Below are 144179 nucleotides of genomic sequence, written 5' to 3'. Positions count from 1 at the left end.
GTTAATTTGGGAAGTCATTGTATAACAGTGGTTTGTTCTGTAGACAATAAAAAACATTGCTTAAGGGGGCATAATATAATATTGATATTAATTTTTATTTAATATTAATTTTTAAATAAGTGATCTTCCTGATCATGCTGCTAGTACACAAACATACCTTGTAAATTGTTTGCTTTCTTCATGGACTTCCATTTCCTTGCTTTTAAACTCGTTAAGTTCCTTACGTATAGCAGCCTGTGAAGAGAAAGAAAAATCATTTGTAACAATGTAATCAAAGATGTGGTGATTATCAGTTCTGTGAAGACAGAGTGGAATCTTTTTCAGCATTCTTTGATGATAACTAAAAACAAAGAAGTTAATTAAAATGTACCTTTCTTTTTGTGTGTTAATGTATTTAAGGATGTTGGCAGAGAAAAAAAAAATCAATGCATTAATGGTATTTAATGACAATCTTGTGCTATAATGCACTAATAACAGCACATGTATTTGTCATTTTGTTAATTATGTGAGGGTTAGGCTTATTCATGTACTAGTCACATGGCCAGTAGGTGGCATCTGTGACCAACACAAAGGTATGAAAATATTCCAGCACTGATTACTCTCTAAAAACATATTCTTCTCCAAATTACACAATTTAAAGAAGCAATATAGTAGAGCAAAACATTTTCATACTGCGACTAAGATCAGCTGTATAATACTGTATGATTTAACTATACAGACAGCCAACAAACATGATTATTACTAATACAATTTAAAGAAATAGTTTATAGAAAGAAAATTTGTTTAATTTTAAACAAAATAGGTTTTCAAGAATTTAAATGTTTATAATGACAGGTGTAAATATATTTACTATTGAAATTATTATCACCATTTGAATTAACTAAAGCATTTAGGATTGATGAATATCTACCAAACTGTTTTTGCATATCATAAATAATCTTTTAAATAAATTCTAAAACTACATTTCAAGCTACATGTTAAGCATGATTATAGCTTAAAATACCAGTAGTCTTGAAAAATTGAACTTTAATATTCAGACAAATATATATTCAAATTAAGTAAATAAAACAATATGTATAATTTTTCACAATCAGAAATTTTCACAGTATGTCTGATAATGTTTTTTCCTCTGGAGACAGTCTTATTTGATTTATTTAAGCTAGAATAAAAGCAGTTTAGAATTTTTTAACATCAAAATTATTAGCCCCTTTAAGCTCATTTTTTTTTCGACTGTCTACAGAACAATTATTATACAATAACTTGCCTAATTACCCTAACCTGCCTAGTTAACCTAATTAACCTAGTTAAGCCTTTAAATGTCACTTTAAGCTGTATAGAAATGTCTTGAAAAATATCTAGTAAAATATTATTTAGTCATCATGGCAACAATAAAATAAATCAGTTATTAGAAATGAATTAGACTTCAACTGTACATCATTTTTTTTGCTATTTAATTTATTAATTTTTTTTATCCTTTAAATAATTGAACTAATTGTGATAGGAAATCCTATTTAATAAAATGTAACTATTAAAACAAGAACAATTTACAGCTTCAGCAAAAAAGATAATCATCTTACTTTGTCTGCGGGGGTTAACCTGGTCCAGGGCTTGTCAGCTCGTCGATCATAGTCTTTAGCATCTGTGACCTCCACATATTCATTGAAGCGCAAAATTCTGCGTGCCACCAATTCTGCGACTGTGGGCCGAACGCTAAGCTAGAGACACACACACACACAAACACACACCAAATCTCTCAGTCACCTTCAATAAAGAGCTTTTCAAGTGCACTCAACTCATTTGTGTGAAAATGAACATGTCAAGCTAAATTCCAGCGCTGATAATAAAGCAGGTGGATGTAACCGATTTACTGAAAACATTTAGATGTGAGCTGCAGTCATTTGTTCCCCTGTATTACTGCTCAATCATGAAGAAAAAAAAACTCTGCAAGTGACTATTGAGCAATTGAATAGATCTGGTTTATCTGGCCCATTCAACTGTCTGGCCTGACACTCTCATTAATATAGGCCATTGGCAGCAAACTAAATTAAAAAAACCTTTTAAAACCAACAGATTTCCAGCCACTTCTAGCCAGCATGATTGCAACATGTCAAGAAAATAAAACTCAGTTTTACAAGCAGAAACACTTCACACATTTTAATTAAGAAATATATCTAATGGGTTACAGGCACAACTAAATTAACTCTCATTTCCTAATAGCAGAGCAGCAGAAGAGTTATAATTCCATTACAAATGCTTTGCCAAATTACCATTTAGTCAAGTTGATGTCCTGCACTTAAAAATGATTTACTTTGCTCCTCGTGTTTTCCATATCTAATTGAAGTCTTGTGTAAGACCAGCAGGTGGCGCAGTGTCCCACAATCACATTTTCCACTAGATTATGTCACAGTGATTTTTTTTCTTATGATGATTCATAACTTGATGCAGAACTGTGCTTAAGTAACAGGTTATGAGTAGAGCACATGCAAAATAACAGTTTGTTTTGACGTGTGTGTACTGTGAATATTTATTATGTTTATATTTGAGAAAATCTATAATATAATATACATATGTGAAGATTTAAATTTAAATATCTATGCAAAAAAGTTGTATAGTTTAAATTTATGTAATGTATCTGTAGTACATATACAGTTTAAGTCAAAATTATTAGCCCCCTTGTTTATTTTTTTCTCAATTTCTGTTTAACGGAGAGAATATTTTTCTCAACACATTTTTAAACATAATAGTTTTAAAAACTAATTTCTAATAACTGATTTATTTTATCTTTGTCATGATGACAGTAAATAATAATTGACTAGATATTTTTCAAGACACTTCTATACAGCTTAAAGTGACATTTAAAGGCTTAACTAGGTTAATTAGGTTAACAAGGCAGGTTAGGGTAATTAGGCAAGTTATTGTATGATGATGGTTTGTTCTGTAGACTATCGAAAAAAATCTATAGTTTAAAGGGGCTAATAATATTGACCTTAAAATGTTTTTTGAAAAATTAAAAACTGCTTTTATTCAAGCAGAAATAAATCAAATTTTCTCCAGAAGAAAAAACATTCTCAGACATACTGTGAAAATTTCCTTGCTGTTAAACATAATTTGGATAATATTTTAAAAAGAGAAAAAAATTCAAAGGGGTTTAATAATTCTGATTTCAACTGTACCTAATATATATTTATATACATGTATAAAAGATACGCGCATTTATATATGTCAAAACAAACATTTATTTGGATGCAATTAATCTTTGCTCAGCACTAGTAATGAATAATTTGAAATTGGAGCAATTTATAAATAATTTATTTCAAATTTATACATCTATGGATCAGTATCTGGCTAAATTATTTTATTATAAATTATAATATTTTATGCCATTTCTGCCACACCTAAAGAAAAATCATGCTTTGGTAAATTATTCTTATGAAACACTAAGTCATAAATATGCCAAATTTGACCTTAAAAATCTGAAAGAAAAAGTAGAAATTATAATTGTAAGATTATATATTAATGTATTACATGTATTATTATATTTAGGGAGCCTTAACATCATAATTGACATGTTTTAATGATAATCATTTTTAACTTAACCTTACTATTAGTAATTAGTAGTTATAAAGTATGATCTGCATCCATAATCATACCCCCCGAAAAGCTAACCCCAACTTCTATCTTCCTAACTTTTAATAAACATCTAACATGTAGTTTATTATGCTAGAAGTGTTAGTTGGTAGTTTGTTGATACAGTGAACGGAGGCGTAAATGAGCCTATATTCCTAGTATTCGTAAAAAAAACTATTAAACTGCAAAAGGTTGTACCTTTCGGGACAGTCGTCTTTTAATCTCCTGCTTGGCCTCATGTTCTTCTTCCTCATTTTTCTCTGAAGACATAAAAGAATGTTTGAAAGTTTTAAATCTAATTCATCCAACAATCAACATTTGCTAAGAAATTGAATTACGTGATTTGACCATTACTGCTAAATTGTTTAGCACAACCAAGTTCACTCAAGACTAAGTGGCAATCATCCAACAACAATGATTTTTACACACTGGAAATCAGTAGCATACAGTAAAATGGCACAACAGTTATCTCTTGACTCAAATGGTCCTGATCCAGGGGTGTGACAGATCAAAGTTGATCCAGAATTTGGGTGATTATGAAATATTAGCAAAGTTGCTAAATCACCTGAATTCTCATAGGAGTTGAAAACAATTTAAATCATTCATGCTCAAAAAGATTGTGAGTTCTCCTTCAATTTGAGCAAACAGGATGGCCTTTTTCACTTTGTTGACAAACACACAATAGTTATTTTGGTGGTTATCTTTGTAAATACACTGGAGTATGTCTTAAATGCACATTAGCAGGTGAAAAAGGGAAAACAAAGGTGTTCATTCAATATTTTTGGCTAAAAAAGTGACCACAGATGTTAGTCAAACATTAAAAAAAGAAGGAAAAACCGCTCAACGCTCTTGACTGAGTAACTTTTACAATGTTAAATGAGGATTAACCTCCATTTCATTAATACAGCCAAAACGCAGTATTATTTTGTCATTATTTTTGGTTCCTGAATATTACACAAACTCGTAATGTATTTTATTTATATCTTTTACAATTTGCTTGTACTTTTTCTTATTTTATTACTATTTACTTGTATAGATTACCCTTTGTAGGTTAGTCGTTAAAAAAACGATTACATGGGGTTGTTACAAGACTCTGAAACTTCTATGCCAAATTATTTTATATAGTTCGTATTTTTACATACAGTATACTATATATTTACTTACATAGTTTTATCAATGTAAATTAAGTTGCTATGGGTTAATAATATTCACAATATACACTCACCGGCCACTTTATTAGGTACAACTGCACTTTAATGCAAATTTCTAATCTGCCAATCACATGGCAGCAACTCAATGCATTTAGGCATGTAGACATGGTCAAGATGATCTGCTGCAGTTTAAACAGAGCATCAGAATGGGGAAGAAAGGTGATTTAAGTGATTTTGAATGTGACATGGTTGTTGGTGCCAGACGGGCTGGTCTGAGTATTTCATAAACTGCTGATCTACTGGGATTTTCACGCACAACCATCTCTAGGGTTTACAGAGAATGGTCCGAAAAAGAGAAAATATCCAGTGAGCGGCAGTTCTGTGGGCGCAAATTCTTTGTTGATGCCAGAGGTCAGAGGAGAATGGCCAGACTGGTTTGAGCTGATAAAAAGGCAATAGTAACTCAAATAACCACTCGTAACAACCGAGGTATGCAGAAGAGCATCACTGAACACACAACATGTCGAACCTTGAGGCGGATGGGCTACAGCAGCAGAAGACCACACTGGGTGCCACTCCTGTCAGCTAAGAACAGGAAACTGAGGCTACAATTCACAACTACGAGATGCTATAATGTCAATATGGACAGAAATCTTGGAGGAATATTTCCAGTACCTTGTTGAATCTTAGCCACAAAGGATTAAGGCAGTTCTGAGGGCAAAAGGGGGTTCAACTTGACACTAGTAAGGTGTACCTAATGAAGTGGCCGGTGAGCGTATATTAGATAGTAGATTTTTTTTGCCAATGAATCTTGTGATGCTTGAAACCTGTGATTTGCTAAACAATTTAAAAAGAACATTCTTCCATTATTCTAACTCAAAATGCCAGTACACGCACGTGTGTGATATCTACAATTATTTTCTCTTTAAATAACATACCTCACCATTACTTTAGGGAACAATAAAATGGCATTATATCATATTATAACTCCACATTTTAGACATTTAATCTCTAATAGATATTTGCTGCTAAGTTCAATTGTACCTAAGGTAAGCAGTGAGCTTTAGGCAACACTTTAATGAATTATTTACACCTCTCTGTTTGTAGGCATACAGTGCTAAGCTGCATCTCATTCCTAGTCTCTGTCAATTACATCAAAACCAAGGCAACAGAAAAGTAACAGAGACAGAGGTACCACAATTTCTTGTGTCTTTCCTGTTGCCTTGGTTTTCTTGATTTTTGGTTGCTGCCAGTGACTCAGTGAACGTGTCTCCAGCATCAGAGGCAGCAATCAGCAAGAATAAACAGTAAAGCCCTGGGCATCCAAACATTGTCTGCACACAATGTTAATGAGACTGAGAAAAAGGACACATACGTTTCAGAATATTTCGCTGTTCAAGCTCTTCTGTGGTGGGTCTTTGACTCAACCGTCTATAGGAAAGAAGAAATCAAGAGTCGGTCTGAGAAAAACATACTTTAGTTTGTGTTTTGTTCAGAAGCCTACAGCCTACAGGCCCAATTTATACAGGTACACAAAACTTAAATTAAATAATATTGCTGGGCAAAGATTAATATAAGAATAATCCAAAATAAAAGTTTGTTTTGACATAAGATATATGTATTATCTATCTATCTATCTATCTATCTATCTATCTATCTATCTATCTATCTATCTATCTATCTATCTATCTATCTCTATATATATATATATATATATATATATATATATATATATATATATATATATATATATGTGTGTGTGTATATGTGTGTATATATACTATTGACTGATTAAATACTGATTATTATAAACTGTCAATTTTAGCATCCCAATAGAAGCAGTAGAGCGGTAGAGAGCAGAATGGTTAGATGTACCTGACTAATTTGCAGCCAATTTGCTGTCGTAGCTCCTGTCGCTCCATCTCTGAGGTTCGTGGGAGAATGTTCTTCTCTTCAAGCTCCTTCTTGCTGGGCCTGTTACCAAGTTTGATAGCAAGTGTGTCCCTGCGGCGAATTTTACTGGCAAGGGAGCCTACAAACAACAAAAAAAAGTACTTTAAGCTAGGAATGCATTATATATTGATTGATAGATGTTTTTTTAATGAATGCGTTTTATTTGTTAAATGTGTGCGTGTGTGTGTGTAAAGCAAACGTGAGACAACCCATTTTGTGGTCTACATAGACTAAATTAATTAAAAATATAATTAATTTACAAGCAAATTTATTGTGATGTCTACTTTATTTATTTTTTAAATAGCATTTATGAAAGTAAAATATAACAAGATTGGGTGATATTATGTTCCATCGTCATTCATTGTATATGATATTTCATGTAAAACTGAAACAGCATACTTATTCTGACCAGTTCTTTTCTAAAACATATAAAAGCAGCAGCAATCATGCTCAATTTAGTTTTTACATTATTAAAAACATCTTGCTGACAAATGGGTAAAACCTGGAGATTTGAAGGATAATGGCAAAGTATACAAATTTAAAATGACAATCAAGTGTTATGGCTGAAATGTCTTAAACAGAATCTTAACCAGGGTGCAAATTACACGAGGGTCTGGGAGAGATAGACTTCGCCTAATTAATGCTTGATCCCCCCTGAAGGACATTAAAACAAGATATATGCAAGGTCAGTTCTTTAATACTGATAAATATTTCACTCTGATATGCATTTTAAATAATAATTTTAATAATTCTGACTTCAACTGTATATCATCTATTATTTTAATTATATTATATTATAATATATATATTATATTTATTCAAATATTATTTACTGTCATCATGGCAAAGATAAAATAAATCAGTTATTAGAAATGAGATATTAAAACTAATATGTTTAGAAATGTGTTGAAAAAATCTCTCCATTTTGGAAAAAAATAAACAGGGGAGCTAATAATTCAGGGGGGCTATTAATTTAGACTTCAACTGTATATACACATCATGTTCACAAGATTTGTTTTCTCGTAAAATAGTTTTGTAACTACATTTAGCCTGAAAATAAAGTCCAATTAGATGCATAATAACATTTGTTGTCTGACCTACAGTAACATCTGATATAGCTAATCAAAGAATACTGCAGGTCAGAATCCACTAAATATCCCTCAAAACACTGTAAGCTTAAAAAAACTAGATGTAATTAAAAATAAATACATAAATTACAGAAGCATGCATTTCACAAACTAACTGAAATATGTTGACCCCCCCTTCCCCACCGATATATAATATATAATTTGCACACTGATCTTGTGCTGATCTTCTGATCTTGTGCTGATCTTCTGAATATGTCATCAAATAATTATTGCTCTAAATTTGAATTTTTTTGTACATCAACTACTAATAAAGCAAAAGGTATTTTAGTGGGTGTTAAAAAAGAAAAAAATGTATTGACATTGTAACATGGTAGGGAAGTGGGGGTTATATCTGTTGTACACTTTTATCGTTTTGATGTGTAAAAACACTTTTCATCCAAAATAGAATCAAAAAAAGGCGTACATTTACTGTCATCTAAAACTCAATGTTTAAAAAAAAACATTAAATTTGGATATAAATGCAAATTTCATAAATCACAAAAACTATTTTGCATTGTGTAATATAATGGTGTGATACGCAATTCACCTGAAGCATTTAAAATGAATGATAAGTCTACAAGTATACAAAATAACTTACAATAATGGTTACAAAAATTTGTACACCCAAATTTATATATTAGGGAAAAATATTAAATAACATTTTCAAAAACAGCAAATAAAAAATAAAATATATACAATTTTGTTGAAATGTTGTAGTTTGTAATTTTTTAGCAATATTTTGCTTGAATTTAAATGTATTATCTTTCCATTTCTAAAGATGTTCTTTGACTAATATTATTTTAATAAATATATATGTTTAATAAATCTGTTTTGTTCAAATGCACCAATATATTACCCATATTCACTGAGAAATTAATAAAAATATTTATTTTGAAAATGGGGTGTACTCACTTATGCCCAGCACAGTATATTATCATATTTTTTAAGTGCTAGTTTAACACTAGAATAAACTTATTTGCATTTCTAACACTTGTGGAACATCTACAGATTGCAGGGTGGAAAGAACAGCAAATTAGAAACAGGCATGAGTGTTAGCAGGAATGTGTTGTGCATAGCACAGCAAAGTTTGCACAGTAACCAGCATGTCAGAAAGTAACGCCGACTCAAGACAGCATGTTTTTCCAGTTTGACAAACTAAAGACTTGGACCACAGCTTTGCCAAAAATCTTTGAGAAGATTAACTTCCAAATAGAAGACAATAAGAAAAAGAAAAAACTCCAAGAAATGCATCAAATGTAATTGTGTGACATGTCGTGTTGATGATACTATACATTAACATCAGGCTGATGACACACAGTTTTACAAGAATACTCAAAGGAAAGCTGCATATTAAAGGATTTTGAAACTGTTTTGACTTCATTTTTTAAATATTTCATTTGACATAGAATATCTGGAAACAAGGGAGATATGAGAACAACACAAACTTGAACACATACTAGAGGTATACTCATCATCTTCATCCTCCTCTTCGTCATCATCTTTATAGAGAATAGGTCCATCTGAATCAGAGTCATTTGCCTGGTTTTCCCGAATGGTGTCAGGAATGATGGTCACCTCTGCACTTTCCACATTGACGGTTTGCTGTCTCTCTCCTTCTTCATTCCCAGCAATACTAGAAATAAATAAAAAAGCAAAACTCTTATTAACTTGACTAAACATTAATTATAATGAGCAGTTATTATATTCAGTTTAGTTAATTAAATGAGACTTTATAGTGCTTATACACATTAAAAACATTAGCATTCACTTAGAGGGAAAAAAATAGTCATACTTTAGATACTTTTGAACATTTTCTACCATCACTGACTCTTAGAAATGAATGTGTATTTTAGAAAAACCAACAAATTCACATGTGAAGCCAGTAAAAAAGGCATGTCAATCTGAAACACTAGAATCGGGGCAGATCAAGGCATATTTTACCTATTTTAGTATCGGCTCAGCCTGAATGAAACCCAATCACTTCATTTCATACTCACTGTCACACAGGTGTCATAAACAGATCAAATTTGACTAACTAAACTGTTAGTATGGAGTCAAATCGAAGAAGCGTTCTCGATTTGTTTGTGGTTTTCTATTCAGATTTGTTTCATTTCATCAAGAATACAAGCAGTTTTTTAATTTTTAAAAACCATTTAAATGTCAATATTATTAGCCCCTTTATGCGATATTTGCTTTTGAATTGTCAACAGAACAAACCAGTTATACAACAACTTGTCTAATTACCCTAACTTGCCTAATTAACCTAGTTAAGACTTTAAATGTGACTTTAAGCTGTATAGAAGTGTCTTGAAAAATATCTAGTCAAATATTATTTACTGTCATCATGACAAAGATAAAATAAGTTATTAGAAATCAGTTATTAAAACTATATATTTAGAAATGTGTTGAAAATGTTCTTTCTAATAAACAGAAATTGAGGAAAGATTGAGTGTAATTGATATCCATTATTCATAATCGATAATGTTTATAATAATGTGCCCAAACTATTATTTGACAATAAAACTATAGTAATATGACAACAATGTTATTTTATAATTACTTGTATTTATGCATTACCTGACAAGCTAAACTATATTTTGCTTTCATGTGCATTTGTCCCTCTGTGTTTGGTTGTTCTGTCATAACATTTTACATGTAATATTATTGTTTTGTATAGTTTTTTTTCTTCTATATTTTGTTGTAGTTTTATAAAATGCATAGAGCACATAAACTGAGGGGGAAAAATACAGGGGGGATAAAATTCTGACTTCAACTGTATGTAATGTGATAATTTAGTGAAATGCTAACAACAGAGCTTTGTTCAATAATGCCAATGTAATACAGCATCTAAAATCTAAATTCTCAATGGATTAAAAAAATCTGAGGTAACTCTGGCAAAGACACTAATACAAAACACTGGACTGATTTAAAATCCTTGTTAAAACATATTACACTTGCACTTGAAAAACAAGTATCAGACTAGGATTCTGCATCAGATTGATTGACTCAAATTAAATAAAAATCAAATGAAACTAAAAACTCAACAAGGACATAACTCATTGTTTTACTACACACACTGTAAACAATTCTTGCTGCCTTCATTTTTTAGTTGAATCAAGTTTCCTGGTCATCTCAACTTACGTCAATCAAGCTGACTAAAATATGAAGTTAAACTTTGTACAAAGAAAATGTATGTTGAAACCTGGTTCACTTATTAAAAGAAGTTAAAGTGACATAAAAGTAGTTGTTTTTGTCATAATTTGTTTTTACAGTACAGTTTAAGCAGCATGAGTTTAACAAACAGTTCTACCCACATACTGTAGACTTGTCATATGAAAAAGAGCTGAAATCCAAAAACAAAAAAGTAAAACCTGACACAAACAGTCATGTCATAATGTACCAAACCAGGCAACTCACAAAATTACAATATTACTACAACCTCATGAGTAACTACTACATTTACTATCAAGCCAGTTACACAATCGAGTATTTGATGTTGCATGATATTCAGCTTACAAAACCCTTCAGGCAAAATATGACAAAACTGCACAGCTAAAAAAAAACGAAGAACAGTTCTTAAGCATGAAGTACATTTTTAGCAATAGTTACAATGCCAGTGCAAAAGGTCAGTAAGGATTTTTGCGTTCAGTATGGAATTTGTTTAGTGCTAATATTGCTAATAAAAATAATATCCCACAGGGAAATTTTAAATTGATCAAACTTTAACACTTATTAAAAATATATAAATACATAAACATAATTTTTAAAAGCTGCTTTTAACATTCTAAATACTGAAATTATTCCATAAAAATAAAACTGATGTAAAACATGGAGACTTCTTAAAAAGTCTTGTCATGCAAGTTATGGAAGTGTATTCTATTGTATTTTAATGCATTCAAACATCATTATTGCTTACAAATAATGCAAACAAACAACATTATGTGTTGCATCATTATAAATAATCTTCACAATAATACTCAAGATAATTTTGTCTATCTATGATGTTATAATTGATTCTACAGGTTCGTTTTCCCATCTTTGGGTTTTCTAAAATTTCATACCTTGACAATGCACCCTTTAAAGAATATAAAAAGGTTTATATTGTGCTCCTAATATGGCAATACTTATATAGCATGGGACGAAATGCCTACTTTGAGCTAACTGCTTATTATTGCTTTTAAAACATACACCACTGACCTTTGTGTCTGCTCTGCCTTCTCTTTCTGTGTTTCAGTCTCTGCGTTCACCGGTTCAGCTGAGGCGTCTGACGAAAGTTCATTTGAGGATCCAATGAAGGAGGTTTCCTCTGTGGCCTGGTTAACATGAGATTGTCTTTTGTCAGTCTCTGCACACTTCGAAAGATGACTGTCACCCTTCCCGTTCTGAGATTTCTCTTCAGCCTTTTCATTAACACTAGTGGTTAATTCTTTTTTCTTTTGGTCCTTTTTAGAGGTGCTTTCCACAGTCTCTCGTGTTTTAGAAAGGGGCTGCTGCGACCTGGAGGGTTCAGTCTTCTTGCCAGACTTGGCTTGTCCAGCAGTAAGTTCTGAGTTGTTGTTTTTGGAGGTTTTCGAGGAGGTCTGTGAAGATGATTGACCTGACGCCTGAGAGGATCCTTTGGATGTGCCTGTAGTTTTTTTAGCATTTGAAGCTTTAGCTGTGAAGAAATTCAGCGGAAATTAGTCATCTGATAGATGCACCAACTATGGCAGTGTTTTAAATGTTGTTGTTTTTCTAGGAAAAAAATATTACTTATAATAAAAGTAAACTGCAAGATTACCTCCAAATTCCAAACCTCCAACATGTACATGAAGGTCACAAAAATGTGGTCACACTTTATTTAATTTATAATTCTCACTATTAATAAAACATTACCCACGACTTTTAGCTCAAAAAAGTGTTAATTTGATGCTTAATAATAGTTATTAAGGTAGTAGCTGGGTTTTAGGTATTGGATAGGATTAGAGATATAAAATAAGATCACACTTTAAAATTAACAGCCAATATCTTAATAATAAATAAGTACTGTAATAGGCCAGTAGTTAATAGTTGGAATTAATACTTACTGTAAACTCAACTGTTACCAAAATTGTGTATTCAAAAATCAAACAAATCCACTGTCAATCAATATTATAATATATTATATAACCCAAGAAAATCATGTAATTCAAAAATTTTGTAATGTTAATTTACCTTCATGCCATTCAAAATGTGTGAGTTTTCTTCAGTAGACCATTAAAGAAGATTTTTAGCTGAAACTATGGTCTTTGGTGATTCATTAAATTCAAGCTAATGATTACCAGCATATATAAGGTCAAAAAACACATATACAGGTGAAACAAAATGAGTATCCATGACTCGGCACTATACATGAAGGTCTTAAGAAGCAAGCTAATCATCTGAATAAGAAACTGAACATTGTTTACACTATTATTAAGCTGTGGATTAAATGTATTAAAGACATCAAGGTATTGATGAAGCCACGTGTATTAATTTTGTTTCATGTGTATTTGTTTTTTGGGCTTTCAGTGTGTCTGTAGCCATTAACTTGCATTTTATGAATAACCAAGAAACACTTTAAAGTCTGCGTGATCCGGAAGTTGACTTTTTAGTTTGTTGATGTACATCAACATGAATCAACTGAAACAGAGTACTGTGCATCATTCCCTCATAGCAAACTAACTATAAGAAGGGCTTGGTTAAGAATATTTTAATGTAATGTAATGTATGTGCTTTATATAGTGCATTTATTGTGTATAGCTATACACCCAAAGCGCTTCACAATCATGAGCGGGGGTCTCTCCACTCCACCACCAGTGTTCAGCATTCACTTGGATGATGCGACAGCAGCCACAGGACTACAGCGCCAGTGTGTTCAACACACACCAGCTATTGGTGGAGTGGAGAGACAGTGATAGAGCCAATTCAGTGGATGGGAATGATTGGGAGCCCATGATGGCTAAAGGGCCAATGGAGGGTATTTGACCAGGACACCGAGGTTACACCCCTACTCATTACGAGAAGTGCCATGGGATTTCACAGAAATCAAAGACCACAGAAGGTCAAGACTTAGGTTTAATGTCTCAACCGAAAGACGGCATATTAACTTGCTTGATTAATTTTTCACCTAAAGAGTAAAATAAACATGGGAATCTTTAATTTTACACAGACTTCAAAGCTAAAAAAATATTTGTAATAGTTTTACTGAAGGATGAAAAGGTCTTTCACACACCTGGATTGTCCTGGGGTAAACTATCATCACATTTTCATATTTGAGTGAACTATCCCAATAAAACAAATGTACTGATATTAATAAATAAAATATACATAGATTTCCAAGTGCTTGATTTAAATGAGGAAGCAGTCATGCCACCAATGATGAGCTGCACCACAAACACACAATGGACAGGTAAAAGAATAAACACAGTGCAGCGTGAAACAATGAGCCCCCTGTTTATACAAGATTACACAAATGCGGTTTACATGCACAAAGTACCGGTAACATGCAAACACGCAACACATTATACCATTATATTCATACATAAAAGCAAACGTCAATAAAAGATGATAATGTAGTCGCATGTCAAGCAAGCAGAACAACATCACAAAAAAGCCACACTGGGTCACAAATGAGTCAGGGTATGATTTGGCACAGTACTGGATAAAGCAGAATTAAACCTGAACCAATTAAACCAGCATATTTGGCTCGCTCTCCAGATTTTGCTGTCATTTTAGTTCCAAACATGTTCTTGAAGAGACCAAGTTGGTTCCCAGTCAGACCGATAGGGGAAAGAGATGCAAACGGGATCCCTCCATGCAGAGTTTTATTCACCAATGCATGCAAATACCGTCACTGACACGTTTACTCACCATTACTACGAGTGGCAGTTCTTGAGGTTTGTTTGGGTGGAGGAGCGGAGACCTGCTTATTGGTAGCCTTGGTTACCTTTTTAGCTCCTGCTTGCCCCCCTTTCTTCACGCCTGTGCTCGTGGCTTCAGCTGAGGGTTTTGGGAGTGTAGTCGGGGGTTTTTTAGCAGGGGGTTTTAGAGCGGATGATTCACTGGCTTGTGGGACGCGCTTGCTGTCATTTCTTTCTACAGGAGCACAGAGGAGCAGAGCACCCTCATTGACTCAGAAGACCCTCATTATGTCTGTGCATAGTCAAATGGTATACTGTAAATAGGGCACTTAAATTTAGCTCTAAGTTATGACTATATCTAAGCATTTCAAGCCACTGCAATTCTAAAAATGTGACTACATATCAACTGCAAAAATTAACAGCCTACAGTAAAGCTTATGAACTATATTTACTGACTGAATCATTGATATTGTCACATAGGTTATTTTTAAAAACACTTGGTTCTGGTGATGTCTCTGTATTTTTGTGAAGTATACCATATCTCAAAGGAGATATATGTTGGGCATGATCCTTGTATCATGAAGAAAGCCAAGATTTCTACTGAACTAAAATATATTTGTTTGTCATTGAGGCGGTAGATACTATATAAGTTACTACGTTACATATACGTAAAAAATAAATAAGTAAATACAGTAAATATTAGTGTTTAGAAGTATACTATAGTTAATTACTTGGATTAAACTGTTCTAGTAATTATATTGTTGCTGTGGTACGACACTACTTCTGTAATAAACAAATTATTTAATAGGCTTTAGTTTCTATTATACACCATCACAATACACTACAGTTTACACTAACGTTACAGTATTTGTTACAGTTTATCAGTTTACTATGCTACAGTATTCTGTAGCATTCATTAGCAAAGAGTTGTGCACAGTATACACTTTGCTATGTGGTTCAAAAACAAGTTTATTATAAATTACTATAGTTTTTCCCCATGCTGATATTTTCCAGATATCACGAAATAACAGATGAAAGCATACAAAAGCGTGAACGCATAGTCTACATTATTATTTATTTATTTTTGTAAGGGGAAAAAGAGCTCCACAATATTATCCTTCTAGTTTTTTCGCAAAAGTTGCATTTCTTTTATGTTCGGTTGATGAACATCGCTTCTTGATGTCTACGTTACGGTTGTTTAATCCACCAAAACGCCAGTAAAGACTGGATTATTGCAAAACAAGACAGATATTTCATTACAGCGATTACATGGCAGGGTACGTTTTTAATTTTAGTTATTGTATAAGTGTGGTGGTGTTTGTATCTGATTTTTATACAACACGTTAACATATTTATTCACATAGCTAGGCCTGTATATAATCTTTATCAGTGTTGTAAAACAAATTATCGCATTAAAAAAAGCCTGTACACATGGATGTATTGAATAAACATGTATTCCATGCCACCTTTTCTTCTGTTTTTTAGCTGATTTTTTAAAACTTTTTTTTTTATGAGCAAAATCTTTGGAAGTCTATAAAAGCTGTTCGGCATTTCTTATTTTAGCCGATTAAAACAATTCTAAACAACATAAAACAGAAACATTTTGATGTTCTGATAGCGATTCCTATGTAGAAAAAATCACTTCCTGCCCTCCATCTGAATTTCGCTCGTCATCAAAGACGTCAATTGAAAACAACCTATATAGTGACCATTTAACTTTCAACTGCTTTAAATGATATTTGGATGTCAATGTTTCTATTGTTTTTTTTGTATTCCTTTACCATTATTGTTGCAGATGTGGTGTGGGTGTTGCTCTTTTAAATTAGAGAGATTTTTTATATCAATATCTTTATTTGTTGTTCTAATTACTGACCTTGGAGTAAACAAGCCTTAAAGGGGAGTTTACACAAAAATTTAAATTCTGTCATAATTTACTCTTACTGTCATAATTTACAACTTGTTCCAAACCAGTAAGATGCTATGGATTTCTATAGGTTTCCAATATTCTTCAAAATATCTTCTTTTCTGTGCAAAAGAACTAAATAAAAATTGGCTTGGAACAAGTCAAGGGTGAGCAAACGATGCCAGAATTTTCATTTCTGGGTGAACTATTCCTTTGACAGGGATAAATTACATTTTATAATCTAATTTAAAATAGAAAATATTACACAATATTACAGTTTTTTTTAAATGCAGCAAATTTTAAAAAATATCTTAGACCCTATACATACTGTAAAGGGCAATCTTTAGATAGATTTCCCAAAATTCTGTCATCATTTACTCATCCTTGACTTGATAAACCATCAAGATACTATGAATATCAATGGTTAGAGGTTATAGCTTTCCAACATTCTTCAAAATATCTGTGTTCAAAACTCAAACTGGTTAGGAACAAGTCAAGGGTGAGTAAATGATGGCAGAATATTCATTTCTGAGTGAACTATCCCTCGATATCAAAAGAGTAAATTACATTTTATGATCTATTACACAATATTACTGTTTTTTTTCTCTATGCACATTTTAGACCACATACATAAATGTCAATGTTTGTGTTGGAGATGATTGTTAATTTGACTGATTAATTATTAAACACTGGCTTTATGCTCTTGGTGCAGTTTTATAAAAGCATTTTACAATGTCTGTTCTTCTGCACAGCAAAAATGCCTCAAGTGGATTAATGCTTGAGTAAATCTATTCCCCCGCGGCCTCTCCAAGAATAACGCACATTCAGCGGTGGAGGAAAAGGTCATAGAAACAATTGCAGAATTGTTGTAGAACATTAAGGAGGCTGAAATTATAAAAATAAACCATTGATGTTTCTTTCACACATCTCATGACTATGCCCACAACAACATCTGCCCACAGCTTCTGCTAGAAAAAAATCCAACATGATGTCAGACTAAACGATACATTACCCATGACCTACAAAAATGATGTCAATACGACGTCTGTCAAGTTAGTATTAAAATGATTTTAATATATCATTAATCTGTTGAGCTGTACAGCACATTACAACCTGAGAGGTTTAGGCTAGGGTTGCACCAAAATAATAATACAAATCTGAAACCAAATTATCTCAATGCATTTGACCAAAATATGAAGTAATTCCTTAAACTGATTTCTAAAAACACAAGCCAATAAAATAACCACGTTTATTGACAGTAACGCAATCAGACAGTATACATACAGTGGTGGCCAAAATGATAAGAACACTTGCCATGTTTTAAAGCGTGTCCATTTTTGTTAAATTGCCCTTGATAAAAGAAAGTTTTTCCTGCTAAAAACAAGCTAGGCCTATTTCAAGGTCAATATCACAGCATTACAGTAAAAATCTGATAAAAAAGGACAACTTATTTCATCTGATGCAGTGCTAAGAGCAAACATCTTCATGTTTCATTAACATTATGAGATGAAATCATATTTGGAGGCAAAGATCAATATTTTCAGATCTGTCAGAATGTCTAACATTTTTGGCACCACTGTATTATCAACATATGTGACCCTGGACCACAAAACCAGCACCAGGACAAAAAAATATTGCCAATCAAAAAGGTTACAAAAACTGTTTACTTAATAATATATTACTTATTAAGATTTGATATATTTATAATAAGAAATATTTACTAAATATCTTCCATGCAACATGGCCTTTACTTAATATTTGAATGATTTTGGCATAAAAGAAACATCTATAATTTTGAACCATACAATTTGCCTACTGAACCGTACATTTGCCTATTTTTGCATCTTTATTCAGGTCTATGCAACAGAATCAGATTTTATAGACCTCCAAAGATATTGTAATCAGATTATGTGTCAGAGAGTGGAGCAGAACAGTGTACAATCAATTTACCTGCATTACAATGACAGCACAGTAGTGCTATTGCAACCAGCAGGACCAAGTATGCTACATAGAAATGTCCTGTCTACGGATTATTTGAGCCATCTTTACTCTTCCGGTGAGCATGAGTGGAGTATACGGAATATTCAGAGTGTAATATTGAGCAGACCATTATACCACGCATCGACAATGACTGGTGGTGGAGCAAAATTTGTGTCCAAAATACTGCTGGCTATTGCGGCATAGCAAAGCATTTTATGGCTCATATTTTTGCCTTTTTTCTATTTTGGCTGAAAACCAAACATGGTATTTATTGGTCAGTAACTTTTATCAGCTGACAATTTAGTGCATCCCTAGTTCTGGCTCTCACAAAGAGATATATTAGAGGAAACAACACAATGACTTGAACCATACACACTACTCAGGAAATGCCTTTGTTCTACAAATAACTTCAGCTGTACGATTTATTAAAAACTTGACCACGTTTATGTGTCACCAAACAACTTAAAACCACTGCTTCAAAGCTGCTTGCACTTCCTCTAAATGACATAGTTAATGCTACTTTACACATGCTATATTAATAAAGGCTATCTTTTTCCACCCGTTTACTTTTACAGTACAAGTGCTGATTTGACTAATGTTTGGCCACAACGATATATGAAATGGTGTTATTTGCAGACACGTTACACTGCAACAGCCAATTTAGCATGAATCACTTTGCTCTGTCCATGCACTGACAAAAACACCAAGACAAGAACATTAGCATGCTTTAACACTCATGAAAGGACCACAAGTTGTCTTACTTATGAGTGGCTTGGACTTAAACATCAAAGGACTGATTAGCTGTACTGCTAAGCCCAATGTACACTTTGATATTATGCTTGAGTATGTGCACAGTATAAAAGTCCAAATGTCCAAAACCTAATTTTTTAAATCTTGCAATAAGTCATTCCTAAAATCATGACGATGGACGTATTTCTTGGTCATATATTTAATCAAAAGACATGTGGGTCTGTTATACCAGGTATTAATGGTGAGGGAATCCTCTTATACTTCTCATGAGGAGGCCAACAAAAAATCTGTACCTGCAGAAATCTTTTTGGTTTTTGCAGAATTTTAAGCCCATCATACACTTACTGTATGCAAATGTGTGTAAATAAATATTTGTACATATTTTAAATAATAATTTCAATAATATTATTGAATAATATGGAAATGTTTAGTTGATTTATGTACAATACACTATGTAAATATTAGTTTATAGGGCTGCACGATTAATCAATTTTAAACCGAAATCGCAATTTGAGCTGCGATTATTTTGATAATTACTATGGCAAGAGAGGCACGTGTGGGGAATTAAAATGATCTAACTAACCTTTCTTAAAAAAGCAGACAACCGTTACAGACGAACCCAGAAGCCCCTATTTCACTGCTGTGGAGAGGAAATTAAAGCTGTGAACTCCATCTCTGCTCTGCTTCTCTTTCTATCTCTCTCTCTCTCTCTCTCTCCGTGTGTGCGGAGAATTTTTTTCTTTATATATATATATATATATATATATATATATATATATATATATATAGATATATATATATATATATATATATATATATATATATATAAATAAATATTATATGTATATAAATAAATAAATGTATATAAATATTAAATGTATATAAATAAATAAATATATATATATATATATAAAATGTTGTCCTTCGTCCAATTTTGAGGTTACGTTACCTCATGCCAAAGGTCCACACACATACAAATGTATTTAGAAATTACATTTAATTTAAATTTAATATATATTTACAGTTGCAATTAGAATTATTAAAACCCTTGAATTATTAGCCCCCTGTTCATATTTCTAAACATAATAGTTTTAAAACTAATTTCTAATAACTGATTTATTTTATCTTTGTCATGATGACAGTAAATAATATTTGACTAGATATTTTTCAAGACACTTCTATACAGCTTAAAGTGACATTTAAAGGCTTAACTAGGTTAATTAGGTTAACTAGGCAGGTAAGTGTAATTACGCAAGTAATTGTATAGCGATGGTTTGTTCTTTAGACTATCGAAAAAATATATAGCTTAAAGGGGCTAATAATTTTGAGCTTAAAATGGTTTTTACAAAAAAATTCAAAACTGCTTTTATTCTAGCTGAAATAAAACAAATAAGACTTTCTCTAAAAGAAAAAAACATTATCAGACATACTGTGAAACTTTTCTTGCTCTGTTAAACATAATTTGGGAAATATTTAAAAAAGAAAAAAATTCAAAGGTGGTTTAACAATACTGATTGCATCTGTACATATAAGGTTTTATATATAACTTATTTAATTGAATTTAAAATACTGTAGTTATTTTCTGAATTTGTCATGACAACTGACAACTTTTTGGAAAAAACATGATTTTAAATAAACACTAGCATAGTGTAGTGTACTTTGTGATTATGCTTGGTCTTTCATTGGCGCTATTAAAACCACCACATCAAACCTACAGCTCTTTTATGAAATTATAATAAATCGCATTTAAAAAAAACAAAAAAAAAAAAAACGCACTTTTAATCGGATAAGATTAGATTTTTTTCTCCAAATCATGCAGCCGTTATAGTTTATTTGTTTCTAGTGGATGCATTATATGAAAGACTGTACTGTAGCTTTGTTTACCAAATAAGTTGCATTGTAAATCTTAAAAGTTTCACAGATTTTTTATATTTAATTTACGTGTTAATTCTTCAGCTTATTCAGATTGTACAAAATTCTGTGCAGAAAAAGCAACTAAAGTCCTGCTAATGAGGCGTGTCTATGAGATCATAGTATACCATTTCACATAGGAACTGGGAATTCAGCATTTCAGCATTAACAGATCAACTACGTTTCTACAAATAAACGCATTATCACATCTTTAAAGAATATTTTGGGCTTTAGATTTCATGCTTGCAATTCAACTATCTTTACTTGTACCCTTGTTGCTAGTTTAAACAGAAAACTGTACCTTCTGGCTCCTCTGCCACAGCCGCTAAGTCTGATTTCTCTTCCGGGACTGGTTCTGGTGTTTCAATGTCCACTTTGACCTTTTCAGTAACTCCACTGGGCACCGCATGACCATTCAAGGTCTCTGTGTTCAAAGGATCATCTAAAGATAGGAAAACATGGCTCACTTTTTAACTGCAGTTCACTGAAAACTATTTTTTAGCATTTACATTTAAGCCATTCTGCAGATGTTCTTGTGAGAAGTGCTTTGAGTTCTTGATGTGTCCATTAAGGCAACACTTTAGTCGAACATAAGTTATTAGTCAAACTTTTTATTCTGAGCCTGAAGACTGGATCATTTTCACTCAAAAAAGGACTGTAAAAGAGCAAAATAGTATATTCTGGCAAAACATGCTTGTTTTATTTTGACTTTAAATATCAATTCAAGTATAGGAACAATTTATGTCAGTTTTGAATGTGAATATCAAATCCATCATGTGCATTGCATTAACAAGTGCAATTTATAAACAACATTAATAAAAAAAAACATGTCTGAGAAATTCTGGGTGGTCAATTAACTTTATTCATAAAGATTAACTTTATTCATAAGATGCTTGGTTTTAAAAAAGGCTTATATTGATACCAAAATAGGTCTATGCAGAAATCAAATGTAAAAGACGCTCTAAAGAAAGATGTAGGCTGTCGAACATACATAAGATCTAAGATCTAAGATATGATGCTTTTTATTGCACAAATCATGTCAAAATGTTAGGTGGATATCAGAAAACAGTACAAAATTTTTAAAAAAGGGTTCATGACTCCTTCAAAGCTTTACAGTATGTGCTTCTGATCTGTTTATCCCTGGAAACTGTGGCTACAGACATAGAAAACAATGAATTTGTCTTCTACTGTATGTGGTGGTACCATAGTGGTTAAAGATGTTATCTGCTAATTAACCAGTACTAAATTTAACATCATATAACTGTCAGTTGCTGCAGTTCGTTATTATAAAATCAATTTAGATAAACAATTAATCAATATCAATTCTACAGAGTCTTATACACATCTTTTAAGGGTTAGTTCAGCCAAATATAAAAATTCTATTATTAGTCACCCTCATTCTGTTCCAATTCCCTGAGACCTTTGTTGATCTTCAGAACACAAATTAAGAAACTTTAATTAAGGCAAAACTAGAGACGTTCAAAGTCTGCAAAACACTCCAAAAAAATCCCTGAGATTTCCATGTGGTTTAATTGTGATCATACAAACCTCCAAAAGCACTTATGTGTGCCTAAGTAAATATGAATCTGTTTGTAGATTCTCTCCTGCCTCAGGTCATCAGGGTGCGAGTTTACTAAGGGCAATACTATAGTCAACAGTGCAACATGCAAGCATCATATTGCTGAAAGTAATGTGCACCCTGATCACACAGAAGATATAGGTGACCAAAGCGTTTTTACAATATTGTGCACAAAGGTGTTCTTGGAGCTTCTTATGATCACAGTTCAGCCACTGAAATCACATGTAATGTTTTTGGTTCCTTTTCTGTTTTTTAAACAAGTCAGGACCCTTGCTGTCTACAGAGAATGAGAGCGCTCTCAGATTTTATCCAAAATATCTTAATTTGTGTTTTGAATGTGAACAAAGGTCTCAAGAGAATGGAATGCCTCAAGGGAAGTTTGATCACCATATAGTACAATGTATCCAGAGAGTATTCATAGCGCTTCACTTTTTCCACATTTTCTTATGTTACAGCCTTATTCCAAAATGGATTCAGTTAATTTATTTCCTCAAAATTCTACACACAATACCCCATAATGACAATGTGAAAAAAGATTTTTTGAAACTGTTGCAAATTTATTAATAATAAAAAACCTGAAAAATCAAGTCGGTGAATGTCCTTGAGTTGCCCAGCCAGAGCCCAGACCTAAATCCTATTGAACATCTCTGGAGAAATCTGAAAATGGCTGTACACAGTTGCTTCCCATCAAGCCTGACAAAGCATAAGAGGTACTGCAAAGAGGAATTGGCGAAAATTCCCAAAGACAGCTGTGCCAAGCTTGTGGCATCATATTCAAAAAGACTCGAGGCTGGAATTGCTGCCAAAGGTGCATCAACAAAGTATTGAGCAAAGGGAGTGAATACTTTTGTACATGTGATTTTTCAGGTTTTTTATTTTCAATAAATTTGCAACAATTTTTTACATTGTCATTATGAGGTATTGTGTGTAGAATTTTGAGGAAATTAATGAATTTAATCCATTTTGGAATAAGGCTGTAACACAAAAAATGTGGAAAAAGTGAAGCGCTATGAATACTTTCCAGATGCACTGTACATGCACACTGAATGTGACATTCACTTTATTTATTTAAACTCTCACCTTGGTCTGGAATAAGTACACCTTTTCTTATGAGCTCTTCTCGTGTTTGCCTGGTGGATATTTTCCTCTCCAGAACTACAAAGATAAAGTATGTGTTAAGATATCATTATATTAAGGCCACTATATGGTTACAATGGCTCTCAAAGTTAACTGAACATGCAGCCAGCAGTAATATGTTGTGTGCAATACATTTCATAATACATGTTCCATATTCATCCATCCTAATCACCTAAATGTCATGCCGGATGAAAAAACTTTTATTTGTGACATTGTGAGGAAGCATCAAGGAAAGCCAAGAAGATGTCATATTTTCAATATGCTTTACACAGACAAATGCATAACATTGGATAAAATGGTATTAATAAATGGTGATATACCTTTAGAGAGGTCCTGGAACTTATCACTGGTTCTCTTCTTTCTCCATTTCCAAGGTTTAAAGATCTTACCCAGTGAAGAGAGCTTCCCCTTTCCTTTCAACTGAGGAGACTGAGAGCTTCCCACCACATCACAGTTGGCAAGAGAAGATTTTTCCAGCCCCTCCACTAAAAGTGAATCACAGCAAGAGCACAATTTTGAATGAAATGAATTTAAAATAAAGAGACACACGCACACACACACGCGCACACACAAAGCTTACCCTTAAACAATGGAAAATTGTCAACTGGCTTTATAACAGGAAATGCTTGTGAATGAATGTTTCTGACCATAACAACAAACATCGCCATTCAGCAATAAGAACAGTTAGCTGCCTCTTTCCATGAATAACATACACAAAAAATACATAATATACATGTATTCAAGATAATTAAATTAAAATAAGGTACTTTTATCCAGCAAGCACACAATAAACTGATCAAACATGATAGTAAATATTTTTAAGATGTCAAAAAAGACTTATGTTTCACATTCTAATTGAAGAATCCAGCTAAAAGTAAGACCAAAAAAGTCTAAACTTAATTTTCCAGGGTTTTCACCTTTAATGGATAGTACAGTAAAGTATTGACAGGAAAGCATGGGGAGCAGGGGAAGGATCGGCATAGGACCACGAGGTGGGAATTGAACTCGGGTCGCGGTGAGCACCGGAGTGCATGTGTCGACACACTAACCACTACACTACTGGCGCCGACACACTTAACTTACTTTAAAAGTAAAAATAGCAAATCAGTAAATTATCATTAAAGATCCCCTATTATGCATTAAAAGGATAAAATTTTGGTTTTGGGGGTCTCAAACAACAAGCTGATATGCATGCAAGTTCATCATTGTCTTATAATATGCATTTATTTTTACCTAATTATCCCAACGACTCCCTTATGATTCGTTCAGCGATTCATTTGTTCCCTAACCCCTCCTTAGCACGATGCTAATCAGCACCGATTGGTCCGATAACCCAGTCTATTGCGATTGGTTGAGTGCATTCAGCGTGAGACAGAAAGAGATGTCCACCACAGCTTATAAACAATTTTGAAGTAGTCTGAGTGCAGAGTGTATGTGTGAGCCCAATGCAGGAGTGAATTAAAGCAATGCAGTCAAACACCAGCATATTGCTCTATTCTTAACCATGACACACATTCAGTATTAATCCACACAGTGGCAAAGGCTGAACTATTTTGAAACTTGACCGCCGCACGTGTGTAGGAACAGCTGACGGTGGACATAGCAATGACAAACGGCAGTAGAATGCGAGCTAACAAACGCATTTAAATCCATAAACAAGCGGCACTTGTCGTGTTTTCAACATGGTTTTACACGCGATATGAGAATATGAAGAGTTAAACAGATACAGTACAAGCTGTTACAAGTAACAACACACTATTAAATATACAATTTGCAAGCTAGAGAAAACAAGGAGGCAACCATTTTAAATCGTGCTCAAGTTACTTACACTTGAAAAATGAAGGAAGAAACTGATCCATTAACTGTGTACTGTAAAGCTCCTGTCAAGCTCTGACAAAGTCTCATACAGCAATAGTCTTTTCTGATCCTTCCTTTTACAAACGGCCAACAAATGCCCCATCGTAAGCGTGTAGATTGCAGAAGCACTCGTCAGAAAAATGACAGGAACACAACACAAGGCTGGGGCTATAATGCTGAGGTATTTTTGCGAAAATCAACCACTGACTCTTCACAGCCTCATCTTTGGGAAGGGAAAATAACACTAAGGCCCAATCTCAATTCTACCCCTTAGCCCTTCCCCTTACCCCTACCCCTCGTTTTGAGCATGTCCGTGAAGTAGTGGTGTCCCAATTCTCTTTAGCTTGAAGGCGTAGGGCAAGGGGTATACACCCCTTCAAACGAAGACTTTTTTAGAACCACACTTAAAACCAAGGGGTAAGAAAATTTCCCAGAATACACCAGCCACAGGTGCACGCAGAAGTAAGGGGATCCACAAATTAGTATTTTTTGTCATTATTACGAATTTTTACAACAAACAAACATATGTTTTAATATATTCATAACCACGTTCATGTTTCACCGTCATGTTAAAAAAAAAAAAAAAAACGCTAAAATAAAAACTGCTAAATTTCGCGATCTATATTCCCTATTAATAACTACTGTACAGCAGTCCCACAACATTCTGACACTCGATGACATTGGAATACCCTGTCAGAAAAGTCTAGTGGCTGTCAATGAGCTTTTTAGTGTCTGGTATAATGTTAATGTTGTTTTGGGTGTGTTTACATAGATGAATATGGCCACATGTAAATGCATAGTACAGTTACAATCTTCTTGCCACATTTGATGGTCATGATAACATAATATGTGCCCTCAGTGATTTCCTGAAGATAAATACCAAAAAACACAACTGGAATAACTACAGCAGTCGCGATCGTCTGATCTCATATGAAGCAAGAGATCGTGATGACATATGATGACGTGTGCAGGTGCTGTAGTGGTGTCCAAATTCTTAGGGGTAAATTTTGAAGTGCTTCCCCTTAACCCTCGGTTGTAAGGGCCAAGGGGAAGGGGTAGGGGTACAAAAATAGAATTGGGATTGGGCCTAACTTTCCCTCACACTCCAAAGCACAGCGTCTTTGTGACATGATTCAACCGGGATCTGCTACAGTGTTTGTCTTATTTTTCTTTGCTAGTGTTCATGAGCGGGGCCAGGGGTTTAAATTTTCCTGGATCTGCGCATGCAACAAATGCGCGGAGCTTGAGTTGCGTATTGACGTCACGCCAACACAGCTAAAGATTCCTTACCCCAACTATTCATTTGAACCACTCCGAGTCGACGCTTTTATAGATAAATCCAGTTTTAAACATGGTGCACTTTCAGATTTAAGCCTTAGCTGGATATTTCACTTCACTTAAAGCTGTGCTACACACTATATGGAAGGTCATTTTCAAAACCACATAATACAGGCTCTTTAATTTCTGAAGTATCATGTGAATGTGATGACTGGATGACTGGCTACAACTTTTACTATTAAAATTGACCTGCCATGCCAATACATCCCTCAAGGCCTACAATCGCTGAAAATTGTAATTATTTTATGTTATCTGCCCATCTGAAGCTTAAGATTTGAACTCTCTTCCACTACACCTTCACCCCTACATCACCTCTACTCAGCTGGAGTAAAATAAACAGATTCTCGCAGTGAGGTGTGGTTTTCCACATGACCCAGGCGAGAAGATATTAAACCCGTTCATCAAACATAAACCCAACAGAACAGCCGACCTAAAGTCACAGGCACACCTCGCCAGATGAAGTGTAAAACGATCATAAGAGCCATTCCAATCCGCCAAATCAGATCAAAGAACTGAGAACAATAAACAAAGAGTCAGGCTGCAAAGCAGTGACACCATTTATCATTTCAAGCAAACGCACACACACTTTCATTGTTCTCCGCAGGATTACAGCAGAGACCTGGGTCAGTGTGTGTATGGGTCACCGTTATAAAGCATTATAGCTTTTTGCCTTTCTCAGACATTTCAAGTTCAATGTTTGTTGGACACCAGCGTTGCTCATATCTTTATGTAAATTTTTCCCCAAGCCGATGAACATCAAAAATACTGACAGCCAATCAGAATCCATCATGCATTAAAAAGCTTGTAGGTTTAGGTTGGCAGATGACAACTACAATACTAAAACAGTACATGATCATATGATTATTATATTATTATTAATATGATTATTGTTAGTAATATTTGGGGTGGGGGGGGGTCAATTTTTTCAGTAATGTTAGTTTGAGAAAAAAATGCTTCAGTGAATTAAACTCATGTATTTCTTTAAATTACATCTAATATATTGTTAAAACATTTGGAAGTTTCAGTGCTTTTAGGGATATTGAGTGTATTGAACTTACTCTGATTAGCTATTTCAGTGGTTACTGTGGGTTAAGTTGTAAACTATGCATGTAATTTAGGTGGCCCACAGCAAGAAGTTTGCTGGTTCAAGCCCCAGCTGGGCCAGTTGGCATTTCTGTGTGGAGTTTGCATGTTCTCCTAGTATTTGTGTGGGTTTCCTCTGGGTGCTCCGGTTTCGCCCACAGTCCAAAGACACGCGCTATAGATAATTGGATGAATTAAAAAAAATGTCCTTAGTGTATGAGTGCATGTGTTTCCCAGTACTGGGTTGTGGTTGAAAAGGAAACTGCTCTGTGTAAAACTGCTGCATACGCTGTGGTAATATGCCAGAATAGTTGACGGTTCGTTCCTTTGTGGTGACCCCTGATAAATCAGGGACTAGGCCAAAGAAAATGAATGAATGCATCTAATTTGACTTTACTTTTAGGCTATATGTAGATACAGACACCTATTTTACAAGAAATGGGTCTTGTGAACACTTACGATGTATATCGGTGCATATTGATGTATATAGGACTGCTGAATGATTTTTTTTTCCATATACTGACTGCCACGATAATGCATTCACAATAGTATGAACCATTTTAGAGGTGTCAAATGTGTATTTACATTATCTATAATTCTTTATTACTAATATTATTATTTAAGATACAGATCAGAGAAAAAGATTTCTCGCTATTAAAGGGCTGACTCTCCCCATACAGTACATCTTGTTTTTGATGTCCTTCACGGGTATCAAGCGTTAATTAGGGAGTCAATTCGTGCCCAGGTTGTAAATACAGTTTTCAATGTTGGTGTAAATGTGTTAATTCAGTGTTACTTTGTGGCTAATTTACAAGCAATTTATGATTGAAAATAGATTTATAGTAAACTCAATACCACTGCAAAAGTGCCTACATAGAGTGGTGCAGGAATTATGTCAGAACCCAGAGGAATAATTTGCTGTATTTTCAAGTTAAAGCATTGTCAAGTTATAGATTCACTTTCTTACAAACTGACAAAATAAAAACAATGTAACACCATCAGTGATTATTCTTCCAAGTACTGATGCCATGAAATACACCACTCTATTATGTAATATGTTCAAAATAAACAAAATGTTTATATCTATCGTGTGAGCCCAATCAGCACTGACTTATCAGATGGCCCAGTCTTTTGTGACTCAGTGACTATAAGCACAGTAGCCATGCTGTAGATTTTTGCCATTTTAAATGAACACCATTTTTACCAATACAAGCATGAGTCTGATGATAAAACATTGAAAGTATTAGTAGAAGATTAACCTCCACTACATTACATTGGCATATTTAGAGAGTAACAACCAAACTACAGTACAGACAGAATGCAAGGGATTTATTTCACAGCTTAACTGATTACAACAGGAGTTTTTTTTGAGAAAGTGCAGAGAAAGATTTTAGTGAAAGCAAAAACTGCTTGTTATTTTTTACTTCAACAAAAAATGCCATTTTTAGAAATTAATTTGACAAAATGAATGGACCAAAGTGTTTTAAGACAAAATCAGAGAAGAAGTGTTCAACTGATAACAATATGCATCACAATATAAGCCATGCTATATCCAGAATTCCTGATAACACTATATATTACAATATAGTACCATTTCCATAAATTCAATCACTTGTTAGTTTATATACATTGACCACATGTAAACATTTTTTTAAATTTTAAAGTATATACTCAGAAATGTTCTAATTTCATATGTGATCATATTTCTTTATTTAGAACTTCAGGAAAAAGGTTTGATTAAAAATTTAAAAATATTAAATAAATATGAATCAAATATAAAACACTTTTCGAAAACTAATGATTACAGGTAAAACATAAAAAAAATATTGCTAAATGTAATGTAATGTATTTTTGATTTATTGCCATGTCAGCAACCAAGGCTATTTTCATGGCAAGAACATTTCAATATTAAATATTTTTTAAATAAACAATTAAGAACAACAAATAAATGAATACACAAGTTAAATAAGATATTTAGTGTTAATATATGATAAGAATTCTAAAATCTTTTCTGGTGTCACTTTATTGAAAATGTCCTTAAGAGAGTTCATTTCATAATAAAAGTCTTCTAGAATCATTAAAAGCAGGACAGTCCAGTAAAATGTGTTTTACAGTAAGCTGAGTTTTGCAGCACAGACACTGAGTGGGGTCTTCATCTTTGAGCAAAAAAACATGGGTTATTCTTGTATGCCCAATACGACATCTGGTAAAAATAACTTCAAATCAAATCTAGTCTTAAAATGTCTTAAAACTCGGTTTGAGATTTCAGGTTGGATTTCATGCAATTTATTATTTTCCAATGCATTATTGCTAAATGAAATGTAAACATTGTACTTACAAGATTTCTCACAATGCTGTGCAATTCATGTTTTTTTTGGCATCTCCATAATCGTGTGTAATATTCTGCTCATATTATGAAATGGTGTATTTTTTGACACCAGGAAATAAATGAAAGGGCATAATATGAAACTTTTTTTGTTTTGTCCATATGATATACTACACATTGTTACATTCAACAGCCCTAAATCAGACATTATTCACTGGCATCCATGAAGGTCATAGGCTGATATTATACAAATTTGTTGCAGATCTATATAGAAACAAAGCTTATGTGAAAACATGACACATTACAGCAGTTAATCGTTTTAGGACATATTGGAGAGTATATATACTATATATAATATATATTTTAATATGATTAAACCCTCTATTGCACACATTATGATAAATCTGTTAAAAATATTTTACTGGTTTTTTTTTTACTTGACATGCTGTAAAATTTTTTTTTTTTTTTAAATTTAAGGTACTTTATGATATGTTGCCATATGGGAAACAACGTCCAATAGTGGATTCAACTTAGAAATTTCTAATTTTAAACTTTCCTTATAATTAATAATTTTGTTGTTTGAAATTATTTAATTGGTAACACAGAACGTATAAATGACACGTTATACATGCTTTCCAACAACTCATATTCCAACAGCTTTCATTTATTTCATTCCATTTTTTGCTGAATATTATTGAAAACGATCATAATATTGTATTATCATGTATACAACATACAGTAAATATAAATATTTTCTCCAGTAAATATTATAACAATTAAACAACAAGTCTAGTATATCCAAATGCATCAGAATAATGCAGCTACTAGCTAACAATGTTTATATAATATACTATATACTATACTACACCTGTCTTATATGCCTCTGAGCTAACTTACCTGAACTGTCTGCATCACTGCTCTTATCAAATGGTCACTAAAACTCATCCTCACTTTCATCTGCAGGAAGAACCAGTTCTAACCTTTTCTTCTTTCACTTACCATACAACATGGTGGTGCTCGCTAATACACTGTTCTCTGTATTTATATCTAATTAAAAGTATTGCCATTAAAATTTGATTTTCTCCATAATTCAAAAGCTATTAGCATATGCCTAATGCCTAATCAACATTACATTACTAGCATTCATGTTGTTATTGTTACAACTTAAAATAGCACCGCTGACCTTGCTAGCTAGCTAACCCATTGCAATGTTGCATGTATTACACATTGTTGCTATTTGGCAACACATACATTTGATCGATTTAAAAAAAAACTATTTTGATAAAACTTTTTTGAGTTGTGAATATGTCATCATAACTTACTGGAGGTGATGTTTCAGATTTTTTTGTGGATCTGACATAATTTGATCCTTTAAATTTTTATTGACATTTACATTTGCATATAGCAACTACTAGCAATAAACGCCAGTCTGTCAGAAATCGCACTACAGAAAACACTGCTGGTCATGTGACTTGACCAAAGATCATCATTGGCTAAGCTAAGGTCTTGTCTTTCCAATAAAAAATTAGAACGTTAATCTTAAAGAAACAGTGGCAGGGAAATGAACATAAATAACATGTTGCCATATGGCAACACCATGCGGTAGAGGGTTAAAATACCTTGTAATAATAATAATAATAAGTAAATAAAAATAAAGTGCTAATAATATGCACTTTGATTTTTAAAACATTGCAGACCTTTTAATCTAAACACATTAGCTACATTACAGAATAAAAGTTAATACTTGTAAAAAGGACAAGGTGAGAAATAATTTTAAAAGTATCATTTTCGATTTTTCAATGAAAAACGCAAGTCAACAGGTTTTGCTACACACAGAAACAAACTCGATGTTCTTTCATTTTTTACAGATTACTTTACTTGAATTCATCACACGCTCAAATATATCAAATGCATCAGACTCTGCATGGCATTTAAAACACACTTCAAAATATATGATCTTAGGGCTAGGCGATTTGGCCTAAAATCAAAATCTCGCTTAATTGAACATTTTAGCACGATTGCGATTAATGAACTATTATTTTATTTATTTATTTTATTGTTTTGCCCTCATAGTTAACTGACGAGTTTTGAACAGTAAATATGCTCACATATTGTAAGTGAGATAGCTCGACGCAGAAGTATAAATCAGCCTTAACAGAGTGGGGGGTCACATGATTCCACACGCGGTAGGGAAAGTAATCGGGGGGTTGGGATAAAAATATTAGTCATGGAAAAATTTGATGGATTATAGGTTTCGAATGTCGATCTAGATTCTTTTTTGATTAATCGCCCAGCACCATATAATATAGTTCACTCCATTATTTATGTTGCTTCACAAATCCCTAAACAAATTAAAAGACTGTGCTTTTAAAAAGATCTGCACAAAACTGTACCCCACAAGACTCGAATTGGCTCAAAGCTCAAAAAGTACACCTCTTCTGTGCTCTTCACGCCACTTATGTGGGCAGTGTGAATGCTGTAATCTGCTCTTACGGCCACCAAATTCACAAATGTTGAAGTTATTTCTACAAGTCCAAACCTGACCAGCAAACTGGACATTTTTCACACAGAAATGTGCGAAACCCAAACATGAAGCATGTTTTTCACACCGCACTGAGGGATTTCATTAGCAGACACATGCGACAGGAATGTGCCTGACGACATATCTGTGGTCTTTTCAACACCATCGTGAGGATGCCAAAGCTCCTCTTCACTAATCAATCTTCCCCAAGGAGCCCCTGACCCTAGGTCTCACTGGCCTGTCAACAGCCAGTCACCTCTGATTGGATTATTAATAGGAAAAGTTACTGCCAGAATTCCACAGATGCTCAAACCCCAGAGGATCAAGTTCATTTAAAACAAAGAGGGTGCCGGTTCACAAGTGAGCAAGCAGAATTCATTCAAGGGCACAGAACAACAGGTGTGAATGCAGCAGATATAAGTAGAGCTGCACTGTTGAAATACATTTCCAATAAATGGTGCCCGTCTAATACTTTATGTAGTTATTATGAGTTGTATATCAGTTTTGAACCAATATCAAAACCCTGAAAGCATTAAAAGAGGTTATAAATGTCTGCCATTTACAATTTAAACATGGAATTTATACCTATATAGAAATTTGATCATTATATCTAGAGAGACATAGTATATTTCAAGTTTATGTAAATATGCAAATACAAATACATAAGTATTGTGAGAGCAAAGGGAGAGAGACTTGATTGTGTTATTTACAGTGCTTCATGGAAGAGGATGGAGTTTAAGTTCTCTTGTGTTTTTCAACACTCTTGCGCAGTGTTTCTGGAGGACCACCAGCTCTACGCATTTTCCATGTCTCCTTAACCAAACACAACAGATTCAGATCATCAGCTCATTAGCAGAGACTGAAAGACCTGTAATGGGTGTGACAGACCAAGGAGACATCCAAAACATGCTGTGTTGGTGGTCCTCCAGGAACGTTGTAGAGAAACACTGTCTTAGTGCACTTTCCTTGCTTGGCTCTCTGATTGGTGGAATTTTCAATCCAGCATCACGGGTCATGTCGTTTTTACAGGGGCGTACAGTAGCAACTAATTAATAATAATATATGAAGGTATAATTAATAATTATATGAATGTAAACTTTTGAATCTCATTCAGTTCCCCCCCCCACCCCCACTTATAAAATGTCTGCGGCGCCCCTGAGTATTTACATATTTTACATAATAATGTCAATAGATAGATTCAACACAGAACAGTAACATAAAAATCAATCTATGTGAAGCAAATAATGGAGATTTATTTATGGAATTTTAATGGAGTTTATTTGCATTTCTTGATTTTCTTTTCGGCTTAGTCCCTATTAATCTGGGGTCGCCACAGCAGAATGAAACGCCAACTTATCCAGCTTCCATTCACACACATACACTATGGACAATTTAGCTTACCCAATTCACCTGTACCACATGTCTTTGTACTTGTGGGGGACACCGGAGCACCCGGAGGAAACCCACACCAGCACAGGGAGAACATGCAAACTCCACACAGAAAAGCTAATTGACCCAGCCGGGGCTCGAACCAGTGACCTTCTTGCTGTAAGGGGATTACTCACTGCAACACTGTGCTGAGTTTTTTGTTTAAATAAAATAAAGTTAATTAGTTAAATTAAAATCAACTCAATTTGCATTACTGAAAACTATATGACATTCTTAACTACTCCAATCTCCAAAAATGCTTAAAGATTTTTTTTACTTTTTTAACATACAGTACACACACACACACACGCACACACACACGCACACACACACACAAACAGAGAGAAAGAGTTTGTTATGGCCTTCAAAACCTTCGTGTTTTAAAAGCACTTCAAAATATTTAAACAAATGTGAACCTTCCTGAAAAGTTTCTCACAGAATCAAAGTTTGTCGTCTTGTCCCTTTTAGCCTAGTTTTATGCAGCAGTATATTATTGAGGGTGGGCGAGAATCATAGCTGCTAAAATGTTTTGTATGACATTTGAGTCTGCAAAGTTGAATTGCTCACTTCCTCTTTTATTACCGTAAGGGTATGAAACATGACAAATTCACATGATGATCTGGAAACAAAAGTTATCGTTTATTTAAAAATCTATAACTTCCAGATAAGGTACTGGAGACTAAACGGTTCACAAGAGACATATTTAATGCAGCTCATATCAACATCCACAGCATGCTTCTTACAGTACAACCACATTTTGTCGCCTTTTTGTATTCTGCTAGTTATAATCAAACAGATTTGGCTGCTAAAAAACTGCTTTGACTAAACAATTATTTATTTTATTTTTCTTTAATAAAAAACTTAAATGTGTCAATTAGTAATAAGCATTTGACTCATTAACGTATATGGTTATGACATTAGGTAAATGCAATAAGACAACAATGAATGCTAAATCTAGCTTTGTATTAAAGGTGCCCTAGAAAATCAGGTTACACCTAGGCATAGTTGAATAATAAGAGTTCAGAACACTCTCAGAAATAAAGGTACGAGAGCGGTCACTGGTACCTTTTTAAAAGCTACAAATTTGTACCTAAAGGGTCCCTATTAATACCTCAAGGATACATATTAGTACCAAGAAAGTACAAAACTGTACTTTTACAGTACAGTTACTAAAATGTTTAGGTACAAATATAAGATTTTGAGGTACCAATATGGGCCCTTTAAGTAAATATGTATCTTTAGAAAAGATCTTGCAGCTCTTGTACATTTATTTCCGAGATTCTAGCCTACTCATTAGCACACCCTTAACATTTGCATGTATTTTAGGTCATGTTCTGCGTCAGCCCAACCTGACGAGCAGCTGCATCATTAGAAGTTCTGCAGCCAAAACACAAGCTGATATGTTGCATACAGGATCATTAATATACACTACATATCAAAGAGCCACGAGGTGTTTAATTGTATCTTTAAGTCATTTGTATTGTTTGCTGTGTATGTAAACACAAGTATCTGTGTATTGTGTTTAATGCATGTTCAAGCATCGTGTCACAACACTATAGCACTTTATTAAATGTTATCCGTTTATTCAGAGTTTGATATTAATTCCTGGATGTGTTTACATTTACATTATAGCTTCAAAGTACAACACAATATATCTCTATCAGTCTCTTTTGTTAAGTTTACTTATAACTTAGCCTACAGATTATTCACAACACATCTCAGGAGTAAAATGGATGACTCTGGTGGTTTACAGTATATATGTTTATATACGCTTGGCTAAAAAAAAAAAAAACCTCTCCACTTCTTAAGTGAAAAAAAATTATATGGCCTCGGTTTCTTAAATTATAATTTTTTTTGACAAATGAGGTATTATGCAGTTATTTTACACTTGTTCATTTCAGAGTACATCATGCTGTGTTTGTGCGAGAGAGAGAAATCACAGAGTTGGTCAGATTATTAATATTCAAGACCAGTCCAAATGATCTTATTATTAATATATATATTATATCTTATTATCTTCTTATTCTAGGGGTATTTTATGAGGTAATAATGAGCATATAAAACCATTTCTGAAGAATTTTTGACTTTACGTAAGCCACATGCTTATACACACTATGTAAATATCATAGATCCGTTTAACTTATTGAATCAATGCAGAATATAGCACCTTTAACATTTGCTGGTGGGTTATGTAATCATACTGTAATACCAAGACATAAACAATAGGCCAATTTCAGTCGACACTTGGTAGGTAGCTCTACTGGAAGAAAGGAAATGCCTATTCTCGTAATCCCTTTCTTTTAAAACGATTCACAAAAAATACTGTAGGCGTAAGACATAATCAGACCTGAAGATTTCTGGGTCTTATTAACAGAGAAGAAACCATTATGTGCCATTTAAGTCTTCAATTTGTCAAATTATGTTTGCCTTGCTTTAATTTATTTGTACAATGTCTACAGATTTAGCAGTCAGACCCAATCAAAACATTTAAGGCATGATTTAGTCGGAAAATTATTATTGTTCATGAAAATATAATAAGATTATCAATTTTCCCTTTGAGAGCTGATGAACTGAAAGTACAAGAATCTGTATATGACAGCACATTGGCAATAATGGGGAAATGAAGGTATAGTGGCAAATCCCGTGATTCAACATTTGGTGCACAAAGAAGCTTATGACTACAATAACAGTGCATTGTAAAGTACTTGCAGCTTATGACACAAATACATTTCTGTTACTGTTGCTTTAGTAAATAGCAAAAACAAATAAACAAAAAATAACAACACTTATAGCAATGGCTGAACATGCCACAATAAAGCTGGAGTTTAAATATGATTTTTTTCATAATAAATGACAAAATGTACAGGTACAAATGACAGGAACTACAGGATTTTAAAAATACAGCCTACATTATTCATAATTAAACTGCATCTTAATATATTAATATTTGTACTCAAAATTGATTGTGAAAAAAAAAGAAAAAACACACAACCCATTTCATACAAACACAAACTTAATGAAAACATATTTATCTAAGGTATAAAAGTAAATAATCAAAATCTACAAAATTTAATAAAAACATACACACACACACACACACACACACACACACACACACACACACACATATATATATATATATATATATATATATATATATATATATATATATATATATATATATATATTTTTTTTATAAAATCTAAAAGTATGACTCAGGAAAACCAGGAATGAGCAATTCCAGGTAAATGTCAACAATGCCATAAAAAATTAAGTTTTCACCAAAATAGCCAACCCCTTTCTATGTGTGTAGGCTTGTATTTACAGTACTGTAAAAATACTCAAAAACGTTTCTGTCAATGTTTTCAAACAATTATATTTGATTTATCAAAGTCCCAAAAGTGGCAATTTTACATCTGGCACATCCATAACGAAGCTTTTTGCTCATAAATGCGAAAAAAATTGTTAATTAAAATCAAATCAATCCCGTTTGTTCTATAGTGAGCCAACTATTATACTTCTGATATGCATTATTTTTTTGGGTTGTGCAGTTTAATTCACAGACTTTCTACAACGCATGTTGTATACTGTAAACTTGGAGACTTTTTTGGTCACATCCATAACACATGTTTATTTTCCTCGTTTAAAATATAAAAAACGTTTACAGATTAATATTTTTCTGATCCCATAACTCTGCGGTTGCTTCTTCTGTAAAATAAACAGATGTTTCAATATAATGTTAACATATACTTTCTCTGTGTATTTATATCTTAAGTTTTTACTGAAAATGTCACATCCATAATGCTGAAATTGCTCGAATATAAATTATTCATCCTTTAAAAATACTGTAGGCTAATATATTTTGTATGCATTTACTTGTGTTATTTTATGTTTTGGTTATACAATTAGTCTCTAAATAACACGTTTAAAGAAAAAAAATTACACTCAGTTAAATTATTAGTTTTCACTCAATGTGACTGAAATTAGGAAGTGGTATATCTCACAGCAAGTCGCTTTGATAGCACGTTACGATAAAGAAAAGAATGAAAATCATTTCCTGAATGCACAAGCCAGTGAACTTATGTATATCCGTTTTCCTTAAGTAAGCTACTCTTAATTTATCAAAATAAAGTAGATGCGCTAGACAAAGTCCCACTTGTTGATCGTTTACAAAGCACGCGACGCGAGCCACGCGACAAGCCCAAATCCACGCGCTTGCTTTGGTCATTTTATTTCATCGCGTAAACAGCACTGCGTTAAATGAAAGACAACCTGCCAATGTAAGACCTGAAAATGAACTTAGTTTCCCGCGGACATGACTTGACTATCTCTGAAGTCACGTCTGTCTTCCCTCCATGGGCGTTTATTAAGATATAGCGGTGTGACGGCTGAGCAAACAGACTGAACAAGCCCCGCTTCAGACACTTACCGCTCGCTCTCTGTGACAAGCTGGAGACAGATGTCTGGCCCATGTCGATCTCCAATGGGCCTCTAAACAAAAATCATACGACGCCCCAAGAACTTGTGCAACAAAGCCCACTCGATCGACATAACAGCAGACGCATTTCACTCCTCCGGCTCTGAGATCCGCTTCTCAAAAGAGCTTTTCCATACTTTGTGAAGTCGTGATAAACGCAGCCGAGCTCCGAGTCTCCGGATTGAAATGCCTGTCATTCCTTTTTTTTTTTCTTCTTCTTTTTTTGCAGATTGTAAGCAGTCAGAGGTCATAAGGAGGAAGTTTCAAGCCCCTCCTTGCTTCAGCTCTGCTTAAAGCATGGAAATATATGTTGGTAAGAAATGCGTTGGCCAAAAGTGACATCATTAGAAAGTACTGTGCTATTTTTGGCTACATTGACTACTGAGTTAAATAAATAAATAAAAGTCAAATAATATATATATATATATATATATATATATATATATATATATATATATATATATATATATATATATATATATATATATATATATATATATATATATATAATGGTTTATTGTTGAATATGTTTTTAGCTGTCAGAATAGTTATTATAAACAAGAAATTATGAACAAAAAAGTTTTCCTGTGCTTTACATACTAGAAAGTCTGACTACTGCATAATGTTGGATAAAATATTTAGAAAGCTAAAGATCATTCATTATTTATGATTTCAAGACATGATCCTTTGAGTAATGATTTAATGGGATTTTAAAACAGGGCTACTTTTTACTCATATGTACAATTTTTAACATAAGATTACAGCTTGTTTGTGTAAATTAACCCTCAAATGAACATTTGCTCTCCATTTACATACACCAAAGTGGGGACATTCTACCAGAAATGTACATTATCTGTCCCTGAAATAACATAAATACAGTAAATAAAAAGTATTTAATCCTAAATTGTCTAAAATGGACTGATGGTTGATTTGTGTGAGCTGTTCTGTAAAGAAGTATGTCATTCATTTGGTTCTCAGATGTTTGTTCTTCATTTAAAACTCTTTGCAAATATACAAACCCTGTTATTGTCCATATCCTCAGCCCAATTGAATCTACAGCTTTAATAGTTTTGTTAATCTAAAAGAAATAAATTCTTATTTAGAAATAAAATACTTCAGAAATAGTAAGTTAAAGTTGTTATTATTCACATCAATTAATTAAATACATGAAATAATAAATATATTCTACAAATACATAATACAAATAAACTTACAATTGTCCCCATGTTTCGGTCAGTCCTGTCACATTTGCATCAAATTTAAACAGCCCCTATTTTGCATTATAAAAGGTCATATTTTGGTTATGGGGGTCTCCAATAGGCTGATATGCATGCAATGTCAAAAAAACACTTTCATTGTCTTATAATATGCATTTAGTTTCACCTAATTATTCCAACAACTCCCATATGATTCGTTCATCGATTCATTTGTTCCCTAAACCCTCCTTAGCACGAAGCTAAACTACGCTGACTGGATCGATGACACAGTCTGTTGTGATTGGTCGACTGCAGTTCAGCGCGAGATGGAGAGAAATACTCACCACGGCTATGAACTAGCACAGAGTATGATAGAGCCCAATGCAGGAATGCAGTTAAACACCATCATATTACTACTCTTAACCATAACCTCAAGTAATAACAATGACACGTTCAGCACTAACCCACACAGTGGCAAAAGTTTAACTATTTTGAAAATTAGCGCCACGCACGTAGGAACAGCTGATGGTGGCCATAGCAGAAACAAACGGCAAAGGATCACGAGTTCAGAAACGCATTTAAATTGGTAAAGGAAAAAGCACATGTCATGTTTTCAATGTGGCTTTGGACACATCATGTGAACAGCCCCATGAAGGTTTAACCTGAGAGATACAATAAAAGCACTGATCTATAATAGATAAGTGATTACAAGACGCGCGGGGCAATTACAACTTATAACATATAATTAAACATATATTTTGCTACACACAACAAGGCAACAATTTTAACTACACTTACATGTTATGATCCAGAGGAAGAAGAAACTGGTCTAAATGAACTGCAACAGATACTGACAAAGTCCCTGTCAAAGTTTCATACATAATAGTCTTTGCTGCCGACGAATCTCACGCTGCAGCGTAGATTATTGTAGCAAAAATCAGAAAAATGACAGGAACAAACAGCACTAGGTTGGCTATACTGTGGTGTTGTTGTGAAAGTCAACTTTAACCCTTTATTCCCCGCAGCAGAATCTCCATCTGTCAGTGATCGCAGTTCGCATCATTTACATTTACATTTACATTTAGTCATTTAGCAGACGCTTTTATCCAAAGCGACTTACAAATGAGGACAAGGAAGCAATTTACACAACTATAAGAGCAGCAGTGAACAAGTACTATAGACAAGTTTCAGGTGTGTAAAGTCTAAGAAGCAAAGCATTAGTAAAACATTTTTTTTTGATCATGATCAGTCCCGTGATCCCCTGCATGCTCTCCGCCAGTGTCTGAAGGTAAAGCGCGTTCACATTTTACCGGATGGTGTACTACATATGTGGTGATGTACCGTATTGACATCGACGCATTCAAGCAAAAGATCCGAACCCAACTCGATTCATTTATTTGACTCTGAGTCGACTATTTCGTTAAATAATCAATCGTTTTAAACACGTTGCACCTTCAGATTCAAACCTCAGCTGGATGTTTTCATTCAGTTAGTGCTGTGTTACACACTGCATGGACGGTAATTTTCAAAAACCCATAATAGGGGCTCTTTAAAATAAAATGCATGCAATACACGTTTAAGGCTATGACTCGGAATTGAGATCATTTGACGGAGAAGAAGCTGACAGTGATCAAGGATGCATTCTATTATTGAATTGTATGATTTTATGCTTGTTTTTTCTAAGATTTTGTTGAGGACGACAAGTGAAAATGTACATTTCTGGTAGAATGTCCCAGTGGTTTTAAACTTTTATTAATTTCTGCTGAACATAAAGCAAGATTTTCTGAAGAATGTTGGATCAGCAGCCATTGGCATCCATAGCAATAAAAATACTATGGATGTCAACGGCTGTTTGTTTTTCAGCATTCTTCAGTAGGCTATATCTTTCATTGTGATCAACAAAACTCAAACAGGTTTAAACAAGTGAAAGCACAATGACGACTTTCATTTTTGGGCAAACTATCATTTTAACATCGACCTTCAACAGCAGGGAATGTTGTCACAGCTGAATCAGCCATTTAATAGACTGCCAAATGTTTCCAGTAAAATTAAGCAGTAAAAAAAGTATTAGATCTGGTGCTTGATTCTGATTGCTTGATTGACTTTATTTAATGAGGTATGAGTGATGATGGCATCCTGTTTGCTGCATTCACCTTTAATTTTAAGACTTTTCTCCATCAAAGAAATCCTTCTCATGCACAAAAAGAATTTATTTGTTCGTCTTATGTGAAATGTGTATATATGTGTGTGTATGTTTAACATTAAACTGTCTGGTTAAACATTAAAGGGGTGGTTCCAGAGTGTATTTTAAGGCTTCGGTTGTGTTTATAAGATGCAAAGCAATGTGTGCTGATGCTTCATTTGTAAAAAACACGTTATTTTTTTTATCTATCTTACTTTGATTATATACTGTCATATTTCTTAGTTCCTCTGAAAGCTCGCCCTCAAGAGGCTCTGATTGGTCAGCTAACATAATGTCCCGTGATTCGCAGATCAGCTCCAGGTCACCAGGAAAAGTGTCACATCTCTAATAGCACATGCTTTGTTTCTGCTGTGTAAATACTGTCGGTCAAAGTAGCTGTTAGCCGTTTCAGTTTGAGCCTGAATCAGACAGAAAATGAAAAGGACAAGGCTGAACCTCACGCCTGCTCTCTAAAATAAAATCTGACAAGTGTCTTTCACATATATTCGGGTTATAAGCATGTGTAAGTGATATTAAACATTCACATATCTTTTGTGAGTTGATTATTTGAGATGTATAACGCACGCAAAGTGGCCGCATAGAGAGACACTGTCGCTCTGGTGAAGATTGTGGCTGTTTACAGCGGTTTGATGGATGAATATGAATTTGTAGCTAAATTGTTAGCGGTGCCAAACAGCATTTCCCGTTGTTTGCATCCTTACTACAACATACCGCTAGTGCTAGAAACTGTGCTTGTAAAAGATCAATTTTAACAAATAAAAATACTTACTCACAATCCACAGCTTCCTCTATTATGGTTGGAGCTGCTCCTTCTTTGAGGAGTTTTTAGCCGAATCCAGCACTGAACTGGGAGAGTTTCTGGAGGCTGTCAGTTGTCAAATGCTAGCTATATATTTTTTTATAATTCTCTGGAACAATTAAAATTAAACTGTAAGCACTTCTCTCTTTGTGCCGTGTCCTTTAAAAGCCCAAATAGAGAAACAGAACAAGCTTTGTGGAAATAGCAGCGTTTAGACGGCAGTTTAGCTTTCTCTGCTTTAACATTACAGCGCCTCTGACCCTTTAGAGATGTTGTTAATGTTCACACAGCAATATTACACATAAGCTAAAGTTTAAAATATGATTTCGTAGTGGACCACCCCTTTAAATATTAATTTGTTGAGACTAGGTAAGAACTATAATACAGACGTGCTTGAGGAAATATCACATATTGTGTTTGAAAAAATAAGCGCATGAGTTCCAGTTCCAGTCTGTTTCTATTTCAGCTCCATCAGATGAGCTATGTTACACCTAGGAAGCTCCTGCTCCCATATACAACCACTGGCCGGAAATATTATTCTAGTGCAAGCATTTAATGATCCTTAGCTTCTAATAAGTCTGCTTATCAAATAAGTCTGCAAAATAAAGTCTGCTTTGCGTCTGCTTAGCCATTCGAAATTCACAACAAACCACAGCTTCTCCGAGCTCACTTTATTTATTCTGCAAGAAAGAGGAAACCTAAAAAGGACACACGGTCAACACCATTAACCTCTGGTTCTGTTTCTCCTTAGGTTCTCTTGAGAAAAAATATGCACTTTTGTTTCATAGTGCTAAATCCTAAAGCTGCTATAATCGTTTAGTTTGCTTGCAGCTATTGCATTGCTTTCTTCATAAGAGGCCAAAAGCCTCACAGATTTAGGACTTGTGCCCCCCCCCCCCCCTCCAGAGCAGAAGTGGTGGGTGGGATTGAGAGCAGGAAGTTTTACAAAAACAGGCCTACTCTGGAGATGTGAGCTATTGTTTTGCACACAGCTAAGCTGAATGTTCTCATCAAGTATGAGCTCTCCACCCCTTCCGCTCTTCCTGAAGGCCCTCCTTACCATATAACACCACAGACCTGAGTACAACAAGATGGAAACAGTTGGATGTGTTCATGTAATGTTTGCTACTGCAACTTTGCAACATGTTATTGTTATTTTTATTTATGTGGGTGGCAGAATATTGGTGTAGCAGGCATGCCAGGCTGTAGTATAAAAGGTCACGAAGATAGACAGGGGAATCCAATAACTGTGAACTACTAAGAGAAATCTGTAGCCACTATAACCTACAGATAAATAATCTAAGCCAGTGGTTCTTCACTAGGGTCTGGTGCCCACTGAGGGGCCTGAGCAAAGTTCTAGTATGACTTGAAAGTAAGGTCTTTAGTCAACTGACCTGAAACTCAAACTTAATTGAAATCAAAAGAAATTTATAATAATAATAATAATAATAATTCCTTGCATTTAAATAGCGCTTTTCTAGACGCTCAAAGCTCTTTATGCATTGAGGGGAATCTCCTCATCCACCACCAGTGTGCAGCATCCACCTGGATGACGTGGCGGAAGCCATATTGTGCCAGACCGCACACTAAAATAAATCAAACTAAGTTAATAAGTCTAAATAAAAAATTTAACTGGCAAGGTGGTGGTGCAGTAAGTAGTGCTGTTGCCTAGTTTGCATGTTCTCCCTGTGTTCACGTGGGTTTCCTCCGGTTTCCCCCACAGTCCAAAGACATGCGCTATAGGTGAATTGGGCAAACTAAAATTGTCCGTAGTGTATGTGTGTGAATGAGAGTGTATGAGTGTTTCCCAGTGATGGGTTGCAGCTGGAAGGGTATCCACTGCGTAAAACATGTGCTGGATAAGTTGGCGGTTCATTCCGCTGTGGCGACCCCAGATTAATAAAGGGACTAAGCCGAAAAGAAAATTAATGAATGGATGAAAAAATTAAAACCACAAAATAAAGCACTGCTGAAATTGATTAAAAGTATTTAAATAAAATCTTATTAATGAATTAATCATAATTTAAATACTGACAAAAGTTCATAAAACGAAGACATTTTTATTATTACTGCAAAACTGCTCGATTTATTATTGAATAAACTCTTCTGGTTTAGTTAGAAGCAAGCAGTCATAATCAAAGCAGAAATACCTGAAATACCTTAGCATATATGGTGGATGGAACCATGTGAATATAGTACTGCACAGGAACTACATATCTAAATACACTGTCACTGCTATAAACATTGTTTGGTATGAGAACACCACTGAAGACTCCCATGCTATGAAAAAAATCATTTTAATGATTTGATCAAATGAAGGACCTATGCTGGGGTTAGCAAGAGCCCTGAATGGTCTTTAAGTGCTCAGAGTGGCATGTCAGTCTGATATCATGGTCTGTCTGCATCTGTTCCATTAACACTGACAGGGAACCTTGTGTACTCTGATAAACCGCTTTCATACATGACATAAGACAGCCTCACATATGCACCAAAAAATCCAATTAAACCAATACTACACGCTTGTATGGGCACATTTACTTTGAAATCATCTTCAATATTTCCATATATTCTTCAGAGACAAAGTATATTTACATTTAGTCATTTAGCAGACGCTTTTATCCAAAGCGACTTACAAATGAGGACACAAATGTAGAGACACAAATTGTAATCAAGCCATATTTACGGTTTATTTTTAACAGACAACCTCCACCTTATTGCAAAAAAAAAAAAATATCTCCACCTTAAAGAGAATCAGTTCTTGTATCTCTGGTAAACTGGCTACATTAGAATGCATACAACAGAACTCAATCACAGTATTCTGTGAATAATCAGTTCCTGACATGCATCGATTGTGGCCTCGTCCCAGGTTTAAAAACAGAAGGGGCGTATGGTGAGTCACCAAATCACAACACACCTCCTCATTTCCTGACAGTTTTCCAGATAACACTGCCATCTATTGACTAAATGCATGCAAATCTCTTGAAACACATACAGTACATCTTTAAAAAACTGCTCAGGAATGGGTTTGTGATGTGACTCTATTTTATAATTAACAACATATATGCAAAATCAAAGCAAGATTCAATCAGGTTGTCGGTAAATCTGATCAACTGAAATAAAAACCAATTCACTTACTGGCACAACTGTTGGTCCACATTCATATAGATTGCCTACCTGGACTCATTTGAGAAGCTTAATCTGAATTCCAATGCAGTCCGATATCCCAAGAGACAGATGTCTGGACTTACTGTTGAGAGAGAAATCTGTCCATTTGCTTTAGAGTGCAGCCTAAGTGCATAAGGGAAGACGGTAATGGCATACAGCTAATAAGGGCAAAGCGGATCTCTTTTGCAACCCATCAAAACAAACACAACCCTTTAATACACTGCCTGATCAACTGCTAACTCCACCCCGCCCCCCCTCCTCCCTTTATATTATTAAATGTAACTGGTGCTGACTAAAAAAATATCCCACCTTTCACTTGCAATTCCTAAACGGGTGCAAGGACCGAACCTTAAATGCAGCATCACTGGAAAAGACATAGGAAAAGCTCATCAATTATTAACCGCCAATCTCAGCACAAAATAGCAGCTAATTATTGTTTAAGTGATGCCATTTAGTTCTTTCCTCCCCTCGGATGACTTATTTATTAACTCAAAACCAAAGAAAAGCTAGAAAACAACATTCTCGCGCGTCATCTCGGTCTAAGCCACAGAATCACATTTAAGCAAGTGGCTGAGATCTGAAGATAAGATCTTTCTTTGACGCATGAGTAGTTTTGCTAACCAAGCATCACCTAAATGTAACATTTTAGATATGACCAAACTAGACGAGGTATTGCTGGAAATGTTTCTGTTGGGCCGTTTACCCAATGATGGAGCACAACAAGGTACAGCAAACCTTGTCGATCAATACCTGACATCCTGCCTGTAAGTGTTTTTCCCCAGCACGGATGGCTCTTATTTGGAAATCTGGGACATTTAATAATAGTACATCGCTGGGGGAGTGCAGAGCATTAAGTTTCCCTATAAGCAAGAAATTATACCCTAAACATTTGGAGGACCAACACCATTCTTCAAATGAAGAAAGACTAGCACACTGATAAGAGGTATTTCCAGGGCACTAAACATAAGCAAACACTCATTATGTTTAATGATGGAGTGTAATATTATAACACATGCTGTAATTACTTTAAATTTATATGACAGGATACGGGTGCTGTATATAAAGGGAAGTATGCCAATTCATGTCCACTTTATGAGGATTATACTAAAAGAGAACAATTACTGTAGCTCACATGTACTTTTGAGAGTATATTTGTAATGAATAAAAAGATAAAACATCAATACCAAGTGAAGCACAAGTAGCATTTTGAAGAGGAAGAAGAATTTAAAGTTTAAAGTAGAAAGTGTAATCTGGATTACACACAAAAAATTGAAATCTGTAATTATATTGTTAAATACATTTTTCCAAATGCTCGTAATCCGATTACAGTTATTTTTTTCACAAATTATTCACAAAATGCAAACAAAATATTTCTAATACATTGATTATCCTATTTATTCTTTCTTTTCTTATATATAATGATACTGTGTCATATTGTTTGCTTTAAATATTCACAAAATACAGTATCATGCCTATACACTGACTGGCCACTTTATTAGGTACACCTGCCTGACTGCTCGTAAACACAAATTTCGAATCAGCCAATCACATGGCAGCAACTCAATGCATTTAGGCATGTAGACATGGTCAAGAAAATGTTGTTGTTGTTGGTGCCAGACTGGCTGGTCTAAGTAACTGCTAATCTACTGGAATTTTCATGCACAACCATCTTTAAGTTTTACAGAGAATGGTCAGAAAAAGAGAAAGTTCTATGGGGGTAAATGCCTTGTTGATGCCAGAGGTCTGAGGAGAATGGCCAGACAGAATATCCATTTGTTTCAACTGAGGTGTGCAGAATGGCCTACAGCAGACGACACCGCCTGTCAGCTAAGAACAGGAAACTGAGGCTACAATTCGCACAGGCTCACCAAAATTGGACAATAGAAGATTGGAGAAATGTTGCCTGGTCTGATGAGTCTCGATTTCTGCTGTGACATTCGGTTGGTAGAGTTAAAATTTGGCGTCAACAACATGAAAGCATGGATCCATCCAGCCTAATATCAACGGTTCAGGCAGGTGGTGGTGGTGTAATGGTGTGGGGGATATTTTCTTGGCACACTTTGGGCCTATTAGTACCAATTGAGCATCGTGTCAATGCCACAGCCTACCTGAGTATTGTTGCTGACCATGTCCATCCCTTTATGACCACATTCTACCCATCTTCTGATGTCTATTTCCAGCAGGATAACGCGTCATGTCATAAAGTGCGAATCATCTGAGACTGGTTTCTTGAACATAAAAATGAGTTCACTGTACTCAAATGGCCTCCACAGTCACCAGATCTCAATCCAATAGAGGTCATTTGGGATGTGGTGGAATGTGAGATTCACATCATGGATATGCAGCCGACAAATCTGCAGCAACTGCGTGATGCTATCATGTCAATATGGACCACTATCTCTGAGGAACATTTCCAGTACCTTGTTGGATCTACAGTATGCCACGAAAGATTAAACTTTGAGAAATTGCAGACAAATGCCTGAAATCACAGGCAAATCGGTGCTCATTGACACGAGTGACAATCACACAATCTGAGAGAATTGCCAATTTGACGATTCAAATCATGCCCTGCGAAAAGTGTTCTGATTGAAAATAACATCTGCGATTCCTGACAGCCAATGAGAGAGCAGCATCCACTAGTATGGGTATCTGCAGGCTAGCGGGAGGTTGAAGGAGAAGTTAAAAGTGCTTTTTTTCAGACTATTTGGACACAAGAAATAAAGGAAAAACGAGTGGAAATTTGGCAGGAGCACCCGTGTCTGTTTGACGTGTCATCTGATCAATACTTCAACCGGGTCAAAAAAGAAAAAAGTTAAGAAGAAATTGCCTCTTCTCTTCAAAAGCCAGGTGAGCAAAATAAATACATTTACTACCCCACTAAAGGCTTCTTTCTCATTATGTAGTTAATAACAAAGTACACACTACGTGACCTCGCGTTGTTTCCATGTCACTTCTCATGTCAGTTTGGTTGTGAGATGTAGTTTGTGGACAGAGACCAAGTTGTTGGCGATTCTTCCTATTGTAAAGGTATGCAGTGTGAAACCCCCTGCCGCCAATCCATCCTACAGTGTAAACACAGCAGCAACAAAACGCTACCCCAGATAGTCATGCAGTGTGAAAACATCTGAAATATTTTGAAAATCGTGCAGTCTGAAGCATAACAGGCATTAATTCTAAGGTAACAAGTGTAGTAAGCATGTGATTTCAAAATGGCCGCCCCCACGAGAAGACTCTGTGGAACATAAAACACCCTCTATTTGACTTTTAACCTATCATGTAAGTGTACATTATATTACACATGTACGTTTTACCAAGTACTCATTCATTACTTCAAGTTCCAATCCATTTAAAGACAAAAATAAACACTGCACTGTTAACAGCCATTATTGGGTACATCATACAACAGGATACAACAGGATACATCATAGTATATTTGACATTTTAATAAATTTAACACTCTTTATTTGAGTTCTTTTTAGTTTAACCTCCACCTTCACCCCGTGCTGATCATAAACAACCAGGCACACGCCTCTTTCTTTCAACAACAGGTTAAACAACATTTCCTGTGCATTTTCACTGATGCAGCACATCCATTCAAAAACCCCATGATTAACTTCCACAGCATAAATGACCCCATCTCATCATAAAAAATAACCCAGCTCATATGTAAATATACCTGCAGCCATGTAAAATCCCCAGCCTGAAAGATTATGCAAACCACTTCCAAACAAATATACATTTCCTTTGCAAAATATCGAGAGGGAGGTTCCCTCGTGTAGTTTGTGTCAAAGGCTTTCTGACAGCGAGTGTCATGCGTACAAACATGCACATAAGACTTATGATAAAAGGATATCAATGCAGTTCAATTTTCACTTGCAAATGCTCCGTTTAACTACTCATGACACCTGTGATGTTACAACCAGAGTAATAACATAGTTCCTGTCAGATACTATTCAGAGAGTCACAAACAAACGGTTTCCTCTTTTGCTGTCGAAAATAATTGACAGAATGAGGGAGTGAATCCACAAGCAGCCTTTGCATGATGTAGCACACAAAAAGCATCGCAAATCTGATTGAACATCATATGACACAAAGCAAAAATAGGACAGCGATGCAGCCCCAGCACTTAGTCTGTGCGTGTTCATTCAATGATTAAACATAATGCAGGCTGGATTCCCAGAACGTGAGCCGATAATGAAAACATCAATACTATGCGAGGCATGTTTAAAAAGCGTACAAGGGTGCACGTGTAAACAGACCACCAATATCACGTAAGACACACAACAACATGACTACAATCAGGAATGCATCAAATAATAATACTAATAAGTTTTTTTAAGCTCATAATCGACTATTAGAGTGTCTGAAACTTTCTAAACTCATTCAACCACAGCACTACATGTATTCCCATTCATACCAATGAGTGTCAAAAAGTTGAGGACTTACAGGCATGTTCCATGACTGGAAGGATATTTAAAAAAAACGACTGCTCCAGTGAGATGGTCCTCAGTTTCCTTTCTCACTCTTTCTCTCTGATTCCCCTCTCTCTCACACACACACACACACTCTGTCTCGCATTCGCTCTCTCTCTCTCTCCTCACTCAACACTTCCTCCTTGTTCTCTGCAGTGGTGCGCGGCAGGAAGAACAGTGAACGCTGGAGGATGACAAACAGCCATTACCTCCATTAAAGTGAGCTGACTGAGCCAGTCTGAGCCCATCAAGTGGATCCTCCCAGTCCACTGGGGCTTTCAGTTTTCGCCTTTGGCTAGGGGGAATAGGCTTGGGGAGGAGGGGTGAGTTGATGTAGCATGAGACGGCTCTGTAGCCTTCATTAAATTTACTCTCGTCCAGCTGAAACAGATCACTGTTGCCTTATCGCCGGCGTTAAGTTGTTTTACACGCTTCATGGTGAGTGAAGCGCCTGTCGGTGTTTCCAAGGAAAGTAAAAGCCATGTTGGGGTCAAAGCCGGACAGGGCCTCGAACAAGTGGGCTTTTGATGGAGCGTTTTACTGGTGGGTGAGAATCTGTAACAATTTTTCCAAATCTATTTTCGTGTTGCAACCTGACATCAAGACTTGGCTGCAGTTCAGAGGCGATGAATCACTGCTTGAGATGTTCTGTGTATGGGAAATGAGGGAGCAGGTTTTTAAAGCTCACCTCTGTAGGCTGAAAGTTTACATTAACCTAAACATTTGCTTCACATCGGTCAAAGTATTCACAGAAGCAATGCTCAAAGGTCACATGAGTGAACTGGTTAAAGTAAACACTAAGACGCAACTATATTAAGATTCCTCCGAAGGGGTATTTTAAGGCATTAACACAGAAATGAACACTTTGAAACTAGATGTGGAGGTGGACTAGAGCAGCTTAATTTAAAGGGCACCTATTTTACCCCCTAAGTCTTTTGTGTCACCAAAATGTGTCTGTAAAGTTTCAGCTTAAAATATCCATCAGATTATTTATTATACCTTTTTAAATCTGGGAAATTTAAGCTGTTATGGCATCGTGTTTTTGTTGCCTGTGCCTTTAATGCAAATGAGCTGATTCTCCCCACCTACCATTCCAAATGCGTGTCAGAGCCATAGCCTTCATGTAGCGAAACAGCACAGTGACAGACAAAAATGAAGTAGATCTCTCTTACTACAGTAAGAACTATCGCAATGATTGTTTGATGTATTTGTTGTGGAGTTGGATTGTCTCGCTACAATCCAACTCGCTCTTTAAGATCTCAAAACTTCTGGTAGTACCTAGAATAGCAAAGTCGAGTAAAGGAGGTCGAGCCTTCTCATTTATAGCTCCTAAACTCTGGAATAGCCTTCCTGATAACGTCCGAGGCTCAGACACACTCTCCCAATTCAAAACTAGATTAAAGACCTATTTGTTTAGTAAAGCATACACTCAGTGCACCCCTTAGTGGGCTTCTACACAGGTTCTGCATCTTGTTTATATACACTATGAACAGCAGCTACGCTAATTATTTTCTTTATTCTTCATTTCCACCTGGGGATACTCTTCCCGAGGCCCTCAGACTATGCAGAGTCACTGATTCGATCCAAGATCAACGACGAGATGATCCCAAGGTTTCCATATCCTGGACCAGGCTGTATCCTGAGCAGCTACTGTGTTGGTCATGGAGGAGTGGAGAACATGAGACTGATTCCTGTGACGCTCCAGAGACAGACGAGTCTTCGCTGAGGCCAGCTTCCAGTCTCCGCCATTGAGACTGCAGCTCTGCACAAGACGTTTGGCCAGCGGAGAAATTAAAATGGTCGTGCCCAACTGAGTCTGGTTTCTCTCAAGGTTTTTTTTCTTCACTTTCACCATTTAGTGAAGTTTTTTTCCCCTCTCCGCTGTCGCCACTAGCTTGCATGGTTCGGGATCTGTAGAGTTGCGCATCGTTGGATTTGCTCTTCAGTGTTTGGACTCTCAGTAGTGATTATTAAACCACACTGAACTGAGCTAAACTGAACTGAACTTAAACACTACAAACTGAACTACACTGTTCCAATTTACTATGACCTTTTATGTGAAGCTGCTTTGACACAATCTACATTGTATAAGCGCTATACAAATAAAGGTGAATTGAATTGAATTGAGTTATTTCAAGCCTTTCTGCAACGATGAGTCACACACAATGTCGTTATATAGTTTGCACATAGCACACACACAACTATCCATAAGACATTTAGCTATAGGTTTTCCAAAAAGCTGTTGAAACATGCCTCTGTTTGTGATCAACCTGAATAGCTTATAATATAATCTTTTTATAAATCCTTTTTCCTGACAGTAATTGTGCAGTAAATTACATGTTTCACCCTTAAGATCTATTCGACGACAACTCTGACATGCTGTCAGATACCACAGAAAACCACTTCAAGTCAGTCTGTATAGAGCACACTTACAGTAATGCACCTTCAGCAGCCTGTGAGGGACTGCAGCATCATGCATAGTTACCGGCAAAAGGTTGATTTAATCTCATTTGCCTCATAGTAGACATATAATATTTAGGTCTAATGTTTTCCCTGTGAATGCATTGTACTACAGAATTCCACTTAACTGTGAACAAGAATTTTCTTAGTTTTTATAAACTGAACATACAAACAAAAACTCTTTGTTGTATATATGAACGTTACACTTAGTTTATACAGCTTAAAATTTCCTTCAAAGTATTAATGAAATATCTTATATTAACAAAAATGAAAAAGGGTTATTTACAGTCACATTATTTAAAGAGCACCTATTTTACCCCGTTTTCAAGATTTAAGAAAAGTCTTTTGTGTCTCCAGAATGTGTCTGTAAAGCTTCAACTCAAAACACCCATCAGATTATTTATTAGACATTTCCAAATATTGGAATTTTCTGCTCTGAACACAATGTAGCTGTTTTTGTGGCCTTTGCCTTTAATGCTAGTTCTCCCCGCCCACCGTTTCCACTTACCTGTCAGAGTGTGCCTCCCTCTCCGGCTGCGTCAGATAAACAGCACAGTGACAGACATGAAGAAAGCCGATCTCACGTAACAATTGTGAGAAATACTACAGTAACAACTTTTCCAATGATTATTTGATGTATTTGTTGTGGAGTTAATTCAGGTCTTTCTGCAACAATGAGTCACACACAATGTTGTTACACACAGTGCGCTTGTTTAACATTGCACTGTTTTTGCAAGACAAATGTGACAGGATACACATTAATATCCACTGCTGCATGGATCTCCGTTAATGTACAAAATAAACCTGATTTAACATCCACAACCTAGGATTGAAGCGTCTTCTTTATAGTTGTACTGACATGCGGCTGTGGTTAAAAAGTAAAGACGGTAAAATCTCTGTAATTACTTACAAACAAGCACTGTTTTAAAAATGTTTTAAACTTGTAAAACTCATTCTTGATCACATTTGATGATGATCACAGCGAGCCAAACAGATCTTTTCCCGGTTGCTTTGCGCACGTCCTGTCTTGTTGATCTGATTATACGCATTACGGAGACATGGTAATACGCGTCTGTCAATCAATTCGATGGTTAGGGAAACCGCACTACTACATCACGTTGCAGTCGATGTCAAAATAAAAGGGATTTGGATCCTACTTTAATGTCAGGAAATTTAAAAAAAGAGACTTAATGTGTTTCTATCACTCCAATATGACTGAGGAAACACTATATCTACACACAATTCTGTCCAAACAGCTTACAAAAGAAGATTTTTTTTCATTTAAAGGTGCCCTTTAAACATTAGTGGTCATAAACAAATGAATTGTTCACTATATTGTACAATCTATAAGCATGCAATTATAAAATACACAGTTGAAGGCAAAATTATCAGCCCTCCTGTAAAATTTATAATTTTTTAAAAATTAGTGCTAAAGAGAGAAAAAAAATTCAATTTGTTCAAACAAAAGTTTTTAATAACTGATTTCTAATAACTAATATATTTTGTCTTTGTCATGATGACAGTACATATTATATTACTAGTTATTTCAAAAGATACTTATCTTAGTAAACATACTTTAAAGTGCAATTTAAAGGCTTAACTAAGGTTATTAAATTAACTCACTAAGTTACATGAGGTCAATTAGGCAAGTCATTGGACAACTGTTTGTTCTGTAGCCAATCAAAAAGAAAAAAATAACATCTTAGATAACCAGAGTTGTAAAAACTGAAAAGCTTCTTTTCCAGTCAAACTATAACAAGGATGCCCAAACTAGGACCTGTGGGCCAAAGTTATGCCACAGTAACCTTTGATTTGGCCTGCCATCCCATCTGAGAACAGAGGACGAATGATGGCCATGGTTAAGAGATTGTCATTTCAAATCTATTGCAACCTTGTTTGATTGTTTGCTTGTTTGTTTTAGTGTTAAAAGCTAACTGAAATTAAATGTTTAAATTAAATGATGTAAATTAATCCGATTTAGTTTAAATGTTAATACTGTCACCCGACACATAGAGGACAAAGGAAGGCAAAGGCAGATTCTGCTTGACTAGTGTATTCATTATTGAACTCCACTGTGTTATAAATGTGATTGTTTATGTTTTTATTGCAAACAGTTATCATTTTAAATGTTATACTGCATTAGTTAATATGATTTAAAGTAATGGTTCTACTTACTTTTAAGTCTCATGAAATAAATTAGGAAATTACCCGTGACAACTTTAATGTAAAATACAGTAGCTTGGTATATTTACCTTTGGTCCACGGTTCTCAGTGATATTTGGCTTTTGGCCCTTTATACAAAAAAAGTTTGGCCAATCCTGAACTATAAAAGAACATTTGCAGAAAAATAATATAATATAATAATAATAGGAAAAACAGTGAATATTTCCTTACTCTTAAACGTCAATTGAAAAAATAATTTACGTTTCACAAGAGGGCTAATATATTTGCCTTTGTCTGTATATTGGGTGGATTTACATTTTTTTGGCAGCTTAATAATATACCATCATATCACCAATCATGTATCATGTAATTTATTATTTTAATCAATTTAGCATTGCACAGAAAACTAATGTTAATGCATCACAACTGATATAATATCTTAATACATAAAAAATAAGAAAATACATTCATGAAATTCAAGATCTTTCTTTGAAGAATAAAAAACACAAACATTTTGCTGAATGAATCCCATGAAACCCATTTCGAGCCGGCAAGTTTGCTCCATAGTTGAGAGGTCTAAGTAGCAGTTAATGCTAATAATCTTAGCTAAGCATAAAGCAAATCAATGGGGATATTTGTTTAAAAAAAAATCAAAGTCCAATGAGCACTTCCGAGAGCAATTAATTAGTGTTCCCTATGTTGTTGAAACAGCACTATTGCAGTTGCAAGATCATAGCAACACGCTGTGATAGTCCTGTGTGCTTTTGAAGATTGTGAAACAAGACTGTGATATTTTAACCAAGCCAGGTTAACCTGTGCTGAGAGAGAGAAAAAAAGAAATCACACTGTGTGACGGAAAGTTTTCACTATTACTCAAACGATGCTGTCACTGATTTACACACTACAAAACCAGAAAATAGCATCCGTCAGGTTACATTAGCATGCAAGCCATACCATAACCATACGGATATTAAGAATGCTAAGAGATGGATGGACTCAGAATGCTTTTAAATGGGTAAACATCATTGCGTTAAAATGTTGAAAACATGCAGATGCCATCCTCTCAGCTCTAAAAATACAACGGAGCATAGCAATTACAGATGAAAAGCATGATGGCCCATCTTCGCATGTGCCCTTTGTGTGTCTGCTGAGGACGCCCACACTGTCTGACGCATAGAGCTGCTTCACAAGCCAACAGAACACCGGGCTGAACACCAACAAGGAGAACTGGAGGAGAAGACGACAGACAGACAGGCAGACATACAGACAGACAGACAGACAGAAAGGGCACTTGTCAGGAACCACAGATATGACAGAAATAGATGCCCTACAAGTGCATTCAAACCATTTTTGGAGAAAGTACTGCATAAATCTAAGTAGTTATATATGCTGCAAGGGCTGGGCGATTAATCGAAAAGTAATTAAAATCGATATTCAGAACCAATAATTGATCTAATTTTCCTGGTCAATTTTTAAAACTACTTACTGTGTGTGGAGTCACGTGACCTTGCTCTGTTTGTTACTATTGCTGATTTGCACTACATTCGCGATGATTGGAAGCTGCGCCAGAGATACCTTGAGATGGCATATTTTACATTAAACAATCACCAGTAATCTAATCCTGGCAGATCAGTAAAGGACTACAAATCCGCTGGTATATGGACTACAAGATCCAGTAATGCACCACACACTCACACCTGTTCAGAGTTCTGGTGATGACACACACACAGCTGAAGCTAGTCATAACTGATTACATGGACTATAAAGAGAGCACTCACACACACGTCTGTGCTGAGTCTTGTTATACTGATTGTGAACATTACTATGTGTTTTCCATGCCTGCCTTCTGACCACTCGCCTGTTTTATGACCACGACTCTGGATTGCCAGTATACATCTGTTTGCTCCTGATTGTGACCTTTGCTTGCCTGACCATCTCTGTTTAATAAACCTGCATTTGGATCCTCTACTCCTTTGTCAGCGTGCCTTCATGTCACAACATCAAAATTATTATTTAAAGTATTTGTTTACAGGAGAATGCACTGTTTAAAATATTATTGTAGTATTATAAATCACATTGTATTATTATTGTTATTTTTGTCACCACATGGCTTGCTTGGATCGGGACTTGTGGAGCAGCGCTTCGTTAGATTTGCTCTAGGTGTTTGAACTTTCAGCAGTGAAATTTAAACTACACTGAACTGAACTTCAACTCTGAAATCTTGTCTTTGCAAGAACCGTGTTAAGCTGCTTTGACAAAATCTACATTATGAAAAGCGCTATATAAATAAACATGAATTTAATTTTATTTTATTAAGTAGAGATACTGCTTATTTTCTACTTTTAATATGAAAAACATAAAAAATTATTTATTTTCTTCACAAAAGTGCAAGTTGTTTATTTTCATTTTTTTAGAAGAAAGTAAAGTTCATTTTAGGCAGTGTGTGTTTTAATTTCAGTTGTTCAACATTGATGTTCAATACATAATCATAGATAGCAGATAGTGTGTGTTTACTTCAATACAATCAAGTAATGCACCATTCAAAAATCTCTCACTGTACAAAACCTGTCAGTGAACTGTGAGGGCAAAATAAATAAATAATCGTTCATTAACCGTAATCGAGTTAAAATGTTCAATTATTAGAGATTTTGAATTTAGACTGAATCGCTCAGCCCTAACATATGTTATAAAATGAACCTTATTGAACTATTACATGCACTTTATTGTTAGGTTAAAAGTCTAAAGTCTTTAATTATTAAAGGAACTAAGCCAAAAAGAAAATGAATGAATTTCAGTTAGCTTTTTTTGTAGCTCAGCAATAAAACTAAAAAAAAGTTACATCAAATTAGTAATGGCGATCTCTGCGTTAAAGGTGTTGTGCCAACTCTCTCCATCACACTCACTTCTCCTCTCAGATGGGATGGTGGGCCAAATCAAAGGTTACAAAAAGCTAACTTTGACCCGTGGGCCCTACTTTGGGCATCTTTTATCTAAATAAAATAATTTTTTATTTGTTTTATTCATATTTACCACTATTACTACTGCTACTACTACTACTACTAATAATAATAATAATAAATTATCTTAATCTTTTATTAAAAAATAAAATAATAAAATGTAATGTTTTTAAAAGATGTCTCTTCTGCTCACTAAGACGACATTATTTGATTAAAAATACACTAAAAAAATACTGTAAAATATATTATAATAAACCACTTATTTGAATGGCATTTTAAAATGTTATTAATTGATGCGATTCAAAGTTGATTGTTTTGTGTGATGCGATCCTTCAGAAATCATTCTAATACGGTGCTAAAAAGTAAAGACACATTTTTGAAACATTTTGTTTGTGTCCTTGCTCCCTGTTCAATGTTGAACTCAAAGTATCATTGCTATGAAAAGGGCGTTTTAAATTATTTACTAATCTAAATCAAACCACCAACTATTAAATTAACTGATTTACACCCGTTTAACTGTTTCTCATCCACATTAATCAAAAGCTAATGCTACTTATTTCCATTTGTTTAGGCTGCAGACATTTTCTTTAAGCTGCCTTTCATTTTCTTTAGCTTATGCTTTAGATTTAACAATACAAAGATTTTCTTGGCACTATTTCATGTGGATTATAATTACCAGCTAAGCAATGAACAATTAAAACAGTTCTGAAAACAAAAAGAGCTCCAATCTGGTATTCAATTTAATTCAATTCACCTTTATTTGTATAGCGCTTATACAATGTAGATTGTGTCAAAGCAGCTTCACATAAAAGGTCATAGTAAATTGGAACTGTGTAGTTCAGTTTGTAGTGTTTAAGTTCAGTTCAGTTTAGCTCAGTTCAGTGTGGTTTAATAATCACTACTGAGAGTCCAAACACTGAAGAGCAAATCCAACGATGCGCAGCTCTACAGATCCTGAACCATGCAAGCTAGTGGCGACAGCGACAGCATACATATAAGTAATGTATGTACTTAATAAAGTGACCAGTGAGTGTACAGATAGTTAATAGTTAACAAATACTATAGGCAGTAAAAAATAAATTGATGTTTGTTTGTTTGTTTGTTTTTGTAAGAAACATTTTTATATGTCTCTTCTTTTAAATTCTTTTATAACACATTTTATCAGCTTTTATTTTATTTTATTTTCATTTTTACCATTTTTATTATTTGTTTTTATTTCTCTTATACTTGTTTCTTTTATTCCTGTTTATGTAAAGCACTTTGAATTGCCACTGTGTATGAAATGTGCTATATAAATAAACTTGCCTTGCCTTGCCTTGCCTATGTATGTAGATTGAAGTCTGATGTTTGAGAAAATATAAGAGGTCAGTAACTTTCTCAGTTCTTTCACTTATTTTTTTAGTATTGTTTACTTCATTAGTTCTTTTACTTTTTTAAACATTTTACTGAACTGTACCGTAAATAAGCCCTATAGTGTGTCATACAAAAATTAAGAAACAATAATAATATACAAATAGCATGAGAGTGATTTATCTTCATTGTTGGTCACTTGTGTATCTTCATATTGTGCTATTCATCTTGTATTAAATTATGATTTATTTTTTCTCCATGACTTGTCATACTTGTTACATTTTCAATACATATGGGTGTCACACCAAAGGACAACAAATTTAACAGGTTCCAAAAATGTTAAATATGTGAAAAATTTTAACACAAAAACGTTCCATGTTCACTTCATGGACTTGAACGGGGTCATTCAACTAATTAAAATTAGAGGACATGGTTTTTATTGACAAACTATATCAAGTTCCTATGTTTTTAGAAATATATGAATGAAAAAAAAGACTGATTTATTAAAACAGACACTTAGGCTGGACGTATCTATTAATGATTTCATAATTACTATATTATGATTCATTTTTCTTTTTAATTTTAAATCAGTCACCACACGACAGTTTTGAGATTTGGCTTAAAAATGTACTATAACCCAGCAGTTTTTACAACATGAAACGTTTAGCCAATTATATTAATTTTTGTCATGTGTGAAAGTAAAAATGCAATGTCATGACAACAACCCATAAATCAGACAAATTAAACTGAAATAACCATGCCAAGCCTGTACTGACAGTCTATCTGCCATGAAACTCTATTCATAGACTGTTTAATATTCTTCCAGAGGTGAGAGGAACAAGCTTTTAAGAGGCTAAAAGAACAGAAAAGGGTCTTTAATGAGTTGACTACAGCCCGCTGTTAGGAAAGGGCAGCTTTTCTCGGCCTCCATCTCTGTGTCATTACGTGACTAATTGTGTGTAGAGAATGACGGCAGACATCCTTGCACCAGCATCAAAGCATGCAAAACCTACAAATTAATCCAAACAAACAGAGCACGAGCAGGCTTTCTGCACAGAGTGAAAGATAAAGTGCTGGTTGCGTTGAATGGAAACCACCATCGAATGTATATTTAAACGTGTCCCTTTCACCGCATGGCTTTCGAGACACAATGACGGGATCTTTGCAAAGTGTGCATATAGAACACCAAATGATGGCTGGAAGAGAGGATGTAGAGGAACAGTAAGTAGCATTAAGTGGTTGCAGGAACACAAACTAGACGCTGTGAATTATTCATGCAAGGCTTTCTGAAAAACAGTCATGGGGTTAGACTTAAAACCTTTCCTTACAGAATCATTCTTAGACATTAGACTGGGTTAAGAGCAATACTGACAAGTAGTGATGCCAAAAAATATGAAGGAACACACCACCTGGTGGATAAGAAGCAGAACTGCAGTGAAAAAAATAATACCGCAAATGTCAATTTATCCTTCCAGTCAGTGCTTGTGAATTCCTAATTGCTACTTCCTAATAAAATGTCTCATTTCTTTTGTCTTTGCCACGAGGACAGTACATACAGTAATCATAGTACATATTTTACTATTTTGCAAAATGTTGGTATTCAGCTTCAGCCAGGCATAGCCAGCCTATTAAAAGGGGTGGTTCTTTTTTCTCAAAAAGTATTTTTCCAAAGTTCAAATACTGCATTTTAGTCACATTTTAAGCACTAATTTGTGCTGGATCAGTTTGTCGGGTGGTTATCATTACCACACTTATTAAAGCAACAAAAACACTTCCTATATTTTTATTGGTTTGCTTATTTGCAGTGCTTATCATACTATTTTTTGTTTACAATAATGTATATTTATTTACAAATGTGCATTTAAAGTTATTACAGTTTCATATATAATGTAATGAGAATTTTACAAAAATATAAACTAAAAATATGTATTTTTTTAAATGCTAATTTATTATCATCCATCAAAACACAAACAAAAACAAAAAAAAAAACGAAAAATTGGCGATCTGTTAAAACCTGTTTTAAATTAAAAGCTGTAGCCTATATACAAATAACAAACAGGTCAGCTCATTTCCTCAGTCTGAATTTTCCATTTAAATAAAACCATGCCTTCTTTTCTTGGTAATTTCACAATTTATGATGCCATTTTGTCAAAACATTTGACAAATTAGCTCATATAGTGGCCAAATTCTGAACTTTGTCAGTAAAAAAAACTTAAGGGGGCTAATAATAATAATAATATATACAGTACGTGATTAGTATAATTTATGTAGAGTTGAAGTAAGAATTATTAGCCCCCCTTTTAATTTTTTTTTATTTTCAAATATTTCCCAAATGATGTTTAACAGAGCAAGGAAATTTTGATAACATTTTTATATATGTAATGTCTGATAATATTTTTTTCTTCTGGAGAAAGTCTTATTTGTTTTATTTCGGCTAGAATAAAAGTAGTTTTTTATAAAAAAAAAAACATTTTAAGGTCAATATTATTAACCCCTTTAAGCTAATTTTTTTTCTTCGATAGTCCACAGAACAAGCCATCATTATACAATAACTTGCCTAATTACCCTAATTAACCTAGTTAAGCATTTAAATGTCACTTTAAGCTGTATAGAAGTTTCTTGAACAATATCTAGTAAAATATTATTTACTGTCATCATGGCAAAGATAAAAAAAATCAGTTTTTAGAAATGAGTTATTAAAACTATTATGTTTAAAAATGTGTTGAACAAATCTTCTCTCCGTTAAACAGAAATAAATGTTTTATAAACATTTTACATGTTTTTTCCAACAGTATTGCCAGCAGAAAAAGTCCATTCACCTCAAAAGCTACTAGTCAGCCCATGATTCAGAAAACATTTCAAAAACAAATCGGTTATGCACCAACATCCAAGCATGCGATTGACTTAAACAGTGCAATGGTGTAAAAGGAAAAAAGATATCCAAAGATGCCTTTTTAAGTTGTAAAGTAGTCTGTCTTATTGAAACTAATTAAGATAGCAAAAGTCATTGATTTATTTTAAATATTCAGCCTGACATGTTTACTGTTACAAAATATTAAAAATGTTTCTTAAAATAAATAAAATAAATGTGTTCAAAGGGGAAAAATTGTTGGTTTTTACACAGAAATGTAAAAAGAAATTATTTTAGAGCACTAATCACAGTACCATAATACCATACAATTTTTTGAAGGGTTAGCATACCATTAAATGGTATACCAACCAGTGCCTAAGTTAGACAATGAAACTGAAACACTGGCCAATTTAGTCTTGGAGGTTTCATTGCTAAATTTGACCAGCCTGGTGGCTAATCTTCATTGATTGCACATTCCACCAGTGAAGTTGCGGTAACACTTGACATTTCTTCCCATAGACTTCCATTCATACGCACGCGAATGCGTCAGACCGGAAACGCAGGATCATGCGTCAAGTTTCGCATGTTGCTGCGGTGCAAAGTTCAAGCTTGGTGAACTCTAACCTGCGAAATCGCATCACTTGACTGCGTGAGATCAATCGAGGATCAAAACAAGACCTCTCTGGACAGAAAATAAAAACATTGAGCAATCGCTAACTTTAATAATGTCTAATCATCTTTTTTAATCCCGCCCCTTTTTGCAGCGCTACACGACAGAATTTCGCACACACAAAGCCCGGTGTGACCGTAGCTTAATGCTGCACACACACAAAAGTTTAGGTTGCAAAATTCTGTCATACAATGCTGCGAAGGGGTTAAACAAGATGATTAGACATTTAAAAAAGTGAGCAATTGGTCCATATTAAAAATTTCTGTACAGAGAGGTCATGTTCTGATCTTTGATTGGTCTTATGCAATCATGTGATGCGATTTCGCAGGTCAGAGTTCACCAAGCTTGAAATTTCCAATGAAGCAAACTATGAAACTTGTCGCATGAACTTGCGTTTCTGGTCTGTCGTATTCGAATATGTATTAATGGAAGTCTATGGGTCGAAAAGTGCAGTTTGACCATGGCTTAAGAGCGTTAAGTTTTAATTAGCAGAGTAATAGCACAATTCTGCTAAAATTATTGCTCCATGGGGTCAATATACATGGTTGGGCTGGCAAAACCAAACCTTTGGCCACTCGTGCCAATGCCAAAGTCAGTGTCAATGGTTCCAGCATCGAAAATGGACTGTGGACAAAGTAAAACATGTTTTGTTCTCTGATGAGTCCACCTTCACTGCCTTTCCCACATCCAGGTGAGTTATGGTGTGGAAAAGCCCTAAACAAGTGTACCACTCAGACTGTTGCATGACCAGAGTGAAGCATGGGGTGGATCAGTAATAGTTTAGGTTGCAATATCAAGGTCCAATACTTGTGCTAGATACCCACGTCACTGCCAAGGACTACTGAACCATTCTGGAGTATTATGTGCACCCAATGGTTCAAACATTGTATCCTGAAGGCAGTGCTGTGTATAGGATGATAATGAGGGTGATAATGCACTAATACACACAGCAAGACTGGTGACAGGTTTGATGAACATAAAAGTTAAGTTGAACATCTCTCATGACCTGCACAGTCACCAATTCTAAATATTATTGAGCCTCTTTGGGGTGTTTGGGAGGAGCAAGTCAAGAAATGTTTTTCTCCACCAGCATCACGTACAGCATCACCACCTGGCCACTATTCTGCAAGAAGAATGGCTCAAAATACCTCTGGCCACTGTGCAGGATTTGTATCTGCTATTGTCAAGATTAATCGATGCTGTATTGGCTGCAAAAGGGGAACCGACACCTAATATATATATATATATATATATATATATATATATATATATATATATATATATATATATATATATATATATATATATATATATATATATATATATATAGGCATTCTGGAGGATTTTAAAAAAAAGGTTGTATTACACTTGCAACATTCAATAAACCCCTAATAATTTAATCCATGGCTATTTATGGTGTCATTCCATGTTGTTAGAGGAAGTTACTGAGGGCTACTTGGGTTACACCAGCATAACAATGAAGCTAAAAGGTATTGCATAAAACAAACAAACAAAAAATAAGTTCACATTCATGCATCTTGCATTTTAGAAGAATAACTTTTTTAATTGAAGGCAGGACAATGTAAGCTAATTTGATTTTAAAAACTAATGGTTACCTTCCCAGTTGACGGACTATATTAAGAATTGAAAACTTTTTTGTATTGCAAGTTTTTGGCATGTTTAAACTTGAAATAATGCATATTTGCGTACATTTATAACACAAAAATCTGAACACTGGATAAAGCCTGGTTTAGGTTTTTAGAGAGATTATCTCAGGTATATTTATTTAAAAAAATTAAAAAAGAAATTATACATTTTCACATTTTTTGTAGAATAAAATATTGTAAATGTAAATAATCACGATTATACATGAATAAATTTGTCTGTACAAACCTTCAGATTACTGATATGAATAAATATCAGATATGAAAACTGATATGTTGCTGAAAGAAAGATACACTCACTGGCAACTTTATTAGGTATAGCAGAATGCATCAGAATGAGGAAGAAAGATGATTTATGTGACTTTGAACACGGCATGGTTGTTGGCATTTCAGCATTTTATAAATTGCTGATCTTCTGGGATTTTCACACACAACCATCTCTAGGGTTTACAGAGAATGGTCTGAAAAAGAGAAAATATCCAGTGAGCGGCAGTTCTGTGAGCGCTAATGCTTTGTTGATGCCAGAGGTCCGAGGAGAATGGCCAGACTGGTTCCAGCTGATAGAAAGGCAACAGTAACTCAAATAAACACTTGTTACAACCAAGGTATGCAGAAGAGCATCACTGAACGCACAACAGGTCCAACCCTGAGTCGGATGGGCTACAGCAGCAGAAGAACCCCCATGTGCCACTCCTGTCAGCTAAGTACAGGAATTCGAGGCTACAATTCACACAGCCTCACCAAAATTGAACAATAAAAAAAATTGGAAAAATGTTACCTGACGAGTCTCGATTTCTGCTGCAACATTCTGCATAGGGTCAGAATTTGGCATCAACAACATGAAAGCATGGATCCTTCCTGCCTTGTATCAGTGGTTCAGGCTGGTGGTGGTGTAATGGTGTGGGGGATATTTTCTTGGCACACTTTGAGCTCAGTAGTACCAATTGAGCATTTTGTCATTGGCACAGTCTACCTGCATGATAACGCGCCATGCCATAAAACGTGAATCATCTCAGACAGGTTTCTTGAACATGACAATGAGTTCACTGTACTCAAATGGCCTCCACAGTCACCAGATCTTAATCCACTAGAGCACCTTTGGGATGTGGTGGAACGGGAGATTTGCATCATGAATGTGCAGCTGACAAATCTGCAGCAACTCTGTGATTATATTATCTCAATATGTACCAAAATCTCTGAGGAATATTTCCAGTTCGTTAAATCTATGCCACAAAGGATTAAGGCAGTTCTGAAGGCAAAAGGGGATCCAAATCGGTACTAGTAAGGTGTACCTCATAATGTGGCCGGTAAGTGTATAGCTCAGTGCAATTGTTAGTGTTTTCTGGATGCTTTCCTTGTATTAAACTGAAAAAAGCCTTTTAAAGGCCAAAATATTATAACAAACAGATGAATGAGAAAATGTGTGTTGCAGTATTTCATCTTAAAAGGATGCTTCACTCACAACTGAAAACTTGTTATTATTTACTAACCCTTCACTTATCTCAAACCAGTTTGAATACAAAAGAAGACATTTCGAACAAAGCTGGAAACTTGCAACCATTGACTTGTATAGCTTCTATAGCACTTGTATTTCCTACTATGGTCAATAAGTCAATGATTACAAGTTTCCAGTTTTCTTCTTTAAAATATCTTCTTTTGTGTTCAACAGAAGAAAGAAACTCTAAGGTTTGGAACCAATTGAGGGTGAGTAAATAGTGATTAAAATTCATTTTGGGGTATATCTCCTTAAGTCACCATAACCCAAATTTTTATTATTTTAAACCAAAGGGTTGATCTGTAATCATGCAACAAATGCTCTAAAATTGCATTTGGCATTCAAAACCAGTGTCGACAAAATAACTTTAACTGTTCCCAGACAAATGAGGTACTTTAACTGTATTCATTCAACATATAAACAGAACTCTGAGAGGACATTTAATTTTTAACTGTATTTCTGTGAATCTGCAGGTCACATACAAGGTTCACTGCACAATAAAACAATAAACGACACAATTTAAATCTAGAACATTGATCAAACAAGAAAGTCTGAGCATGGTTAACAGAAAGGTCACCTGCCAGGAAGTGGTTTCAAACTGTCATTTCAACAAATATCACTCAGCTCAAAATAACCAAAGACGTGCCTCTTACAAGACATTTTATACAGCATTATGTCTCTTTAACAAGACTGAATTAGCTGCAAGTTGAGAAGTGTGCATAGAAAACAATTAGTGTTCAATATGCATCACCATCAGACACATTTTCCTTCCATATGAGGCACGTTTTTATTTTGAAACACTGGAGAAGAAGTGTCAGACTGCTGGTTTACATTCGCTAAAAGGTTACAGAATAGTGTGGGTGATGACATTTAAACCAGACTTTCTCTGAACGTGTTTACTAATTACAGTCAGTTTAGAAAAAGGTTGTCATCTGCATAGTGTGACAAAAAAAGAAAACAATCACAGAGCACATTTTCCGATGGCATGTGCTATGCTTTACAAGAATGTCGATTTTCAATGTTTAGCCACCAAACATACAACAAAAGACTAATGAAGAATAAAGACTTTTCAATATTCTGCTTTGGTCAATGCTCGGACAATATTTAGGCCGGATGTAATTTTGCACCATCACCATCAACAAAATTCCATTAGATTTATTTTGTGGGACACTTATTTTTGTCATTTGCAATCACATGCTGCGTACTTGATACAAAACAACACAAATTAAAAGCACAATGTAAATAATAATAGTAATAATAATAATAATAATAATAATAATAATAAAAACATATAATCATGTCTTAAAATAAGGATTTCAAAATATTTTTTTGCAGTAATAAGAACCATTTTTGGTTCCCCAAAGAACATTTTAGTGAAGTTCTTAAAGTAACATTTCATAGGTTATCATATTCACATTTTTAAAATCGAAATAACCCTTTTCAATCATGAAGAACTTTAAGGAAATGGAATGATGCATGGACATCAAGCGTTCTTTCTGATAAAGAATCTAAGAGTTTTAAGAGTGCAAGTAAATAATAAATATCATCCTACCTGAGCAGGCTGAGCGCAGTCTGGTCAATATTCTGGACCTAAAAGCCGAAGTGTCACTTAAAGAACGAACTCGAAAGACAGGAAACACCTGTGGAAATGTCTTTAGGTATAAAAAGCTGTCTGCCTCTGCCATTCTACTTGGATGTTTGTATTTTTATTTCTTGAAATAATTCGCTAAATTCGAATCGTTCAAATGTGCCGTCAAGATAAAATCTGACTCAAAATTCTGTCATAGCAGACGAGCTTTACCCGCCTTGTCGGCAGTAATGGGTAACTGTTCACCTGTTTAACACAAGTTTTAAAAACTTATTTTACAAACACGAAGTCTACTATTGCTTTCTCTCTCTCTCTCATAAGAAGTTCTGCATGTCGTTCTTCTTCAAATTATCCGTGCGTTACATCAGTAAATGAGCCAGAAACGGAAACACGTCCATCAAAAAGATACTGATCTACAAAGAGTTTTATCCGGTGGAAGACTGAGGTCACGGCAGCAGCTCTAAGATGCAGCTCTGAGTCATCCCTGTGGGCGGCAGTGTGGACTTTTAGATAGAAAACAACAACAACATGTACTAGTAGTTCACCCCCTCCAAAAACTAATTAACAAATTACTAACCTAGTTAAGCTTTAAATTGCACTTTAAGGTGAATACTTATAGTAATAACTAGAAAAAGATTGTGTACCCATGGCAAATTCCAAAAAAAATTGTTAAAATTATTTACTAAACTTATAAATGTGTTGAAAAAATAGTATATATTTTTTTATTATATATATATATATATATATATATATATATATATATATATATATATATATATATATATATATATATATATATATATATAAAATTGGTAAATATCTGAAAAACAACAAATATATCTGAAAAAGACAGAAATCAACAAAAAGTGTGTGACTTCCTTTGTTTTTGTTAATTCTTCAAGTCAAATTCTTTAGACCAATCCAATCTTATTAAATCTTTGTTTTGAAAGTCCACTGCAAAAAGTGATGTATCCTATCAATAGTTAAAAGACTCCTATTTTACCCCTGTTACAAGATGTAAATAGTCTTTGGTGTCTCCAGAATGTGTCTGTAAAGTTTCAACTCAAAATACCCATCTGATCATTTATTATGCCGTTCACATGTGTTGCTGTTTTTCCGGCTACATCACATAAACAGCAGTCAGTGACAAAGACAGCAATGAAATGAATGAAGCAGTTATTTATTTTAGAATCAAAATGCCAAGTAAGCTTATTTGATGTATTTGTTGTGGTTATGGATTACATAGTGATTTTAGTATTCTCTTTAAATAGTTTTAAAACCATTTTTTAACTTGTAAAACATATTCTTGAGGTGCAGCTGATCACAGAGAGTTGAAACAGATCTTTAATCTCAGTTTCTTTGCAAATCCTGATCTGTGGACATGTTAATATATTTCTGTCAATCAATTTGGTGGACGGGAAACCGCACTCCATGTTGGGCCTGAAAATCACGGGGATTTGGATCCTATTTTAAATTTTAAAAAAGAAACTTGGGTTTATATCACTCCAGTATGACAGTGGAGATTTTACCTACACACAGTTCCGTTAAAAGAGCTTCCAAAAGTTGGTTTTGCATCACAGGTGCCCTTTAAGGGAATTTCTATGACAACACTGCTTTTGTTCCATTTCAGAATAAAATTCTTTAGGACTGACTCATAAAAGTTTCTCTGTTGCCATCTGAAGGCAGAATATTGTAACATGAACTATCAATCGCCACTTACAATCACAAACCATTTTGCCATACAAAATACTTATGACTTTTTATACCAAAATAATATCACTTAAACAATATTTAACAAACCACAATATAAAGATGCTAACCAAATCAGTCAGAAGGTCAATGGCTGCATTTGGATAAAGCATTTAATTTAAAAAAAAATGAATAAAATTAAATGTTGTCATCAGTCAAATCTGTTTGCTCTGGGTGAATTACAATTGACTGAGACCAAAATATTATCATTAAATATGTCCAAATTGGTTTACCAGAGATGGGTTGCAGCTGGAAGGGCATCCACAGCGTAAAATAAATGCTGGATAAGTTGGCGGTTCATATGGTTGTGGAGGTTGCATATTCTCGTGTTCGCGTGGGTTTCCTCTAGGTGCTCTGGTTGCCCCAACAGTTTAAAGACATGCGCTATAGGTGAATTGGGTAAAACAAAAATTGGCCAGTGTATGAGTGTGAATGTGAGAGTGTATACATGTTTCCCAGTACTGTGTTGTGACTGGTAGGGTATACACTGCGTAAAACATATGCCGGAATAGCTGGTGGTTCATTCCATTGTGGCAATCCCTGATAAATAAGGGACTAAGCTGAAGGAACAAGAATGAAGAGCAGTATTTGCCAAGCTCTAGTGAACTGGAAAAGGCTCTCAGCCAGTAAGATCTGAGAACCAGAAAAGAAGTGTTGTGGGAAATTTCAAAATAGTAGTCATTTTTGTCATTTTATAAAACCCTAAGAAAATGTTTGTTTTTTGTTGTTGTTGTTGTTGTTGTTTTTAAATAAAATTAATTAATCCACATGTATGTAAAATACTTAAACATCATAAAAGGTTTATTTTAACATAAATACATGGTGTAAAATAGTTTTAAACTAGAATAGATTTGGTAAGTAATAACTCACACTGCAGAGAACTGTACACTTCTCAGTATGAGTTCCTAAAAATACATAAAACAATAGTAACAATAATAAATTGTTAAATGTACAAGGAGACTCTTTGGTCAGTTTTCATATAGGTTATGACTCATGCGGTTTCCTGTTTATCATCTTGTTCTTTCTTTCCACCGACCAGCCTGACATCATGCTGTACGTAAACATGGTAGTGCGGGGTCGTGTTCTCCTCTGACGGAACTGTTTATCAACACACAGAAGCCAGTTTGAAGTTGAACAACACTGAGGAAATCTGAATGTCCCAATACCATGTTAATGTGTAACCACAAAGAGCATCATCCAATATATGCTATTTAAATACAGTCCAGACCCTCAGTCCACCACAGTCCAGCTCTAGAATCAGCAAAGCATCTGAAGGTAAACTGGAGCTCTGTCTTTTTATCTTCTTTCACACTTTATGACCGATTATCTACATGTTAAGGGTGACAGTTTAATGATACTGATAAGCCTTTTGGCTGAGTTAAATTTTGTTTCAGAGAGCTAATTGATCCACATATATTACCGCATCAAGTTTTCCTCTGTGACTGTCGTTTTTAGCACTGATTATACTTACAGTTAAATAAAAATGTTTGTATTTTTTCTTATTGTTAGGGTTCCCACAAGTTATGGAACGTTTGAAATACCCTTGAATTTGAAATGGTCTATTCCAGACATTGAAAGTTGGGGAATTGTAATAAATAAATATTATTTATTAAATAATATATAAATAATTTCTTTATCAATTTTCTATAATTTATATAATATTTATAGGGAAAAAAGTCAGTTATTTGTCATTTTAAATGTTCATTTTTATTTTAAAATGTTTAATTTTTCTGCACTGTTTCTATACTATTCCTTTTTTACATGTTTACATTTTACATTTTTCACATGTTTTGCATATTGTTATAGTTTTATATAGTTTATAGGCTAATCTGTAAACACAAAAGTCAAGTTTATCAAATGAAATGAGTGTAGTTAACTCAAAATTGACTGAAAGTTAATTCTACTAATTTGAAGGTGTTGAAGGTAATGAGTTAAATAAATACCTCATTTAAATACATTTAGTTTAGAGTGCGAACCCTGTACTATTAATTTTGAAAGCAGTGTGTTGTTTTATATTGTTTTATCCTTACACTTAGATTGTCAGAATAATTTAAGGGAACAAGGTTACAAAAATGCATTTTTTTTTAAATAAAAATATTCAGCAACACAAATGTCTTTATTGTCAATTTTGACTATAAAGTTTAATAAATGAATCAGTTGAATACATTTTTGTTATTGATATTTTGAATTATATTTTAATGTATTTTAAGTTATCATTTGATATAGTTTTAAACTTTTATAAGTTTATTAATAATTATAATAATTTGTTAATTATTTGTATAATATTTATACGATTTTTACATCTTATTTTATATTATGAATAAATAACTTTAAAATAAGTTTAATTAGTTATTTTATTTATCATTATTTCTGTTGCTACAGTGTCAAGAGATTTTTCAGCAGAAAAAAATAAAGCACTCTTAAATTTTTCATATAAACTATTTATTAGGGTTATATTGTGTTTACTGAATGTTTATCCAAGAAAGCTTTGCACTACAGTAAAAACTGGAATGTGCTCACTACACACTCTTTTCTATCGGAATCACGTGTTTTTGTTTGAGGGTTATTGACTTAAATAGGTTCGTACAGAGACCTCAGAAGCCTAAGGCACTGGTCAATTAATTCTGTGAAAAACGGGGGTGGAAAAACAAAAATGGATCAGCTATAGACTGCCCTCTTTTGGCTTTCAAATGCACATTAAGGTTTTTATTTTTTGTTTTCTTCCTTTTTTTGCATTTTAAGTTTCTTATAATTCTGCTATTCATCATTATTCATTATCCAACAGGAGTCTCGCAGATTCCCCGACAAGATGAAGATGTTCTTGTCTCTTATATTTCTCTCCTGCTTTGCAATGGCAAGAACCAATCGAGTGTACGTCCATCCATTCAATCTCTTCAGCTCTGAAAACATCAGCTGTGAGGTGATTCAGAGTGAAGAGCACAAGCCACTGGAGACCGTCCATCCTCTCACTCCTCTTCCAGGCGGCACAGATCCAGACCCGCGGCCGGACAGCGCCACAGAGAGCCTAAAGAACCTCACCCAGCGCACCGCCGTGCTGGCAGAGCTCCAGAACTCGCTGGGTTTGCGCATGTACCAGACGCTCAGTCGCACACAGAAACACACCAACACACTTCTCTCCCCGTTAAACGCATTCGGTGCATTGGTGACTCTCTATTTGGGAGCTTCCAAAAAAACGGCCATTTCCTACCAGCAGCTGTTGGGACTCAATCTGGAGTCTGAACAGACAGATTGCGCGTATTTCATTGACGGACACACAGTTTTGCGCACGCTTCAGGCCATCAGTGCGCACGTGGACGAGTCCCGAAAGGAGCTTAGGACCCTCGTGTGGACTTTCGTTAACAGCGATGCAGATCTTTCCAAAGAGTTTCTGCGCGGGACTCAAGATTTCTCGGATGATTCTTTTGTCCGAGCGGTGGATTTCTCTCAGGCGAGGGATGCAGAGGTGGAGGTCAACAACTTCATCCAGAAAACCTCTGACAGCAAAGTGAAAAGCATGTTTAAGGGTGTTACTCCGAAGACTGACCTTCTGTTTGCTAGTTCAGTGCATTTCAGAGGTGAGTGGATTTGTTGTTCATTTAGAAACAGCTATCAAAGTCAATCAGACTTGATAACCAATGTGATCAATTTAATCGGTGTTTCCTTTTTTATTTTAATATTTACATGTCACTGGGACAAAAGTAATTTTTTATTTTCTATTTTTTGTAAGGTTATATGAACAACTCGATGACTAAAATGGCCCAAATTAACTCAATGCACATACAGTACACAAATAATAAGCCAAAAGAATCACCTATTTTGGTGACATGGAAAATAAAAACTTTTCTTTTTGGTTACACACAACAGCTTTATGTAGGCACTCATAGAATAACAAAACAAAACAAAATATAGTAAATATGCTCATGTAGGAACTTCTGAAATAAATTATAAATAAAATACATTTCCAATATTAATTTTCTTTTAGGTTTAGTCTCTTTATTAATCTGGGGTCACCACAACGGAATGAACCGCCAACTTATCCAGCATATGTTTTAGACAGCGGATGCCCTTCCAGCTGCAACCCATCACTGGGAAACACCCATACACACTCAATCAGACACATACACTATGGCCAATTTAGCTTCCCCAATTCACCTATACCGCATGTCTTTGGACTTGTGGGGGAAACCGAAGCACCTGGAGGAAACCCATGTGAACACGGGAAGAACATGCAAACTCCACACAGAAATGCAGAGGCTCGAAGCAGCGACTTTCTTGCTGTGAGGCGATCATGCTACCCACTGTGCCACCGTGTAGCTCAACATTTCCATTATAAAAAGTGTAATATTAATTAGTATTATAAACCAGTTTTGTTCTTATATGCAATAAAAATCTAATAATGTAGAGAATAGAATGTATATTATGTAGAGTAATAGAGGCATTTAAAAAAATTAATAGGAAATATTCTCATGGAGGTACTAATAATATTAAATATTATATTTCTGTATTTCTGTTTCACAAAAAAGATAAAAGTCTCATTGAGGCTATTCTAAAATACAGCAGATATAATAAGTATTGAACACATCACCATATTTCACAGAAAAGATGCTGTTGTGTTGACCAATGTAATCCATATACATACAATTAAAACAAAACTAGTTTAGAAATTAAGTGTATAAAATGAAACAACACAAGAAAAGTATTGAACACATGAAGAAAAGAAGGTGTAAAAAAGGCATGGAAAGCCCAGACAGCAGCTGAAATCTCTCAGTAGTTAGAAAGCACTGTTGTCCCATGTCAGTGTAAATGAATATTAGCTGCTTCAGTCCTAACACCTACATTACCAAATGATGCCAGCATGGGCATTTCAGCAAGAAATACAGTCCCGAATACAGCCAGAGAAGCTCTCAATGGACCTTTTTCAGAAGCCTGTTATGACGCGTTTAACAGTTATCAGCATCTTAAATCATTCTTAAGTCTTTAATATTTAGATTTTTTTCAAAACATCTGAACATTTATATGTATTTATGTATGTAGTTTATCATCTTTGCTTCAAATTACAAATAGACAAAATACCGCTTGTGCGAAGCATTTGTAATAAAGCATCTATGGGCCAGGACAGTACATTTGACATTATTCTCTCCTCTGGCTGCAGTCATCATTCTCACACACTTTTTTTTTCTTTTTCTGAAAGTCTTGATAGGCAACGCAGTGGCGCAGTAGGTAGTGCTGTCGCCTCACAGCAAGAAGGTCGCTGGTTCAAGCCTTGGCTGGGTCAGTTGGCGTTTCTGTGTTTGCATGTTCTCCCTGCGTTTGCGTGGGTTTCCTCCAGGTGCTCCGGTTTCCCCCAAAGACATGCGGTACAGGTGAATTGGGAAGGCTAAATTGTCCATAGTGTATGTATGGGTGCTAATGAGTGTGTATGAGTTTCCCAGTGATGGGTTGCGGCTGGAAGGGCATCCGTTGCGTAAAACATATGCTGGATAAGTTGGCGGTTCATTCCGCTGTGGCGACCCCAGATTAAAAAAGGGACTAAGCCGAAAAGAAAATGAATGAATGAATGAATGACAGTCTTGATATCACCATCGTGGAGTTTTTCTTTTATTATTTGAGCAAATAAGATAAATATTGTTTAAAAATATTTAGTTATTTAAATAAACTAAATAAAAATAAATAAAATTTCGCTACTCAGAAATCCAAAAATGTGAAAAGGGTCTACTGGCTTCAGAAAAGAAAAGAAAACTGCTAGAATGGCCCAGCCAATCACCTGACCTGAATTTAACAGAAAATCTGAACTAAAGGTCAGAGTTCATAGAAGAGACCCACAAAACAGTCAAGATTTTTAGGCCTTATTGAAGTCTACTATTGACTGAGCAATGCATGCGGCTCCATTCTCTATACACGACATGCTGGCATTACTAACAAACCTTTATACAAAGTATTAAATGCATTTCAGTGGTTCAGTACCTTCTCCTTGTGTAATTCAATTGTTATTACACAATGTTATTTTTTTGGCTTTTTTTTTGTTTAGTTTTATCACTGTTTGGATTTATGTTTATGTTTTTACTAAAATCTGGTACAACTTTATGTCAACAGCTCTTTTAGAAATAATTTTACCAGGAAAAATCATGATGTGTTCAATACTAATTTTATCCACTGTGTATATTTTGTTTTACTCTTACTTTTTGCCTACATATAAATGATAAAAGTAGGCTGTGTTTTTGAAAGTGCCATTTTAATACACCCTATTCCAGGTAACTGGAAAACTGCATTTCAGCCTGAAGCAACCAGTGACCAGGAGTTCTGGACTCAAGAGAACTCCAGTGTTCAAGTGCCCTTCATGATGCACACTGGAGACTACAAATACCTGGATGATGCTGGCAGAAAGTGCTCAATAGTCAGGCTGGGTCTCAGTAAGAGGACGTTCATGCTGCTGGTGCTGCCTCATGAGGGAGCCAGTCTACAGGACATCGAGAAACCGCTCCTCACAGTCATTCCTACATGGCTTCGGCACCTCAAGGAAAAGTGAGAACATTTTTGATCTGAGAAAATGGTGCTGGTAAATAAGATCACAAATTTGCTTACATTTTTTGTGTCGTATCTCTTGGCAGATATCTGCAACTTTCTTTGCCCAAATTCTCCTTGACTGCTGTGACTGATCTGAGATCAGTGCTATCAGAAATGGCGGTGGAGAAATACCTCATGGGCTCTGATGCCAGTTTCAGAAGAATGAGCAGCAAGGAGAACTTCACTGTTGATAAGGTAACATTCGGCTCAGAGCAAAAGTTTTATACCCAATTAAATATATATGGAAGACCCACCACAAATTAAAAATTATAAAAGGTAATTGCAATTTTTTCTATGGATTCTGAGTGTAGATATTTCAGTTTAGACTCAAACTTTTATTTTTAGAATGTTTACATCTCAGGATTCTGACTTTCTTTTTTAATTGAAATTGTTGAAAAAAAAATTCTCAATTCTAAGATTATTTCACAATTTTGAATTCTTCCTTCTCAGATTTTGGAGTTTACGTTTTTGTAATTCTCAAATTTTTTTCAGATTTTGTATTTTACATTTTGTAATTCTCAATTTTCTTCTCCGATTTTTTTAAGTTTAGGAACATAGTTTTAATAGGAAGCTATACAGTATTATATTTGTGCATATACATTAGATTAGTCAGCTTATAAAATAACTTTCAATAACAGTCCAAAAACTAGTACACCCAAATGTATATTTTATAGAAAAATATTGCATAAAAATTTTAAAGAGTAAATTTCAAGAGAAGCAATATATATATATATATATATATATATATATATATATATATATATATATATATATATATATATATATATATATATATATTTATATTTATATATATATATATATATATATATATATATATATATATATTTATATATATATATATATATATTTACATACAGTATATATATATTTACATACAGTATATATATATATATATTTACATACAGTATATATATATATATATATATATATATATATATATATATATATATATATATATATATATATAAATAAAATTTAGTTCAAATTTTGTAGGTTGTAATTTTGCAATATTTTGCTTGAATTTAATTGTATTATTTCAATTTCTTAATATGTTTGGTGACTAAAATAATATTTTTAATAAATATATCTGTTTAATAAATCTGTTTTGTTTAAATGCACCAAAATACATTGCCTATATTTACTGAAAAATAGATAAAACTATTCATTCTTAAAATAGGCTGTACTCTATTATGCTGAGCACTGTATGCTCAATTCAGATTTTTAAAAAATTATTCTACAATTCAGATTCTCATTTTTTATCCTCACAACTGCAAACACAAGAAAATATCAGAATTGTCAACTGGGTGAAATATATAATATAAAAAAAAAGAAACTGAAAAATTTTTGAGTTTCTTTAAGAATTGTGAGGTAAAAAGTAAAAATAAAAAGACCATCAGGATCTGATTTTAACCAGTTCTGACCTGTAACTTTAATTAATTTATTTTTTTTTGTAATTTACGTGGTCAAAAAAGGAATGACACCAGTAATCTGTATGCTGTGTACCTGTTTATATCTCACAGGTCCTCAACAAGGTGGTGTTTGAGATGACAGAGGGCGGATCTGAGGTTCAGAACATAACTGATAATGGAAGAGCTCCTCACAAAGTCACTTTCAACCGGCCGTTCTTCTTTGCTGTTGTAGAGGGGAACTCAAATGCCATACTAATGCTTGGCAAAATCATCAACCCAACAGTCTAAAAACATGACTGCAGTTTTGGTGGTGACTTTATATGAAAATATATACAGTGTTAAATGCTTCCATTCAACTAACTGTATAGTAAACAATGGACAGCATCAAGACCAGCTCAACCGATGATTTGTTTAGGCAAGCTGAATTAAACTAGTCTTTATTTAGATGTTTTATGTATCTGCTAATTTCAAACTACTGTAAATAAAAGCAACTGTACAGAGTGAAATATGTAATCAAAATGATTAAACAACCCACATACCTTAAGATAAGTAGTGGATCATATAAAACCAGAGCAACTGCTTCAAAAAGACCACATTTTTGTAACTGTATCCAAATCACCAGTATCTAAATTTCAACACCAGGTCCAGTTTAAGGGGTCACTGACCTTTCCTAAATGTTGGTCAAGGATATTTTAGTAACAGATTAACTTCAGACACACAATCACACTCACTGAAATCTCACACTATCCTCCGATTTTATTGTTAAATGCTTAAAGTTACAACTTTAGTAGTCCCATTCCAACCCAGTGAAACACAAACTCCATCCCAAATTTGATATTTAGAAAAGACGAAGAAAAATAACCATTTAACCATTAAACCTCTTCAGTGTTTGCACTCTATTTGGCAGGGTTCACCAGAGCTGATGTCTGAGGAGAAGAGTTTCTGACAGGCACAACACAAGTCAAACAGCAGTGTTGTGTGCTGTTTTTTTCTGATGTAACCACATACGACAGGACACAAGAGCTCTTAGCACGTTATACGCTGAGTGCTGATTGGCTCATACAACAAACTCTATTCATTTCTGCAATCATTTCGAACCATAAATATGACATTTCCTGTCTTATTATCCCATACAGTTCAACAATAAATAACTTATCCAAGAGTAAATCACATTCGTTTAGTGTATTCCTTCTCCAGAAAGACTGAGCTGCTAGTAGAACCGTTGAGGGATGGCAGGACTCCATAAAACCGTTCCTGAGCCATATTTTCTTAATCTTTCTGAGCATATGGATGCTGAAGGCATTCGATCAGGAATCATTTTGGACCCTACTTTTTGATCTGGCCCCTTCAAGGGCCATTTGGGTTTTAAGACCCCATCTGCTCAGTTGAAGCGAGATCTCTTGCCTCCTGTACCAGCTCCAGCAGAGAGGAGAACATGGTGATGTCACTTGGCTGAAGACCCATCTTCTGAATCTTGAGGGGGGATAAAAGAGAGAAAAGTAAAAATGCATGAGTAAAGTTTGTGAAGAAGCATTAAAGGTGGTTTGAGTCTGACATTTGAAGGAGTTCTAAAAGTTTAAAGTTTAAAGGTCATACTTTAGATAGACATGTTGGTTGTTAGGCTGAGATAATCTGGCTTGTTTCTAGGAAACAGCAGTCATATAGGTACATTTAGGCTCCATTTACACTGCATGGTTCAAGTGACTAAATTTTTTTTCTCCCATGTGGCACAGATCAGATATGGCCCCTGTACGTTTAAGCAGGAAAAAATAAAATAAAAATCACATGGATCCTGATTTACTCAAATCAGATTGAGGTCCTTGTCAATATGTGGAAATGTATTCGATGTGAATCGAATCCATTCCCTCCGGTCTGCAGTGTAAGCAGGTACATCGGATTTTCACCTGTCAATGCGAGTTCCGCATATTTAAAAAACTGTAGCGAATGACATCAACTCTGGCGCTTTCATGTCGGAACTAAGCATGGGATGATAACCATTTTCAAGGTATACCGCGGTTTGGAAAAGTCAAGGTTTTAAAACAGACAAAATATTCTGTAATACCGTTCCTAAGGCATGTGTAAGATTTTATTTACTTTTTTGGGGTTTTTAATACAACAGTATCTCCAGCAGAAAATATATCCATAGATTTCGTTTTAAATTGTACAAAAAAATCTGTTTTTGAAACTACTGAAGACAGCAGAAATCAATGATTCATTTGAATTATTTAGCCTGACATGTTTACTGCTTCAAAATATTATAAATGTTTTATAAATTATAAATTGTTTTCAAAGGGGATTTTTGTTTTAGTTTTTTACCCAGACATTTAAAAAGAAAGTTTTAGAGCAGTAATGACAATACCGTGATACCGTGAATCCGTGATATTTTCATCTAAAGAATCTTATACCGGCCCAGGCCAAGTCGAGTCCCAAACCTCAAATCTCATACACAAGAACTAAAAAAGCTTTTAAGCCTTTATATTGTCATGTAGCAGTAGTATTTAAGCATGTTAAAAAGAAAGAGAGAGAGAGAGCGCAATATCTGCCATGTTACCAATATAAACTAATATAAAACTATTGCATAAATCACATGCAATCACGCCGTGAACATTACATTAAAATGCCTGCTGTTTTAATAAGGCCTAGAATAAAAGAAACTGGCCAAATGAGAACTTTTCTGTCATAAACTAAATAAAACAACTTGTCAAAAAGAATTAACAAAAATGAAACCCTGCAAACAGATTAAGTACAGGAACAGAGAAAAGGGTGCTTTTCCGTCAGAGACCACTTTTTTTCTTGGCCATTGTGCCTTTGTTGTTGTTTGCAGTGTAAATGCAGACAATTGGATAAGAGTCACTTTTAAAACATGATGTAAGCCAGTCATCAAAAAAAAATCAGATACTGTCACGAAATCAGAATTCACCATCAAGATCTGCAGTGTAAATGCAGCCTTATATAGAGACTAGGCAGGCATGATATTGTTAGGGGATTTGGGACATTTTCTACGGGGTTATGTGGTTGCTATGGTAATTTTAGGTGGTTGCTAGGGTGCTGCTCTAGCAATTGGGTTGTTTCTAGGTGGCAGACAGGCAGATCGGTTTGAACAGACAAACATGTGGTTGGTTAAGTGTACAAGGGTTGAAAAAGCTATGATGCTCCTGGAATGTTGCTATGTGGTATCTAGTATATTCTAGATTAGGGGTGTGAAACTCAACTCCTGGGGGGTCACAGCTCTGAATAGTTTAGCTCCAACCACCTCCAACTCACACCTGCTTAATAGTCTCTCTCAAGTAGTCTTGAACACCTTGATTAGTTTGATCAGCTGTGTTTGATTAGGGTTGGAGCAAAGCTGCGGCCCTCCAGGAATCCAGTTTGAGACCTTATCCTAGATGTTTGCTAGGGTGCTGCTATGCAATTGTTGGCTGGTTGCTAGGAAACAGACAGACAATGTTGTTGTGTACTTTGGGTGGTTGCTAGAGTGTTGCTATGCAGTTGCTAGGAGACTGACAAACAGAATGCTGGTAGCATCAAAGCTTCATCAAGAGGCGACACTCAATAGAATGTTCCATTGCAACAGCAGTGCCCAGCAATAGCCCTGCGATACTGCCATTTTGGAGTGAAAGCGATTGGTTGTTCATTGCATCTTGAGCTGCTTGTTTATTTATTTAAAAACCATATTAAAAGCTGAAATACAACCTGAAAGACGACAATACAACACTTACAATCAGAAGACTCGTTATTATCAGCAGTTATATGGTTTATTTTTCAGACTTAATGTTTTATATATTAACCATACTTGTTTTCTTAAAATTGTTCCTTGAAATTACTTTAATGTAATAGTTTATGCTCTAGCATACAAATTAATACGGACATTAAAAATCTCAGAGGCCATACAAACTACTCGATAATAGTTACTTTTTAAAGGGGCGTACTCATTTATGCTGAGATACACACACACACACACGCACACATATATACAGTTAAAGTTATATTTATTAGCCCCCCTGAATTATTAGCCCCCCTGTTTATTTTTTCCCTTAATTTCTGTTTAAAATGTGTTTTTAACACATTTCTAAAAATAATAGTTTTAAAAACTCATTTCTAATAACTGATTTTTTTTATCCTTGCCATGATGACAGTAAATAATGTTTTACTAGATATTTTTCAAGACACTTGCATACAGCTTAAAGTGACATTTAAAGGCTTAACTAGGTTAATTAGGTTAACAAGGCAGGATAGGGTAATTAGGCAAGTTATTGTATAACAATGGTTTGTTCTGTAGACACATATATATAAAACATACATACACATACAATGAGAAATATATTAACAGAGCAAGGACATTTTACAGTAGGTCTGATAATATTTTTTCTTCTGGAGAAAGTCTTATTTATTTTGGCTAGAATAAAAGCCGTTTTTAATTTTTTTAAAAACATTTTAAGTTCAATATTATTAGCCCCTTTAAGCTAACATTTTTTCCATAGTCTACAGAACAAACCATCGTTATACAATAACTTGCCTAATGACCCTAACCTGCCTAGTATCCTGCCTACCCTAATTAACCTAGTTAAGCCTTTAAATGTCACTTTAAGCTGTACAGAAGAGTCTTGAAAAATATCTAGTAAAATATAATTTACTGTCATCATGGCAACGATAAACTCAATAAGTTATTAGAGATGAGTTATTAAAATGATTATGTTTAGAAATGTGTTAAAATCTCATCGTTAAAAAAATAAACAAGGTGGCTAATAATTCTGACTTTAACTGTATATCTATATTGTACCTCATATTCAACTTAATATTTTGATTAACTCTGTCTAACGTTAGTTATCCGTGCTGTTGTCTTATTAGAATTTTCATTCCAAAATGGCCGCTGCGTGACACTAGCAGCATCTAGTGGTTGTTTTCCCAAATAGAAACAGAGTGTTGCCTCTTGATGATTGTATGCTCTTTGGTAGTATGGTGGGTGATAGATAGGTTGCTATGTGGCATCTATGGCATTCTGGATGGTTGCTAATGTGTTGCTATGTAGTTGAAGTAGTACCTTTACATTTATGCATTTGACACATGCTTTTATCCAAAGCAAAAGGTAAACATTTTACCAGTCCATACTTTTCCTGAGAATTGAACCCACATCTTTTGTGCTAGCATGCTCTACATTTTGAGCTACAGCTGGGTTGCTGTTAAGAGGTTACTTGATAAGCACAAATAAGATAAAATATATCAAACCTGTTCTCCAAGATACTCCACATCCAGTGCCAGCTGCAGACGGATCTTACTGTCATCTGATGGCCCTGCGTTGACACCAACAGTGTTGGTGGTGGCAGTTTTCCTAGCCTGTTTCAACCTTTTCAGGCTTTCCTCCATCTTTCTCACTGAGCTTAGCACGTCTGATATAGTCTCAAAATATCTATTAAACACAGAGGTCATTTTCAATAAGGTTCAATGTAGATATTTTTTTCAAAACAAAACTATGAGGTTTGGCACTGCTTTACCGATGGGTGCAGTCTGACAGCGTGACCCGGAGCCACTCCTGGATGATGGAGTCTTTCACCACATTTTTCGAGTCAGTGACCAGCTGATGGAGCGGCCGGAGAGCATTGTCCATATAAGCAGAGGCTCTGGTGGGCACTTCCTATTAATGAGAGAGCAAACACAGTTTAATCCAGAACACTGGGCATATCATTCTGTTTTCTGGCATATTTTTTTAATGGAGTAAATACATTTTTCTCATATTGTAATATACATAAAAATGAAATGATGTTCAGATGGAAACATGCAGGAAATCATTAGATGGAGCCAGATTTAGCCCTTTAACTGCCCCACCAAGAAAAACAATTTCGGATTGAATTTCTTAACTCCTAATGTCGCACACTAAATGCATTTTTTTCAACACATTCCATAATTTCTAGCCTCTACTAAATGGTTGATATGTCGGTTTATGGTAAAAGTATCAGAATTATTACATATACAATGAAAAATCTGGGGCAACGCAGTGGCGCAGTAGGTAGTGCTGTCGCCTCACAGCAACAAGGTCGCTGGTTCGAGCCTCGGCTAGGTCAGTTGGCGTTTCTGTGTGGAGTTTGCATGTTCTCCCTGCGTTCGCGTGGGTTTCCTCCGGGTGCTCCGGTTTCCCCCACAGTCCAAAGACAAGTGGTACAGGTTAATTGGGTAGGCTAAATTATCCATAGTGTATGTGTGTGTGAATAAGTGTGTATGTATTTCCCAATGATGGGTTGCAGCTGGAAGGGCATCCGCTGCATAAAATGGATGAGTTGGTGGTTGATTCCGCTGTGGCGACCCCAGATTAATAAAGGGACTAAGCCAAAAAGAAAATGAATGAATGAATGAATGAATGAATGAATGAAAAATCTGAAAATATAAAAAGTGTAAAATATTCAAAATAAAACATTTTTGAATACTAAATCATCTTAATTTTTTCAAATAAAAATGAAATAAAATAGTTAACCATTTGGTAGAGCAGGCCGAATGCAAAGGGCTAAATGCAAAGTTTGTTGATTGTAAGAAATGGCCAGGGTTTATGTGGACTATGTAATTGGACAAATGTGGCATATACCCCAGACCATCGTTACAAGGATGAATTCTAAAATTTTGAATTAAAAAAGTTATAAGGTCAAACAAATGATTCAAATACAACAGTCAAATAAATAAGCATTTAGAAAACAAATGGGATGGATTTTCATTTCATGCTAAATGTTAAAGTATATTTAAATGTATTTTTTATTATAATAAAATATTCTAAATTCTGCTTAAAATGTTTGGATTGAGCAACAACTTTGAGAAGTCTGTGAACCACATACATATTGATGAGTGAAACAGTCAACCAAATAATTCATAAAGATCAAAATAAATCAATCTAAATGTGTTTTTTTTCTTCCTCCCCAGCCTGTCACAGATGTTGACTCGCTGATTCATTCTGCATGACTTTTAAATAATACATGAGCATATAACCTTGTTGGTCCTTCTGTAAAGTCGCGGGACTTCTGAAGCGTTTTTCAGGAAGCGAACGCTCCTTTCTGTGAGATGCTGAGTCATTCTGCTGTTCAGTGTGGGGACGCAGCTGGACAGCGATGAGCTGGAATCCTGCAAGGCTTCTGGAGCACAAGGCAGAAAAACAAACTCATTATATAGGAAGATTAGAAATGGCATCAGATATTACTTTAAACTATGACTTTAAATGACTTTAAACAAAGAACAAACCTGAAACTATGGCAAAGTTTTGGAATCCAATATTCTCCAGCTTTGCCTTGATCATCTCTGAGATATCTGGAATCTGAGAACAGAGGCAAACATTCTTTACTTAAAAGGTTCAAGACATCCTGGAGTACTGTCTTTGAGAGTTTATAAGATTTGTGTGTGTTGAGCATCAGTTAATACGTTAGCACCTGCCAGCTTTAATTGAGGGGAAAACTGAATAATTTTGAGCTTTAGTCAGCTAATTTCATCTTCTGGGTTTAAAATTATTATTATTATTAACTGTTTTGAAAAAAAAAAAAGGATTTTGTAGACTATTTTATATTAACATCTGAATTACCTGTCCTTGTAACTTATCAACATCAGCTGCAATGAAGACGAGCTGTTTAGTAGATAAAACAGTGGGACCGCCAGTTTCACTGTCTGCATCCTGTGACGTGCGGCTGGATGTGGAGGACGCGGAGCTGGGGAGTGGCCTTACTGAATCTTTGTTTGCCTCTGAAGATGAGGTTTTTGTTAGAACCTGCAAGACAAAAAAAAAAAGACATGAACAATAACTCGATTATCATGAGTCAAATTCCTTCCAGCAGGAATGCTTTACCTCTGTAAGAAAGGTGGAGTATCTGGAGATGAGCTGCAGAGTGAGTTTCCAGAATCGATGAGCGAGGGGTGGCAGGTACACCTGGTCCGTCCAGCACCTGCACACACAGCTCCACAACACCTCGGTCACCTGCAGGTGGAAGCTGCTGCCCACTGCGTTCACAAATATATGGAGCAGACTGGATGTCAGTACTGATTTGTTACTCTCTCTTAATAGTGACAGCTTTATATTTATCATAAAAAGTAGGTCAACAGGTGTACAGAGAAGAAATTACCACACATCTTTATGATGCATTCATTCTCACATTCCCAAAAAACACATTAGGCTATATTTTAACGATCTAGGCACAAAGTCTAAAGAGTATCCGAATCCACTTTTGCTATATTCAGGATGGAAAACTACGCTTTGCATCCTGGTGCATGGTCTAACAGGGTTGTTCTTATTCTATTAATGAATTATGGGTGTGTTTTAAGCATAACGTGCATCAAACCAATCAGAGTCTCATCTCTCATTCCCTTTAAGTGTAATTTGTGTCACGCCATGGTGCATTTGCTATTTACATGGTGGACTTTGTAAGTGGAAAAACTAAACGCTTCACTAGTGAGAAAACAGTTAAACAGACCATCTACAGTGTGAGGATAAAGAATGGGCCTCCCCCATTTAGCCACTTTACTTTCTCTTTCTTTTACTTCCACTCTGCTTTACTTTCGTACATAAGGTAACAATATTGTACGCACTCTACTGAAGACATCCATTACCTACATATTTAATTTTAATAGTTAAGTGCAAGGATTTGTTTCAAAACTATTTCTTAAGTCAGTTCTAATTTCCAGCAAACAAATAAATGAGCAATAATAACGAAGTATGGTCAAAACGGAGTTATATCCAAACACACATCCTATTCTTATGCCGCATATGGTGACGCATATGTCTCCAAAACAGGTGGACAAATCTGAACTGGTTTTTATTAAAACGAATATAGATAGATGCATATAATAAATAATACTGCCAAGATGAGGCATGGAGGCAGTGGTCTTTATATTTATGTAGAAAATAATAATTTTTAATCCTTTAATTTTTGTAATTGTTGTACATCCTGTGTGTATTAAGCAATGTGTAAGCATTTTGGACCTGCATAGGCACATAACTAACACGCTCTGCTCTGCTTTTAGTTGGTCAATGGCGCAGTCTATTTCAGTTCCTCAAAATAGCTACGCACTAACAACACGCCTTAACACACCTCCTTTTTAGACCAGCACACATAAGTCCACAAAGTGGAGCAAAGGGACTTGCTATTTAAACAATGTGGCGCAAAGCATGAAAATTAGGGTTGCGCTGGTATGAAAATAGCAACAAATCGCGCCAAACACATCTTGCGCCTTATTGCACCAGCTGTATGATAGGGCCCATTGACTGACCTGGAGTTGCCTCTAACCCATCGGCAATGGCACTTTCTAAACTTCCAGCAATCTCCTTGAACCTAAAAAACAAAACACGTTCAGGTCAGCATGTCAACAGATAGCAGTTACGCACTTTTTTCTTCATTTGTATCAGCCAGAAGCATTACATTACAGACTTATGAGCTGTTTTACCAACCCCTAATTCTGTATTAAGCAGAGATTAATGAATCATTCATGATCTGAAATGTCAGGCTGGTAATGAAGAATCCAGGACACAGATGCACAACTGTGTGTGACTTCCACATGGGTCAATGTATAATAATTATATAGAAATGAAACAAAGTGACAAATGACTTTTAGACTTCTTGATGAATTAAATGGGAGAACATGGGCTGACCTTGGTCTTTTAATTGTACCAATGTATAAATTAATATAATTTTTAATATATTTAAAATACATTAATATACAGCTATAGAAGCTTCTCAGTCCTTCTGTATTTACAAGGTATGTGTTTGTACGGAGACCCGGAAGGGACGTGATGGTGGGGGGAAAAATGGGTGGAAAAAAAAAACTGGGTGGGAGAAAAAATTATAGTGATAGGAAAATATAAATATATTTTTGAAATATTAAGTTTTTGCGTTCCCTCGCAAAACTGTTGTTCCACAAACACTTCATGTTCACTTCATACATGACAACCCTCCTGTTTTTGGCAGGATTCTTCTGTACTTTACCGTTCTATCCCGCTATCATCCTATAATGAAGTATTTTTCCATGTTTCTCCCATCATATTTTTAATCTTGAAAGCACGTTGAAATTAATATAAAAATGGCTGCATTATCTTTCTTTCAATTAAAGCTGAGCATCGAACAAATGCAAGCTCTGAATTCAGCGAATGCATGTCTAAGCGCTGACTGACGAACGTGCTGCGTATGATAAACTGATCCCAGATCAGCTTCGGTATTTAAAGTCACTGTAATTTAAACCACCATTTAAGTGACTGTAATCAAACAAGTGAAGAGCTGCAAATGAATCTTTTTCAAATAATTTAGTTTTGTTTGATAACAGAGGTGTCACTAAGAATGCTAGTTGTGTTTAAAATAAAACATGCAGAACGGACATTACATATTATTACAGTAAGTGTATTTGTCTGTTTAAACACACACCCGAATCCCAAAGTGTCCGGCACTTTAGCTCCTCTTTAAATGGCATGTACAGATACTGATCTGGGATCAGTTTATCATACAGAGCACGTCCATCAGTTATACATGCATGATCAATGCACGATGATCAATGCACAGCTTTAATTTAAAGAATGTAAATGCAGACATTTTCATATTAATTTCAACGTGCTTTCAAGATTAAAAATATGGGAGCAATATGGCAAAATACTTTGATAGGATGATAGCGGGATAGAATGGTAAAATACGGGAGAATCCCAGCAAAAATGGGAGGGTTGACATGTATGAACAGGAAGTGTTTTGCAAGATGATGCAAAACACCTTTGCAAGGTAACACATAAACTAAAAAATATATATTTTCTTATTACTCCTATTTCCCCTTTTTTTCCCACACAGTCTCAACAAATCTTTCATATTCCACTAATATTCCACTAAAACATTGCTTTTTAACTCTAACATTGGTATTGTGTTGTCTAAAAATGTATTTAAAAATGTCTGTAAACACAGCATCTGTCAATCATAATGTTAACCAAATACAAATATTATATTAAATTTAGACAAAAATGTATCAGTAATTTGCATATTTTATTTTCTGTTATGTTCAATGACTAGAAAAACTACAGTTAGAAACACGGTTTCAAATCCAAACTGTTCACCTATAAAAACAAATACAGTAAAACACTGTATAACTAATAAAGTACTAATACTTTACTTCCCTTTAATGCTGATGAAACACGAGGAAGTGTTTGAGCACTGTTTTTGCAATATTGCACAGCAATTTTGCTTGGCTACTTTCCTTTTGAGAACAGCCAACAAAATTGTGTCTTGATCCAGGTCACCCTAATTAGCTGCCCACTAATGGCACCATTTCCCGAAGTTGCCCAGTAACATTGCTCTAAAAGCTGCCCAGTGGTATCATCAGCATAAGGCCTTAATTCCAAGAAAAAGCAAATACAATATACAGGCTTTACCGGCTTAAACAAACTAAGATAGCAGTGGACTTTATAACCAGTGAAGATCAAACATCAGAGCAAAAACTGTTCTAAACACAGATCGATTCACATCCAGGGCAATTATCTCTCTTTACATGTATTGCACAAGATCCCAGAATCCAAGCTGCACAGGAAATTGCCAAAAAATTAAGAAAAAATCTCATATTGTTACTGATAAACAAAAAAACTATTTGAGATGTTTTAAATCTGCACATTTTGGATTATTTATTGACTATTTCACAGAACAGGCAAAATTGGGTCACGGGTCATATTGGGTCATGTTGTATTGACAAGGACACTAGCTAACAAATACAGCAGTGAAGTGGCATTTCTAGATTTTTGAAGGATTCTTCAGGTTTTATGGTAAAATTTTGTAACTGAGTACACTAGGGCTGCACAATATTGGAAAAATCTGACATTGCAAAATTTAGTTTTTCTGGAATATACAGTTGAATTCAGAATTATTAACACCCCTTTGAATTGATTTTTTAAAAATATTTCCCAAATGACGTTTAACAGAGCAAGGAAGTTTTCACAGTATGTCTAATAATATTTTTTTTCTTTGGAGAAAGTCTTACTTGTTTTAATTGAGCTAAAATAAAAGCAGTTTTTAATTTTTTAAAAAACATTTTAAGGTCAAAATGATTAGCCCCTTTAAGCTATATATTTTTTTCGCTAGGCAAGTTATTGTATCAAGATGGTTTGTTCTGTAGACTAATTACCCTAACCTGCCTAGTTAACCTAATTAACCTTGTTAAGCCTTTAAATGTCACTTTAAGCTGTTTAGAAGTGTCTTGAAAAATATCTAGTCAAATATTATTTACTGTCATCATGGCAAAGATAAAATAAATCAGTTATTAGAAATTATTTATTAAAACTAATATGTTTAAAAATGTTTTGAAAAAAAAATCCCTTCATTTAACAGAAATTTAGGGGAAAAAATAAACGGGGTTAATAATTCTGACTTCAACTGTATATTGTAATATAAACACAATTTCGCAAGATGGCTTTATTAGCACTTTCTTTAATAGACAAATTCACTTTAGATTGATAAGGATTATTCTGGATGGGAATAAATAGCATAAAATATAATAATAATAAACAAATTTGATAAACACAAAAGTTTACAGTCTTAATAGTATTCATGTATAGAAATTGAATAAGCAAATGTGAAATAACATTTTAGTCTTTATCATATTAATAATTTAAAAAATTCATCATCATAAAATAATAAAAATTTTAAAAATTTCTTGTGCCGCAATACTTTAAGCTCTCTTGAAATACTCACACAGTCACAGGCCTTAAAAACACAGGGAAATTATACATTTATACTCTATTATCATAAAAACTCCTGCTCAACTAATACTAACTCAACATTGAAGATGTGACGATGTGACCACTATTCAGTATCAATGCTGAAATGGTATATTGTGCAGTCATACAGTACAAGTATATATATATATATATATATATATATATATATATATATATATATATATATATATATATATATATTTATCTTTTAATAATGTATTTATTTTAAGCAATTTTTTAAGCAATACAGATACAACAACAAACAAGTAAACAGAACATGGGGGAGAAAATACAAAATTTTGTACAAAAAAAAAAAAAAAAAAGGGCATCAATCAAATTTGAATAATTGCATAGTCATGCACCACAAACCTTCACAAGATCTGATCTCATTAAAGCAACCCTCTGATGAGTATGGAGGTTATGTTTAAAGCCACATGTAACAAAAATGGATCCCACCTCTTATGAAATAAAACATCTTTGCCATTTAAGACACAAGTTAAGTAGTCCAGTGGTACATATTCAAGCATTACCCTGTGCCAAAAAGACTTTGTAGGTGTTTTGTCCGTTATCCAGTTCAGGAGAATACATTTTCTTGCACAAAATGTCAGGAACTTGCAAAGTTTTTTTTTTATGTTTGTTCATATTAAAGTATATTTTTGAAGTGGCTTAAAAACAAAGTACACTTTGGGCTGAAGTCATCATACTCACCGCAGCTGGAAATACACTGGCAGGTTCCATTTGTTATGAAAGCTCTGGTAGCTTGGATGTGCTCGCAACCTCTTTACACTGGCCTGAGAACCACACTGCCTCTCAAACTTACGCACGAAATCCATGCTGACAGTGTATCTCTGCACGAATACAAGACATAAACACAAATACTTAATGAGCTGCTATTTTACTGCAAGACTTCAGTCAAAAGGAAAGAGCAAAAAAGCTTTTGTATCATACACACATTATAGATATTATGAATGCACTTTTTTTTTGTTGCTTTATTCACCTCATAAAACGCATCTGGGTTTCCGGGATTGAAAAGAGAAGGAACTCTTTCCTCAACACCTCTTATAATCTCAGGCCAAACGGAATTCACTAGGAAGTCATATCCGGGAACAATGTCAGCTTTATCACTGGGTATACAAAAAGGGAAGCTCATTAAATTATATAGTGTATGATCTGACAACAATGGCTCAATGCAGTAAAAGTTTAATGTGAGTGGCAGAGTTACCTAGAGATCGCGCCACCGGTCACCTCTCGCAGAAGTCTGCAGTGATGAGGCACAAACTCTAACAGCTTTGCGTACATCATCTTAAGACCATTAGGGCTGGACTTGACAAACTGTTCAACTATCACCTGACAAAAAAAAGAACAGTTGTGGTTAGAAGATTGCAAGGTTCCCCTTTATATTATGTGGCCTTAACTACGATGTACAGTATTTGCATTTAAATTGATGAATTAGTACAAAGCACTTTCACACTTGGTTCAATTGCCTGGACCGTACCCAAGTTTGATTGTCCCCCCTTGCCACCTTCTCGGTTGTGTTCACACTGTTTTATTTCCCTCTGAACCCCGGTACGCTTGCATCATCGAGCTGCTGTTTTGTTTACGGCTGTTGGTGTAGGTGATGGTCACGAAAGAAAAGCGCCAAAATGAAAAAAGACGCACATCGCGGTCGTTCTGCTTTTTACGAAATCTTTTGGTTTTGGACATACAGAAAGCAACTCGCATCTGTCTGCTGCAAAAAAATTATATACGTTCAGATCATAACGAGATGTCTGCAAATGCTGTTTTTGGAGGAGACAGGCAGACATTATCACTGTGTTTGCCCTGGCACAGTCCCGCTTGTCAGCAAAGGTACAGTACGTGATACACAGACACACACAAACACAAATAAACATTATGAAAATGATTGTTTGTTGTACAAGTGGCGGTTCACTTCCATTATTAGGTTCGATTGCAACTAGACCAGAGTTCGCTTGATCCGTACCCCAGACCACGTCTTTCATGTGGACTCGTGTATAGTTCACGGGTGCTCACTCGAGATCAGAAGACGCATTCACACTAGCTAAACTTACCCGGGTGTGAACCAAAAGTTCTAACGTTAGTGTGAAAGCATCCATAGTGTAAACACACTTGTTTTTTTACATTGTACTTATTAAAAAAAAAAATACCTGCATGTAATTATATTTCTTTGTTTTATATTTATTTTTGGCCTTTATTAAGTGGATAGGACAGTATTTCAGACAGGAACACGAGAGAGATATATATATATATATATATATATATATAGAGAGAGAGAGAGAGAGAAAGAGAGAGAGAAAGAGAGAGAGAAAGAGAGAGAGGGGGGGGGGGTAAGGATGGGAAATGTCCTCGAGCCGGGATTCGAACTTTGGACGCCCTGAAGTGCTACTGCACCATATATCAGCGAGCTAGGCTATTGCGCCGACATGTAATTATGTTTCTAATTACACTGTTGACCCATCCTTAAACCTACACTCAATTTCACCAATTTGGGTTGAAATAACCCAACATTTTTTAAAAGTATACCCATACCACCAAAGCTTTCCCTAACCTTATCCGTATCCCACATCAATAGCAGTGTGACTTTTTTTAATGCAATAACCACATACTAGTACTAGCTACTGGATATTATGTAGGATCGACTGCAATATCAATTCAATCACCCACACAATTTTATTGTCTATATTGCCACTGCTGCTGAGCCGGAGATTGTGTGTATAGTTTTGAAATGGCTTCAGTCTTTTTAACCAAACAGTGTAGATAAAATTCAAATTACCACAGAAGTATTGGGATAAAGGTTTATAGATGCAATATAAACGCTGATATATGCAATAGTGATCAAAAAGTGAATCATCTTTTAAAAGTAATTAATACAAGTATAAATAATTTGGTGCTAGTGGTCTCAGAATCCTTTACTCAAAAGATTCCTACAAAAGAAATGCAGATTTATATAAACGTTCAAATAAGACATTATTTTACTTCAGTAGTGCACAAGAGAGGGGATTGGACTCAGAATGCTTTAGTAAAAATACTTGTCAACATATAGGAGTAAACTGTCAGTAGTCTCTCAATTTGGGAAAAGGAAGGAAAAAATTAGTATAGCGGAAAAGGATTGGGTAGAAACATGTAATTCCCTAATGGCAAACTACAGGGTCACACCAATGGAGACTATTTGCCTGGAAAAACATTGTTTGTTTCTTTATAACTCCCACACAAAAGTGCCAGGGTAAAATAGGAACAGGGTGTAGGATACATTGCAATTCTAAAATGGCAAATTACCATCATACTGTATATTCTGGGCTTGTGCAAATATACACCTGTTTTGGAAAGACATAAGCTGTGTCTCAAATGGCACACTATGCACTCATGCACTTACACACTCAACAGCATAGTACAGTATATGTATGTAGTGTCGTCCCAAATGGAGCACTGTTTTTTACGGAAATTCAAACCGTTTCCCTGATGACGTTTGACGGTTGCCAAATCAGTGAAATAATTGACCAAACTATTAAATAATACTTGCTATAAGTATAACCGCATTCACCATCTGGAGGCGCTATAACCACTCTCATAGGCTTTCACCATCCAAAATAAATAAAGTTATCCAACATGTGCGCAAAGCTGCGGTTGTTGAGTGCATGAAGTGTCCATCATTCCACACTTCATTTTATCAGCTGAATGAGTGCATCATCTGGGTAATTAAATTAGTTTTCAGTGTGAACGCACTTCTTACACTATTTATACTACAAAATGGCATGGAATAGTGCACGAGTATGCGATTTGGAGATATTTATGGAGAATACTTCTGGTTGCAGCTAAAAAGGCTATTGCACTTAAATGGCTTCAGTCAACCCCTCCCACTTTAGAAGAATGGAAAGCAATTGTTATAGAAGCATAGAAGTTAGAAACCCTTACCTTCTCTTTAAAACTAAAAAAACTACCCTGTTGCTTTTGTTCAATGTTTTTATTAGATTTTTTTTTTTAAATGTTTAGGAAGTCAGATGACAAATTTCTTTCATGAGTAATTATGAAATACACATATAATTCTGTATTATAACCTCTTGACACAAAAAATGTAATAATAAAAAAAAGAAATGCCAATTTATTAATTTATTTAGAATTTTAAATGTGTTTTTATGAATGAGTAATAATCATTTATTTAATCTGATTGTTTTAAAAAATATAGCAATTAACATATCAGTCAAATTTAGAATCATGGGAATATGTCCAAAAATATCTATAAATATATTGATTCTTAATTTCATAGAATCACAGAGCTCTAGGTGCAATAGAGAAATGTACATGTAGAGGAAAAGGACAGCAGAGTAAAGTAAAACAAGTCCTCTAATTTTCTATCTGTAGGCTTCAGTTCGGTTTGCAAAGTTCACAATACTGAGACTATCTTACTAATGTACAGCATCAACTGAGCGATATGCAAAATCTACCTCATCCATGTACGGTTTGACTAAGACCTGTCCAACCAGCGCCTCCGCATCCCTGGTCTTATCGATGGTAGCATATGTCCTGAGGCAATGGCGTACGATATCTATGTTTGACGTCTGCAGGCCTTGGATCAATAAGCCTTCAAGGGACTGCTGAAGCATAGCTGTGATACCTGCTATTCTCTGAAACACAGAACAGGAAATCAGTAAGCAGACATATAATCAAAATGTTCTAATTTAAAGTTGAAACATGTCATAATGTTCATGTTAAAAATACTCTCCGCTATCTCAATGACAAGAAACACAACAGGTCATTTCTAAAAAAGCTCACCGGGCGGACTTTATCAAGCAATGGCATTCCTTTGCTCTGGACAGCATGAAACTGTAACTGGTTGAATTCAGTGGCAATTCGCTCTAGAATCTGACCTGCCAGAAGAGGACTGAAAAACAAATTGGTCATTTGCAATGCTTAGCGTGATGTAAATTGCAAACACTAGCTAGAGGTTCAGAAGCAAACAAAAAAGTGTGCTTCAGGGGTAATTAATTTGTTAATGGAGCTCTTTGTATGAGGGACTCATAAAGATACAAAAAAATCATCAGTTTAAGGCACTCAAAAAACAACACAATTCTTGATTTTTTTGGGGGACAAATTAATTGTTATATGTTCAATGGACTTAAATGTGTTAAGTTAATTGATTTAAGTTGGGACAACATTAACAAATTGTGTAGAACCCTGATTTTCTTTTACAGTGTAGCATACCTGCTAGTCTCCAGTGATGTTGTATCTTTGGTGTTTTGGTGAAGAATTTTCTCAATCTTCTCCACTGATCTCACAACTTGAATCAGTCTTAACACAGAGAGCTGCAGGGGGCACAATATTATTGATCAATATGGGTAAAGTGGTGAAATCATATTTTAAAATAAAATAACTGTAGAAGTTTGAGCAACATGCCCTACCTTCTTTTTCTGAATGTCATCCTGCTTGGACAACTGGGTGTCTATAGCTTCAATAACTTCATTCACAGAGGATCGTAAACTCTGTTGATGACAGGAACATACTTGGATATTGACTTAATGAAATATGGCCAAACCATAAATATTAAAGGATGTGTTAAGCACTTACCAGCACCTCTTCACGTAACTGGCCGAGTGGAACAGACAGCTGATTGAGGGCTTTATCCATTCCAACCTAAAACACAGATAAATGCTTACATAGCAAATATGACATGTTCTTGTGCTAGAAATAAGACAAAGTACACTTTACAGTAGCACACAATTCTGCTGATAAAGTATTGTTAATAAACATTTAAAAACTTACAAGATTGGTGGAGAGGTTAACGAAATCTGCATAGTCTTTATTAATAAGCTCAACCATGGCTGTTTTGAGGAGTCTGTAATATTGCTCCAGATCTTCTCGCATCTCCTCCAGCTGGACACGCTTTCGGCAGTCAGCCACAAATTTGTCCACGTCGAAGTCATCCTGCATGGAAACGTACAAATAAATATTCAAATTGCCCTCAAGTAGAAATATGATGCTAAATAATGTCAAAAATGTAACAAAAATATATTTATAAACAGTCTGAGTTTCAATGAACCTTCTGTTCGGTTTGGGGTTTATAAGAACAGTCAACCATGTTTAAAAATATTTAAGTATCAAGTTAATGTTACAGGACTTTTATTATAACATGTAGACATGGGACGATAACCGTGTTCAAGGTATACCACGGTTTGGAAAATTCAAGGTTTTAAAAGCGTCAAAATTTTCTGCTATACCGTTACTAAGATATGAGTAAGATTTTTTTATTTACTTTTTTTTTTTTTGTTTGTTTTTTAGGACAACAGTGTCTCTGGCGGAAAAGATATCCGTTTTAAATTGTAAGAATTGTTAAATCAGTGCTTTTTAAATAAATGAAGACAGCAGAAGTCAATGATTCATTTGAATTATTTAGCCAGACATGTTTACTGCTCCAAAATATTTTTTAGTTTCCCAACTTAAAATATGTTGTGATCAAAGGGGGAAAAGGTTTTGTTTTTAACCCAGACATTTAAAAAGAATAGATTTTTTTGAGCAGTAATCTCAATACTATGATACCGTGATATTTATATCCAAGTACTGTCATACTGTCAGAATCTTATATCGGCCCATGCCTAATAAAAAGAGAACTCATTAAACATGAATTTCAACTTGATAACATATTCCAGTTATCCTCAGTAGAATTTTATATCAGGTGTGTTTAAAGGTTTCCGAGATTGCAGATGATGAGGATTTCTGGTTCTGTGACAACGGCCAAAGTTTAATATTTGTAACAATTGTGTTTTTAGATTTCTTTAAATGTATTTTTCTATGACAAAAGTTATAGTGAATGAGTTGGTGATTGGGATTTTTAGATTATTGAATATACTGTACCAGTGAATCCTTCTGTTCTATTACTGAGCGATGATTCTACGTTGAACCTTACCAAGCTACAAAAAGCTGTTTGGCTGGTTGGCTTAACTTCTGCTAAAAAATTACTAGTCCAGCATTGGCTGCCTCCACATAATTTGGACATGTGCAAGTGGTTGGTACAACTTCAGGACATTATAATGTTGGAGTTATGCACAGCGCGAGTGAACTTGGTACAAATGAGTACATTAAAGATCTGGACTTCAGCTGCTGACAAAATCTCCTTGTTTATTGCACAAAGAAAGGATCAGGATCCAGAATCATTGCCTTGCTTTGTATAATTGATACGGTATTCTGTTTTTATGTAAACTTCTATTCATTAGATACCCCAGTTTTAAGAGACCGCAGGGGAGGGGGTGGGGGTATTTGAATTGATATGTTTCATTATATAGTTTTTTTCAGCCTGTATGATTGGTTAACAATTAATAAAAAAAATGTATTTTTCTATATGATCATTCTTGTGTGAGGACTCCTATCCTAAACATGAAAAGATATAATTTTACGTGAAATAAAAGACAAATGAATAGATTTCTAAATATTATGCATAGTCTAAAATAATACTTAAAAAAATATGTAGTTCCTACTTATTATTGTGCTCCATTAAATTATTTACAGATTTATCTGCTTAATCATTTTATTATTCATTTAAATCTACATTTTAATTGTTTGTTTAATGTGAATCTTACCTTTTTTTATTTTTATAGTATTTGATAACTATTTGAACTTCGATAATTTTTTTTATTATTAAGCAATTTTTTTATTGATTAGATTTATATCATTGGGCAGCACGGTGGCTCAGTGGTTAGCACTGTCACCTCACAGCAAGAAGGTTGCTGGTTTGAGTCATGGCTGGACCAGTTGGCATTTCTGTGTGGAGTTTGCATGTTCTTCCCGTGTTCACGTGGGTTTCCTTCGGTTTCCCCCACAGTCCAAAGACATGCACTATAGGTGAACTGAATAAACTAAATTGGCCATTATGTTTGTGAGTGCGAGAGTGAATGGGTGTTTCCCAGTTCTGAGTTGCAGCTGGAAGGGCATCCACTGCATAAAACACATGCCGGACAGGGTTTCTGCAGGTTTCATCAAGTCAAATTTATGACTTTTTAAGACCCTTTTAAAACCATTATGAATAAAACTGTAGACTTATACGGGGTTAAACACTAATGATTATTTCTAATGGCCCGGTTTGCCACAAAAAAAGCAAATCTATTTATTTCTTGATGACATACTTAACTTTAATGTGTCAAAACAATAAACTTGTCCTAAATTTTCAACATATTATTTCTTTTTTAAAATGACAAGTTTAACATTGTGAAAAGTATATTTGTTGTAGAGGGAATTACATAAATAATCAAAAATATCTATTTATTGGCTATTGGTCCAAATTGATTGAGTATAACTTATATTCAGCCTATTGCATTTCTGTTATAAACCTTAAGTTTCATGTCTATTTATAAATATTATATCTACTCCCCTTACTTCTGTAAATAGTTTTTTTATGAATGGAAGATAACGCAAAGGGATAAACTGCTTTGTTATTATCACGAGGAACTCTGTAATTGTTTTTAGATTTCTTTCCCTGATTTTATTATGATAGATTGTTGGTGATTAGATGGATGTCGGCCTGACTGGGTAGCTTTACTTGGACAGAGGAAAATTAGACCTGTTTAAAATGATTTAAGACTTTATTTAAAGTGAATTTAAGACTTTTAAAGGCCTAAAATTTTGTTTTTGAAATTTAAGACACTTTAAGGCCCCCCAGACACACTGGCCGAAATAGTTGGAAGTTCATTCTGCTGTGGTGAATGAATAAATGAATTTATATCATGATTATTTTTCTCCTTCGCTAGCTCTGGGGGAAACAGTTTGAAAATCCTTCTTCTAAAAATATTTTTATATATTTTTTTCGAAGGGGCGTCATGGTGGCGCAGTGGGGAGCTCCCTGCTGGTTGTCCCGTGTTACCGCGGGTTTTCTCTGGGTGCTCCGGTTTGCACTACCAAAGGCATGCGGTATAGGTCAATTGGGTATGCTAAATTGTCCGTTGTCTATGTGTGTGGATGCTTCCCAGTTATGAGTTGTAGCTGGAAGGACATCCTCTGTGTAAAAGATGTGCTAGATAAGTTGGTGGTTCATTCCGCTGTGGCGACCCCAGATTAATAAAAGGACTAAGCCGAAAAGAAAATGAGTGAATGAATGAATATTTTGGTTAAATATGTCAAAAAACTTCATCACAGTAACACATTTGTAAAAATAGTTTGCAGGATTTGTAACAGCTAGGGAATAAAGCATAGATAAATCATGTCCAATAATTTTTCATTCAAAGAAAAAAATAACATTTTAAAATCGTCTGAAGACGGAATAAAAATATTCATCTCTGAATTAACGTTGTTTAAAGTCTCTATAACGTTAGGCCCCCAAACATAACGTCAGTAGATTGAGCCTAAACAGCGTACCAGTATCCTGCCCAAGCAGTAACGTTATACTTAAAACATATATAAATACACAAAAAGTAAACATACACATCTAAAGTTAGCTGAGTTATTGTACCGCTGAATGCAGAGCTCTGTTGAGTTGATAAATGAATAACAACTCTCTCACCTTCATAAATTCGTCTTTGTCGAAACACAGAGAATCCGGTCCCTTCGGTAAGGTCATCATTCTTTTAGGACGGGACACAAATAAATATAATCTGTATATGTATTTGTTTAAACTTGAAAATTATGCGCTACATTTCGTTCAAATGACAGAGTAATCGATTCAACTTCCGCAAACATGGCACACGCTGACGAGTAGCTGGAAAATACAAACTCCACAGAGCCTGAAACAGAGAAGGATTGAGAACAGCGCCTCACTGGGCAACCAGCGGTACAGTACTGCAGCATAAATATAATCCACTGCATTAATGAAATTATTTCCAAGTAGCGAGCACACTAATTTTATAATGTGCATACCCCACAGTGAATTATTAAGTATTTTAAAAGGTGTCAAAGGCCCAAAATAGTAAAGTTTTAATTGTTACACACTGTAAACAGTTCACTTATAGCTAGGGCCAGACAGAATCAGCAGACATTTTTTGCTATTTCTGCACAGAACTTTGTTAAAATCTGCGGATTTATGCGGAATGATTTTTGGAGTATCATAACTAAAATCTTAATATATGAAGTAAACAGTAATACTTTTTAAACTTTTATTTAATGTTTAAAATGCAAATCCAATTAGATCCACCTTACTTGGTAAACAAAGCAATACCTCATATAATATCTCTACTAAAAAACAGAAAATGTTACTTTACACACTGTATTGTAAATAAATAATATGAATATTTTCATGCTAGTCAATAATATTACTGAAATTAATTTAAAAAAATGAATAAAAAAGTACACAAATTTACACAAGTAAATAAACAGAGATGGGCTAAAAATCTGCACATTCAGATTCTGTGTGGGCCTACTTATAGCCTACAGTGCTCAGCATAATTGAGTACAGCCCATTTTGAATATGAATATTTTATCAATTTCTCAGTGAAGATAGGCAATGTATTTTGGTGCATTTAAACTAAACAGATTTATTAAACTAATATTTTAGTCACCAAACATATTTAGAAATGTAAAGATAATACAATTAAATTCAAATTGCCATTTTATTTATTTATTTATTTTCTATTTTCTATTTTTCTATAACATACAAATTTGGGTGTACAAGTTTTTGGACCGTTATCAAAAGTCATTTTGTTAGATAAACTCCAGATTTGGCTTCAGTACTGACTAATCTATGTATGTACATAAAATAGTGTATAGCTTACTATTAAAAATATGAATTTAAAATATGATTTGTGAGGGGTGTACTTACATATGCTGAGCACTGTATCAACTACATTTCTGGGTTTATCTTTTTATCCATATATGTTTTTGTTTAGTCAAGAAGCTGCATTCATTTACCTCTTTATCTTTGAAGTTATTGTATCATATATCTTATATATTAACATAAATGATTGATTTTTAAAGATTATATTTATAAATGAATATCAGTATGTATACTATCTAAAGCAGGGTTTTTTCCTATAAAAGGCTAAAAACCAAAATGGATTGAGGGCTGTGGGCCAAATACATACCAAGCTGTACTACAATCAATTTGACAAGGGAAATTACCTAAAAATGTTGCTGTAAAACATATTAACTAGTGCAGTATCATTTTTAACAATTTACGCTGAACTTATTACAGTAAAACATAAACAATCCCATTATAACACAATGGAGTTCAATGCTGAATGCACTAGTCAAGCTGCTCCTGCCTTCACCTTGATTAGCTTGCAGATAACTTGTGCATTGTCCTCTGTCTGTCAAGTGACCGTGTTTACATTTAGAAGATTCATTTGCAATATTTAATTGTATCATTTAATTTCAGGTGGCTTGTTTGTAGCTCAGCAATAAAACAAAGAAACTAAAGGTTACGTTAAATTTGAAATGACAATCTCTGTCAAAGGCATTTGCCCCAACCACCTCCCCATCATTCTCCTTCATTCAGATGAGATGGTGGCCCAATTCAAAGGTTACTATGGGCCAACTTTGGCCTGCGCATCCTACTTTGGACATCTCTGATCTAAGGTACAGTGCTCAGTATATATGAGTACAACCCTCACAAATCTCTCAAATAAATTAATCTTTTCTATGGGATGCTTTACAATATTATATTTGTGCATATACATTAGTTTAATCAGTACTGAAGTCAAATCTGGAGCCAATCTAACAAAATAACTTACAATAATGGTTCAAAAATTAGTACAGGCAAATTTACATATTAGGGAAAAATATTAAATAACGTTTTCAAAAACAGCAAAATCAAGAGAAGCAAAAAATATATACAATTTTATTGAAATGTAGTTTGTAATTTTTTTTGCAATATTTTGCATGAATATAAATGCATTATCTTTCTATTTCTAAGATATTCTGTGAGTAAAATGTTATTTTAATAAACATATCTGTTTAATAAATCTGTTTTGTTCAAATGTACCAATCTATATTGCCTCTATTCATTTTGAAAATGGATGTACTCATTTAAGCTTAGCACTGTACATCATTTGGGCCTCTGGGGCTCCAAACAAAACATCAGTAAATGCGTAGAAGTAGATATGTAACGATGTTTCAATCATTGAATAAATATACAGGAAATTGCGGACAATAAAGATACAGAGACCAAAGTAAGTATTTGTTCATTTTAATATCACTACAACTGCATTTGAAATCCATAATTTAGCATCTGACAAACACACACACTCACACACAGACACATTTGAATATTTATTTCAGGGAAAATAAAAATACAAAATTGTTTGATGCTCTTTCATTTTCAAATTGCAATACACAGTATAGCATACAGTGCTCCTTACATATAAGTACACCCCTCACAAATCTCTTTTTAATTCATATTTTTAGTAGGAAGCTATACAATATTATATGTGTGCATATACATGAGATTATTCACTACTGAAGCCAAATTTGGAGCGTATCTAACAAAATAACTTATGATAACGGTCCAAAAACTAGTACACTCAAATTTATGTTATAGAGAAATTCATTCGTTTTCGTTCATTTTCTTTTCAGCTTAGTCCCTTTATTAATCAGGGGTCGCCACAGTGGAATGAACTGCCAACTTATCTAGCATATGCTTTACGAGCAGATGCCCTTCCAGCTTCCAGCTGCAACCCATCACTGGGAAACATCCCAACATCCAACATCACACACATACACTATGCGGACAATTTAGCCTACCCAATTGCCTATAGCGCATGTCTTTAGACTTGTGGGGAAAACCAGAGCACGGAGGAAACCCACGCGAACACGGGGAGAACATGCAAACTCAACACAAAAACGCCAACTGACCCAGCGACCTTTTTGCTGTGAGGCGAACGTGCTATCCACTGCGCCACCGTGCAGCCGTTATAGAGTATTATTAAATACAAATTTAAATAAAAAAGAGGAAAAATCAAGGGAAGCAAAAAAATGTTTAAATTTTGTAGGTTGACATTTTTTTAAATTGGATAATCTTTCAGTTTCTAAATATGTCTGGTGACAAAATGTTATTTTAATAAATATATCTGTTTAATAAATCTGATTTGATTAAATGCACCAAAGTACATTGCCTAGGCTTATATTCACTGAGAAATGGATCCAAATATTCATTTTCAAAATGGGCTGTACTCAATTATGCTGAGCACTGTAGGCTACATGTCTTTGCGTAAGAGCACATTACTAACACACAATTTCAATGTTTGTGTATTTATTTATTTATTTATTTATTTATTTATTTATTTATTTATGTTGTTTTTTCTAAAAAATATTCCTAAACCCAGTTTAATGCTCTATTGCATATTCAAACCGGAATACAACACTACACCTACTACAAGCCATGAAAACACTTCATCTGAGGCAGAACAAATATAATTCGTGTCTCTATAACATCCATGATTCATTCAGAGGTTAATCCCATTGGACAGCGCAGGAAGAGAGAGTCAGGTGATTTTCGAGGAAGCCGGAGCTTCATTCAGTCCTCCACAGAGAGAGGAGTCCGCCCGCCCGCTCGCCCACCCAACCCGGATGCAGAGCTCGTTTGTAGAGTAGTCAGTTGAGGGGTTCCGCGCGCAGGATTGGGGGTTTTCAGCACCACGCAAGGCGGACAGCTCCCGCGGCGCCCACCTTTGTTTCCCCGCGGCTAGTGAGACCTGCGGCCGCTGTTCAGGCGCAGCTGAGGGGCTCGGCGGAGCAGACTGGATGCCGGATTGGACTCTTTTGAAGGAGGTCATTTGCATGCCGAAGCTCGCCGGGTGTAGCAGCTCAACGTCGGGATTGACAAACGATGGCGGAGTGTGGAAGGAGGGGACTGTCGCTGCTCGAGGAGGCGCGATCTCGCTACGAGAGCCTGCAGATATCCGATGATGTGTTCGGGGAGTCGGGCGACGACAGTAGCGAGAACCCCTTCTACAGTACCACCGGAGACTCCAATTCGGATAACTACCCGGAGACGAATGCGGACGATGCTAGAGCCGGTGAAACTCGGAGTCAGAGCTGCGGTCCTCCCGGCTCTGTGTCTAGCGGGCAGGCGCAGGAGGAGGGATGGGGCGACACGCTGCGGGACCTCAGCCTGCCTCACTACCAGGACACGCACGGTGAGTTGGTGTAACGGTGATGAACGCTGATTAGTGTAAATGCAATGCAGCTTCATCCTCCTTGAGAGGCCTGCGTGCTCGACGAGTAATTAAGCTCACAGATGGGACTCTCTGATGACTACACTGGTTTGCCTTGATCTCTCTCGTCAGATGGCTCCAACAGATGACACAATTCCTTGAAATATGGATCAGGGGTGATTATTAGCTTGCTTTGTGAATTCATGCATGCACAGAGTGATAAGGGACGTGAGTGAGCAGGCCAAATTTTGGGATTTTCAGTCCAGCTGAGGATGCTTTTAGTGTCTGCCAGACTCTGAGCAGCTGTGATTTTGAGTATGATTAGCTCAGTTTCAGGGCAGAGAGGGCATTTGCATGGGCGGATGAGAGGAGGCTCTTATTTCTGAAAATTTCACACTTTGAAGTGGTTAGATGATGCTTTTAGAGATTTAGTGCAAATGCTTTCTTATCAAGTGATGTACTGTGCACACATGTATATGCAGCAAGTGTCAGTTGGAGAGAACAAATAAGCACCTTAAAACTGCAATAAAACAAGTCAGACCCAATAGTTTATTGCAGGATAAAATCCTAAACGTTGTTGGCATTCAGTCTCCAGTTCAGCTTGCATGGATTTCAGTAGACTGCATGTAATTGTATGTGGTTTAATCTGGTTTTAGGAGATTTTAATATAAAGTGTTGCCTCATTTTATCTAAGCTCACAACTGTCTGGGCTTTTACGCCTCACTGAATGTTTAGAGAAAATATCTGAAACAAACATTGGTGCAGTTATGCTCTCATGAACTCAGTTCACCTGACAGATTTTGCATGACTTATCAATACAAAGACCAGTCAAATGCTTGTGGTCCTTCCACCAACATGGCAATGCAAATCATCCAAACAAAAATAATAGTGTAATAGCAAAAACTATTTTTAAGTTCGCAGTTCTTGTGCCAACCCAGCAATGCAAATCATCTAAAAACAAAACTGAAAAATTATAATACTGAAATGAAATCTTTTCACTTAACTTTCATAGAAACCTGGAGGGTAAAACTTGCATACAACTGCAGTAGAGTCCTTTCAATTTTTCAATTTGTTTCCAGCCACAATTATTTACATTAGGGTTTATTAAACTGGGCTTGTAAAGGAGTGCCAGAGGCTTAGTGCAAAATCTTTGAGAGAATTTATTTTAATAATGAATAAATAATTTAATTAATTATATAAAACATTTTAATTAAGATAAACACATGTTAGTATTAAAGAAACAAAACAAACCAACACATAAAAAGAAATCTTATAAAATAATCAATGCAAGAAATGTGTTTCAAAAATGACATAATATTTTGGATAAATAAAATAAAGTGTTATTAAAAAAGAAAATAATTAAGAATAAAATGAACAATAAAACATCAATTTATATAAATAAAGAAAGTCCAAATTAGTACAACAAATAATTATGTAACTAAATTGAAAGTAATATTATCCCAATAATATTTTAGACTAGTTTAATATATTGCTTTTTTCACAGTATGAATTGGGTCTTTATTTAATAAACGTAAAAGTGTCTTTCACATTTAGGATGGGTTTTTGTTTTAATCACTAAAAACATGGCTTAATGTATAAAGACTATATTAAAAGATTAAATTAAATAACACCTTATTGATGATGCATACTACAGTATACACTGTAAAAAATAAATCCGTAAAATTTACAGTAAAAAAAAACAGCAGCTGTGGTTGCCAGTATTTCACCATTAAAATATGTTACAAACCATAAAAGTAATTTCTCATTTTTACAGTAAACTATCATATTTCATTCATTTATAGATGTAATATGTCTGTATTTTGAATTACCAACATCTACACATCTTTTGTTACACAGTTAGACACATTAACACAGCCAAATGCAGGTGGTGATGAGAAAGTTACATAATAAACCAATGCTCATCACAAATAACTTTTCCCTCAAGCAGAAAGGTGTTTCAGTAAATTGAAGGTGCTCAGTGTCATTCACACAGCTACTAAACACCAGTATGGTAACATGCATAACATTAAAGTCATGAAATAAACATTGTTTATCAACATTAGATGTAACATAAATCTCTAATGTACATAACTCATGGGGAAACAACTAAAAAGATCCATGGTAATGTTAACAAAAAGCATTAAAAGTGATGTGCCATACAGGGAGTTCTGGGAAAGTCAATTTACGGTTACTCGCCGTATATATTATGGAAACATACCGTTAACCAGGTTACAGATGTTTACTGTAGCATTTTTACAGTTACCGTTGAAATCACAACCATTTTTTACAGTGTATACACGCAAGTCGATGAAAATGAACACACTGTCTTAATACCATATTAAGCATTTACTTAATAATGATTTTCCATAGGAAAATGCTTAAAACATGCAATTTAGAGCTTTGCATTTATATTCTGTCTGAATCTCTTTTTCTGTATATTGTTTGCATTATCAGTGGGGTATAGGGCTGCACAATATTGGAAAAATCTAACATTGCAATATATTTTTATTCTGTGATATATATTGCTATATAAATCCAATTCCACTTGATGTGTTGAATAACTATTTGGAAAGAATTGATTATTTTAGATTGATTGGGATGATTGTAGGGGAGTGCATAAAATATAAGGAACAATCTAAAAGCATGGATAAATTCAATATAGAAAAGATACACATTTTTGCATTGTTTTTCAAGTAGTTGAACTGTATTCAGGTATACAGTAATTGAATAATTAAATGTTAAATAATACTGCATAGTCTTCATTTTATAACTAATTAAATAGAATTGATCGCTATTAATTTGTCAAAGTTAAAAACAGTTGAATTTCTTAGACCTGAATACTTTTAAAACCCTCACACACTCACAGGTCTCAAAAACACTTGAAATGATTATTAAAATCCAGGCTCCACATTGCATATACTCGCGATGTGTCTATTGCGAATATTCACATTGCGATATTGATGCTGAAACGATATATGTTGCAGCCCTAGTGGAGTATATACTGAATTTGATCTATTATTCTCAGTCATAAACCATTAGCTCAAAGTACTTTAATAGCAGTCAGCGGAAAATTATGAATTTGCATGAAGTGCAAAACAGAGAATGTAGCTTAACTGTTTAGTAAATCCATTATTTTGTGGCTCAAGCTCACCTGAAGATCATCAAAATGCAGCAAACACACATACAGTGCTCAGCATATATGAGTACACCCTCCTTAAATCTCTCATTTAAAGTAATATTTTGTATAGGAAGGTTTACAATATTATATTTGTGCATACACATTAGTTTAGTCAGTACTGAAGCCAAATCTGGAGCTCATCTAATAAAATAACTTACAATCATGGTTCAGAAATTAGTAGCAAATTTATATGTTATAGAAAAAATATTAAACAAAATTTTCAAAAATCAAGAGAAACAAAAATTAATATACAATTTTGTTAAAATATTGTAGTTTGTAATTTTTTTTGCAATATTTTGCATGAATTTAAAAGTATTATCTTTCCTTTTCTAAAGATTTTCATTTATTCATTCATTTCCTTTAAATATACATATTTTATATATACATATATTAGATGTATACTGTATACATACACTACAGACAATTTAGCTTACCCAATTCACCTATACCACATGTCTTTGGACTTGTGGGAGAAACCGGAGCACTGAATGCGGGGAGAACATGCAAACTCCACACAGAAATGCCAACTGACACCGGCCGAGGCTCGAACCACCGCGTCGCCTTTTGAAGATGTTCTTTGAACAAAAAATTCATTTATTCATTTTCTTGTTGGCTTAGTCCCTTTATTAATTGTGGGTTGCCACAGCGGAATGAACCGCCAACTTATCAAGCACATGTTTTATGCAGCGGATGCCCTTACAGCTGCAACCCATCTCTGGGAAACATCCATACACACTCATTCACACTCATAAACTACGGACAATTTAGCCTACCCAATTCACCTGTACCGCATGTCTCTGGACTGTGGGTAAAACCGGAGCACCCGGAGGAAACCCACGCGAACGCAGGGAGAACATGCAAAAGTCCACACAGAAACGCCAACTGACCCAGCCGAGGCTCAAACCAGCGACCTTCTTGCTGTGAGGCGACAGCACTACCTACTGCGCCACCCTGACCAAAATATTATTTTAATAAATATATCTGTTTATTAAATCTGTCTTGTTCAAATGCACATATATATTTTACCCATATTCACTGAGAAATGGACAAAAATATTCATTTTCAAAATGGGGTGTACTCAATTATTATAGAAATGTACATGTTGAACATATTGTTATACTAGTATTATTTAGTATTCCATATCTCTGACATCAAATGAAAATTCTTACTAAATTCCCTCTCTAGGAAATGGAATGAAGTGGTTTCTTGCCTGGAGCTTCTGTTTAAATAGTCCATTTTTTATGCCAAGACATATGTAATGGGAAATATCCTGAAAAAATAAAACAGTTTTTCAGCTTTAGCCACACAAATAAAGAAGGTCTGTATATTTCTCCCTGAATCATAGCTAGAGATAACCATGTGTTAATGCCAGACAGACTTGCAAATGCTGCGGTTTACATAATGTGCAGGAAATCATTTCTGCCTGAATAACAAAACATGTTTTTTTTTCCTGCAAGGACGTTGGAGAGGTTTGTCTGTTATTTTATAATATGTTCTGATCTAATTGCCGTTTAATGTCAGTCTAAATACCGTCATAAATATGAGTGTAAAGCCTCCTGGGCATCACTTACTGCACAGACCCAACATCTGAATCAATAGACCGATAATAATATCATGCTTCATGCCACTGAAGTCAAAGTGACCCAAGAGCATGATTTAATGATGCATGCTGACGTTTTTAGATGGAAGAATGATGCATAATGAAAAGAAAATCTGAATTCTTTTGCGAATCAGTAATCTTCATGTAATATTTTCTTGTTTGGGTTTGAGTGTATTCCAAAACAAGTAGACGGCGTGCTGTTGATGAATGACACATCTTTCCGTCGCGGTTGCTCAGAAAGTTCTGTCTGTCACCATGGGGGAAAAAACTGGCCATCTGCTAACCGCCTTTGCTTTGGCTCAAGCTGCAAAATCATGCATCAAAGGAGCTCACAAAATCAATTCACAGACATTTAGCATTTTACATCATGTGTCATTTAATAATAACGTGACACTTGCGGATGCTGACAAACAATGTTGGATCAATTTGAGCTGTCAATGCTGTTCATAAAAAAGTTCATTTAGTATCTTTTTCTGGTACAGCATAGAAACTTACGTAAGGTCTATATTATTCAGGTCAAACTTGTGCTCTCGCTACATCCTTTGCAACTGTGAGATTCAAAAGATATGGTTGTTTGCTTGTTGGGGTTTTTTTTTCGGGTGAAGAAAGTGCTGGTTCTTCTACTAATCTAGCAGACTATGAAGCACACCACGAAGCATCGTTTTCTAAGAAAACTGACTGTAAAGAAATAGAAATAAGTGTATTTGAATGTTTTATAGACTTTCTGGGTGTGAAGAGAAAACCTTTTGAATGCAGCTCTTAAAGCCAGCTTATATAAAATAGCAGTGCAGCACTTTAAATATTAAGCTTAAGAAAGAACTAGCAATTTTTGTATGCTTTTTTCAATTTAAGCTTAGCTTTCTATGATTATAAAGTACAATTTATGCATTTCAGAAGCGATACCGCCATTATCTGGATTAGGCCACAGAGTGATATTACATAACACTTTGATTTAATGTCATGACAGATTTTAATCTCTCTATCAATTTTCTGCTTCTTTCAATATAGGATTTCTGACAAGCACAATGATAGATAATGATTTCAAATAAGTGTAGAAGATTTTATAAAATAAACAATCATTTAATGAATTGATCAATGATAATTACTGATGATTGGTTACAGTTCCTAAAATACACAGTTTACCATATACACATTAATATAAATTTGAATCTAGATTGAGTTGTTTCCATGTAATATGGAGCTAATAATATGCTAAAACAATCTGAATTATAATTGTGTTAATCTGACTTATTAACAATTGTAAGTTAATAAAACTGAACATTATGTGTAATTTTAAATTTGTTTTTGAATTTTATAACTTGAATATTGAACATCTGAAATTTACGACAACTGAATTTTTTTATGTCCGATTTTTATAGACGTATTTTCAAACTTCACATTTTTTTGGTTCTGAGTTCATAGATTGCAGATATTGGGTTCGTAAAAACACAGTTTAAGTTTTTAAGATCTAATTCAAAATTCTAAAATTCAAAACCAGAAATTCAGATTGTGAAATTCTGATCATGAATAAAGTAGGTCAGGGGTCATCAACAGGGAAGAGTAGATGATCACCGAAAAGTCAAGCTAAGAATCACCTTTGCTTGATTCATGGTTATGCACAGGGTGTGAATTACAGGGGCTGGGGGTTCTGAAAATAGGTCAAATAGGCCTTTTTATCTACATATACCTTAATGTATAATGAAACATATGTATTTTAATAGACGCCTATGATCGCACATAAAAACTAAAAAATCTTAAGTTTGAAAGTATGTCTATAAAAATCGGACTTAAAAATAATTAAGTTGTCTTAAATTTCAGATGTTCAATATTCAAGTTATAATTCAAATTAAAAAAAAAATTAAATGGCATATAATATTACATTTGATTAATTTACAATTGTTAATCATTCAAATGAACACAATTCAAATTCAGATTGTTTTGGCATATTATTATCTCCATAGTATCTACCTGTTTTTAAAATTTTGGTTAAAATGGCTTTTGAAAAGTAAAGAGGTGTTTTTTCCCCCTATACTGAACTACATTTCAGTACTGTGTATGGACAGATGAATGAACATACTGTAATACATTGTGGAAAGAACTTTATCCTGGGGGTGTTTTTACGTTGATTTACGTGCTTCTTCAGAGCTGTAATGGGAGTTGAGCTTCTGTTTGAACAGCAGCTGTTGTTGTTGGGTTAAGATGTGTGTCATATGTGACTAAATGAGCACATGACCCTTTGGAAAGCATGACAGAAGTGTTTGTTCAGGAAATGAACACATTTTTTGATGGCTTGTATTGTTTATATTGGGTGTTCTTTTGTCATGAAAGATTAACAGGTTATATAAATATTTGAACACACTTATTGCTCCCATTCAATACCAATATTACATTTCATACAGATGACTGGTGACAAACATGATAACCCCACAATTTTCTCTACATTGCCGTGGAAATGATTTATTATTATTTTAATCATAAAATGTTTAAAAATGTAATGTAGGTTTTATATGTTGTCTAATGTTGATTTGTCACTTAAGAGAATAAGTATGCATTTCAAAAGTTAATCTAGTGTGAGTTAATATACTAAAGTTAGAATATTCAAATGGGAAAAGCCCTCCTCTTAGCACCCCTTGATCAAAAATGTTCCCACAGCAGTATAAAACGCAAATTCTGTACATGTACATGTTTTTGTGTCTCATTAACTGTATCACGCGATTGTTTTTGGTAATTTTACCAACAAAGTTTTTACCTAAAAAGCACAGTGATGTTTTATTTTTCGATTAATTAGCCTGTGTACTTAATTCAGAAATGAATTAGCTTTTATAACTATTTCAATGGGGCATCACGGTGGCACAGTGGGTAGCACGATCACCTCACACCAAGAAGGTCGCTGGGCGAGTTGGCATTTCTGTGTGGAGTTTGCATGTTCTCCCCATGTTCGCGTGTGTTACATGCGCTACAGGTGAATTGAATAAACTAAATTGTCCATAGTGTATGTGTGTGAATGAGAGTGTATGGGTGTTTCCCAGTGATGGGTTGCAGCTGGAAGGGCATCCGCTGCATAAAACATATGCTGGATAAGTTGGCAGTCCATTCCGCTGTGGCGACCCCTGATTAATAAAGGGACTAAGCCGAAAAATAAAATAAAAGAATGAACAGTTTGAATGGTAACACTTTATAATAAGATTGTATTAGTTAATGAATGACAACACAATTATGACAGAATTTTTTTCATATTGAAAATATAATTGTTTATTGTTAGTGCTAACAATGCTAATGCTAACAAGCACGAATTTGGATTATAATAATGCATCAGCGAATGTTTTGTTCATTATTAGTTCATGTTAGTAAATCCATTAACTAACTTTACCTAATGAAAACTTATTGAAAAGTGTGACCATTTGAATATATGACAACTTTCTTTTTGAGACATATACCGCCACACACTGAAAGTTTTGTTTTATTATTTAAATGATCATTTCACTTAAATTAGGCTTACAGGTTTTAAAATATGTATGTATATTGTTTTGAAATAGTAAACTGTTTTGGTTGCATTGATTTTCACTACATAAACAAAAAATGAATTCTTTTGAAAGTAATATCTAAGCTAAATTTTATATTGCCACATCACACAAAAATATGTCCACAATATTTACAAAAATATGTGCTTAATATAATATAATATAATATAATATAATATAATATAATATAATATAATATAATATAATATAATAAAATATAATATAATATAATATAATATAATATAATATAATATAATATAATATAATATAATATAATAAAATATAATATAATATAATATAATATAATATAATATAATATAATATAATATAATATAATAAATTAGCACTTTTTTTGTTTTTGGTTGCACCTCCTATACAGTTAGTTGAGCATCTGCTTACTTGATTTTTAAAACAGATTTCCAGTGTAGATCAGATCCTGGGCTGCTGTTTACTCTCGATTGTATCATGCACTCAAATGAATGACACACTCTGTTGGTTTGGGGTCATTAGGGCACTGTACCAGTGCACAATTGTGCGCAATCTGCAACAGCTGTTTATGGCTGTTCATAACCTGTAAGATATCTCAACATGTAGTGCTGAATACAAGTGTTATCATTCTTATCAATAATATACAGTGTATATTCAAACTTAGTAACATGCTACATATTTTTTATTGCATGTATCAAGAACTAAAAGCTGAACCGAGACACTTATATTTTCCTTCTAAACCATTTGCTACATTTCTCTGTGAGCTTCTTGGTGCCTTTTAAGGTTGACAAAATGGTCATTAGTGGAAGTGGAGCAAAAGATAACAAGGGAACAAATTAAGCTTTTTTGCTAATCACTTTCTCTACAACTCTTAGTCATTAGCCCTCACAGCACATGTTGATGTACCATACGCTCATTAGTTCATGCTCAGTGCTCCCTGTTAGGTAGATGGTGATAAGAGTCCTGATAAAACTCATTAGAAGTTCAACTGTGCATCCAATGCCCCGTCTGTGGAGTTAAAGGGATAATATCATCCAAAAATCTCCCACTATTTACTGAAAAGCTGAAAACCTGCCAACATTGAATTCCATAGTAGGAAAAACAAAGACTGTGGAAGTCAATGGTTACAGGTTTTCAGCATTCTTCAAAATATCTTCTTTTGTGTTTAACAGAAGAAAGAAACTCATAAAGAACTTGCTTTTTTGGATGAACTATCCCTTTAAATAGGCAGTTCATCCAAAAATGAACAAAATGATGTCATCATTTACTCACTTTTAAACTTCTGTTAAAGTCAAAAGACACGAAAGAACTGAAATCACAAGACAATTTATGTTTTTTTATTTTTAATTTAGCCATTATGCTTATTTAAATGTTGCAATATTATTTATAACTACTACTGTGCATTGACAATGTTGAATTTACTGAAAGTTCAGCTTTTTTGTAATCAGCTGCTCAGTGATTTACTGTAAATATTTAAATGTATAATCAAAATCACATATTCGGAATATGTGTTTCACATATTATTTGATTATTTGATGTGTTTTTTCTGTTTATTTCTAATTTAAAACAACGGGCTTTGTGAATTATAATGTAATGAAATCACTCTGGCATTATTTTCTGTAGTCATGTGCATCAGCCACACTAAAACAATTTCTGCAAAATTGCTGCAAACCATTTATATGTGTTGAATTTAAACAAAAAAAATTAAATTTAGTAATGTTCAGCTTTATTTGTTTATTTAAATTCAGCCCAAATAAATTGTTTACAGCCATTTAACGTAAAAAAAGAGTAAATCCAAGGAATCATCTTTGAATATTTTTTTTCAGTGCAATAGGTTTTGTAAGAAGTTACACAATTAAAAAATATCTAAAAACTAAACAAGTATTTTTCTCTTAAAACGTACCTTTTATTTTATAGGTCCAACACAGAAAATGTCTGCCACCGCTACAGCCATGGACTTCTTCCAGCTGTTTGTCCCAGACAACGTCATTCAGAACATGGTGACCCAGACCAACATGTATGCCAAGAAGTTCCAGGAGCGTTTTGGCAGTGATGAAGGCTGGACCAACGTGACACTGGCTGAGATGAAAGCATTTCTAGGCTACGTTACATCTACTAGCGTGAACCGCTGTGAGTCGGTGTTGAGCATCTGGAGCAGTGGCTTCTTCAGTAACCGCAGCATTGCGCTCAAGATGAGCCAGGCACGCTTCGAGAAGATCCTCAAATACTTCCATGTTGTAGCCTTCCGCTCCAGCCAGGGTGGCAGTCAAGGCCTCTACAAGATCCAGCCCTTTCTGGATTCTCTTCAGCAGAGCTTTAGCTCTACCTTCAGGCCCTCACAAACACAGGTAAAACACACACATCACTCATTATCCCCAGTAAAACATATCTGTTCATTTTCATGGTTATGAATATATTAAAACATATGCTTGTTTGTTGTAAAAATTCGTAATAATGACCAAAAAATACAAATTTTGAATCTCCTTAATTCCGGGTGCAGTCATACTGCTGTTGTGGCTGGTGTATTCTGGGTAATTTTCTCCCCCTTGGTTTCGAGTGTGGTCCTGAAAAATCTCTGTTTGAAGGAGTATCTACCCGTTCCCTTTAGCCCTACGCCTTCAAGCTAAAGAGAATAGGGACACCCCTACCCCTTCACATGAACACGCAAAACGAGGGGTAGGAGAAGGGCTAAGGGGTACAATTGGGATTGGGCCTTGTTTATTTACGCTTTCAAATGCATTAAGGGCCCCAAAGTCTGCTCAGAAACTTCGATGTTAAAAATTAAACTCTACTGTACATTTCAAGTCAATCAGTACATTTTTTAGCCCTCAAATTTCAATACTTTTGCACTTTTACTGTAGTGAAATTGGAAAAGAGCATGTAAACGTACTATATGGGTATCTGTACTTTTATTCAAACACTTGATCTGCAACTCTGAATCACAATATCAGTAATAAATCATCTGGAAGCTGAATAAAGAAGCTTTTCATTGATGTATGTGGCTTGTTCGATTTGGCATGGATTTGGTCAAGATAAAACTATTTGAATATCTGGACACTGTGGGTTCAAGAAAATCAAAATACTCTGAAAAGGACCTTTAAAGCTGTCCAAATGGAATTGTGGCAAAGTTCATTACTAAACAAAAATAAAGTTTGGTATACTGGATTTACAGACTGAAAAATTGACTAAATGTAAAGTCTTTTGGATATTCATTCATTCATTTTCTTTTTGGTTTAGTCCTTTTATTAATCTGGGGTTGCCCCAGCGGAATGAACCACCAACTTATCCAGCACATGTTTTATGTAGCGCATGCCCTTCCAGCTGCAACCCATCACTGGGAAACGCCCATACACTCTCATTCACACACATACACTACGGACAATTTAGCTTACCCAATTTACCTATAGCGCATGTCTTTGGACTTGTGGGGAAAACCGGAGCACCCTGGGGAAACCCACGGCAACACTGGGAGACCATGCAAAGTCCACACGGAAATGCCAACTGACCCAGCCAAGGCTCGAACCAGTGACCTTCTTGCTGTGAGGCAATCATGCTACCCACTGTGCCACCGTGATGCAATCTTTTGGATATCTAAATTATTTTATTATTTATTATTATTATTATTATTATTATTATTATTATTATTATTATTATTATTATTATTATTATTATTATTATTATTATCTAATCTAAATATTCTTATAAAATAATTATTTATTTTGGCTCATACAATGTATTTTTTTATATTCATACAAATATACTCATGCAACTTAAGACTCTGGTTTTAATAAGGCATGCTTTTAATGCTTCAACGCTTTTTCAATTGAGATTTTTTTAAAATAGAATTATTGTAATAATGTTTTGTTTGCTACAGTTGAAAGGAAATGAGTGTGACAATGAAAAAAAAAAAGTCCCCAAGGACAAACGAGGGGTAAATCATGCCTGACTTTAGCAATCACTGTCAGTCAGCAAAGAGAATCTCCACAAATCAAATCTTCACAGTATTAACTTTTTGGAAACTAGGCCTTGGGTATTCAATTTCTGTGCCAGGGAAAGTGGGTTTGGGACTGAAATCGGAGCACGTTCTGCTGTAATTGGGAGAGACTAGAGTGCCGTCACAGTTCCCAGCCTGAGAGCTTTATAGGACCATTGAGAAATCTGTTAAATCTGCTGCTCTTCATAGCTGCTCAGTGCAATAGTTGACACCTGGTGCACTTTTTTATCTGAATTTGTAACGTACACAGATTGAAAACAAAACATTAATATCTTCTAATAGAAAACTGTTGCCTTACACAATTAAAAACATATTTACTATACTTAAAAAAATAACTAATAGTTGTCACTATACTTTCTCAGTTCATTGATTACATTACGAATAGCAGAACGTTTTTGTATTGCAAGTTTTCTAAAAGTTATGTTTAAAAGGCACCTATTTCCCCCTTTTTCAAGATTTAATATGTCTTTTGTGCCTCCAGAATGTGTCTGTAAAGTTTCAGCTCAAAACACTCATCCAATTATTTATTATAGCTTTCAGAATATTGGACTTTCTACTCAGAACAATATGTAGTAATTAGTATTAGTAGTTTTGTTGCCTGTGCCTTTAATGTTAGTTCTCCCTGCCGACTGTTCCCTCGTGCCTGTCAGAGAGTGCCTTGGCTGTGATAAATAAACAGCACAGTGACAGACATGAAGGAAGCAGATCTCCCGTAACGTTTGTGAGAAACACTACAGTAACAACTTTCCTAATTATTATTTAATGTATTTGTTGTGGAGTTAATTCAAGCCTTTCTGCAACGATGAGTCACACACAATATCGTAACAAAGTTCATGCACACATGCACACACACAAACACACACACACAGCAAACACACACACACAGAGCACATGTTTAACTTTGCACTGTTTTTGCACGGCAAATGTGACAGGATACACATTAATACACTGCTGTATGGACATCCGTTGTGTTAATGTACAAAATAAAACTGATTTAATGTCCACAAACCGGGATTGAAGGATTTTCTTTTAGAAATGTACTGACATGCGGCTGTGGTGAAAAAAGTAAAGACGGTAAAATCGCTGTAATTCATTACAAACATGCACTGTTTTAAAAATGTTTTAAACTTGTAAAACTTTCTTGATCACATTTGATGATGGTTGATGATCACAGCGAGCTGAACAGATCTTTTAATCCCAGTTGCTTTGCACGCTTCCTTTCTGTTTTTTCATGTTAATATGCAGCTGTCAATCAAATCTGTGGGCGGAGAAACCGCACTCCTACGTCACGTTGCGGTGGGCCTCAAAATGGGAGAGATTTGGATCCTATTTTTAACATCAGGAATTTACAAAAAGAGACTTTTTGCCTTTATATCACCCTAATATAACTGTAGACACACTATACCTACACACAATTCTGTCCAAACAGTTTCCAAAAGATGATTTTCATCATACTGTAGGTGCCCTTTAAAATCCATATAACACATTTAATTAATATTAATATACCTTAATTTGCTTACTAGCACAAATATCTGAACATTGGTGGTGGTATGGTTCAAAATTCATTTTTTTTCTTTCAATGTTTTTACAGAGGGGATTTAGGGATCTAATTTTATAATGCCACAATTCCTAAAATACTCTGAACAGCCATAAAAAAATCACAATTTCTTTGTACAGTAGAATAAAATGTTGTATATAAGACAAATTATGTATGGACATATTCCTAAAACTATGAAGATTGGTGTATTGTATTTGAAATGACACAAATTAAAAAAAATGCGACAAGGAAAAAACTTAAAAGTGAATTTTGGATGTAGACTTTATGAATAGCCGAAATTCTAAAACTAAAAAAAAAAAAACTGAAATACAAATGATGTATATAAATCAACAACACTAATATAAATTGGTCAAATATGCTTAAGTAAAGCCAAAAAATAAAAGTAGATATTTGATTTAAAGTGCTACAAGATCATAGACAGTAAATGTCAATTCTGTTAATCTAATACCCCCAATTCTCACTGTAAATGTAGTCTTCGGTTAAATAAAATGACAGCAATTATGCAGTCATTGTGTCAGACACTGAGATGTCAGGCTAACATTAGAGAGTTCACTGTTAAACCACAAGAAGAGCACAGCTGTGCCAAATACACCATTTCAACAGCCTCCTACATTCCTTCTGCTTTTTCTCTCTTCATTTGCAAAATGAGTTTTCAGCGGATTCAATAATCTGGGCTTCTGCCTTCAGATAGGAGACATAAAACCGGAACAGAGTTGTAAAAAAGGTCATCTTGAAATATGGGATACAATTTGAGCAGTGCATTATTCAGCAAAAGTGAAATGCATTTATTACGCTCAGTCAAATTAAAGGCCTGATATGCAATTAGAATGAATGATTCACGTTTCCTGACTCAAGACATTGTTTCTCAAACAGCATGAATAATTTACAGGGTATAATGCATCTCGGCACATTCATCTTTTAAACAGTTGTCAGGGATTTCTTTTAGAAACTAGAGTTTTGGTATACTTTCCCCTTGATTCGTAGTAGGGCTGCACAATATATAGTTTCAGCATCCATTTCGCAATGTGATCATTCCCAATAGTCACATCACGAGGTTATGCATTATTGAGTCTAGATTATAATTATATAATATAACAATAATAATAAATAATAAAAATATATATTTTAAAATAAAAATATTAAAAAATAAAATATTTTTTGAGGCCTGTTACTGTGTGAGGATTTTAAAAGCAATTATGCCTAAGAAATTGTACCGTTTATAAAATGTTAATAAAACAAAGACTACGCAGTATTATTTTACATTTGATTAATCAATTACTATATACCTGAATACACTTTGACTACTAAGAAAACAATCAAATGCTGTTTATTTAATTTGTATCTTTTTCTTTATTGTATTTATCTATGCTTGTAGACTGTTTCTTATGTGTTGTGCATATGCAGGGGCGTAGCAACCGGGGAGGACAGGGGGGATTTGTCCCCCTCTCATTTAGAGACAGACCATTAAAAAACGTGTGATTGATAATTATATAAATGTAAACTTTTGGATTTCATAGAGCTCTCCCCCCAAATTTAAAATGTCCGCTACACCCCTGTGCATATGCCCTTCCCTACAGAATCATCCCAATCAATCTAAAACAATGTTTCTTTCCAATTAATTATTTAACACATCTAGTGAAATTGTATTCATATCGCAATATATATTGCAGAAAAAAAAAATATTGCAATGTTCACCCTAATTCAAAGTGACCAGCAATACCACTGGGGTTTCTTTTTACATTATTATTATTATTTTGTTCTATATTTAATTGCTCTACTTATTTATTTTCTTCAATTTTAATTATTAACATTTTATCATTATCTTATTTCATAATATTTTTGTATTCATTATTATATAAACATATCTGATTATTTAATTTTATATAAACAGATTGTTTCTGTTTATTTGGTGTTTGAATATTTATCTAAAATGTGACATTGTTTATTTTAGTCTTCTATACAGTTTTGAAAATTAAAATATTTACATATTCATTCATTCATTCGTTTTCCTTCGGCTAAGTCCTTTTTTCATCAGGGGTCACCATCAACTTATCCAGCATATGTTTTACACAGCGGATGCCCTTCCAGCTGCAACCCAATACTGGGAAACATCCATTCACACTCATTCACACACATACTGTACACTACAGCCAATTTAGTTTATTCAATTCACCTATAGCGCATGTCTTTGGACTATGGGAGAAACCGGAGCACCCGGAGGAAACCCGAACACGAGGAGAACATGCAAACTTCACACAGAAATGCAAACTGACACAACTGGGACTCGAACCAGCAACCTTCTCGTTGTGAGGTGACAGTGCTAACCAGTGGTGTAGTCCTAAAAAAATAGGTGGTGTACTATCCAAATTTTAAAAGTAGACAAAGAAACGACGAAAGTCAATGTATCTTTGATATAGGAGGGCTAAAGCAACGCCCATGCTATTTTACAATTTTACTTGAACGTTTCAGCAAGACATCATTCAGCTGATTTGTTGTGATCTTCGAAAAACTCAAATACTCGACGTACAAAAATAAGGGAAGTCTAATAACCAAAACAAGTGAGTATACCGAGAGTATGATCCTCAGAAGTCGTAATACCCAAACAGCTCGTGGAAAAAAGTAGGCATACTGAGTATACGTGAGTATAGCAAGGACTACACCACTCGTGCTAACCACTGAGCCACTGTGTATGTATATATATATATATATATATATATATATATATATTTTTTTTTAATTTTAAACAAATCTCCAAACATTTTCAGAGACTCCTCCAGAACGCTCTTGTGGCCCTTGTATCCCAGTTTGAAAATGACAAAAAAAATGTTAAAATTTAATAAAAAAACATAGCATATAAATAAATGAAAAATAAATTCTGTCATTAATACAGTGAAGACATAACATTTAAAAAGTAATGAAATAAAAATCAATTGAATTAAGATAAATAAGCATTATAATCAAATAAAACTAATACATAACTAAGTAAAAAAAACAAAAATGACTAAATGAATAAAACAAATGAATTAGGTTAAATATGAAAAGTTCATTACATAATGAAAAGAAATGTTTGAATAAATATTCAAATAAACAAATACATTATAATGAGTCAAAAGCTGTAATCTAATAGAACTAAAACAATTAAAATAATACATTAGAGCCATTTACACAGTAAAAATTCGGTCTTTAATAAATATATTTGGGGCGGAAGGTATCGTTTTACCAGCCTACACTGTCACACATTCATTGCCACACTGTAGCTTTGGGTTTATATCCCCTATTAGTAAACAATCAGTCATACAGTACAGCCACACAAGGCTCATTTAACCCCTTCAGCTCTCAAAAAGGGTTTGAGGAGTCACAAACAACTCAAAATAAGTAGATGTGATTTTAGGGAATTTTTAGGGAACATGACTGCTTGCTCTATCATAACTTTTTAAATTTTTTTTATTCATTCATTCATTTTCCTTTGGCTTAGTCTCTATTTCAGAGGTAACCACAGCGGAATGAACCAGAATAACATATTTTATTATTTATTATTATTATTATTATTATTATTATTATTATTACTACTACTAGTACTACTACTACTACTACTACTAAAACATTTTAAATAATACATAAGAACTATTTTCACAATATAAATTACGTCTTCATACAATAAATATGTCTGGGCGCTATCATTTTGGAGGGGGGTTGAGTAACCTCTCAAAGATTAAAACCCATCAATTGATTTTTTGATTTATTGTTTCATTTAGCACAAAGGAAACTGTGACATTATCTAGGTAATTTAAATAAAATGAAAGTGGATTTTCCTTTGAGAAATGTTCCCGTTCCTCTTTTGTGTTGATGATGAAATGCTAATTAAGGTCCTGTGATCTTCTGCCCTTTGAAAACCTCATTAATTACTGTTCCTACTCAAGTGCTCTTTTGAGACATTTTACAATCCTTATGCATCTCAACTACACTTAATGGTGGAAATAGTAGGTTTCAAAATACATTTACAGAATATTAAAGTGATAGCTCACCTAAAACCAATAGGGGGTTATATCCCTTATTAGTAAACAACGAGTCATTTAGCTTTCTGTCTGTTTTCTATGGAACACAAAGGAAGTTTTTTTTATTATGCTGAAGACATTTTGTCTTATAATGAAAGTGTTGTTTTAGACTCCGGTGACTTTCATTATGTAAACAAATGCTGTTAAAACACTCTGCAAAACTTTTATTGTGTCCTATATATAAATGGCATTATTGAATTGCTTTATATGCTGTTTATGCCTTTTTATTGACCTTTTTTTTGTTTTGTTTTGGACTTTGGTCAACTTTGTGCATTATAAATAAAGTTGTAGTTGCAGGTTTATGGTAAGGGTGACTAAATAATGACAGATTGTTTATTTTTGTGTGATCTATCCCTTTGAAGTTGTTATTAACCTACATTTTATCTTCTTAACACAATATTTTAAAACCCGCATGAACCGGAAGTTGCTGAGACTTTTATTACATTATGTTGAGTACTTCTAACTGAAATGGAATATTAAGTAGGGGCGGGGCTTTCTTTTTGCATATCATTTCCTCATAGCAAACTAACGGTAAGAGGGGCAGGGTTAAGACTATTGTGACTGAAGCTGTCAAACTGATTTCAACAGAGTAGAACCGTCACTCCAAACGCAGAAGCAAACATTTTTTTTTAGGTGATTAGCTCGAGCAGATTAATTGGCATTGCCATATTTTGATCTGCTGTGATTTGTATTGCGATACAAAGACAATTTCACTAATTCTATTTGGTAAGGAATTCGTTCATTTAGACAGATTGGGATTACTCTGGAAGATTATGGGGATTATTCTGGATTATTATTGGTGGATAGAAATGAAATATTTTACATCACAGTATTCACGTACAGAAATGTAATAATCAAATGTAAAATTTCACTGTATAGTCTTCATTGTATAAATCATTTTATAAACACAGCTTCATTAGAGTCACAAACACTACAGTTGCCTGTGCCTGAATACCTTAAAACAGGGGTTTTCAACCTTTTAGGACATGCCCCAATCCCCCTAAATTTGGCAAATTTCACTCGCCCTCCTGTTTAGTCGAACATTGAGTATGTTTACAAGGACACTAATACTTTAATAGATTTTTAATACAATTAAGACAATACCTTGATTAAAAGTCACCATGTAAACCGATTTTTGATTACCTTAATCCGACTAAAGTCATAACTGAACTAAACAGAAATGGAATTAAGACGTGGAGTATGCATATATTAGTGGCATTATTGAAGTAAACACCGCAATCAATCTATTACCGTCACGTAAGACTTTATGCCATATTTTCTGACAAGATCCACACACACTGCTGTCAGTAAAGGACGGCAGACACTCACATCGTGAAATGCGGAAATTTTTTTCTTTCCATTAGACGTTATTAAATTCCATAACACTCTTCCACCAGTCCTTACTCCTTATTTACATCTAATACCCCAGTTTGTCATGGGGGCATGAATGAAATGTTCATGAGTGAAGGTGAAACTGCCAAACTGCAGTTTAAGTCACCCAAAGTTACATGAACGTCTTACATGAAAGCACTTCACATAAGCACCTTAATTATATTATTGTCTATTAAGGCAAATAACTAGATTACAGATGTACATGTAAACGTAGTCAGTAGTGTCTTCAAAGTAAGTGAAAGATCCAGAAGGGCGTCCTGCTGATCTGATTCAGAAGGGCATTTTTTTGTCAGACGGCTCACCGGTTTTACTTTCATTTACCGTCATTCATTATAAAAAGCACCCGGTCCATTTTATTTGTATATGTTCTACTCAAACGCATTAACTCTACAGGTGCCTAAAGGTTAGATGTGGAGCTTACATTAATCAGATTCACTCTAGTCAACACAAAAATCATTATCATAATTTACTCGATTTAATTTATGTCTCGCGCCCCCATAATAGGTGTTGGCGCCCCCCTGGTGAGGCCCACCCCACAATTTGAAAACCCCTGCTTTAAACCATCATGCCTAAACACTTACTGTACACAGTCACTGGCCTTAAAAACAAATGCAAATGATAAACTTTCACTTCATTCTTGTTTAACTCTTCAGTGAATCCAAAAATCCTCTGTGTTCTGAACTGTGGCTCCTGGTCCAACATATAAATTCAACATTGCACTTCCTGTGATGTGACTGTTGTGGACGTGCACATTGCGATCCTGAAACAATATATTGTGCAGCCCTATTTCACATGGACTTTAATGAATTATCTTCAGCTCTTAAACCAGAAATATGCATTACATGTGGCTTTGTGTGTGCCATCTCACTGACACCCCCAAATACTGGCCTTCCATGAGTAGAGTAAACTAAATACCATCTGCGCCTCTCAGCTTTCTCTGCCATGGTGAAATCACCTTGATTATGTGTGCCAACCAGCCTACACTGCCACACATTCATTGCCACACTGTAGCTTCGGGTTTTTATCCCCTATTAGTAAACAATCAGTCATAGAGTACAGCCACACATGGCCCATTTAATCCTTTCGACTCTCAGAGAGGGTTTGCTGAGACGCACACAACTAAAAATAAATAGATGTGATTGTTTTTAGGGAATATGACTGCTTGCTTCTATCATAACTTATTTATTCATTCATTCATTCTCCTTCAGCTTAGTCTCTATTTTTATCTCTAGTCTTTATTCCCCTACTGTGCAATAAACATGTGCAATACTTTCTCATTAACATATTTATTACAACTCTCTGTGATTTTTATAAGTTTAAAACGTTTTAAAAACAGCATGTTTATAATAAAGACGATAAATTCGCTATGTAATTCTTAACTGCTATAATCACTATGGCCACATGGTGTCAGTAAACACTAATATGTTTATGGCAAACGACACGAACAGCATTTGTGTGTAACTCATCGTTTCAGAAAGGCTTGTATAAACTTCACCACAAATACATAAAATAAAATTACTTGGTATTTTTGACTAATGAGCTGTGATTCAGCTTCATCCGTGTCTGTCTCTATCACTGACTGCTGTTTATCTGACGTAATGGAGGAGAAACAGACACGCACAGTGGGTGGGGAGAAGCAGCTCAGTTGCATTTAAAGCCACAGGCTAGAAAAACATCTATACTGTACTTAGACATCAAAATGGGCAGATTCTGAAGGCTACAATAAATGATCTGATTGGTATTTTTAGCTAAAACTTTACAACACATTCTGTAGACACCAAAGGCTTATCTTACATCTTGTAGAAGGGGTAAAATAGGTGCCTTTAAAATAAATAAATACACTTTTTTAGGTGGTGCTCTAAATTACAATATTTTTCTTTGAATTTTTCAGTGAATATTTTTCAGTATAATAAAGAGAATTCTAGTCACTGTTTGAAGTGTTATCGTGCTGCTTTCCCTAAGGTCCTCCACGAGCCCTTGATTGATGAGGATCCCGTGTTCATCACCACATGTACAGAGCGAGAGCTGCGCAAGAGGAAGAAGAGGAAGTTCAGCCTGTGGGTTCGACAGTGCAGCTCCACTGGCTTCATCTGTCAGGTCAATCACACACAGCATCACCCATGCTGTGAAATTACAATGTTTAAAAATCAGTACTACTTGGCTGACACAAACAAAGCAATTTTCCACCATTCAGTGATATTTGTTAATGTAAATAAATAAAGGCCTACAGTGAGGCAGATTACTAGATGCAATCAATAAAATATCATTTATAGAGTCAACAAAGAAAAAGAAAGCCCAGACCACTTAACATAATTGCTCTCTTCTTTTGGTCTGTGCCTATTAGAGAAAATAACTGCTGTGTGCCTGGAAAGCAAGCCAAGCAGAATTTGTCATCCCTACTTCAGTCATAAAAAATAATTATTCAAAGATAGATGTCCTTAATGATGACTAAGGCTTCATCTATTTGATCAGGATATTTGAAATACGATAAAACAGTAATCTGGTGAAATATAGTTAAAGTTAAAATAATTAGCTCTCCTGTGAAACTGTTATTCTTTTTCAAATATTTTAAAGTGATGTTTACCAAATAGAAGGAGATTTTCACAGTATTTTCTATAATATTTTTTTTTTCTTCTGGGAAAGTCTTGTTTATTTTTGTTTTGGTGGAATAAAAGCAGTTTTTAAACTTGTTTTTTTTTAAACAAATGTAAAGTCTATATTTTTGCCATCTATACAATATATATATAATATATATATATAATATTTTTATTAACTTTTTTATTATTTTATTAATTTATTTTATTTTATTTTGTTATTTAATTTAATTTTTATTTAATTTAATTTTGTTACTTAATTTGTAATTTATTTTGTATGTATTTTTATTTTATTTTACTTTACTCTTAATTTTATTTCAATTTTTTATTTATTGTTTATTTTATTTTTGTAATTAATTTTTTCAATTTAATTTTCAATGAATTTTTATTCATTCATTTATTTTCTTTTTCGGCTTAGTCCCTTTATTAATCTGGGGTCGCTAAAGCAGAATGAACCGCCAACTTATCCATCATGTTTTACGCAGCGGATGCCTTTAGCCGCAGCCAGGGGGGTTTGGGTGGTTCGAAAAACCCACCCCTCACTGTCAAAGGTCCAGAATTTGTTTCATACATGAGCTCATTTGTCCTTTTTTTTTACTGCTATGCCATCATAAATTGTTTAAATAACCCATTGAAGAAGGCTTTAAGACCAAGCAAAACCCTTTGTTGGCTGTTGCTTCAGCGTGACTGAGGAAAGTTGAATGTGCTGGCCAGTATATTTAAATTAATAATATTTAAATGACATTAGGCTACATTTTTTAATTTAAAACTTTAACACATTCCTATTTCTTTTCTAATATATGATGTAATAAATTGTATTTAAAAAATAATTATTGTTCTCATATTTATTCATTCTAAATGTTTAGGAAATGTTTTTGACACATCAAAAATTATGGTTATGATGGTTATGATGACCCTCCAACAAGCTAATGCAGCAAAAAAATTAGTGCTTAAAGTGCCTCTAAAATTCAGTATTTCAACCTCATAATTTTATAGAAAATGAGACGAATAACTACAAAAATGTCTGCTTAAAAAAAAAAAAAGAACCTCCCCTTTCTCCAGTCTGGCTATGGGCCTGACCAGTCTCAAAAATACTTAACAGTGAACATAAAATTACCCCGCCTGTCAACATGATACAGGTGAATGCATCTCTTCATGGTCTTATCCACAATAATATCCAGAATGTGCGTGAAGTAAAAAGTAATTTTTCATTGAACGTTTCTCAACAGATCTACGTCCATCTAAAAGAAGGTCCTGGTCCGGATGGTTTGGACACGCTGAAGAACAAACCGCAGCTTCACAGTCTGGTGGCCAAACAGCTCTGTCACAATCTGGCCGGCCGCAATGCCATCATCTTCACTGGACCGAGCATCACGAGTCTAAACTTGTTCCAAGAGTTTGAGAAACAGGGTAGGTGTTGTACTGTAACCGGTGTTCATCTGTCAGTTCCCTGCATCCTTATCTGCTCTACTTCTTTCAGCAAATTCTGCTCTGGCTTTGTGTTTTCTCCGTCTCTTTAATCTTCTCTCCATCTGATGTTCCTCGTCCCCTGCAGTTTTTAATTACACGCTGACAGCATCCTGTGGCAGGGAATAAATGGAGAGTGTGAGAGGAAGCTGACCTTGAGTTCTTACAGTAAACGTGTGCTTCATACTCAAAGATTATTTCAATGCCTCCTGCTGGGATGCAAGGAGAGAATGTTAACACACTTCAAACACAGTGGATCAGGCCAGTGGCCAGCTTCACGCTTTCCCTCTTCATTTCCATAGTTGACATTATGAGAGATGTAGGTCATTATTGAATCTCTTGTAGAAGATATATCAGCTTCAAATGAAATGAAATTTGTGGAAGTCTGTTTGCATGGGATAAAACAAAATAGTTTTACTTTGCAATTCTGACTTAATTTCTCACAATTCTGACATTCTGTTGTGCAATACCCACTGCGCCACCCTGCAGCCCCTATTCAAATGTATTTTAAAATATAATTTATTCCTTTGATTTTAAAGATGAATTATTAGCATCATTACTCCAGTCACATGATCCTTCAGAAATCCTTCTAATATTCTGATTTGCTGGTCAAACATTTATTTCATATAATATTTTAATGAAATTACAGCAGGCTTGGTGATCATCAAAATTCAAACTTTACATCTTGCAATTCTGACTTAGTATCTAGCTTAACTTAATATTTCAATTTTACCGTCTTTATTTCTTGCCATTCTGTTTATAATTTTATAATTAAAACTTTTTGAAATATAGATTTTATTGCTTAAAATACTTTATTTCTTGCAATTCTGTGTTTATATTTTACAATCCAGAGTTAAATCTTGCATGCTGAGTTTAGTTTAGTTTTTGCAATTCTGAATTAATGTGTTATAATACTGACTTTCTGTTATTTTCAGTATTTATAATACTGAATTCAGTTTTGTTTAATTTTCTTCCTTTAATTCCAACTCAATATTTTGCTGTTCTGAATTTAACATGCAACTCGCAATTGCAAGATTATATTGTATATTTCTGTTCCTTCAAACAAAGTAAGTCTATGATGGTTAATGGGGAAAAATAGAACAACAAAGACGATTAACTAAAGTGAATCAGTAATTACTTCAAGAAGAGTACAGTTTTTGCTATGATGGTTAATGGAAAAAAACAACAAGAACAACAAAGATTAATTAAAGTGAATCAATAGTTACATCAAAAATAGTACGGTTTTGCAACCGTCTTTGTAGCAAAATTGCTACTTCACACAGAATCTGTGATTTATACGTTTTGTATTAGGTTTAACTGCTGGGAATATCCAAAACTAGAGCTCAGAGGAATGGCGAAACATCTTTAATAGATGTAATAGCAGTTCAAACACTCCGGAGTGAATCCTACAGGACTTCTGACGGCACTGCACAAGCACACAGAATGAAAAATGAAAACCTTCAAGGGAAGATTAGTCACACAGTTGTTCTCTTTCACTTGTGGAGAGGATGAGTAATCAGCACATCTCAATCAGACCTTAGATTCAGGCTAAAGCATCTGGCGGTGCTGTAGAGAAGACATCTGCTCACATCTTCACACATGCAGTCTTCTATTCATCCAATCAGCTTTCAAATGTCAACACTCGTTGTGCCATACACTGAATGCTCGGGCTGAATATTCATTCTCAGATGGGTTATTATTTTTATTTCTGCAGGCATCTACTGCTGCGGGTTGCTGAGCATCAGGAAGAGTGATTGTACAGGCCTTCCACAGTCAATGCTGATCAATACAGAGGCTCCACAGCAGCGTGGCCAGTCTCAGGTTAAGATGAGAGGAAATATGTCCATAATCAACTGGTACAACAAAGGCAACTTCAGGTTCCTTACTAATGCCTACTCTCCTACTAAAGAAGGTAAGAAAAACATACAAAAGACAGGCCTTGCTGTACATTTCCTCTTGCTTAAATGTGAAGTATGTAGTTTCTATGCTATCCAGTGAAAATACAAAAGTAAAGCCTTTCCGAATTCCTCTTAGATTCACCATGCCCTGATTTAACATGTTCTACATGGTTTTATTATTTTTAAGAAGCTTAAAGGTGCTTGAGAATGCACTGATACAATATTAAGTTGTTCTCTGATATCTTCATATAAGGTATGCGTAAGGTAAGGTTGAGCTTTTTTTGTTGATAAGCAACGACTGAATCAGCTACAATCAGTGCGCGACTATTGCTGTTGTTATTGGTATAATTTTCATAATTATAATTTTTCAAGATTTGTGAAGTCATACAGCTCTGGATAACTCAAAACAGCAACTGCTAGTCTCTCCTTTATCTTAAGTCTCCATAGTTGTCTTGACAACACAAACATTGCTGTCACCTCAACGGAAACCCCGCGTCTGCTTTCATTTGATTTGTTGACTTTTTTCAACTGCGAGCGCACAGCACGCAACGGCACAGCAGGCTGTTAAAACGTGAGGGACGTTAGTAAATCCTTCATTAAAGGCTCCTCTCAACACTAAGCATGTTCGGTGTGATCAGCACCTTCGAAAGCTAGAATGGAAAGCTCTTTTTTTACCTTATTTAGAAGGGTCATGAATATTAATGAGTTCTTTTTTTATACTCCTGCATCACAGGTCTCTGTAGCTTACACGGTATGATGTACTCTGAAATACACGTGCAACAGGGACAGATAGAAATGTATTTAGAGTTGTATTTTTGTGGGTTTAACTTGTATGAAAATACAGAGAGGGAAATTAGATCAAATGTACACATGTGTGTTGCCTCATTACAAATTTCACAATATACACATTAAACCAACAAGGGATAAACAGACCTTAAACATATAGTCCATCACTCCAGAATTTTGCATTTTGACAAGCTGTAAACAGGCAAGATTATCCATGGCTGTTAAATGTACATAGATGTACCCAAGAGCTAATGCTTGTCCTCTTTTCAAAATAAGAGTCCCATATACATAGGAAATCTAATAAGCAGTGTTAAACTTAGAAAATAAGAAAAAAAAAAAAATAGGAAATTTTACTGATCCTGTAAGAAACGTCAGAATCTGTGCTGTGTTCCGATTAGCCTGTTTTTCAGTGGTCTTTTTCACTCAAAGGATTTCCATGAAAACAAGAAAAAAGTGTTTGAGACTCATAGTGTTTATTATTTCCATGGATGCAATTTTGCATTCTATTTAATCCTTAGAAATTAGCATATTTACATTCACACCAATATGCTGATAACTCAACAAAAATTTGCTTATTGAAATTAATTGTCTTGATATAAACTGGCAATGCAAGTAAACCAAGTAAATCTAATTCTGAGTACCTTTGGGTAAAAAAAAGCATCCGAGTTTGCAGTAAATTTCTTCCTTCCTTACTTAGTTTGCTCTTTCTGAATGTGCTAAAATCTGCCATATGTCACACATTCAGACTTCAAAAAAACTGACAGAAAGCAGGTTAGTGTGTTGGTTGGTCGATTGGTTTAATCTTAAGCCGTTCGTGACCTTACTCTGATAAAGAAAATCCATGTACATGCACTTAGCTTATCATTTGAGAAGAAATTCTGCAAGTTCACCATCTCAAATGAAACCCAAACACTGATCAAATTTCTTCATCTTGCAAAAGCACCCCCAGTGTTTATGCTTGTGTTACCCCCTTGTCTGTCTCTGCATATTTTGGCCTTGAATTCTACTGCAGCTGCCACTTCTGTAAGCGAATCTGAATTTCTTTTTCGTTTTTTAAAGAATCAGTCATAAACACCTGCAGGGAAACTCATAAATGCACTGTTATGAACAATAAATCATTCATTTTCCTTCAGCTTAGTCCCTTATTTATCAGGGGTCAACACAGCAGAATGAACCGCCAACTTATTCAGCGGCCAGTGGATACCCTTCCAGCCACAACCCAGTACTGGGAAAATAATAAATCAGTGTAAAAGTATTTATTTTAGACATTCAAAATTGTACATACTCAACTGAATGTAGTTTCATTGTTTGGTAATGCTAACCACAAATGACACAATCTATAGCAAAGCACCTCCTGCATTTTCACTATAGTATTGCGAGTTTAGATTGGTTTTATGTCAATGTATGTGGATTAAGTGAATATTGTGCACATCATAGGATTAAGAAAGGCAAAGCCTAATCGTACTGCACTGATCTTCACTTTCTTTGATAGGCCTTGATCTCTTTTGACAGCAGCTTCACATCAGAAATTTAAAGGCTGGTTCTAGACTTTTCATGAAAGTGAATTTAAGCATATATACTACATAGGACTAATTCAATCTCATTCTTTTTTTTTTTTTTCTTTTTTTTTGCAAACCTGTCAAAAAAAAATAAATGCATGAAAAAAAACTTGTTCATAACTGTACATAAACATGTAAACAAATTTGTGTTTGTGTGGTAATGCCACCACTCTTGGTTTATGAGGTCAGGCAAACAGGAGATTAAATTCTGACATATATTTAATTCTCTTGGATCTGCAATAATCTGTTTGTACAGCAAAAGCTGCCTCTGCTCTTCTGCCAAACATTCTATACGTAACCTGAACCTAAACTCATTATCCCACAGCTTCAATTTCTAGACAATGTGTAAGTACAGTCTATTAAAAATAAATAAATAATATTATATATATATATATATATATATATATATATATATATATATATATATATATATATATATATATATATATATATATATATATATAAAATTACGGGAGTTTTCTGGGAAAAATAACAAAACAGAAGGGTACTGAAAAAATGGGAGAGTTGACAGGTATGCTATTCAGGTATGATATTATGTTAATAGGTATTTGCTATTCTCCGCGTACGAGTGGGCACAGCCATTTGAATCATTTTGGCTCGAGACTTCCGGTCTCATTCACTTCCATTCATTTCCACTCGTTTTGCTGCTTGGTGTTGCAAACTGATATTTTCTTATTATATTATTCTACTTTGTCTGTATTGTCATGCAAACACTTGTTTGTAGAGTAAGTAGTTTGACCGTTTTCTGCCGTTTATTATTCCTAGTCATTTCTCCCATAGGTAGCTGAATCGGAAATTCTAAAACAATGGCAGAGGATGAAATGACTGGTCTAAATTGGCTGCAAAATATATGTGCACAAGTAGTAATGGTCATTTGCCTTAATTAAATAATCTACACGTTTTAATCTTGTAATTATTGTAATTTTTAGAGATATTGTCTGTTTTTATTCCCGTTTGTGTCATTTATTTCTTATTTGCTGTATATTTTAGTAATCTGATGATGTTGATCTATTACATAGGCTATTTTATATACACATCTAAAATGCTTTGGCATTCAAGTTTGCTGTGAACTTGAAAGAAAGAGAGAAGCAAATTTGACCTGTCAGTGGGTGCACATGGTTTCTGAATAGCATAAAGTAAGAGAAATAGTTGATTTCTTTATATTTTCAACCGTCTTTTTTTATTTTACTTTTAACCAATTAAAAAGAAACAGTCTAGAACAAATAAAATTTTTGTTATAAATTAAATTATGTTTTGTTTGTCACATATAGTTAACTATATATGCGATGATGTGGGTAAATGGTGCGTTTTTAATTTGGTATGCAAGTACACACACACGCACGCACACACACACATGCAGCTTCAATGCTTTTCCCATAGTCCTAGTTAAAATAGCCCAATTAAATTGATGAAAAGTATGCCAGGATTGTATTTTACATGCCACAAGCACTCCTCAGAAAGCAGGTCATAATAAGCAGCAAAGAAGTATTAAAGATTTTGGTTAATTATTGTACACTCACAATGATAGAGAGTTTATAACAGTACAGATATTATAAAAGATCTTCTTACTAATTATGTTTCAGTGACATCATGTATTTTTCCATTCTAATTTAATTACATGCACCACTCACTGACCTGAGAGTACCTCTTACATTTCTATTCAGTTGCTGAATTTGAACTAAATTTAAGTGGGCTTTAGACAGGATGCAGAACTGCAGAAGTTTGAAGGTTCATATATATATATGGTAGGTTGTTAGATCATATTTGTTTGTTAGCCAATGATTGATTTTACCTCGTGACACTAGGTTGTTAGCTGATTCTTGTTAGTTTGTGATTTTAGGTTGTTAAACATAATTCTTATTAGCTTGTGATGCTAGCTAATAATTCATGTTCGCTTGTGACACTAGGTTGTTAGCTGATTTTGTTAGTTTGTGATGTTAGCTTGTGACGTTAGATAGTTAGCTAATGATTTTTGTTAGCTTGTGACATTAGGTTGTTGGCTAATAATTCTTTTTAGTTTTTGACGTTAGGTTATTAGCCAATGATTCATGTTAGCTTCAGATGTTAAGTCCTCTTGTATGAAGACAGAATGACATTTCTGTATTCTCCTACTGTAGGTGTGATCATTAAGAGGAAGAGTGGAGAAATCCCATGTCCCCTTGCTGTGGAGGCCTTCGCTGCACACCTGAGTTACATCTGCAAATATGATGACAAGTACAGCAAGTGAGTTTGACTGGGAATTAAAGCAAGAGTTCTGCCCCCTAAAAAAATGAGCTGGTGATTTGCCTCCCCTTATGACATCTAAAATGTACAGTGGCAGATTTAGGCATGGGCAATATGGGAGATCGCCCCGGGTGGCATGTTGCTGGGGGCGGCAATAAGAGACGGTGCAAAACAAAAACGTGCCAAAGTAAGCTTTGAGATATGTTTTAATTTATGGAGTGTATTAATCCCAAGAGTGCTAATGCCAGAATAAAGACGTTAGTGGCCATTCACATTTGGCATCTTCTGCACGTACAAGTATGTTATTCTGTATGTGCAACTGAAACAACGCTGGTGAAAGCAAACTGACACATGCGCACAGAGAACCGTTCCCACGTGCCTCCTGGGGGCTGTTTCATAAAAGCATATACATTAGATGTACTACATTTCAGTACTAAAGCAAAATTTGGAACTAGTCTAACAATAAATAAACTGAAGATCACAGTCCAAAAATTAGTACATCCAAATTAAGTTGAGGGAAAATATTAAGTAAAATTTTAATAAACAGAAGAAAAAAAATCAACATAAACATAAAAAAAAAAAAAAAGTTACAAAATAAGCCTGGCTTTTTCTCTAAGCTTGGTTTATGGAACAGCCCCCTGGTGTGAATCCCGGTTGTTTACATGCACGCCAATAAAATACGCACCGCTTATGCGCTGTGAAACGAGAATAACAGCCTTTTATGTTACTTATGACACGAGGTGTCGACTCGCAGAGAGTTTTGGTAGTTGATAAAACTAAAGTTGATATAATATGATGATCATCTTATTTTGACTAAGTATATCTATAGAAGCAGAAAGGATGGATAATGAGGCAGTGAGGTAAGACTTCATAAGAATAATTCTCAGCCTTGAGTCAGGTCTAAGATGAACAGATAATTCTATAAAACATATATATTTTTTGTATTTTATAGAATTATCAAAATTAATTGTTTTCCAGTTACATTTAGGAGTGATTTCTGTTTTTTATTTATAATACTAATTGTATAATAACAATTATTATTATTACTATTATTATTGTTTTATTTTTAACTATAACTATTTTTAATTATTCCAATTCTGATTTTGTCCATATTTTACCCAAAGTTAGGGTAAAACAACAAACATTTTTAGAATGTACATGTTTAATGGTGCTTTTCTGTATTAACTAGATGTAACCTTCCACAACCATACTTCTATAAACCAACTATTTATAAACTATTTATAAGCTTGTGGGAGGAGGAGGTGGGGGGTTGAATATGGGGTGGTTCGCCCAGGAGCACCGCCACTGAAAATTTATGTGACTTTTTCCCCTCAGTAGACCATTAAAGTAGATTTCTAGCTGAAATTAAGTCAATGGATACTGGTAGGTCAATAGTAAAAAAAGAAACATATCAAGCAAAACAATTGGTCTGTGCAAGAAACAGAAGATTATGGGCTTGGATTAATAGTATTATAAATAATGTTCTGTTGCTTGCATAAGACCTCCATGTACCATCAGAAGCCTCTAGTGTTACAAAACTGAATTTAAAAATGATAATGTTAATGATGTTTATCATTTTTCTATTAATAATTTACTTCCCTTTAGCCTCATGCACACCAGGATGTTTAATGCTCATGCTTATCTCATGTTTAAGCGAGACTTTTTTTTCTACTTTCATGCGTGATTGCGCTAGTGCAGGGGTCACCAATCTCGGTCCAGGAGGGCCGGTGTCCCTGCAGGGTTTAGCTCCAACTTGCCTCAACTTACCTGCTGGATGTTTTAAATATACCTAGTAAGACCTTGATTAGCTCATTCAGGTGTGTTTGATTAAGGTTGAAGCTAAAATCTGCAGGACACCGGCCCTCCAGGAACAAATTTGGTGACCCCTGCCCTAGTGAATGTGCAAAACCACTCCCTGACACAGATGCTGCTTTATGAGAGACTAAATCACTGCAGTACACAAATTTGCATGCTTCTGACACTCGCTTGTTGCACAGATGTCGTCACCCTCATGCTTTTTCATTGTGTATTTAGCCATTTCACATCTGTTTAAGCTCCTCCACTACAGCACACTAATAACTGGTCAAAAGTTTGCAGGAAAAAAAGTTACAAGCCATGAAAGAAAATTAAGTGAAAATGTAACTTACTATTAAATCCTATTGATCTTTAATTCCCGTGTGCTTGAGCGCTACCCACAGGGGCAGATTTAACCAATAAGTGAAGTACAGTAAGCAGCCGCTTAGGGCCCCAGGATAGTATAAATTATACACATAACATCGTTTTTAATCCTATTTTGTATCGTAAAGGTCTAAGTAAAATTTTACGTAATTAAAACATCTACAGAAATTTGCAGTCCAGCAGTCAAGTCAGGTAAAGATTCAGTAAAAAAAAAAAAAAAAAAAAACGAGCACCGACCAAATATTTGAGTTACCTCTGAGCACTTTTTGTTTGTCTTTCTGGACACACACATATGTATATATATATACACACACATATACATATATATATACATATATATATATATATATATATACATATATATATATATATATATATATATATACATATACATATATATATACATATATATATATATATATATACATATACATATATATATACATATATATATATATATATATACATATACATATATATATATATATATATATATATATATATATATATATATATGTCCAGAAAGACAAACAAAAAGCGCTCAGAGGTAACTCAAATATTTGGTTGGTGCTCTTTGGGTAAGGGATTCATCAAAACAACAACAGAAATTAGTCCAAGGCACTTGGAAAATGTGGAAAATTAAAAATCCTTTATTCACATGGCTAAATCTTAAAAAAACCTACCTGTTTCGGCAAGGATCTGCCTTCATCAGGGTAACAGTGATCAGGTGCGTCTAGAGCAGGGGTCACCAATCTCCGTCCTGCAGGGCCGGTGTCCCTCCAGGGTTTAGCTCCAACTTGCCTCAAATCACCTCCCTGGGTGTTTCAAATATACCTAGAAATACCTTGATTAGCTTGTTCAGGTGTGTTTGATTAGGGTTGGAGCTAAAATCTGCAGGACATCGGCCCTCCAGGAACAAGTTTGGTGACCCCTGGTCTAGAGTCTCTTTTGAGTACTATGGTCACATGACTCATTCAAACAGCTCAACAACACTCAAATAATTTAACAAACATAGTCAGCTATTATCATTAATTCAGCATAGATAGAGGGTGACTTTTGACCATACACAGACATACAGAAAAATATTCTTAAACATGGCATGTACATACATACTAGTACGTACGCCCCTGGCTAACAAGAAGTGTTTTACTGCAGCTCAAGGCATGTGAACAAACCACCATCTCATTGGTCAGCCCATTTTTAACAGATTGCATCAAAGCAAAACAGAATGAGCCGGAAGAGGGTTTTTTTTAAGCCCTCTGGGGTCTTAGGGGGGATTGGGGCTCTGGTGAAGTGTTGGCATGCCCTGACATTTGTGCATTTTTAGTTTCTTATAAATATATTAACGGCTAAAGTGTAATGACACTGTATTTAGCTCAAACTGTGCTACAGTAATAAGTGAGAGGTTTGTATGATGTTGCATTTTTTTGGAGAAAAATAGGGATATGCATGTTTTTTAAGTCACTGCAATAAAGCTAAAACAGATAGTAAATATGCAAATAAACAGCTTTTGCTAACTAGTTGATAATGATTAGAGTTTTTTGACACAGAATGAGGCTTTTATATCTGCTGTTTTGCGCATTCAATGTGCACACTCAAATTAGCTCCTTTGTTTAGTCATGAGCTATCATAGATAATAGCGCTGGATAATTGGTGTGGATGAATGCTAGTATTGACTGAATAACCAAGAACCACAGTTTCAGCTAAAAATCTTCTTTAATGTTCTACCGAAGAAGTCACCTAGAACTGAAATGGCCTGAAGGGGAGTAAATTATCAACAGATAAGACTCTCCCTCTATGCATTTCTTATCCAAGGAGTAGTGGATTCACATGGATTTACAACTGTTTTTCCAACTAGGTACTTCATTTTCCACAAGCCCAATAAGACCTGGCAGCAGGTGTTCTGGCTGACCATCAGCATTGCCATCAACAACGCCTATATTCTCTACAAGATGTCAGACGCCTACCACGTGAAGCGCTACAGTCGAGCGCAGTTCGGTGAGAGGCTGGTCAAAGAGCTTCTGGATATGGACGACTGCTCACCTACCCAATGAAAGAAACCGCATGCTGTTTCAAACACACCAACAGTAACACACACACACACACACACACACAAATAAACACTCTGCACTCCAGGGTCGCTTAGAATAATCAAACCCTGTATGTAACATAAAACGTGCCAAGTCTGGTTGAAAAGGGATGTTTTTTTCACATCTAAACTCACATTTTAGATCCCATTCAGCCATTTGACAAGTCTCTTTAGTCCACTGTACATACAGTACATCACTGTAACACTTGCTGCATGAGAAACATAAAAAAAAACAACATGCCCTTTGTAGATGTGCAATGATTTTTATCAATAGAGTTCCAGTAATAGTGTTGACGTAGTATTGAACCCTGAGGTACACCATTTTGTGAGTTCTTTTTGTTTGTGAGCAGCATATCCAACATTCAGCACTGATAAACACACTGTTGAAACTGTACTGAGGTGTTTTATCAGTAAAAACAAGAATGTAATGCAATTCACATGTTATATCGTGGAGCATCATTGATGTTCCTAATATCTGGCATTTTTCTATTTTATATCACTTAATATTTATCTTTATGACTCTTTTTTTATTATTAAAAGGCAACAATGTTAGTGATACAGACGATGTATAATGCCAGGTTCACATGGCACTACTACTATGCTTCCCCAGTCTTTTTTTGCACATAGAAATAGTAGAAAAAGTAGAATTTGCAGATTTTAAATATTGAGATATTTGAAATCGTAATCATTCCAAATGAGAGTTTCCTATATTTAGCACGCCACATATTAAATCCTTCATCTGCCTTTCATTGATATCCCTATGATTCTGTTAGTGAAGTTATTATAAATCTAGTAAAAAAGGGCCCAATATACAGTAGTATACCAAAAATAATGTAAATATGATTTCTTATAATTCATTTATATATTTTTATTGTGTGTAATTTAAATAAATTAGGGGCACTGATGTATTCACGAAAAATGAATGAAAAGACGTTATGAAGAATGTCTTTCTACCTGTAAACAGGTGGATTTACTGTATGTGGTCTTTTGCTGTTGTAGAATCTTTAAGAAGATCAGTTCTCAATGTTATTATATTGTAACAATAATGGTACAATCGCAGCATGTGGCGTACTTTGTTTCATCAGAGAGCAGATGCAGATCCATATTGAAATATTTCCCTCAGGTAATATATATTTAAAGTAGTCAAACATCTCCCACTGTATCACTGTGTCATATTCATACAACATATAATGACCACTGTAGGGTCCTATGAAATCCTATGATTTTTTTTTCTGTTTGTAATTTTTCTGGGCTACATTTCATTGTAAAGGTACATTTTAATACTAATAAAAAATAAATAAATAAAATAATAATAATTATAATTCAAGAAACTTCTGAAACCAAGTAATTCATTTCATTAAAAGTCTAACAAAATTGATATTTTTTAAGGGGGTTTTCACCGTTAATTTGGATAGAATAGTGGAGGTTACAGACAGGAAAGTATTGGGAGAAGAGAAAGAGGAAGGGTTGACAAAGGACCTTTAGCCAGGAATTAAACTTGGGTCACCGTGAGCACCATGGTGCTATATGTTGGCGCACTTAACCACTAGGCTATTGGCCGTGACAACAAAAGTTATCCTATTATGAAATTATTTTTTGTTTAAATTCCATTTTAATATTTCAAATCAAAACACAAGAACAGTATTATTTCTTGTAGTTATTTCTTAAAGGTGCAGTAGGTGATTGTGTTCAGAAACATCTTTTGTTGTGCTGGTTGAAAGTCTCTTCACATTCCTTAAAGTAATGATTAAAGTAAATGATTTAAATTTATTTACATGTATTTTTATATTCTGGGTAAAGCATAAAACTAAAAAAATGTTCATCCAATTAAATTTGTAAAACTGACAATTCCCATAATTCTGATTAGTAACCAAAGCTGTCTGTCAACAAATGTAGATTTGTACAACTGCACACCTCTGTTTACGCAGATCCGCTATTTGCGTGTGCACGTGTGCCGCGGTCACATGGACATGAGGGACAGAAGTAAAAACAAATGCTGAATCAAAACTTTTTAAAATCCTAAATCAATATTGGAGTTACTTTTGCACGCTGGAGGAAGAATGACACCATGGCTGAAGTATTTAATTTAGACATGGTAATGTTTTGTTTTAAAACGTCACATAAAGCTTATGTAGATTTTGTTGTTTTATGAATGGGTTATATCCACGGAAGTGTTGTTCAGCCACTGAAATCTTCCAGTGAAAGATTGATGTGACTATTTCAATGTCATTAGGTACAGCAATTTATATCAATTTTACAGCATTGATAATGTCGATTTTTATTTAGTTTAACAACAAAACAGTTCCCCAGTGCAGGGTTGCATGGGAATGAAGTTGGCAGTTCATTCCGCTGTGGCGACCCCAGATCAGTAAAGGGACTAAGCGAATAGAAAATGAAAGAATGAATGAGCAACAAAATATGAGTAAATAGTGCTATTCCGCCTAGCCTGCTACGAAGTTGGTTTTATATTCACATCACATTGGTTCATTTTTGAACAATGACAGCTGTGACGCGCTCCCTATATTGTTAACTGTGCTACTTTAAATATTCGGTCTGAAATAGCATGTGATCCTTGCATGCATGAAATATTGCACATTACGAGTTATATATGTAGTTATATATAAGTTTTGTTTGCTAAACAGCTGAAAATGTGATAGATATAATACAGTTTTCTGTTCAAAATTGTAGTATTATTAGTACTATAAAGTTTTCTAACTGGCGAATGACATGATCCAGTGGATCTCTGTCATCTTTAATGTGCGCGCTCGTCATTTCAGTAGGAGGTGGCTTTGAACGGTAGGGGTGGGATTGTGTTTCAGACATATTATGCTAACCGGTTAGCATTCAGGCAGATCACCTACTGCACCTTTAACAATAAAGTTTCAATTGCTATTGTCTTTAATTAATGTTTACAGATACATATTTTATTCTCTACTTTGGAAGTAGGTTTACCAACAAATGTTTGGTTACCAACATTTTCCAGAGTTTCTTTGCTTGTGTTCAGCAGGAAAAAAAACGAATTTAGAACATGAGAGTAAATAATGACAGATTTTGGAGGGTTAACACTTGAAACAATAAACAATATGGCAAATTGTGTGCCGTTAAACAACCATGTCCTTTTTTGTTACTGGATTCGTTATTCACCTAAAAGAAAACATAGGCCTCTACCACTGTAAGGAACAGATGCACTGTAGTGAACACGTTTATGTCTTGGATTTAGCAGACATGCTTTAATATCTCATTTATGGTTTACTGTGCCATCACTTATTGATTTTCATACTAAGTGAAAAGCTGCACACCAACAAACCACTTAGGGTGCATGGTACTGAATTTCCCTTAAAACATTACTTTAAAGCTTTTTATTCAGTCAATACTAATCACTACATTATGCCTTTGTAATTTAGATCATTCAATTTCAATCATAGTTACACTGTACACCATATTTTATATCTGCATCTTTTGTTTTTTAAAATCAAGACAAAAGCAATGTTGTATCTCATATACATATACAGTAGGTGTGTTCATAAACGATGGTTCTTTTTTTGTTTGTCGTGAATGTTGCATTTCATTGTAATATTTTTCTACTACTAATCTAATCTATGTAATACACTAACAAGTAGACTTCAGGCGATAACTGCCACCTGTGCTTATCAAATAGAAAATGATTTTAAGATTGTATATCTGTGATTTCCAGTGCAGTGTTTTGGGTGTTTGCACCACACACTCCTTCAATCTGTGGGAATTATTTTGACCAGGCAAACAGTGAACTGTACAGACCCGTTCACACCAGGAGCCATTGCAAAACCTACTAGAGTCTATTTTCATGCTATTAGTACTTATTAGCATCTTCTTTATTCTTTAGCACTTTCTAAAAAGATACTAGCATCAGATACAGTACTTGGTTTTATTTGATACTAGTTAAGATTCAACAAATAACCACTCGTCAACGAGAAGATTCTTCTTCGACTAAAATTGTATTCGGCGCAGAATTTTATTTTTATTTATAAACCGGAATCACGCTGTATACTTTTTTTTGCTGCTTGTTCAAATTTACTTATTTATAATGAGCTAAATCAACTCAATTCTTAAAGTTTTTTTGGGACAACCTAATAGTTGTATGATCAATCTAATTAAATTTGTAAAATCAATTAAGTTAACCTAATCGAGTTGTGTTGGACATGAAGGAATTATGTGGAACCTGCATTTTATGCCCCTGCACAAAAAACAAATGCTGAGATTTACATAATACATTTTTGTTGGAACAACATGGAGGAATTAAGTTAACTTAGTAGTTTATACAAATTAAAGTGGATTGAACATAAAAGAATTAAGTTGTCCTAAAAAAGCAGCGTTTCAGCTTATTTTATATAAGTAGATATGTTTTATATAAGTTTGAGCAAACGTCAAACATAATTTGAGTGTAACAGCACATCTGGCAGGAAATGCAAAAGCTCACCTATCATTCATTAACCTCAAACAGCAACTTTACATGGCCGCTCAATCTACTATAAACAGAAAAATGTGCACCATTTATATTTTGTCTTCAAGTTGAAATGTAGAGCAGTCGAATTAGATGGAGACACTAATATGATAACTTGTTTTCAATGTACTCTGTCATTTTTGATCCTACAGATTAAGATGGGCATACACAGTATGAATTCTGAAAAAAAAAAAAGTGTAAAAGCTTGCGTGACAGCGAAAAAAACGCAACCATGTACACCTGCTGTTAGGGTTGTCAAAAAAACGGACTTCGGTACCAATCAAAACTGAATTTTAAAAACGTCCATTCCCTGCCATAATTTAAGCGCTGTTGAGCATGTTCTGAAACAGCTGATTGGCCATTGTGCTCAACAGATGTGACTGTGATTGACTCTAATGTTTATCGATTCACACTAGAACATTCGAAAGCTGCATCTATCAGCTGATCCGTCAGCAGATCTCTCATAAATGTGCTAATACTGTAGATTGTTCTAGACTGTGCTCAAATGTTAACAAGAAATGGATGTACAAACTCGATTCTTAATTAGCACTGATGTCAATACTTTTAATCACCCTGCTACAGATAATAGTGATGCATTTCAAATGAGTAAAGTCTGTTTATTTGTGTGCACTAATAACAAAACATTGCACTTTTATAAAATAATGAAAGCAAACCGCATTTCTGAAATTTGAGCACATCAAAGAAAAAAGAAACTCGGCGTACTCTTGCCTTACAGACATTAAAAATGTATAGAGCGACCGCAAAACATCTAGTTTAAAATGATCCAGTTTTAACGGAAAACATATAACGTCCGATTTTGAAATCCATATTAAACACCCATGTAGGCAGATTGAGCACTGTGGAGATAATGAGCTCATGTCTCTGACTTCATCTCAAACCAATAAACAAAGAAAGTTTATAAATAGCTTGTTCAAATATTAATGCAGTCTCCCCATATGGGTTTTCCCCTCACATCTTCACAACCATTACTTCTGCCGGTGTACTGTGCATTATGCATTTAGCACTTATTAGTCTA

General features: G+C 34.5%; 4 protein-coding genes across 6 annotated transcripts in view; 2 read left to right on the top strand and 2 right to left on the bottom strand.

Annotated features, from left to right (window-relative positions):
• Positions 1 to 50998, bottom strand: part of phactr2 (phosphatase and actin regulator 2) — a 56281-nt gene extending 5283 nt beyond the window's left edge. Inside the window, exons 1-12 of one of the 3 annotated variants that reach the window (XM_056471202.1) lie at positions 50818 to 50998; positions 24299 to 24463; positions 23922 to 23996; positions 21564 to 21704; positions 14729 to 14953; positions 12056 to 12515; positions 9316 to 9491; positions 6654 to 6810; positions 6154 to 6209; positions 3826 to 3887; positions 1578 to 1715; positions 158 to 234 (exon numbers count right to left, since the gene is read on the bottom strand). In XM_056471202.1, coding sequence (XP_056327177.1) covers positions 158 to 234; positions 1578 to 1715; positions 3826 to 3887; positions 6154 to 6209; positions 6654 to 6810; positions 9316 to 9491; positions 12056 to 12515; positions 14729 to 14953; positions 21564 to 21704; positions 23922 to 23996; positions 24299 to 24463; positions 50818 to 50830 — 1745 coding nt within the window. In that variant the 5' untranslated portion in view covers positions 50831 to 50998. Of the gene's footprint in view, positions 1 to 157; positions 235 to 1577; positions 1716 to 3825; positions 3888 to 6153; positions 6210 to 6653; positions 6811 to 9315; positions 9492 to 12055; positions 12516 to 14728; positions 14954 to 21563; positions 21705 to 23921; positions 23997 to 24298; positions 24464 to 38960; positions 39251 to 50817 lie in introns of those variants that run through there. The other 2 variants (XM_056471201.1, XM_056471203.1) reach the window with 2 other exon arrangements.
• Positions 50999 to 70970: 19972 nt separating this feature from the next.
• Positions 70971 to 78290, top strand: agt (angiotensinogen). The gene is made up of 5 exons (XM_056471204.1): positions 70971 to 71065; positions 72576 to 73365; positions 76042 to 76312; positions 76399 to 76549; positions 77896 to 78290. The coding sequence occupies exons 2-5, from the start codon at positions 72600 to 72602 to the stop codon at positions 78070 to 78072; spliced, it is 1365 nt and encodes a 454-aa protein (XP_056327179.1). The 5' UTR covers positions 70971 to 71065; positions 72576 to 72599; the 3' UTR covers positions 78073 to 78290.
• Positions 78291 to 78510: 220 nt separating this feature from the next.
• cog2 (component of oligomeric golgi complex 2) lies at positions 78511 to 100130 on the bottom strand. Its single transcript, XM_056471200.1, has 18 exons — positions 99981 to 100130; positions 96257 to 96418; positions 96062 to 96127; positions 95896 to 95976; positions 95699 to 95799; positions 95270 to 95378; positions 94942 to 95121; positions 91704 to 91828; positions 91479 to 91605; positions 91190 to 91329; positions 87016 to 87077; positions 85598 to 85749; positions 85337 to 85519; positions 85003 to 85075; positions 84754 to 84896; positions 83277 to 83416; positions 83011 to 83191; positions 78511 to 79257 (listed from the first exon to the last, which is right to left on the bottom strand). The coding sequence occupies exons 1-18, from the start codon at positions 100038 to 100040 to the stop codon at positions 79150 to 79152; spliced, it is 2193 nt and encodes a 730-aa protein (XP_056327175.1). The 5' UTR covers positions 100041 to 100130; the 3' UTR covers positions 78511 to 79149.
• Positions 100131 to 103958: 3828 nt separating this feature from the next.
• On the top strand, positions 103959 to 138677 carry pgbd5 (piggyBac transposable element derived 5). Its single transcript, XM_056470248.1, has 7 exons — positions 103959 to 104544; positions 114767 to 115197; positions 125811 to 125945; positions 127672 to 127852; positions 129624 to 129821; positions 134291 to 134396; positions 138433 to 138677. The coding sequence occupies exons 1-7, from the start codon at positions 104235 to 104237 to the stop codon at positions 138626 to 138628; spliced, it is 1557 nt and encodes a 518-aa protein (XP_056326223.1). The 5' UTR covers positions 103959 to 104234; the 3' UTR covers positions 138629 to 138677.
• Positions 138678 to 144179: the final 5502 nt, after the last annotated feature.

This window comes from Danio aesculapii, chromosome 13 (assembly GCF_903798145.1).
Source record: "Danio aesculapii chromosome 13, fDanAes4.1, whole genome shotgun sequence".
NCBI classification, from domain to species: Eukaryota; Metazoa; Chordata; class Actinopteri; order Cypriniformes; family Danionidae; genus Danio; species Danio aesculapii.
Note: the sequence above shows the minus strand (reverse complement) of the source record. Positions and strands in the feature narration are given on the sequence as shown.

What these genes read in the sequence shown, in the direction of transcription:
- agt (XM_056471204.1), top strand. Translation starts at nt 72,600, where the DNA reads ATGAAGATGTTCTTGTCTCTTATATTTCTCTCCTGCTTTGCAATGGCA. An exon ending in TAGTTCAGTGCATTTCAGAG is followed by an intron (nt 73,366 to 76,041) that starts GTGAGTGGATTT and finishes ACCCTATTCCAG; the next exon opens with GTAACTGGAAAACTGCATTT. An exon ending in AGAACTTCACTGTTGATAAG is followed by an intron (nt 76,550 to 77,895) that starts GTAACATTCGGC and finishes TATATCTCACAG; the next exon opens with GTCCTCAACAAGGTGGTGTT.
- cog2 (XM_056471200.1), bottom strand. Translation starts at nt 100,040, where the DNA reads ATGATGACCTTACCGAAGGGACCGGATTCTCTGTGTTTCGACAAAGAC. An exon ending in TGGGTTAGAGGCAACTCCAG is followed by an intron (nt 85,750 to 87,015) that starts GTCAGTCAATGG and finishes TTGTGAACGCAG; the next exon opens with TGGGCAGCAGCTTCCACCTG. An exon ending in ACTCCACCTTTCTTACAGAG is followed by an intron (nt 85,520 to 85,597) that starts GTAAAGCATTCC and finishes TTTGTCTTGCAG; the next exon opens with GTTCTAACAAAAACCTCATC.
- pgbd5 (XM_056470248.1), top strand. Translation starts at nt 104,235, where the DNA reads ATGGCGGAGTGTGGAAGGAGGGGACTGTCGCTGCTCGAGGAGGCGCGA. An exon ending in TCAGGCCCTCACAAACACAG is followed by an intron (nt 115,198 to 125,810) that starts GTAAAACACACA and finishes GCTTTCCCTAAG; the next exon opens with GTCCTCCACGAGCCCTTGAT. An exon ending in CCAAGAGTTTGAGAAACAGG is followed by an intron (nt 127,853 to 129,623) that starts GTAGGTGTTGTA and finishes TTATTTCTGCAG; the next exon opens with GCATCTACTGCTGCGGGTTG.